Raw genomic sequence first — 127,872 nt, forward strand, 5'->3', positions numbered from 1 at the left:
GTAGACACATCACTTAGTTACGCATACCCTTGACCAGATTCTAGATCACAGAAAAAGGTGTCACAAAGTTTAGCAAATACAAAGTTGGGGGGGACCATGCTAATATGGTGTTACAAGAAATAAACAATGTTTGAAAAGCAGCCTCTCTCAATATTAGTCATGGAATAAAATGTGCTCATGAAACAATCAGTCATACACCTAAGCCAACTTGTACTGTGGAAAAATGCTAAGAGTTCTGACAAAATTATCAGCAGTTTAACTTTGAACTGAAAACATCAAACAGCATGCCTTAAATCAGGCCATGAAGGCCAAACACACACACACAGACATACATACATACATTTGACCTTTGTACACTTCAGTTATGCCCTATCCAACACCACTTAATTTTGCACATTCTTAAGTTTTCTTTGAAGCAAATATCAAAATTATTATACATTTATGCAATAATTACATATTTATATAGTATCTACATATTTAGATTCATAGACTTTCCTTTTAAAATAAATAACAAGATACTTTTATGGCTCAATGTCCCTCCTTTGACAAATGGTATGAGAAATCAAAACATTTTATACATTCATTTTATTAATTTAGTTTGTCATTTTATGATGAACTTGCTCTTCTATACCTTTGTGAATTGTGCGCTAGGTTGTTAGCTATGTTATACACAATTTCACGCTTCATTTCACTTCACAGACTCTCATGTAAGTTTATTGTAACTTTCTTTTTCGAATGTTTTCTGTGGAAGTGAAATGGATGGATTTTCAAGTGGATATTTACAGGCAGTTATTCCTGCAGACACAAATTGTCCATATAGGTAGTATTTAGGGTAGTGGGTATACTCTGTTATTTATTTAATTAGGAATCTTTAAATCAAAATGTATATAATTATAACAAAAATGTAATCATTACAGAAATATATGGTCGTTATAATATTGGCTTAAAATAAAACAAATTAAAAGTATTGAGTTTAAAAAAATCCATATTCAGTAAAACATTTTCTGTATGTACTAGTGATGGGGAACAATAACTTATCAGAGGTTGGTACAAAGATTTGTTACAATCACTATAATGCCATATAAACATATCAAACTTTATAATAAAACTTTTGCTTAAAAATAACTTTAAGGCTACAAAAAGCCAACAGGAAGTGTGTGGGATTTTACTGGAATGGAAAACGTGTTATGGATGTGGGCTGTGGGCTCTAAACAGGTGTGTATGAGAAGAACAACATGCCGAGAGCTCTGCAGCTGGCTCAACTAGAGAGCACAGTATCCGTTTCAGACACAGCTCTGGTTTTTATACCCTGGTAAACACTGCACACTTCCCGGATGTTGTGGGCACAATTACCCTCGTTGGCACCATTTTTTTCTAACATGTTGAAAAGTTATAAGAACATAAATAAATATGATACTAGGATGAGATACTGAGTATTTTGTAATTGTTTAAAAAATATTTTCATTATTTTCATATTTTACTCAATAATAAAACTGACAGGTGTTAAATGAACACAGTAAACATTTTTTTAAGATTGTCTTGCCATGTGTTTTAACAGAAGCTCACAGACTTAAAACCATAATAATAGACATGACTAAATGAAATGAGTAATCACAGTCATATTTACTTATAAGAATTATCAGAACTCAGTAACTGAACAATGTTTGAAGAACCTAATCTGATTGAGTAGAAGCAATCTGTTGTATTTTTAACATAACTCTATACACAAAAGAGCATTTCAAAAAGGAATTAATTAATTCTTTAAACTTAACCCAGTGAATTTCTGTCAGTGTAACAAATAATACATTAACTTAAATCTTTATAAATTTACTCAAAGCAATCTCATCTCATCTCATTATCTGTAGCCGCTTTATCCTGTTCTAAAGAGTCGCAGGCAAGCTGGAGCCTATCCCAGCTGACTACGGGCGAAAGGCGGGGTACACCCTGGACAAGTCGCCAGATCATCACAAGGCTGACACACAGATAACCATTCACACCTACGGTCAATTTAGAGCCACCAGTTGACCTAACCTGCATGTCTTTGGACTGTGGGGGAAACCGGAGCACACCCACGTGGACGCGGGGAGAACATGCAAACTCCGCACAAAAAGGCCCTCGCCGGCCACGAACCCGGACCTTCTTGCTGTGAGGCAACAGCACTAACCACTACACCACCATGCCACCCCCTATAATAATAATAGTAGTAGTATAGTTCTATCCTCACTTTGGTTTCATGTGAATTAGTCTAATATTTATCCTCCAGAAATGTTAAAAAAAAAAAGAAATAGTAGACGCATCACTTAGTTACGCATAGTGTTGCCACCTGTCCCGGTTTTTCCTGATTGTCCCGGATTTTCATGGTCTGTCCCGGAAAAAAAAAATAAAAATCCGGGACACTGAATATCCCGGTTTTTTGTACATGATGGGCAAAATGTGTATTTCAACTTGCAAGCCAGCTGAGAACCAGGTTGCTTTTCCATAGCTTGCCGTGCTAAGCGGAGGCACATCATTACATCGCTGAATACGTCATTACGTCACTGTATACGTCACTTACTTCGCTGTATACGTCAGTTACGGCGCTACGTTTGCATAAACCTTGGCGCGAATATCGAAGCAAAAACAACACGGAAGAAGCAGCAGCAGCAACAACAACAATAATAATAATAATGGATGACTTCGCATTTGTACAGCTGCTGCTTCTCATTGCTTAAAAATGGCGATCTTTCGCGGTCTTGTTATTGTTGTTGGTCTTAACAACTCCGCCCCCCCCGCTGACGTAAGCGGTTCTTTCCTCTGGCCCAGCAGAGAGTTGGTGCTAGCCTGGAACCGTTTTTTCTGGCCCCAGAGCCAGTTCTTTGTCAGTGGAAACAGAAAACCTGGTTCCAAACTAAGCACTGGCCCCGAACCAGCCCTGGAACTGCTTTGGTGGAAAAGGGGCAATGGAGGATGCTTGGACTGATAAAAGAAACAGACTCTCTGTTGCAATGGTGAAGGCTGAGCTTCAAGTCAGGCTAAACTTTCAGTTGTCCTCAAGACATTCATTGAAAATCAGCCAGGACTCATAGCAGCAGCAAAGAAAAACACCAAATATAAATGGAAGATTAGGTAAGGTTTTGGTGAATTAAATGAAATCCAAATAGTCTTATCTGCCTACTCCTGTATGTGCCCAGTTATATCAGTTACATGTCCTCCTATGTATTTGTTTAGCCAAGAGCAGCAGAGGCACAGGCAAGCACAAGCAAAGCACACACCACACTCTAAGCAATCAGGTAAGCTGTTGGACACTACACCTTACATTGTTACATTCAGGTATTCTTAGATACAATGAAAAATTAGATTATTTATTTTTATTCCACATAAGCAAATAAACAGAACTTAATTATGTATTCCCCGTTTACCTGTGCCCACTACTGCCCCCAGGTGTCCACAACCAAAAACTGTTGGAAATAAACCAAAATAATGAAGACCTGCTATATTATGTAAAGCAATTAACTAAACAAATAACTAGCAAAAGCGTCATTTTTACTAATTAGAGCAATGCAATTTCAGCGTAGAAGGGCGATTTTTGTCTTGGGTTAGATGTGCGAAGGGCGCCGTTGCTTACAAGCAAAAAGGTCGATTGGATGGTCGAAATGTCCAGGATTTTTGTCAGACACAGGTGGCAACCCTAGTTACGCATACCCTTAGATTACAGAAAAAGGTGTCACAAAGTTTAGCAAATACAAAGTTGGGGGGGACCATACTAATATGGTGTTACAAGAAATAAACAATGTTTGAAAAGCAGCCTCTCTCAATATTAGTCATGGAATAAAATGTGCTCGTGAAACAATCAGTCATACACCTAAGCCAACTTGTACTGTGGAAAAATGCTAAGAGTTCTGACAAAATTATCAGCAGTTTAACTTTGAACTGAAAACATCAAACAGCATGCCTTAAATCAGGCCATGAAGGCCAAACACACAGACATACATACATACATTTGACCTTTGTACACTTCAGTTATGCCCTATCCAACACCACTTAATTTTGCACATTCATAAGTTTTCTTTGAAGCAAATATCAAAATTATTATACATTTATGCAATAATTACATATTTATATAGTATCTACATATTTAGATTCATAGACTTTCCTTTTAAAATAAATAACAAGATACTTTTATGGCTCAATGTCCCTCCTTTGACAAATGGTATGAGAAATCAAAACATTTTATACATTCATTTTATTAATTTAGTTTGTCATTTTATGATGAACTTGCATTTCTATACCTTTGTGAATTGTGCGCTAGGTTGTTAGCTATGTTATACACAATTTCACGCTTCATTTCACTTCACAGACTCTCATGTAAGTTTATTGTAACTTTCTTTTTCGAATGTTTTCTGTGGAAGTGAAATGGATGGATTTTCAAGTGGATATTTACAGGCAGTTATTCCTGCAGACACAAATTGTCCATATAGGTAGTATTTAGGGTAGTGGGTATACTCTGTTATTTATTTAATTAGGAATCTTTAAATCAAAATGTATATAATTATAACAAAAATGTAATCATTACAGAAATATATGTTCGTTATAATATTGGCTTAAAATAAAACAAATTAAAAGTATTGAGTTTAAAAAAATCCATATTCAGTAAAACATTTTCTGTATGTACTAGTGATGGGGAACAATAACTTATCAGAGGTTGGTACAAAGATTTGTTACAATCACTATAATGCCATATAAACATATCAAACTTTATAATAAAACTTTCGCTTAAAAATAACTTTAAGGCTACAAAAAGCCAACAGGAAGTGTGTGGGATTTTACTGGAATGGAAAACGTGTTATGGATGTGGGCTGTGGGCTCTAAACAGGTGTGTATGAGAAGAACAACATGCCGAGAGCTCTGCAGCTGGCTCAACTAGAGAGCACAGTATCCGTTTCAGACATAGCTCTGGTTTTTATACCCTGGAAAACACTGCACACTTCCTGGACGTTGTGGGCACAATTACCATCGTTGGCACCATTTTTTTCTAACATGTTGAAAAGTTATAAGAACATAAATAAATATGATACTAGGATGAGATACTGAGTATTTTGTAATTGTTTAAAAATATTTTCATTATTTTCATATTTTACTCAATAATAAAACTGACAGGTGTTAAATGAACACAGTAAACATTTTTTTAAGATTGTCTTGCCATGTGTTTTAACAGAAGCTCACAGACTTAAAACCATAATAATAGACATGACTAAATGAAATGAGTAATCACAGCCATATTTACTTATAAGAATTATCAGAACTCAGTAACTGAACAATGTTTGAAGAACCTAATCTGATTGAGTAGAAGCAATCTGTTGTATTTTTAACATAACTCTATAAACAAAAGAGCATTTCAAAAAGGAATTAATTAATTCTTTAAACTTAACCCAGTGAATTTCTGTCAGTGTAACAAATAATACATTAACTTAAATCTTTATAAATTTACTCAAAGCAATCTCATTATCTGTAGCCGCTTTATCCTGTTCTACAGGGTCGCAGGCAAGCTGGAGCCTAGCCCAGCTGACTACGGGCGAAAGGCGGGGTACACCCTGGACAAGTCGCCAGGTCATCACAGGGCTGACACATAGACAACCATTCACACCTACGGTCAATTTAGAGTCACCAGTTAACCCATGTCTTTGGACTGTGGGGGAAACCGGAGCACCCAGAGGAAACCCATGTGGACAACATGCAAACTCCGCACAGAAAGGCCCTTGCCGGCCACGGGGCTCGAACCCGGACCTTCTTGCTGTGAGGTGACAGTGGTAACCACTACACCACCATGCTGCCCTACTCAAAGCAATCAATTTTTAAATTTAAAATTGTTTAAGTTTATCAGTTTATCTGAGGGATTTGAGTAAACTTAACCTATTTGGTTTTACAGTGGTGCTTGAAAGTTTGTGAACCCTTTAGATTTTCTATATTTCTGCATAAATATGACCTAAAACATCATCAGATTTTCCCACAAGTCCTAAAAATAGATAAAGAGAACCCAGTTAAACAAATGAGACAAAAATATTATACTTAGTCATTTATTTATTGAGGAAAATGATCCAATATTACATATCTGTGAGTGGCAAAAGTATGTGAACATCTAGGATTAGCAGTTAATTTGAAGGTGAAATTAGAGTCAGGTGTTTTCAATCAATGGGATGACAATCAGGTGTGAGTGGGCACCTTGTTTTATTTAAAGAACAGGGATCTATCAAAGTCTGATCTTCACAACACATGCTTGTGGAAGTGTATCATGGTATGAACAAAGGAAATTTCTAAGAACCTCAGAAAAAGCATTTTTGATGCTCATCAGGCTGGAAAAGGTTGCAAAACCATCTCTAAAGAGTTTGGACTCCACCAATCCACAGTCAGACAGATTGTGTACAAATGGAGGAAATTCAAGACCATTGTTACCCTCTCCGGTAGTGGTCGACCAACAAAGATCACTCCAAGAGCAAGGTGTGTAATAGTCGGCGAGGTCACAAAGGACCCCAGGGTAACTCCTAAGCAACTGAAGGCCTCTCTCGCATTGGCTAATGTTAATGTTCATGAGTCCACCATCAGGAGAACACTGAACAACAATGATGTGCATGGCAGGTTTGCAAGGAGAAAGCCACTGCTCCTTAAAAAGAACATTGTTGCTCATCTGCAGTTTGCTAAAGATCACGTGGACAAGCCAGAAGGCTATTGGAAAAATGTTTTGTGGACGGATGAGACCAAAATAGAACGTTTTAGTTTAAATGAGAAGCGTTATGTTTGGAGAAAGGAAAACACTGCATTCCAGCATAAGAATGTTATCCCATCTGTGAAACATGGTGGTGGTAGTATCATGGTTTGGGCCTGTTTTTCTGCATCTGGGCCAGGATGGCTTGCCATCATTGATGGAACAATTAATTCTGAATTATACCAGCGAATTCTAAAGAAAAATGTCAGGACATCTGTCCATGAACTGAATCTCAAGAGAAGGTGGGTCATGCAGCAAGACAACGACCCTAAGCACACAAGTCCTTCTACCAAAGAATGGTTAAAGAAGAATAAAGTTAATGTTTTGGAATGACCAAGTCAAAGTCCTGACCTTGATCCAATCAAAATGTTGTGGAAGGTCCTGAAGTGAGCAGTTCATGTGAGGAAACCCACCAACATCCCAGAGTTGAAGCTGTTCTATATGGAGGAACAGGCTAAAATTCCTCCAAGCTGGTGTGCAGGACTGATCAACAGTTACCGTAAATGTTTAGTTGCAGTTATTGCTGCACAAGGGGGTCACACCAGATACTGAAAGCAAAGGTTCACATACTTTTGCCACTCACAGGTATGTAATATTGGATCATTTTCCTCAATAAATAAATGACCACGTATAATATTTTTGTCTCATTTGTTTCACTGGGTTCTCTTTATCTACTTTTAGGACTTGTGTGAAAATCTGATGATGTTTTAGGTCATATTTATGCAGAAATATAGAAAATTCTAAAGGGTTCACAAACTTTCAAGCACCACTGTATAGTGGGGCGGCATGGTGGTGTAGTGGTTAGCACCGTTGCCTCACAGCAAGAAGGTTCCGGGTTCGAGCCCAGTGGCCGATGGGGGCCTTTCTGTGTGGAGTTTGTATGTCCTCCCTGTGTCTGTGTGGGTTTCCTCTGGGTGCTCTGGTTTCCCCCACAGTCCAAAGACATGCAGGTTAGGCTAATTGGTGGCTCAAAATTGATTGTAGGTGTGAATGGTTGTCTGTGTCTATGTGTCAGCCCTGTGATGATCTGGCGACTTGTCCAGGGTGTACCCTGCCTCTCACCCATAGTCAGCTGGGATAGGCTCCAGCTTGTCCGCGACCGTGCACAGGATAAGCATTTATAGATAATGGATGGATGGGGTTTTATAGTATATCATATGCTATGTTTACTGTGAAATCTTTGCTAAGCCTTACCTTTCACATTCCCCTCACCTCTGTTGTCTCATCTCATCTCATTATCTCTAGTCGCTTTATCCTGTTCTACAGGGTCGCAGGCAAGCTGGAGCCTATCCCAGCTGACTACGGGCGAAAGGCAGGGTACACCCTGGACAAGTCGCCAGGTCATCACAAGGCTGACACATAGACACAGACAACCATTCACACTCACATTCACACCTACGGTCAATTTAGAGTCACCAGTTAACCTAACCTGCATGTCTTTGGACTTTGGGGGAAACCGGAGCACCCAGAGGAAACCCACGCGGACACGGGGAGAACATACAAACTCCGCACAGAAAGGCCCTCGCCGGCCACGGGGCTCGAACACGAACCTTCTTGCCGTGAGGTGACAGCACTAACCACTACACCACAGTGCCGCCCCACCTCTGTTGTAACTGTGATTTTTTTTTAACTTTCATTTGTACATTTGACTATTGGTTACTTTACCATTTGTAAATCAGTAATCATTTTCTGGCAAACTGATCAACACTAGCAAAATCACACAATTATCAGAATGTTATCAAATTGAGGACATGAACTTACATGGGGGTGGGGGGGGGGTGAAGCAACATCTGCACACCTGCTTTCTGAAAGGATCTCTTGGAAAGAGAGATTTCATTTTGTTGTACTTTATACTTATAATTAAGTATAATAAACTTAAACTGTGAGCAAACAGCGTTCAGCCTGCATGTGATTGCACAACAAAATGTAAGCAATCAAAATACTTGACTTGTTGTTTTGTCTGTAACTGCTTATCCCATACAGGGTCACGGGGCAAGCTGGAGCCTATCCCAGCTGACTATGGGTGAGAGGCAGGGTAGACCCTGGACAAGTCACCAGCTCATCACAGAGCTGACACACACACACAGACAACCATTCACACTCACGGTCAATTTAGAGCCACCAATTAATCTAACCTGCATATCTTTGGACTGTGGGAGGAAACCCATGCAAACACGGGGAGAACATGCAAACTCCACAAAGAAAGGCCCTAGTCGGCCACTGGGTTTGAACCCAGAACCTTCTTGCTGTGAGATGACCGTGCTAATCTCTACACCACCATGCCACCCAATACTTGACTATATAAAGATTAATTTGATTTGTACCTGCCTATATGACTTACAGTAAGGATGCTGGAATTCAAAATGAAAGCTGTTTTATGCCAGTTACCCTTTAGACACATGGTCAGATTAAAAATGTGTAATCTGATGAAATAGGCCAAAAATCAATTTCAATCAAAAATGACTATGCTTTCACATGGATACAGAAAAGGCTGTGTGACAGCTGTATGGATTTACAATCAATATGTACACACACACACACAGTTCCAGTATGCATACAAACAAGCAAACAAATAAATAAATAAGTCAACAAGAAATTAAATATGGCATTTTAATCGAACATCATGAGCCACCACCAGAGTTTACTGTTTCAAAATTACAAAGAACTTTAGGCACAGTCACAGTACAGTGACTTGTGCAAAATATTCATCTACATTAAATGTATTGATTGTTTAATTCTAAGCACAGTCACATGCTCCATTATAAAAGGGCATGCACATTTATGCAACCAGGTTATTCTAAGTTCATATTTTTAATAAAGTGTAAAGCTAGCTTGGTCTTAGACTGCATAAGGTGACATGTTCAAAGGTGGCTGATTTAGTGTGACCAAAGACAGCTGAAGTTCTGGCAGTGTCAGTAGATTTTGCTTGAAATCTCAGTTTGAGCACTGCTCCAACTTTCATTTAAAATCTACCAATAGGAAGATGGCATTTAATTACACAAAACTCACAGGCAGCTATAAAACATGGTAGTCACAACAGAGAAATGTAAAAAAAAAAAAGCATTTAAAAGAAGAAGAGATGATTTGTGGCAGCAAACAGAATGTCTTTATAATGTCTCATCACTGTGATATATCATTACAGCTTCCAGATGTGTAGCAAGCTAACTAGCATGCAAAAGCTCTGTTAATAGAGTTTATGTACTATTATGACAATGTGATATTAACATGCCCTTTCTAATACATTATTGCTATCTATAATAACATTAGACACAGAGAACATTAACAGATGTTGATTTTGATATTGTAACATTTTCTGTGAAATATTTATTGATTAATTTTGGAAGGAGTCTATAGTGTTGGTGTCTGAGAACAATGAGAAGTAAAGCTGTTGTAAACTTTTGTTAGTTCTCCGACAAGGGAAAATCTTAAGGATGGAGGGTTTTGCATTTTCTCAGCAGCGTGACAAGCTGCATTTGTTTCTCTTATTAACTTCATGAGAGGCATAAAAGAATGACTGGTAACAGAATGACTGTTTAATGTATGTGAGAACAGGAACACAACATTAAATGGAACTATACAGTGGATATAAAAAGTGTACACACCCCATTAAAATGATAGGTTTTTGTGATGTAAAAAAAATGAGACCACGATAAATAATTTCAAAACTTTTCCCACCTTTAATGTGACCCATAGCCTGTTCAATTCAATTGAAAACAAACAAATCTGTTAGGGGGAAAAACATAAAAAATAAAAAATGCACAATAAGCTGGTTGCATACTGTAAGTGTGCACACCCTTAAACTAATACTTTATTGAAGCACCTTTTGATTTAATTACAGCATTCAGTCTTTTTGGGTTCACACCTGCCATCAATTAAAACGACTCTGATTAACCCCAAATAAAGTTCAAACATTTACTTAGTTGCATCCTCCAAAAAGCCAGCGTTCACAGAGAGCTTACAAAGCATCAACGGGATCTCATTGTTGAAAGGTATCAGTCAGGAGAAGGATACAAAAAAATTTCCACATCATTAGATATACCATGGAGCACAGTGAAGACAGTCATCAAGAAGTGGAGAAAATATGGGACAACAGTGACATTACTGAGTATTGGATGTCCCTCCAAAATTGATGAAAAGACAAGACAAAAACTGGTCAAGGAGGCTGCCAAGAGGCCTACAGCAACACTGAAAGAGCTGCAGGAATTTCTGGCAAGTACTGGTTGTATACTACAAGTGATAATAATCTCCCATATTCTCCATATTGTATGTCTGGACTATGGGGTAGGATCGCAAGACGGAAGTCTTTTCTTACAAAGAAAAACATCCAAGCCCAGCTAAATTTTCCAATATATATATATATATATATATATATATATATATATATATATATATATATATATATATATACCAACTCTCCCAAAAGCATGTGGGAAAATGTGTTATGGTCTGATGAAAACCAAGGTTGAACTTTTTGGCCACAATTCCAAAAGGTATGTTTGGTGCAAAAACAACACTGCGCATCACCAAAAGAACACCATACCCACGGTGAAGCATGGTGGTGGCAGCATTATGTTTTGTGGTTGTTTTTCTTTAGCTGGAACAGGGGCTTTTGTCAAGGTGGAGGGAATTATGAACAGTTCTAAATACCAGTCAATTTTGGCCCAAAACCTTCAGGTGTCTGCTAGGAAGCTGAAGATGAAGAGGAATTTCATCTTTCAGCACGACAATGACCCCAAGTGTACATCAAAATCAACAAAAGAATGGCTTCACCAGAAGAAAAGTAAAGTTTTGGAATGGCCCAGCCAGAGCCCAGACCTAAATCCAATTGAAAATCTGTGGGGTGACCTAAAGAGGGCTGTGCACAAGAGATGCCCTCGCAATCTGACAGATTTGGAGCATTTTTGCAAGGAAGAATGGGCAAATATTGCCAAGTCTAGATGTGGCAGGCTGATAGACTCCTACCGGAAAAGACTGAATGCTGTAATTAAATCAAAAGGTGCTTCAACAAAGTATTAGTTTAAGGGTGTCCACACTTATGCAACCATCTTATTGTATGGTTTTATTTTTTTGTTTTCCCCCTAACAGATTTGTTTTTTCAATTGAATTGTACAGGCTGTAGGTCACATTAAAGGTGGGAAAAGTTTTGAAATGATTTATTGTGATCTAATTTTTTTTACATCAGAAAAACCTATCATTTTTCATGGGGTGTGTACATATATCCACTGTAAATGGCAAAAAGCATGATGTGTTCTTCTTGTCAGAGTGATGTTATTGGAAAATAATCAACTTCATGCCATCAGATTGATGATTAGTTTTTTTTTTTATTTTTATAGCAGCACACCCTGATGTGTTGTATTTTGTTACTTGCTTCATAACTAGTGTTTCTATCAGTTTGTATCAACACTCAGTTCAGGCCATGTGTTTCATTGGTGCTTGAGCCAAGTGTCAATCCCAGCTGACTTCAGGTGAGAGGTGGGGTACAGCCTGAGGTGGTCATTAATCTATCACAGGGCTAACACAGATATGAACAACTATTCACAATCCATTCAGACCTATAGGCAATTTAGAGTAGCCAGTTGACCTAATCCACATGTCTTTGGACTGTGGGAGGAAACCAGAGCACCCGGAGGAAAGCCACACAGGCACGTAGAGAACATGCAAACTCCCCAGAGAAAGGCCCTGGTTGACTGGAAGGTTCAAGCCCAGAGCCTTCTTGCTGTGAGGCGATAATGCTAACCACAGCACCATCATGCCACCTTTGTCACTGCTTGAACTTAAATCCTATTCTGCCTCAACTGTACGTTTTGAATAAAGTGTCTGCCAAATTAACCAAATGAAATGGTTTGGTGAACATTTTTAAGCATTTGGATACAAACAAATGATGTTCATACAGTATGCATACATATAAGAAGTTCTATTTACTACTTAGCTTGTTTTTATAATAGCCAGCATTTGTTTCTCCAAGTGCTGCAAGATCACACATTTAGGGTGAGCAAGAAAACCACAGAAAACATTTACCATGTGTAGAAAAAAGTGAGGTACCCTGCAAGACAGGATAACAATAAGAGTATTTGATTAAAGCGGGGGTTCACTCTTAAAGCTTACAAAGTTTTATTAACCATTTTGTTGACAATACAGTATACTGCATGTTTGTAAAGTATATAGACCCTTTATAGATTAAAATAAGAATGATGTACCATACTGCTGCAGGAAAAAAGGACTTCTGACAAATCATATTTCCTAAGAAGTGTGGCACTGCACACTGATAATGAAAGTCTGAGTGACTTTTTCCGATAGTGTTCTACAGAATAAAAAAGAAACTTTATATGTATATTTACGGTATCTGCTCTTTGTGTGCCCTGCAAGATGCATGATTGAATGAAACTAATAATAATGTGCACCTTGAGTTATTTTTGAAATGCTTTATTTAATAAGGTCAAAACTGTGGTATCTTGCAACTATGTCACATAAGAAAACTGATTCATATACTGTATTTATCTTTAGTAACCACTTTATTCTGGTGAGTGTCATGGTAGAGCCAGAACTAATCCTGGGAATTACGGGGCTAGTCAATTGCAGGGCACCATGCACATGCATGTAAACACATTGAATTACACCTAGGAGCAATTTAGAGTAGCCAATCCAAAACACTGCAAACAAAAAGAGTGAAAATATCATGAAAATAGCATGATTTATCCAGTACTTCCTATTATAGGATCACTTATTTCCAAACACTGTTTCTAATTTAAAGCTTTGATTGGTCTTAGTATTTTGGGAGCTGTTTGTTTGTTTGTTCCCCCCCCGAAATAATTGCAGACTATTCCAAGATTGGAAAGAAATTAGTCAAAAGAAATTTCTAGAAATAGGTTTAGTAATATTATATTTGGCTTATTGTAAACTTATAATAGGAAATAGTACATGGATTTGACTATATCTACACTTGTTAAGATGTAATTTTTGCAGTAATTTTTTCATACATGAGTGTTTATGAAAAAAGTATAAGAAATAGAGTTTAGTTTAAAGAAGAAACAAAACAAGAAATTATTTCATGTATATATTGTTTATTTTGATGTTCAAAAGAGAGTACCTAAATATAAATGAACAATGATCTATACATATAAAGCCACATACATAGTATATGCAAGTACATATAACTTAGCATCAACTGTAAATCATACACATATTCTTTTAATGTTTTCAAAGAGATACCTATGCAGGAACAGCCAATATAGGAATATACTGTAAATGATAAATGATAGGTGAATGAAAAGACAGGATTACTAACTCTGAGTAAAAATAATAATAAACAGAAAAAAAAGACAAAATGTGCAGGTAACTGAAAGTACAATTCAGATTTAACATGCAGTCAAAAGTAAATATATCTAGATTTGAGTAGTACATTGTGAAAATGTATATTGTTGAAAGTGTAAATAAAATGTATGTAAATAAAATTGAACTGAATTGAACAGTAAGGCTTTTTAGCACAAAAAAGTAAAGAGCTATTTCTTAAATGAACAAAAAAAGAACTGTATTACATTGCATTTCAACAACCATGTTGTCATGTCATGCAGAACATTCCGCTTTCTTCACATAGACAGCACAAAATTCATCCAGGTCTGCCAAATTGGGATTGTATCACCTTTAAAACATAAAAAGAATTATAAAGACTTTAATATTTCAAAAAATATATATCATCCAAGCATTTGACTAGCCTTTTTCTTCATCTTGAATGTTTAATGAGTACACCAGGCCATTGTTTAAAAAAAATAAATAAAATAAACTGCCAAATTTAAGCAGGGCAAATTGGTGTGAGGCCACAATTATAATTAAAAAAAAAAAAAAAGCTAATGGGAGTGCCCAGTTCTACAGGTGATCATCTAACAATGTGCAAATTTATGAACACAGATACAGCCAGTTCATTTCAATAATGACTAACACAATCTACAAAGAGCAGCACAAATTAGCAGAGGGTTGCAAATAGGTGTGGATAATCTACTAACAAGGCACAGCTTGTTACTTGTAATCTTACAAACATAATATAAGAGACTTCCTTCAGCAAAAAAAGAATGATGTGCCTTGGAAATCAATATGTTCTGATACAGTAATCTCTTCCCTTGGTATTCCAAATAAATTAACACGAATAGAGAACATTCTGTCCCTTCTACCACATGCTTTCTATTCTCAGCGGCGCCTCATCCTAGAGGCAACTATCACAGCCATGTCAAGCGCAAAGTGGCTTCAGACATGCTTTTTTCACCTTCAAATAATGGTGTAATTAGCAGTAAATTGACTACTGCAAACCTTACTAAATCATGTTGCATGATTCATTTAAATACTCTATGACAATCATCATAGTTGTCTTTTCTATTTTTCAATTTTAAATTATCTCTGGCTTTTATGTTACATCAGATTACATTTCACAGCAAAGGAAAAATAAAACACTACTTCTTTCTTCAGTCTGCATTTTCTATCCCTGATTTTCTATCTGTCAGGCCCTGCGATAGATTGGCAACATGCCCAGGTTGTACCCAAAGTCAGCTGAGATTGACTCCAGCTTCCCCCACAGCCCTGACAGATAAACGGTATAGATAATGGATGGATGGATATTTCTCAGGGAATAAAAACAAGTACTTGATGTTAAAGATGGTGGTCTAGTTATTATTGAAAAACCCCATATAGTCCAGAAAAATCTGGCAACTACACACAGATGGTAATCTGATTCCATAAAATCGACAGAATTAGTTGTGTAACCTGACTATGAAAATATGTAACTTTGGCCACATAAATACTGATGTAACATCTGGGCCTAAGCCACCAATTCTGAATATAGCCCATAAACTGTAGGATACAAAAGCACATGGCTGTAGATAGAATCTATTTTATCCAGTAATCATTAGCTTCTGTTAAAACATTATTATTAAATTGTGCATATATAGATAATTTTTAATTCTTTAATAAATAGAGAAATATTTTCATGCCTTAAATGGATATTTATTTCTGTTATGATATTAAAGAACTGTGTTATTAGGCTACATTATATAAGCTAATCATATAAATATGTCACTTGTTTTAAACTGTGTCTTTGCAACAAACAAGAAAAACATATTCTGGTATATCAACAATACTTACCAATTTCAAAAAACACTAGCTCATCCAGACTTTCAGTGTCATCAAGACATTGAACCCAATTGTCTTCAAGAAGAGAACCCTCAGCCAAAAGATGCTCCATGCCAAAAAGTTGGTCTTGGCATCTACACAGAAAAAAAGATCAACATTTGTAAGAAAATTGTTTTGTATCCTCAAAATCCACAATTACTGATTATAAGATATATGTAAGTATGAAAATAAACAAATCAGAGAAAGAAAATTTCATTTACCTGATTTGAAACCGCCCACATCACCGATAGTACACGTATTTTCTATGTATAAAAGGGGGGGGGGGACATTAATAACAATAATAATTTGCTTAATAACAAGAATTCATTTACATTGCAAAAAGATGTAAACAGTCCAAAATATTTGTACAGTAATATTCTATTATGGTCATACTAAAACTCTGAGATCAATGTAATTTTGGTTGTTTATAAGTCCTCACCAATTTCATTACACTTGGCGGTGTCATAAAGTAAAAGCCTGCTGTAATATCCCTCTCCTTCAAATCGAACTGCCTCTGTTTTGTGTTTGTCAGTAGATGGCCAAGTAGTATTTGTGGCATTTTGAACTGTAAAGCGAGTGGCCAAGCAGGATTCTTTGCTGGACGTATCTGTTCCCTGTGGCTTAACTTTGTAAAGTGCCGGTTTCCGCTCTTCTTCTGTAAACACACAAGAAAATAAAGATAGAAAATAAAGTTAATCAAAATTATTAAAACTGAGGGTTCATCAGCATATTTTTAAAACAATGCATAAAGAACATGTTTGGTAATGTACAGCACAAGTACATAAGGGTTATAACTTGTTACCATTATTAGACAAATAAATAAAGTATATAACAAGGGCAGTTTTGTTAATTTGGACATTAAGAAAGCATATGCATATTTAAATGACTCTCATTCAAACCACACACACCTTATGTCATTTGTCCTTTTGTATAATTTGTACTTTGATTGAACAAAGTTTGATTAGTGTTTTCCTCCTTTAAAATAAAAAAGTCAAAGATTAAGAAAGTATTCCCATATACCTGTGAGTATATTTCAATGACAAGATGTATAAATCTACAGTCTGGGCTAGAAGGAAATGAGTCCCAGCCTCTTTCTTGTGACCATTAGTGGTTCTCTTGTCCTTGGTTCCACAAAAGTCCAAACTAATAAACTTTAAGCCATTTATTAACACCAAATCTGGATGTCAGAAATTGAACCTGCAGTTCTAAAGTGATTCATCAATTGAAGTTTGTTGACTGTAATTAGGTACAGGCACCTTGGATGAACTTTGTAGACTAGTAAATTTGAAAGTTAATGACCTAAAGATTAGGAAGGAGGAGTATATTACTGTTATTACAATTTTGTTTAGGATTATCTTCATCTGAAACACAGGGGCAGAGGTTTTGGATCTGGATTAAAACGTAAAAAATTCACAAACCATGTACACCTGCTTAATGTTATTTACATCACTAGATATTGACCTTTTTTGTTTGTTCGTTTGTTTGTTTCATTTTTAAACACATTTTGCAGGAACGCCAACAAGGAAAACAGTATTCATCACTGGAGACAGGTTATTGAACAGACCTCAGTTCACACAGATATTGAGCTCATAACTAAAACTCGAGCTATGTTTACCATGTTAGTTGTGTCTTTGACTAAGATTTTCTTAATTACTCAACCAAGCAATAATTATTGTTTCATATTTCACATGCATAAATTTGTAAGAAAATTTCGGATATCTAAAGTTGGTACATCAACTCTTGCCCTTATCCTAATTTTAAACATTGCTAACTTTGTAGCATAGAGAAAATGCCACATTAATGGTTTATATAGCAAATGGTCATTTCTGATGCAAATGGGAACATCTTTACATAAACAATCAGTTCAGAAATGAAGAAAAGCATCCTTAAACTAGAAGGGCACATGGTTGAGTGTATATCTCTGCTAAGCCACATATTCAGATTTGCATCCAAATCTAATCAATTGTTCCTTGGCCCATAGCCTACCTTTCCTCAAAATTTCATCAAAATCTATTCACTACTTTTTGAGTAATGTTAGGAAAAGACAATAAAAAACTCATGGATCTTCATACATATCTGGATCCTGGATCCACATACATATCCAGGTTTGCATCAAAATCTAATCAATTGTTCCTTCACTCATAGCCCATCTTTTCTCAAAATTTCCTCAAAATCTGTTCACTACTTTTTGAGTTACGTTGGGAAAAGTCAAACAAACAAACAAACAAACCAAAGCAAAAACATAACCTCCAACAAAGTTGGCAGCAGTAATAAAGATCACTGCACAATAAAGTTATTGGTTTAGTACAGATCTAATGGATGCAGTAATTAATAGTGTCTTGCATAACTTAAAAGTTTGGAACTCAAGTATAGTTTTAAATGACTTTATACCTACTTCATTTTTGTAATGGCACCGAAACTTAGAAAAACATATGGCTGATTATTGAAACTACTCACAGTTTGTAAAAACTGCATACGTGGTTGTATTGTTAATTTTGTCCCATGACCAAAGATTATACTCAAGTTTGAATTCACACAGTTTTAAGTAGCGTTACAAGTAGAGCTTCAGTCAACCATACTGTATATCGCTAAAACATTGAATAATATGCCATTGTTTCTACAAAGATTGTAAAACAAGAGAATAAAGACACCACCCAGAATCAAATAACATGGAATGATCTGTATTAATGTACTCAAGTAGATAACAAACTTGCCTTATTTATTTATTTATTTATTTATTTATTTATTTATTTATTTTACATGATGATAGCAAACACATTTTACCCTAGTCAATTAGTTTTTCAGACAACCAAAACATAAGCCCAGTGGGTTAGCTAATGGATTAATGACTTGTCCATCCAAAAAAAGAGAGAGAAAAAAACCATAAAGGTTTTTTGTTGTTGTTTTGTTGTTGTTTTTTAAAGAATAACAAATTCTACTTACTTTTTTCAACTGTCACTTTTACACCTGGACCAAATATTATCCTATTGTAATCATTCACACAGTATGCATATTAAGGACAGAAACCTTCAAAGAGAAGTCATTCCTTTTTGGTTTTCAGAATCTGAAAAATACTTTGTCATCTATTTTTGTGTCAAACATTTCATATTCATTTATTTCTAAGAAAAAGTCATTTTAGAATGCTGTTATCAAAATAATAGCATTTTCTCACTTAAATCAGGTTCAAACTTAAAGTAAGCTTGTTTGCATAAATAAACATTGTTCTTTTGTTAGCTGTTGCAGTTCAATTTATTCTTCACTGTATCATTGAATCTTTTTTTTCTGACTTCATTCCAATGTTTTTTAACTCCTAATATGGTTTGGGTAAATTAATTAAGTTAATGATATTGGTTTTTTTTTTTAATTATTATTTTAAAAAGTTTTACAATCAACATTTTGATATTGATACCAGTGTCAATGAAGTTATCACACTGAACATTTCTGAAATTGTTGTTGTTTAATAGCTAGATAGCTTTACTGTACGAGAAAGCATGAGAGCAATGTTTCAATTGTAATGAGCAACTGTGTTGCGGATCCATTTTAGTGAACATATTTTTAGTTGTGCGATCACTAAGCTAACATTATCCAAAAGTTATCTAAATTTAACAGTTAACACAAGTGGAACTCAAACATAGATTTGAATTCTGTGTTCATTCCATGTAGCTTACAAAGAACATTTCATTACATTTTTCATTTAAAATACTGGGCTTTCATTTGTAACTACTGTAATACTGGGCTTACATTTGTATCTATTACACATATATGACCTATACATATCTATGTTAACTTCTAATATGAAACCCACAAATGAATATGAAAACAAATTCTGACCAACACATATAACATCACCACAGGCAATAGTTGTTTCACTTTTTATGTTTTCATAAATAGAATTTAGGAAATTCAACATAATTTCTTTAACAATGTCATTTCTGTTTCGTGTTTTTTTTTTCAATTACATGTTTTGATAAGTACTTACTCTTTTCAACTGTGAGTTTAATTCCTTGTCCATAAATGAGTTTCCAGTCTGATTTCACATAATGAATTAATGCATTACAATAACATTATTGTAACCTTTCCTGCCACTCACAAACATGTTGGCTAGCTGACAGCAGAAATCCACTGAATTTATCAAACTTAAAAATTATTTTAAGAACTAATATGCACAATTAATTTTCAAGCTACAGCTATTTTAAATTAATATTATATGTGCCCATACAGCAGTACATTTTCTTCTCCAGTATATTAAAACCATGAAAAAACTTAATTGTATGGACTTTTCTCCATGCTGCAAATATGACTTTATGAAAACCATCATTCACACAACATGAAACATAATATAGACCATTAATGCTTGAGTTTTTGTGTGTTAAAATAATAAGACATTTCACTTATTATTTTAACTTTCATTAAGAGAGTAGTTGCATGCACAGCTTATAGAGTACTTAAATATGAAACTAAAAACTGCTGTTATACATGAATATGCACCTACATTAACAGGCATATCTCTGAGAGAATTAAAAATCAGCTAAATATTAATTAACTTCTCATTTGAAAATGATTTTCTTATCGATCTTGTGCCATTTCCTCTCATTTAGTTCTATCAGTTAATTTCTACTAATTTCTAAAATCTACATGCTTGCTGTTTTGATTTTTTTTAAATTCTTACTTTCATCATATTACCATAGGATAGAAGATAGTAATTTGTTTTAGGCCAAGTTACATATGTTCACTGAAGCACATGTTTACATTTATGTAATTGCCTACATAACACAGATTAACATAGCTAACAACAGCAAATGTCACACAAAATAAGTACCACCAATCATAGAACTTACTTGAATGAATAATTACTTGAATTCCATGTCCAAAAATGATATTATACCCAGTATTCACACAGACATTGGATGCACAACAAAAATGTGTGCGCTTAGCACAATACATAATGTTTATCAACTGTTTCTACATAATCTGATTTATACAAAATTCATTTTATTGTGATTTTCATTCTAAATGTGGACATATTTTTATTGTTATAAATCAATATTTTGTTTAAGGTTGACTTTTTATTGCACAAAAATGAAATGTGTTGTCTGATGCTATTATTGTAAACCAATAAAAACTCAGTTGGTTAAATGAATTATTAAACATAATTATAAAAGTACTCACTAGGTGCAACTGTCATTTTGGTTCCAGTTCCAAATACAACTTCAGTTTTGAGATGTCACACACTAGTAGTGCTCTATACAATAATTTCCATATCTATAGTCTAAAGTTAATAAATAAAATAGTGTATGCAGTTCACAACAAAGGGTTAATTATCAAAATGCAAAATAGATAGATAGATAGATAGATAGATAGATAGATAGATAGATAGATAGATAGATAGATAGATAGATAGATAGATAGATAGAAGTGTACTCCTTTTAGACACTTTAACTATCTTATTTAAGCTATTCATTTGACAACTGAGTAAAGTAACATACAGTTTAGGAATTCTGGACCCAACAATTACAGCCTTGTACATATTATATACTGATCCAAATTACTGTATGTGAACATATTAGGTACATATACATTATTCCTGAACTGTAGAAACTGACTTGGATAGTTAGTTTTATCCTTTATGCAAATTGACACAGAAAAAAAATACTACTGATTTCTCTCACACTAAACAAATGTTGGCATCCCCCCCCCCAACCTTATTCAACAAAAACAATTTTGTAAATTTAACAATTTCGTGGAATTCTTGCTTTTTTTTGGCATACAACTAGCATATGCTAGTTTAGGCAATGCTTTAGCCTAAAATTACCACATCTATTTAGCAAGCTGTGGTTTGAAATAAGAATGCAAAATATATTGGAGTATTTCAAACCTAGATTACTCCTGATATATCAAAATAATGAATGAAAAACTTACTTGAATGAATAGTTAGCTTTGTCCCTGAAGCAAATATGATTTTCCCATAGCCATCATTCACACAGCATGACAACATACAACATTAACGCTCCAGTGAATTAGCGATCCATGATAAGCAAGAAACATCATTTGTTGTGCAATTTTGTAGCAATATAATGAGAAACTTGGCTAATTATTTCACCTTTTTAATTAAAAATAGCTATATCCATTATTAAATCTCATTATTAAAACCTAAAACTAAAAATTGCTTTTGATGTTTTACTCAAAGTAAAGCATATACATCAATAGCCATTGCTGTGAATTAATTTTGGTGAATTATTATTTTTTTTAATATATCTTAAAAGAGGCTCAAATTCAGCAATTAAAAAAAATCTGGTTTTCACCTAAAATCCCTTTGTTGTAATTTAATTTCTTTGTCTATCAGGAAATTTTAAATAATTTTGATATTTTTGGAATGCTTGCTAATTTTTTATTGAAGTAAAACTAGCTATGCAAATGTATTGAGAAATGTAACAAAATGAAAATAGTATGGTATAAAATGATCAACAATAGTAAGTACGGTACACAGTAAGACCAAGAGCTAATTTGGTTATCATTCCAAACTATGACCTTCCAGCTTCCAGATATTACGCCTTAAAAATGTTTTATAAAAAATTGTTTAGAATTGTGTAGTTTTACTTACGTAATTGAACTGTGAGCCAAGTTCCTTTTGCAAGTATCATTCTATAGCCATCAGTCACACTATCACTGTTCTCATCTCAAAAACTTACAGTATGATGAAAAACAATACAGTCATTTTTAGGCCTTTATCTATACATTTTCTTGTAAAGCTGTTTTGTAAACACATAGATTTCTATACCGAATAAAGATATTTAAAGTTATTGTAGAATATTTTACAAACTGGGTGATGTTTGAGTTAGATTTGACACTAACATGAATACTATAACACTATATATAATGCTAAAAGTAATATTAGATATTATACTTACATATTTTAACAAACTTCACATAAAATTTCATATAGTGCTGTATTATATTAACTTCCCCGAACTGGTGGCATGTATTTCCTGTGTTTGTATCTTTGGTTAATGTTTTTACCTTTTCTTAAAAAAAAAAATCACACTGACAGGGTTGTGGATTTCAACGTTATAGTAAGCTAATAGTTAATGATACAATTTAAATTGTTTATGAAAAAGCAATTTTTTCTGATTAATGAAGTCCAGTAGAGTTCAGGGTTGGAAAAAAAATAACTGTTTCATGTATATTTACCTATATGTCAGGTTGAAAACATTTAATCTTAGGAATGTGAAATAGTGATCGTACTTGCTGAATCCTAAATGCTTTTCATAGTTTGATATTTATCTTTAATTATCTTTAAGAAAGATTTTTTAAAAATAGGCAAACAGTATATACTCTTTGCTTGGAATTGAGGGAAGACAATTAACTTACGTGCCAGCACTATCAGTTTTGTCGCCTTTCCAAAGATAATATTATTATATCTTCCAGTAGTCACACATTATGAGACCACAAACCAAAATCTGCTTAGTTAAACAGATAATCAATGTTATTTTATTTTAAGCTATTTTTAAGTTCTTCAGTTTTCTACATTGGCATTTTAGTCATACATATTCTGTCAATGTGAATTAGTGATGAATTAAATATAAGTATTTAAAGTTACCTTAATGTCATATAACTATTACTAATGTACAGTCAATAATAATGCACAAAATAGTTCATGCACTTACGTGATTCAATTATTAACTTGATTTGTGTCGCAAATAATAATTTTCCCACTGCAGCTCCAGTAGTCACACATTATCAAACTATGCAACAATAAGTACGTTAAGAACATGAAATTAATTTGTTTATACCTTAAACTTAGAAAGTTATGCTAATTAGAAGTCTATATGTATATTGTCTATAGCAGTGTATATGTTTATCTATATGTATACCATAAGTATATTGTATGTGAAATAAGAAAGAAGCAAAAACTTATGTTTATATACTAATATGAAGAACATCATGAATGAATTACTAAGTACACACTAGCTGTGACTCTCAATTTGGTTCAAATTCCAAATATGATTTTCATGTTTACAGATATCACAAAATACTACTGTGTTGGACAATAAATTCCATATTGTTTCAACTTACAGCTTGGCATATGCACTGGACATTTGTTTATGGGCTTTGCAAAACTACTATACCGAAATATTATTTGGATGGATGCAGTCGGTTTTATGTAACCAATGCATTTTTATATGAATTTTATTTTGTACTCTTAAGTAACATTTCATGATAGAATGACACAATATTATTCTTAATATCACTTTACGCAATTGAGTATGTTTCTCATTTTTAAGCTTTTTAAAAGCTAGAATAATGTTACAGAACAAGAGGAACGTGTTCAGAAGAATGTTACTTAAGTTCTATGGTAATAAATATGCACATCATTAGCAGTGAAAATATTAAACCGTATTTAACAAACATACTTTAACGTGTCTTACACAATTATGTGAAAATGCCATTTTAAATTGAAAATCTTCTATAGCTGAAAAGGTTGAAATAACATAAATAATATTCATTATGACCAACCTAGTAAAATGCCATGCAAAGTATATTATCATGATAATAAATAAGCACTTACTATAATTAACAGTCAACTTGATGCCCTGACCAAAAATAAACTTGTTTCCAAATGTCACACAATGTTATGTTCATTACCAATATCTATAATTTTAGAGAGGTCATCTTTTGCACTCAAGTACATCTAATTTGTAAAGCTTAAGTTGTTTATTAACAATTATTACTGTAGACAAGTGTTTTTCCTTTGCTTTTATGATATTTGACTTTTACTTAATACATCTGTTTTTTAAATACATGTTTACACTCCTCACTACAGCTAAACAGATAATAAACATTTGAGAATATTTAACTTTAAAATTTAAGTATTACATTTTTAAATTCTTCAATTGGCATTCTAATTTCAATTGACATTCTAATTAATAACTGTAGTATGTTAATAGTGTATTCATTTAAAGCTCCCCTACTCAGCTTGTCAGATATACGTATATCATACGTGAATTATTTTATGAACTAACAACATATGTTCATGCTCATAAAATAATACAAAAAATGAATTAGTAAATACTCACTAACTGTTATAGTCAATTTGGTTCCAGCTCCAAATATGAGTTTCTTGTTTTGAGAAGTCACACACTGCTAGCGCCTTAGACAATAATTTCCACATCAATTCAACATGTTATTAGCTTATCACAAATTAGCTTATATACACTTCTCATTTGTTTATGATACCTTAGCACTACTCACTATATTTTGAAACAATACATATATGATTCCTTGATGTATTGTTTGCAATGTTTTACATTTGACATGTGATTGGCTGTTTATACATGTAAGTAAAGCATCTTTAAAAAAAAGAGCAGAAAAACAACCAAAATGTTATAGAATTCTTGATATTCTTGATAATATCTATCTCTATACATGTTTATCTGTGATGACCTATGTATTGTAAATAGCGAGTTTTCATTGATACAAGTACAGTACCAATCAAAAGTTTTGACACACCTTCTAATTCAATGTTTTTGTCTTGGAGTAATGATGGATTGTTGTTCTTTACTTAGTTGAGCGATTCTTTACATAATATGGATTACTATAGTTGTGGGATAAGGCGATTTACTGTATTTTCATTATTTACTATTTACTGTTTGATCTCAAACACATTAAGAAGGCAATAAATTCCACTAATTAACTTTTCATGAGGCACACCTGTGAATTGAAAAGCATGCATATCTACTATACTGTATATCTACTTACTTACTAACTTACGATTATTAACTTGATTCCAGTAACAAATATTATTTTTCTGAATGCACCTAGTCATACGTTATCAAACTACCCAACAAGTAGCACCAGGTTTATTCATTCACATCTTAAACAATAGTTACTTTTCTTTAAAGAATTTTAAAAAGGTAAATCGGAACCTTTCAATTAAAATACATTATATAACATAGAATTTGTAAATTACTTAGGAAGCAACAACATATGTTCATATACTGATATCATGAATGAATTACTAAGTACTCATGAGCTGTAACAATCAATTTGGTTCCAGTTCCAAATATGATTTAAGAACTGTGTTAAGTACTTACTATAATTAACAGTCAACTGGATGCCTTGACCAAATATAAGCTTATATCCTGATGTCACAATGCTATGTTCATTAGCAATATCTTGAATTTTAGTGAGTTTGCATTTTGCAATCTAATAAATCTCAACCTCTTAAAAAAACAAACCTAATAAATGTTTAATCATGCTGATTTTTAACTGTGAAAAGTGTCACTGAAAATGTAGAACATTTGAAAAATATTCATGTTATTACCCTAATACCATGAAAGAATTAATATTCACTAGCTGTCATTGAATTTGGTTCCAGTTCCAAATATGAATTTCTGGTATGGGCCTTAGACAATAAATCCAACATGCATTTATCATACAAGTTAGTTATGGCCTTGTAATTTGGTTAGGGGCCTTGCAAAACTACTGTACTCACCATCATTTAGCATAAAAAAAGTATGATCCCTAGATGTAAGTATTTGTATTTAACTTCAGGCAACTTTTTAAATTTATAATTTGTAAATCTAATACCTGAAATTAATCAACTCAAGAAAATAAACTTACGTGAGAGTACTATCAGTTTTGTCTCCCTTCCAAAGATAATTTTCCCAAATCCTCCAGTAGTCACACATTATGAAACCACAAAGCAAAAACTAAGATCTATCTATCTATCTATCTATCTATCTATCTATCTATCTATCTATCTATCTATCTATCTATCTATCTATCTATCTATCTATCTATCTATCTATCTATCTATAATGTTATAGTTATATATGTGTGCGTATTTGTGTTAATCTAAGCGCTTCTGAACATTCTTTGTTAAAGCAATTATTACTGTGAATTTAGCAACTTAAATCATAAAATAGGTAACACACTTACGTGATTCAATTATTAACTTGATTCCACTAGCAAAGAATAGTTTGCCCACTCCACCTCCAGTAGTCACACACTATCAAACTACCCAACAATAAGGAATGTAAGAACACAAGATTCATTTGCTCACTCGTCAAACTATATTTCCCTCATTTTTCTAAGAAAAATTAAGTTCATTAACAGATGATCATGCAATATGTATAGCATCAATATATTGTATGTGAATTATATAGGAAGCAACGCGTGTTCATGTTCATACTGTACACCAATATTCCCTATGCTGAATTAACATTAAAGTAATATAACTATGTAATTTTTAACTTTAACTTCAAGAGGCAACTATATTCCTGAGACACATTTCTATGAATAGCCTAAGCAATATTTAAACATTTTAATGTTTTAATCAAATATGACTTAAATTCAAATTTGGCTTAACATGTAAAAAAAAGGTCATTGAAAATTAAAAACTATGAATTTTTAAAAATCTTACATAGTTGAAAAGTTTGAAATAACATAAAATGCTTCATTTAACTAACCTATTGAACTATTCAGTGCAAAGAACATTACGGTCATTATAAATAAGTACTTACTATGATTAACAGTCAGCTTGATGCCTTGACCAAATATAAGTTTAGTTCCTGATGTCACACAATGTTACGTTCATCAGCGATATCTTTCATTTTAGTGAGTTTATATTTCACAATTCAGCTTCTTTTAAAAATTAAATAAATAAATCTTACAAATGTTCAACACTACATATGATTAAACTTCTTTTCTAATATAAAGAGGTAAGAAGTATAAAAGTCAGTTACTCTACTTAAGTATGGTTTATATTTTTAATTTATCAAGTTCTTTTGTTTATCATAGAGAAATGTGACCTAATATACATTTTTACAAATGTTTAACTCCTGTTAGTTACATTTTGTAAAGTCATCATATAAAATTCTAAAACAGCTAATGCACTTACGTGATTCAATCTTTAACTTCATTCCAGTAGCAAAGATTGTTTTACTCAGTGCACCTCCAGCAGTTACACATTATCAAACTACTAAACAATAAGCACTTTAAAAACACCACCTTAATGTCACACCTTAAACAATATTTTGGTTATTTAAGAACTGTGCCAAACAATGTATCACAAATATATGTAATGTGTAAAGCATATGAGATTTGTTTATGAAGCAACAACATAGGTTTTTTTCATACACTAACATCACCCATGTTGAAATAAATTTAATTTAAAGTGACTACAACATAACAATATTTCTGTAAGTCATTAGCTTGTAGGAATGTTGTTACATGTTATCTGTTAACTCAGCTTTACATTTTGTGAAACTAAGTAATGATTGTAAAGTTAATTCCTCTTTGTTATGTAGTGTTTTTTCATAATAATATTAACTTTTTTTCATTTTAAATGTTACTTACTTAACTGAACTGTGAGTAAAGTTCCTTTGCCAAATATTATTCGAACGCCGTCAGTCACACACCTACTGTCCTCATATCAAAAACTTACAGCTGTGTGATGAAAAATATGTCCTGTAATCTTTCGGACCTATCTGTACATTTTATTGTAAAGCTGTGTTGTCAAAATAGTAACCATAACAATGACTGCTTCTCAAAAAAAAACATTATTATCATACATTATTAACTCTTATCCACCAATTTACAGTACACATTTATATAACGGTTCTCATTCTATTGCTCTATTTGGTATTGTCAAGATATTTAAAGTTATGTCAAGGTATTTAGTTCAACTCAAGTAACTGAAGTCAATTTGAGTTCAATTGGACATTTTAACATTATAACATGGTAGAAATATGTGCTGTACTTATGACCTTTAAAAACAAACTTTATTTTGGTAATTTGATTTCACATAGTGTTTTCTATATTGATATTTATCATAACCCATTTACATGTATTACATGCAGTTTTGATTCTCATTTGATTCAAATTTGACAGTGACAGGGCTGTGCATTTTAACATTATAGTATGCTAATACTTCATAAGAATCTTTTTAATGATATACTTACCAGACTGAACAATCAGTGTTGTTCCACTTCCGAAGATGATCTTATTTGCATCATTCACACACTAACCAATGTCTCAACAAAAAGTTCTCTGAACTTTAGTGACTGAAATATGTTTTTTCCACCAATATTTAGTGTATATGCTAGTTTTGAAACAATCTTAGGAGCCTGAAATAACAGTGCTACTAATTTAATGAATCCTAAATCTTAATCAAGTTGATCAAGGGTTGGATACTGACTCTTTATATTGAAATAAATAAGTTCATTAAATAAGTCTAGCAGAATTTAAATGTTAAAAAAGAGTTTGTACTCACTAGCTGACACTGTCAATATGATTCCAGTGCCAAATATAATTTTCGTGTTTCCTGGTGTCACACAGTACTAGTGCCTTGGACAATAATTTCCATATCTTTAGACTGTTCAACATAGAAATTAGCTTATGCACTTTACATTTGTTTACATGCTTTGCAAAACAACTGTATCCTAAATATTATTTGTATGAATCTATTGTGTTTTGTGTAATCACATGCAATCATAAGTACTGTATATACACTATATGCATATTATTTTGTAGTTTTTAAGTGATATTTTAAAGTCGGATATCATAACAACCCTTTCTTTAATATCAGTTTACGCCATGTAGTTAAGCACTTATATGAATACTATTTTGAATAACTCAAATCCATGTACACACTGTACTTAAAATCTGTGTAGTTTGTCAATGAAATAGAATGAAAAAATACCAACTACTGTTAAGTAATAATAGTGATTGACATTTATCATATATCAAGACACATGTAACAGTAAAATTCATCAACCTTTTAAATATAAATATATATTTAAAGATATAGTGTATTTTACAGATTTATTTATTATATTTATTGTTTAATCAGTTATTTGTCTGATTTTATCTTCTAAAATCCTTAAACAGTTAATGCACTTACGCGATTCAATGATTAACTTGATTCTGGTAGCAAATAATATTTTCCCCACTCCAGTAGTCACACATTATTAATCTCCCTATCAATAAGTACTTTAAGATTCCTTTGCTCACACTTCCAACCGTATTTCCTTTATGAATTATTTATAAAGCAACAACATGTGTTCAGGTTTCTACACTAATACCATACATGCTGATTTAACTTTAATGTTAAAATAACTTTTTAATTTTAACTTCCACAGGCAACCATATTCTTGAAAAACATTCATGTCTGTGAATCGCACTCCAAAACTGAAAATTGAAAAAGTTAAAAATTGGACAATGTTGAAATAAGATTATAGCTTAATTATAACCAACCTGGTGAAATATGCAATGGATGAAAAGGATATTATCATTATAATAAGTAAGTACTTACTGTAATTAACAGTCAGCTTGATGCCTTGACCAAATATAAGCTTGTTTCCGACTGTCACACAATGCTATGTTCATTAGCAATATCTATCATTTTAAAGAGTTCATATTGTTCCTTCTGGGAAAACTATATTAACTAACAAAATAAAACTAACAAATACCAATATTTTCCTAGTACATATCTTATGCATACATTACATTTATCTACTACCTACCTGGTTATATACTGTATAGCTTTGTATTTATTCTTTACATAGAATGTTATGTGTAATTAGCCTAGCCCAAAAGCACAGAAAAATAAATGATCTCTTAAAGATTTAGAGATATGTGACCTAATATCTTCTGTGTTATTAAAGATATTTTGTTGGGGAGTTTGATTATGTGTGAATTCCAGCTTGAACTGTGACAGGTAGCTATTGGCATTCAAGCTAGTTTGTATAATCAGAGTTGTCATGCCATATGTTTGAAAGATTCAAGGTGTTGCTGTATGTTGTTGTCTTGACTTAATGTTTTGTCCACACTCCTTGCCACCTTGGCAAAAGGCTGAAAAGTTTACCCTTGGTAATTACAATTTGTGTGTGGTTTGAGGCACAGAAAATTTTCCATATGAATATTCATAACTTTACAAGGTAATCATTTTGGGCAACCTGTAACTGTAACTTAAAATTAATCAGTGGAACAAATTTAACTTACATGACAGCACTATCATTTTTGTCGCCCTTCCAAAGATAAGTTTGTTATATCCTCCAGTAGTCACACATTATGAGACCACAAACCAAAAACTTTTTTTAGCTAACTGGACAATAAACATTACTAAGCATTTAACATTTAAGTTTATATTATAGTTTTACTTTCCCTATTTCACCACATTGTAATTTTGCTCTTGTCTGTAAAAGAGAATTACAGATTGATTATATACTGTATAAAGATTTAAAGAAACTTCAAGTCCCTTAACCTCAACATTTTAAATGTAAATGCATTTAGCACATGCTTTTCATTGCTTTATCAGTTATTTTTCTGATTTTACCATTGAAATAAAAAAAAGTTAATAAACTTACGTGATTCAATAATTAACTTGATTCCAGTAGCAAAGAACACTTTTGCTGCTGCACCTCCAGCAGTCACACATAATCAAACTCCCCAACAAAATATCTTTCATAACACAAGCTTAATCCAATCACATTTCAAGCAATATTTACTTTAAAAAATTAAGCTATTTAGTATTTTAAGCTACCATGTAGCTTTCTGGATTGTTTATGAAGTAACAACATGTGTTCATATGCTGTCACCCAAGCTAAATGAACTTTAATTTTAAGTAAATACAACATTACTTTATGATCATTGTCTTCAATAGACAATGATATTCCTGTAAGCACAAATTCATTTATTTATTACTTTCAACTACTTACTACTACTACTACTACTACTACTACTACTACTAGCTAGTCTTTTAATGTAACCCGTTCACTTATAAATAAAACAATAACAATTTCTTACTTGACTCTATTTGTAGTATTGTTCCTTTTCCAAAGATAATTTTTCGTCCCCCATCAGTCACACAATAGTGAACCCCACAGCAAAAAAGACTTCTGGGTATTAATCATGAGGAATGTTAACCATAAAGAAAATATTTACTGCTTAGCCACACTATTTTTATTGTAATCTTAGTAGTAAAATTTAACATATGCTTATTGTCATTTCATTCAAAAATACATGCAATACTTTTGAATGCTGATGACAGCTGAAATGACATTAAAAGTAAAACTTAAAATAAAAAAATGACTGTGAAAACTTTCATGAAATTCAAAAACTATTTCCATTATCTGATATTTCAGTACTATTATTCTATAACTAATGTTGTAATTTTAGCTATATGCTGTATGTAAATGTGACTTTGGGACTGATTATATATACATATTTACAGCTACCTCAACTCCAACAGAATGAAAAAAAATTAACATTTATTATTGACTAATTATAATATTTTTGACATTTATTCTGTCAATATTAATGCTAAAATCTACAAAGATTTTAAGTATAAAAGGATTTTACACATACTGAAATATGGAATTTATGTGATTCAAGTATGAACTTGATTAAAGTAGCAAAGAATATTTTTCCTAAAGAACCTCCAGTTGTCATCCATTATTAAACTACCCAAAATTAAGCATGATTTTAAGAGGTTCTCAAACAATATTTTCTTCATTTTACAAACTAAGCTAACAGCCTATCAGATAATATTTACCTTAAGTATATATGTTGGTTGTTGTTTTTTTTTTTCTAATTGAAGCAACAACATAAGAGCATACACTAATATTATGATTTAAATAACAAGTACTCACTAGCTGTCACGGTCAATTTGATTCCAGTTCCAAATATGAGTTTCCTCTCTCCAGATGTCACACAATACTACTGCCTTTGACAAATATTTGTACATCCTTAATCTATTAAACACACTAATATAAGCCAAGAAATTTATGAGTTTAGGGATTATAGATGTACTGTACGTAACTTAATAGCTATCTTTACAGATGTTTACCTATCATTCCAATTAACTTCTGAATCAGCAGTGGATTTCCCAAAAGCTGTTTAATGCTATGACCATCTTAACTAGGAGAGAAAGAGTTCATTGTACTGCTTGCTCAACCATTTAACAATGATCTTTGTGCCGCAGTGCTTCTCGGAAACTCGGCACAGTTCTCTAATAAGTCAATAATTATTTCTTACTTGACTCTATGTGTAGTACTGTCACTTTTCCAAAGATAATTTGTTGTCCCCTGTCATTCACACACTAGTGAACCCCACAGCAAAAAGACTTATATAGTTAATTTGTTGTGTTCTCCGCCTGATACTGTACTGAATACTTAATGAGGAGTCTTAAGTGTTGCTTAGCAAGATCTTTTGAATAGAACCAACAGCCTAATGCCCTGAGACAGCATTACTTTTGAATTCTGAAGATGGCTAAAATTACATTAAATGAGAACTTTTATCATTGAAAACTGGTGTTAAATTCAAAACCTATTTCCTTTACCTAATTTTACTAATCTGGTTAATACTTCTGTGCCTTTTCCAAATATCCCCTTGTTCCATCCATTTCCATTTTCCTAATATCTATTAACAAGGAAGAGTGTTCTCTTTTAGGAGCATACAAGTATAAAAAATATTTCGCTGGTGGTCAGATATATAAAAATCTAACAATAAAATAAAATGGATTTTACAAACCATAAGCTTTTTGTTCTTGATTCAATTATTGCACATACAGTATAAAATTTGAAATTTAGTTTATGCACTAAATTAACTTAATCACTTCCCTAATGAATTAATAATCAATCATTTCTTACTTGACTCTATGTATAGTATTGTTCCTTTTCCAAAGATAATTCTTTGTCCTACATCATTCACACACTAGTGAATCCTCTAGCAAAAAGGTTACTGGATATATTCATTCCTTTGTGGCATTCTACAGCTGATACTGTATCAAATGCTTCTGAGGTGTGTTAAATGTGAAGAAAATTACGGTATGTCATATGTAGCCTTATTACTTTTAATAGAAATCTCAGTGACCACTCCATATACCGGTACATATGCTTCTTGTCAAATCAATCATAAGCACATTCAATAGGAATATCTAAGGTCAAAAACATCTTGTTCGAAATGCTGACGACAACTAAAATGAGATCAAATGTAAAACTTTCCATATTGAAATTCAAGAACTAGTTCCTTTATCTAATGTTACTAATTAAGCTACTAATTCAATGCCTTTTCCATATGTTCCCATATTCCATCCATTTCAATGTTCCTAATATCCAGTGACAAGTAATTTAGTCTTTTGGAATTATATGTGGCTTTATCAATCAATAATATTACAAAATAAACATATGTTGTTGCATACTGTGAAATGCAGAATATAAAAGACATTTAACAATAAAATCAACTGTTTTAAATATAAATTGATTTTAACTGATCTCCAATTTGAAAATAGGTAACACAATTAATTTAATCAGTCCCTTAATAAACTAATAATCATTTCTTACTTGATTCTATGTGTAGTACTGTTCCTTTTCCAAAGATAATTCTTTGTCGCCCATCATTCACACACTAGTGAACCCTTCAGCAAAAAGACGTCTGGATATATGCATTTTTTCTTTTACATTCTACACTTGATATTCTTGCCAAGTCATTCAACAGTCCATGCTATAGTAATACCTGAGGTCAAAAACATGATCTTTGAAAAAAAAAAAACTAATAACCTGAAGTACTTCAACAGTCTTACTTTTGAAAGTAATGTGACGTAATGCAATGTAAAACATTTTGTCATTGAAAACAGATGTTAAATTCAAGATATTTCCTTTATCTTACTAATCTTGCAAATAAATATGTTACTAATTCAGTCACTCATTTTGTGCCTTTCACAAATATTCTCAATCCAGGATCCAAAAAAGTAATATATGTTGTTACATATTATCATCGTAGAATGTCGAAGATACAGTTGACAATAAAAATCCACCAACTTTACAAGTATAAACTGATTTTTTGTTTGTTTGAATGGTTAAATGATTTCTTACTTGATTCTATGTGTAGTACTGTTCCTTTTCCAAAGATAAGTCTTTGTCCAACATTCACACTATAGTAAACCCTGCAGCAATAACACTTCTGGATATATTCATTCACTTGTTGCATTTGACACCTAATATTACATGAAATATTCTATGAGAAATGCTAAATATTAAATAAATATATATGTAATACTCAGTCCACTTTTACTTTTTTGTAGTGCACCAAATATATACAAGAATGTATTTTCTTGTTAAGTCATTCAAAAATGTTATGCAGTAAGAATATCTGCATGCACTAGGAGGTCAAAAACAAGATCTTTCAAACTGTTATTTTGAACAGTTTTCTACTACTAATTTTCACTGGGTGTGACTAATTCAGCAACGGGATCATGGAGAGTAATTACTAGCAAAAGTTATTAAGGACTGGCTCGCTATGGACTACATGTACTGTAATTCACTCAAATTTATCAGTTGAAAGCCTAAAATACATATCCAAGTCAAACATACAGAAATTATTGGGTTAGTTACAAAATCTGTGCTTTTTTCAGTTATTCCCTTGTTCAATGCATTATAGACAAAATAAAATAGAACATGGATCATAGAGCAGTATTGTGGCGGTTGGATTGTTGTTGAAATTATGTTATTGAATTAAATTTTTAAAATGTTTTGTTATTTTCCATCATAAAGTGAGTAAAATGTTAAAATGTTCATATGAAACTTAAAACTTTCAAAATTTTGAGATAAATTAAGTTCAGAAATACAATCTAAAAACATCTTTGATGAATGGTAGTAATTTATTATCTTGCCTATAGTTTTACAACTTCATACGATAATATTTAAGCTTTAAAATGGTAGTAGAGGGGGGAAAACTACCTGAATATACAGTGAGCTTCATTCCTTGTCCAAATATTACTCTCCATGATCCCGTTGCTGAATTAGTCACACCCAGTGAAAATGTCACACAAAAACCACCTGATAGCCAGCAAATGTGTGACTCCAAATGTTCAAAAACTATTCAATAACTAAAAATTTATCGTGTTTTTTTTTTTCTTTCCCTGTAAGCTCTGGGCTGGTTGTGTGCAAATGCAACCAACTTATTGAAGCTTTATCAATTGCAAATCAATTGTCAACTATGTCTAAAATCAATTTCAGTAAACAAAATTATAGATTATGAGCTGCCTAAGTATAGCTTAGAAACATGGAAAGAAACACATAAGCATTCAAGTTTAACTAAGTTCTTTGAATTTGATTTTTTTAAATTTGAACTTACTTGTATTAACAGTAACCTTGGTGCCTTTACCAAATATAATCTTGTCAGAATATGACACACATTGATATCAGCCTAGTCAATTACTATTGCAGTGTATTAGTGCTACCAGACCTGTACAAAGTTTTTGGTTTTCAATCTCTAATGTAATAAATCATTATATAGGGTATAGGTTATAATATTTTAGTACACAACATATTTTTCAGTGTTATGACAAATGTTCAGTAGTTGTGTTTTGATGTATTTAGCATCTTTCAACTTGATATTTATGAACACAGTCAAGTTTAATAAAGTCAAATAGTGCATGTGGTAATAGCAGCTGTGATGAAAGGTATGGTGATAAATTAACAAAGAAATTATGCTAAAGTACCTGAATTTACTATCAGTTTCATTCCTTTTCCAAATATTAGTTTCAATCCATCAGTCACACACTGTTACACAGCCACACAAAAATATAATTCGGCTGCTAACATGGACTGAATATTATGAATCAATCAGCGGCAGTAAAAGGCAACACTGATGTCCTGTGGTTTATAATAATGAATATGCTGACCTCTTATACTCACAATACCTCAAACCTACATGTAACAATTATTTGCCAAAGGTGAAGTGAATATTGGTGAAAAATAACCGAGACGAGCCTAAGGCAGATAATTGTTATAGTATACGTAAATACACAGGTGATTATTTAAAAAAAATCATATGATAAAAATAATTTATTTCAAACTTTAAAAGCAGCATGCAAATGTAATAAAAGCATGGCGCAGACTTGTGTCACTTATCTATGCCGACTCATAAAATACTTTGTTTTGAAATAGATAAAATAAATCACAATTCCAGCTTACCTTTGGATAGTTTTAGAGCAAAGTTCGTAGCATTTTTTGTACTTTCTTTCAAAATATTGTAATTCTTCCTCAGTTATGGTGACAAAGCAATTGGCTGCCATTTTACCGAGTCGCTCAAAGTGATTATTCAGAAATAGTCCGAATTTCTTGACCAATCAGCGCATGTGATTTTCTATAATCACCTGTGTATTTATATTAAATACTGTTAGACACATCAAGACAAGAATTATCCAAGGTCTTTGGTAAAACAAATGATATTTAGGCATTTAATCTCACAATTAATTCCAGTGATAATATAAATTTAATAATACTGGTTAACTGTGAACAATGAAAAGTAATAATGCGAACATACTTGTCTCAATTGCCAGCTTGGTACCTTTGCCAAAGAAAAGCTTTACTCCACCTCCAGTAGTCACACAATGTAATGTTATCTAACAAAAAACTTCCACCAAGAGGGAAACCTCAGACAATGTGTCAAATAAAAGCTAGCCTAAATTGCACATTTAATTTCTATTCTATCTATTATCGTACCCATAGTATTATACAGTTAATGTGAACAACCACATGTGGATCCCAATTTTAAAGATTACTTTTACTAGTCTTTAACATTATGTGGTTTTTTTTTTTCGTGAAGCACTTACTTGGTTCAATGATTAATTTGATTCCAGAGCCAAAATAGATTCTCCTGTCTGAGTTAGTCACACACTGTACTATCCCTAAGCAATAACATTTTGGTGATATGGCTAGTCTGATACATTTGTTTAAAATTCAGTTTTGCATTTCATGATAGATATTTACAACTTTTAATCATTGACATATTGATGGAAATATTTAAATCTAAACAGAATTTTTAGGCAGTTAATTTTGTTGGCAGAAATACATATATTTTCACTGCATTCTCATATTCTGATTGTATATTCATTGTATAAGACAGTTCATCTGCATACAACTATATTACTACTGCATACTATTGTACTCTATTAGTTTGTTAAAAGTCATACCTGGGACACTGACCGCATGTCTTAAGGTACATTTGTAATTGGTTTTGGCTAAAAGAAAATGTGGACAATAAAAATACATTACAGTGTCTTTGAGTGTAGCATATATAATCTATTTAATGTGCAGTTTTTATTCCTAATATTTCTTAGCCACTTACTTGTCTCAATAATAAGTTTGATTCCGGAGCCAAAGTAGATTCCCCCAACCCCACCAGTCACACTCTGTTATTTTCCTAAGCAAAAATTCTCTCTTCTAAAGCATTATTATTTCATCAAATCTGAAAGATAAGTCTTTTTATATACTGACTGCATGAATAGAAGTGTAAATAGAAGTTCTATTCTTTTACTATGTATTTTTAAGAATTATAATATGTGAATAGCAGATTTACAATGCCATGTGTCAGTAGTGTCACCAACTTAAACTCACTCCAGTTTCCCAGAAACATCAGAACATAAAGATCAAGAATAATGTATAGTTGGTATAGTGAAAAGTACAATAAAAATACATTAAAATATTTGTGGCTATTACCCAAGACTTTTTAAATATATTATTTTCTCTCAATTTTTGTTTAGCCACTTACTTGTCTCAACAATGAGTTTGATTCCAGAGCCGAAGTAGATTCTCTGGACTCCGCTAGTCACACACTGTTAATTTCCTGAGCAATAATTATGTGGTTTAAAGCCATATTAGAGTCATCAGATTTTATTCTAAACAATGACTAGATGGTGGAAATGTAAACAGATATTGTATTCTTTTATCATGCATTCTTGTGCATTACAGTATATGGATAATAGATTTACAATACCAGTAGTATCACTACCATCAACTTAGTCCAGTTTTCCAGAAGCCTCATAAAGTTAAGATCATCATAACAGGTAGCATTTAATGTAATGTTTGTTCTACCATTTAACTATCTTTGTAATGTAATGCTTCAGTGTCAATCTCATGTAGATCTTCATATACAAAGCAAATATTTCAATGCCACTTTTGTGCAAATTCTGTGGATACCAGCTAAAAATATCTAGGTATTAGTGTAATCAAAGAACAAGAACATTTACAAATATGAAGTTGGGATATTACTACTTTAGTGGATATTACTGTGTTTTTGTTCAAAAGCTCAGAACTGTAAATGATGCACTATTAATTATCAGTAACTTACTTGTTTTAACTGTCAGCACTATGCCTGTGCCAAAGATAAGCTTATATCCAGTTCCAGCATTCACACATTATGGGAACATGCAGCAAAAACTTTCTTGCATATGAAATGAATTTCATCAGCATTATTGTTCCGCTTCAGCGTGTATCTAAATCTATCTATATATATAGTGGAATTTTTACATGATTCTAGTTAGGTAACTGTAGATTATCCAAGAGTAACACAATATTGCTACTGAATGTGATGTGTATTTGTGAACAACTATATGCATATCACAATTTGAAAGATTAGCTTTACACTTTTAAAAAATCTTTTCATAATGTATGTGAATTACTTACTTGATTCAGTGATTAATTTGATTCCAGAGCCAAAATAGATTCTCCTGTCTGAGCCAGTCACACACTGTACTGTCCTTAAGCAATAAGTCTTTGGACATATGACTACAGAGTAATGTCGTGTTTGATTACAATTCTCTATTGCATTTTATGCTAAATATTTTTAAAATTGTATATCAGTGACATAAATAATTAACATACAACAGCAAATGTATCTAAATGAAAATCCTGGATGGAATGTTTTAGGCACTAAACATTTTGTTCTGTTATCAAATATGAACTTGTTTGTGGTAATGACACACTCTCACAATATCCAATAAAACTTTTGAAATACAAAATTTGAGTTTAACAGTACAGTATGCTGCTTATTTTATGGACAGTGTATAATAATGTTTCCCCTGAACTGTACCTGTAAGAAATTACTGAGTTTTGTTCCTGTATATCTCAATATCAAGTATAACATTTACAACTATAAGCATAACTTGTGCAACAAAAATATATATTCTAATTGCATTCTCATATTCTTATTGTATACTCACTGCATAATACAGCTGATCTAAATGAAACATCACTACTATTGTTCTCTTTGTTCATAAAAGAAAAATCCTAGAGAATGTCTTTAGGAAAATGTATCATTGGTTTTGACTAAAAGACAAAAGTATAAAATAAAAACACAATATATCGTCTTTGAGGAGGTAGTGCCTTTTTGTTATCTACTTACTTGTCTCAACAATAAATTTGATTCCAGACCCAAAGTAGAGTCTCTGGACTCCATTAGTCACACACTGTTATTTCCCTGAGCAATAATCTTTTCCAAAGCAGTATTCTGCATATATTTAAAGAAATTAATCAAATATTGATTGCATAGTAGAAATGTCAATAGAAGTTATATACTTTTACTACATATCTTTTTAGCATTACATTATGTGGACAGTAGATTTACAATATCACATGCCAGTAGTGTCACTAACTTAAACTCAGTCCAATTTCCCAGCAATAACAGAAAGTTAAGATCATCTTAAGTATTACAGTATTTGATGTAATGTTTTTCTACAATTCAACTATGATATTTTTGCTCCAATGCTTCAGAGAAACTTCCAAAGTCAAAGTGAATATTTCTGTGCAGCTCTTGTGCAAATTCTGAAGATACGAGCTAAAAGTAGCTATGTATTATGCATTAGTGCTATGCTAACTTTGTTACTAAGTTTATTACTTAAGCTCTACTTAGCATAAATGCACTTTTTGTTTATTTGTTAAAATTCATAGCTTGCCAACTTACAATCATGTGAGAACCGAGAACGTAGAGAATGCCTTTAGGAAAATTTATAGTTGGTTCTGGAAAAACCTTAATAAAATATCGGAGTATTCTGCAAAACTTTTTTTTTTAATTTAGTATATTTCCCCCCCCCATATATATATATATATATATATATATATATATATATATATATATATATATATATATATATATATATATATATATATTGTTAGCCACTTACTTTTCTCAACAATCAGTTTGATTCCAGAGCCAAAGTAGATTCTCTGGAGTCCATCAGTCACACACTGTTATATTCCCAAGCTATAATTCTCTGATTTAAAGCCTTATTGGAGCCACATTGCATTACTGCATGATGGTGAAAATCTTAGCATGGTTGTATCTTTTACTGTGCATTTTTGGACATAAGAACATGCCAATAACAGATTTTCAATACTGAACTAAAATTTGGTCCAGTTTCCAGAAACCTCATGAAGTTTCATGTGAAACACTTACTTGATTCAATGATTAATTTGATTCCAGAGCCAAAATAGATTCTCCAGTCTCCTGTCTTAGTCACACACTCAATTTTCCCTCAACAACAACTCATTAGTCATATGACTATTCTGATCCATTTGATTAAAATGCAGAATTACATTTCATGAGTGTAAATCATTAACACTGACAAAGGTATTTTCCTCTAAATGGAAATCTCTGCGGCAATTTTTGGGGCAGTTTGTGTTAATGACACATTTCCGTAATATACACTAAATATTTGGAAATACAACAATTTAGTGAAATAGTACCAACCTGGTTATAATACTTGAAATATTACTTGCAATGTGTTTTTTAGTCACACATAGTTAAACAACCACATATCAAACATTATTCATCAAAAGATGTATATTCTTATTGCATACTCATTGCACTACACAGTTCATCTCATGTTACATTTAATTTGTGTCAGTTCCAATAGTCATTGTTATTTCCTTCATTTCCTTTAGTCTCAACAAAAATAAAATGTTGAATAAAAATAAATAAATCTTTCAGAATTTTAACACAAGCAATGTATTTAAAGTGGGCAACCATACACATGTCCCAGTTTGAAAGATTATATCCACAGCTTTTAACATTTTCTGATAATGTATGTGAAAGACTTACTTGGTTCAGTGATTAATTTGATTCCAGAGCCAAAATAGATCTTATCGTAAGTCACACACTGTAGTGTCCCTAAACAATAACTCTTTGGTCATATGACTTGTCTCATATGTTTGAGTAAAACTTACTATTGCATTCCATGATATGTATTTGAAATAGGAACTCATTTACACATTTACAGATGTGTTTTAAACTCTGAGGCATTTTAAGGCACTAAACTTTTGCCAACAAAACTTTGTGTTCTTTTACTAAATACAAGTTTATTTGTGACAGTGACCTGCTCGTACAAACTTTAGTCAATCCATTAAGTCAAATTTCATTGCAACAGTTTGTACATTGCTCATTTTATCCACAGTATATATCTGAGTTGCTTTTTTTTTTCTTTTACAAATATTATTTTCAGTGCTGTTTAAGCCAAATATAGACACACAACTACATAAAATATTTGAAGGTTAGGTTTTGAATCAAATGAATTCTGACATTTTAAACCTGGCATATCGAGCATTGTACTTACAACTATGCTAACTTTCTTACTAAGTATACTACTTAAGCTCTGGTGAGGATAAATGTACATTTTATTAGATTGTTAAATATCATAACAAGTATGTATGAAAAATCCTAGATAAGGTCTTTAAGGAAATTTAGTTTTGGAAAAAAATATAATAAAATATATTATATATTCCATGTCTATATTAACTTGCAGCTTCTTTTTATTTACAATTGGGGGTTTTTTTCCACATTTTTTTTTCACTTACTTGTCTCAACAGTCAGTTTGATTCCAGAGCCAAAGTAGATTTTCTGAGTTCCACTGTAAGTCACACACCGTTATTTTCTTGACAAAGAATTCTCTGTTCTACAGTAGGATATCTGATGTATTTCATTGGATTTTATTCTAAACATTGAGTGAATAGACAAAATGTAAATACAAATTATATTCTTTTAATGTGCATTTTTGTGCATTATTATATGTTCATAGTAGATTTTCAATATTGGGTACCAGTAGTGTCATTAACTTAAACTCGGGCCTGTTCACTAGAAGAATAACTTTAAGATAATTTTATTCGGTAGACTGTTTGATGCAATGTTTTGGGGTTTTCTTGTTATTTTTTTCTCCACCATTTAACTATGACCTTTGCACGACAATGTTTCAGAGAAACTTTCCAAATACAAAGCAAATATTTTAGTGCAGCTTTTGTCCAAATTCTGTTGACACTAGCTAAACGTAGTGATGTATTAGTTCAGAGATGAAAAGCATTTAAAGACAGAAAGTTGTAATTTTACCTGATATTACTGTAAGTTTTGTTCCTTTCCCAAATATTATTTTCTGCCCAGACCTTGACACACATAGTTATACATCTGCACAAAAACATGCTTACTACTAATAGGACCCATATGAAAGGTGTGAAGCAATAGGATGTAGGGTATGATTGAACATATTGGAAATATCTAAGTTTTTTTTTTTTTTTTAATTATGGAAGTACAAAACTGTTCTTCAATCCAACCAAGCATTACAATGCACTAAAGTTATATTGGCATTCTGACTAATAATATATTCTGTGTTTGCTAGTTCCTGGATTAAAACATTCATTTGTATTAAATTCCAACTAGAGTAATATAAACAATTCAATTAATTAAACAGTGAATGTGTACTGACTTCAGTAAGGATTAATAATTTTAATGACTTACTTGTTTCAATAATTAACTTTGTCCCTTTGCCAAAGATGAGCTTATAAGCTCCACTCTGACCAGTCACACAGTATATAACTCAGCAACAAGAAGCCTCATGAGTTGCACCATGCATTATGCACATCTCATCTCATTATCTCTAGCCGCTTTATCCTGTTCTACAGGGTCGCAGGCAAACTGGAGCCTATCCCAGCTGACTACGGGCGAAAGGCGGGGGACAAGTCGCCAGGTCATCACAGCCATGCATTATGTCTCATCTCATCTCATTATCTCTAGCCGCTTTATCCTTCTACAGGGTCGCAGGCAAGCTGGAGCCTATCCCAGCTGATTATGGGCGAAAGGCGGGGTACACCCTGGACAAGTCGCCAGGTCATCACAGGGCTGACACATAGACACAGACAACCATTCACACTCACATTCACACCTACGGTCAATTTAGAGTCACCAGATAACCTAACCTGCATGTCTTTGGACTGTGGGGGAAACCGGAGCACCCGGAAGAAACCCACGCGGACACGGGGAGAACATGCAAACTCCGCACAGAAAGGCCCTCGCCGGCCATGGGGCTCGAACCCGGACCTTCTTGCTGTGAGGCGACAGCGCTAACCACTACACCACCGTGCCGCCCCCATGCATTATGTAATAATTTAAAAACTATTTAATGACACACACCTGTAATTATATATGACTTAAATCTAACATATTACAGTGTGTACACAAATAAATATGTGTTATTCATTTGACTGTTTTTTGCACACTCACTTTTCTCAACAGTCAGTTTGATTCCGGAGCCAAAGTACAGTTTCCGACCTCCAACATCAGTCACACAGTGCTCTGGCTATAATCAATAATCCTACAAATTTTTCATGATAGACTCTAGCTACATTTCATATATTCCTTTTTATTTCATTTTAAATATTAGGTATAGTAGACATGTGAACTGTAGTTGTATCCAAACACTATAATTTAAGCAAAAGAACAACTTTACAGTACCCTGTGCCACTACTTAAATGTAATATAGCTACTCTGTAATACTTTATGTTGTACTTTACTTATTTTGTAGCAGAACAACCTTATCAAAATATACAAATCATTAAGTTGTTTCTATAAGTTCCTCATATGTCTGCAAGACTTACCATACCTGAACTAATTTTAATCAATTCAATTAATACTCTAATTATGTTTTATCAACAAACATTTTTAATACTTTGTAATCAAATTTGTAAGCTCAAATCTGTTCACTATGAACAATTTAATACCAGTAACTTACTTGTTTGAACTGTCAGCACTATGCCTGTGCCAAAGATCAGCTTATATCCATCTCTAGCATTCACACATTATGGGGACTTGCAACAAAAACATTCAGACATAAGACATCTGTCTTATCAAATATTATTATCATTTTAACATTTTGCCTTACCTTATCATTATATACTGCCTTAATATCCCACATTGTTATCGATGTAATTGGTTTTAGTTGATTGACTTTCTATTATGGGCCAAAAATAAAGTATTTACATTGTGCTTTTTATGCAATACTTTTGATAACCCTACTTATATCACAATTTAAAAGATTAAAAATTTTCTGATGTATGCTAAACACTTACTTGGTTCAGTGATTAATTTGATTCCAGAGCCAAAATAGATCTTATTGTAAGTCACACACTGTAGTGTCCCTAAGCAATAATTCTTTGGTCATATGACTCGTCTCATATGTTTGAGTAAAACTTGCTATTGCATTCCATGATATGTATTTGAAATAGGAACTCATTTACACATTTACAGATGTGTTTTAAACTCTGAGGCATTTTAAGGCACTAAACTTTTGCTATCAAAACTTCGTGTTCCTTTACTAAATACAAGTTTATTTGTGACAGTGACCTGCTCGTACAAACTTTAGTCAATCCATTAAGTCAAATTTTATTGCAACAGTTTGTACATTACTCATTTTATCCACAATAGATATCTGAGTTGCTTTTTTTCCTTTTACAAATATTATTTTCAGTGCTGTTTAAGCCAAATATAGACACACAACTACATAAAATATTTAAAGGTTATGTTTTGAATAAAATGAATTCCAGCATTTTAAACCTGGTCTATCGAGCATTGTACTTACAACCATGCTAACTTTGTTACTAAGTATATTATTTAAGCTCTGGTGAGGATAAATGTACTTTATTAGTTTGTTAAATGTCATAACAAGCATATATGAAAATCCTAGATACGGTCTTTAAGACAATTTAGTTTTGGAAAAAAGTATAATAAAATATCTTATATAGAGTCCACGTATATATTGACTAGAAGCTTCTTTTAATTTATATTTTTTTCTCAATTTTTTCACTTACTTGTCTCAACAGTCAGTTTGATTCCAGAGCCAAAGTAGAGTTTCTTATCTCCAGCGTAAGTCACACACTGTTATTTTCTTGAGCAACAATTCTCTGGTCTAAAGTAGGATATCTGATGTATTTCATTGGATTTTATTCTAAACAATGAGTGCATACACGAATTGTAAATACAAATTATCTTCTTTTAATGTGTATTTTTATGCATCATAATATGTTGATAGTAGATTTTCAATATCAGGTACCTGTAGTGTCATTAACTTAAACTCGGGCCTGTTCACTAGAAGAATCATAACTTTAAGATAATCTTATTAGGTAGACTGTTTGATATAATGTTTTGTTTTTTTGTTATTTTTTTCTCCACCATTTAACTATGACCTTTGCATGACCATGTTGCAGAGAAACTTTCCAAATACAAAGCACATATTTCAGTGCAGCTTTTGTCCGAATACTGTTGACACTAGCTAAATGTAGTGATGTATTAGTTCAGAGATGAAAAGCATTTAAAGACAGAAAGTTGTAATTTTACCTGATATTACTGTAAGTTTTGTTCCTTTTCCAAATATAATTTTCTGCCCAGAGTTTGACACACATAGTTATATGTCTGCACAAAAACATGCTTACTACTAATAGGACCCAAATGAGAGCTATGAAGCAATATGGTGCACGGTTTTGATTGAACGTATTAGAAATATTTAAGTAATTTTTTTTATTATTATTATAGAAGTACAAAACTGTTCTTCAATCCAACCAAGCATTACAATGGACTAAAGTTATATTGGCATTATGACTAATAATATATTCTGTGTTTGCTAGTTCCTAGATTAAAGCATTAATTTCTATTAAATTCTAATTAGAGTAATATAAACAATTCAGTTAATTAAACAGTGAATGTGTACTGACTTCAGCAAGGATTAATAATTTGAATGACTTACTTGTTTCAATAATTAACTTTGTCCCTTTGCCAAAGATGAGCTTATAAGCTCCACTCTGATCAGTCACACAGTATATAACTCAGCAACAAGAAGCCTCATGAGTTGCACCATGCATTATGTAATAATTTAAAACTATTTAATGACACACACCTGTAATTATATACGACTTAAATCTAACATATTACAGTGTGTACACAAATAAATGTGTTATTCATTTGATTGTTTTTTGCACACTTACTTTTCTCAACAGTCAGTTTGATTCTGGAGCCAAAGTACAGTTTCTGACCTCCAACATCAGTCACACAGTGTTCTGGCTATGATCAATAATCCTACATTATTTTTCATGATAGACTCTAGCTACATTTCATATATTCCATTTCATTTCATTTTATATATTACGTATGGTAGACATGCGAACTATACTGTAGTTGTATCCAAACAGTATAATTTAAGTAAATGAACAGCCTTACAGTACCCTTTGCCACTGCCTAAATGTAATATAGCTACTCTGTAATATTTTATGCTGTACTTTACTTATTTTGTAGCGGAACAACCTTATCAAAATATACAAATCATTTGATTGTTTTTACAAGTTCCTCATACATCTGCAAGACTTCCCTCAATTCATTTGAATCAGTTTAATTTATACTTTAATTGGGTTTTCATCAATAAACATTTGTAATACTTTGTAATGAAATTTGTAAGCTCAAACCTGTTGACGATGAACAATTTAATACCAGTAACTTACTTGTTTGAACTGTCAGCACTATGCCTGTGCCAAAGATCAGCTTATATCCAGCATTCACACATTATGGGGACTTGCAACAAAAACATTCAGACATAAGACATCAGTCTTATCAAATATTATTATCCATGTTAACATTTTGCCTTTCCTTATCATTATATACTGTCATAATATCCCATATTGTTATTGATGTAATTGGTTTTATTGATTGACTTTCTATTATGGGCCAAAAATATTGACATTGTGATTTTTATGCAATACTTTTGATAAACCTACTTATATCACAATTTAAAAGATAAAAAAAATTCCTGATGCATGCTAAACACTTACTTGGTTCAGTGATTAATTTGATTCCAGAGCCAAAATAGATCTTATTGTAAGTCACACACTGTAGTGTCCCTAAGCAATAACTCTTTGGTCATATGACTCGTCTCATATGTTTGAGTAAAACTTGCTATTGCATTCCATGATATGTATTTGAAATAGGAACTCATTTACACAATTACAGATGTGTTTTAAACTCTGAGGCATTTTAAGGCACTAAACTTTTGTTATCAAAACTTTGTGTTTCTTTACTAAATACAAGTTTATTTGTGACAGTGACCTGCTCATACAAACTTTAGTCAATCCATTATGTCAAATTTCATTGCAACAGTTTGTACATCACTCATTTTATCCACAGTATATATCTGAGTTGCTTTTTTTTCTTTTACAAATATTATTTTCAGTGCTGTTTAAGCCAAATATAGACACACAACTACATAAAATATTTGAAGGTAACGTTTTGAATGAAATGAATTCTGGCATTTTAAACCTGGCATATCAAGCATTGTACTTACAACCATACTAACTTTCTTACTACGGTAAGTATACTACTTAAGATCTGGTGAGGATAAATGTACTTTTTATTAGATTGTTAAATATCATAACAAGCATGTATGAAAAATCCTAGATACAGTCTTTAAGAAAATTTAGTTTGGGAAGAAGTATAATAAAATACCCTATATAGAGTCCAGGTATGTATTGACTAGCAGCATCCTTTTATTCATAATTTTTTTCTCTATTTTATTTCCACTTACTTGTCTCAATAGTCAGTTTGATTCTGGAGCCAAAGTAGATTTTCTGATCTCCAGCGTAAGTCACACACTGTTATTTTCTTGAGCAACAATTCTCTGGTCTAAAGTAGGATATCTGATGTATTCCATTTGATTTTATTCTAAACAATGAGTGCATACACGAAATATAAATACAGACTATCTTCTTTTAATGTGTATTTTTATGCATCATAATATGTTGACAGTAGATTTTCAATATCAGGTACCAGTAGTGTCATTAACTTTAACTCGGGCCTGTTCACTAGAAGAATCATAACTTTAAGATAATCTAATTCGGTAGACTTTTTGATATAATGTTTTGTTTTTTGTTGTTTTTTTCTCCACCATTTAACTATGACCTTTGCACTACAATGTTTCAGAGAAACTTTCCAAATACAAAGCACATATTTCAGTGCAGCTTTTGTCCAAATTCTGTTGACACTAGCTAAATGTAGCCATGTATTAGTTCAGAGATGAAAAGCATTTAAAGACAGAAAGTTGTAATTTTACCTGATATTACTGTAAGTTTTGTTCCTTTTCCAAATATAAATTTCTGCCCAGAGTTTGACACACATGGTTATACATCTGCACAAAAACATGCTTACTACTAATAGGATGCATATGAGAGTTGTGAAGCAGTGTGTTGCAAGGTTTTGATTGAACGTATTGGAAATATTTAAGCGGTTTGTTTTTCACTTTGATCATTAAGTAATAATTTAAAACTATTTAATGACACACACCTGTAATTGTATAGGACTTAATTCTAACATATTACAGTGTGTACACAAATAAATATGTGTTATTAATTTGATTGTTTTTTTGTACACCTACTTTTCTCAACAGTCAATTTGATTCCAGAGCCAAAGTACAGTTTCCGAACTCCAACATCAGTCACACAGTGTTCCGGCTATGATCAATAATCCTACATATTTTTCATGATAGACTCTAGCTGCATTTCATATATTCCATTTTATTTCATTTTAAATATTAGGTATAGTAGACATATGAACTGTAGTTGTATCCAAACACTATAATGTAAGTAAATGAACAACCTTACAATATAATGTGCCACTACCTAAATGTAATATAGCTACTCTGTAATACTTTATGTTGTACTTTACTTATTTTGTCACGGAACAACCTTATCGGAACATACAAATCATTTGATTGTTTTTACATGTTCATCATGCGTCTGCAAGACTTCCCTCAATTCATTTTAATCAGTTTAATTTATACTTTAATTGGTTTTTTTATCAATAAACATTTGTAATACTTTGTAATAAAATTTGTAAGCTCAAACCTGTTGACGATGAACAATTTAATACCAGTAACTTACTTGTTTGAACTGTCAGCACTATTCCTGTGCCAAAGATCAGTTTATATCCAGGATTCACACATTATGGGGACTTGCAACAAAAACATTCAGACATAAGACATCGGTCTTATCAAATATTATTATCCGCTTTAACATTTTGCCTTTCCTTATCATTATATACTGCCATAATATCCCACATTGTTATTGATGTACCATAATTGGTTTTATTGATTGATTTTCTATTATGGGCCAAAAATATTGACACTGTGATTTTTATGCAATACTTTTGATAAACCTACTTATATCACAGTTTAAAAGATTAAAAAAAATTCCTGATGTATGCTAAACACTTACTTGGTTCAGTGATTAATTTGATTCCAGAGCCAAAATAGATTCTTCTGTCTGCTGTATTAGTCACACATTCAACTATCCCTAAGCAATAACTCTTTGGTCATATGACTCGTCTCATATGTTTGAGTAAAATTTGCTATTGCATTCCATGATATGTATTTGAAATAGGAACTCATTTACACATTTACAGATGTGTTTTAAACTCTGAGGCATTTTAAGGCACTAAACTTTTGCTATCAAAACTTTGTGTTCTTTTACTAAATGCAAGTTTATTTGTGACAGTGACCTGCTCATACAAACTTTAGTCAATACATTACGTCAAATTTCATTGCAACAGTTTGTACATTGCTCATTTTATCCACAGTATATATCTGAGTTGCTTTTTTACTTTAACAAATATTATTTTCAGTGCTGTTTAAGCCAAATATAGACACACAACTATATAAAATATTTGAAGGTTAGGTTTTGAATAAAACAAATTCTGACATTTTAAACCTGGCATATCGAACATTGTACTTACAACTATGCTAACTTTGTTACTAAGTATACTACTTAAGCTCTTTTGAGGATAGGTGTACTTTTTATTAGATTGTTAAATATCATAACAAGCATGAATGAAAAATCCTAGATAAGGTCTTTAAGGAAATTTAGTTTTGGAAAAAAGTACAATAAAATACCTTATATAGAGTCCAGGTATATATTGACTAGCAGCTTCTTTTTATTTATAATTTTTCTCAATTTTTTTCACTTACTTGTCTCAACAGTCAATTCGATTCCAGAGCCAAAGTAGATTTTCTGAGTTTCACTGTACGTCACACACTGTTATTTTCTTGACCAAGAATTATCTGGTCTAAAGTAGGATATCTGGTGTATTTCATTCGATTTTATTCTAAACAATGAGTGCATAGATGAAATGTAAATAGAACTTATATTATTTTAAAGTATATTTTTATGCATCATAATATGTTGATTGTAGATTTTCAATATCGGGTACCAGTAGTGTCATTAACTTAAACTCGGGCCTGTTCACTAGAAGAATCATAACTTTAAGATAATCTTATTCAGAAGACTGTTTGATATAATGTCTTGATTTTTGTTATTTTTTTCTCTGCCATTTAACTACGACCTTTGCACTACAGTGTTTCAGAGAAACTTTCCAAATACAAAGCACATATTTCAGTGCAGCTTTTGTCCAAATTCTGTTGACACTAGCTAAACGTAGCCATGTATTAGTTAAGAGATGAAAAGCATATAAAGACAGAAAGTTGTAATTTTACCTGATATTACTGTAAGTTTTGTTTCTTTTCCAAATATAATTTTCTGCCCAGAATATGACACACATAGTTATATGTCTGCACAAAAACATGCTTACTAATAATAGGACGCATATGAGAGGTGTGAAGCAATATGTTGCAAGGTGTTGATTGAACATATTGGAAATATTTAAGTAAGGTGTTTGTTTGTTTGTTTGTTTGTTTGTTTGTTTGTTTGTTTGTTTGTTTGTTTGTTTGTTTGTTTGTTTTTAAATTAAAGAAGTACAAAGCTGTTCTTCAGTCCAACCAAGCATTACAATGGGTTAAAGTTATACTGGCATTCTGACTAATAATATATTCTGTGTTTGCTAGTTCCTAGATTAAAGCATTCATTTGTATTAAATTCCAACTGGAGTAATATAAACACAGCAATTAATTAAACAGTGAATGTGTACTGACTGCAGTAATGAGTAATAATTTGAATAACTTACTTATTTCAATATTTAACTTTGTCCCTTTGCCAAAGATGAGCTTAGAAACTCCACTCTGACCAGTCACACAGTATATAACTCAGCAACAAGAAGCCTCATGAGTTGCACCATGCATTATGTAATAATTTAAAACTATTTAATGACACACACCTGTAATTATATACGACTTAAATCTAACATATTACAGTGTGTACACAAATAAATATGTTATTCATCTGATTGTTTTTTGCACACTTACTTTTCTCAACAGTCACTTTGATTCTGGAGCCAAAGTACAGTTTCCGACCTCCAACATCAGTCACACAGTGTTCTGGCTATAATCAATAATCCTACAAATTTTTCATGATAGACTCTAGCTACATTTCATATATTCCATTTCATTTCATTGTAAATATTAGGTATAGTAGACATGTGAACTGTAGTTGTATCCAAACACTATAATTTAAGCAAAAGAACAACTTTACAGTACCCTGTGCCACTACTTAAATGTAATATAGCTACTCTGTAATACTTTGTTGTACTTTACTTATTTTGTAGCAGAACAACCTTATCAAAATATACAAATCATTAAGTTGTTTCTATAAGTTCCTCATACGTCTGCAAGACTTACCTGAACTCATTTTAATCAGTTTAATTTATACTTTAATTGGGTTTTTATCAATGAACATTTGTAATACGATGTAATAAAATTTGTAAGCTCAAATCTGTTCACTATGAACAATTTAACACCAGTAACTTACTTGTTTGAACTGTCAGCACTATGCCTGTGCCAAAGATCAGCTTATATCCAGTATTCACACATTATGGGGACTTGCAACAAAAACATTCAGACATAAGACATCGGTCTTATCAAATATTATTATCCATGTTAACATTTTGCCTTTCCTTATCATTATATACTGTCATAATATCCCATATTGTTATTGATGTAATTGGTTTTAGTTGGTTGACTTTCTATTATGGGCCTAAAATTAAGTATTGGCATTGTGATTTCTATGCAAAACTTTTGATAACCCTACTTATATCACAATTTAAAAGATGTTTTTTCCTCTTGTCTGTTAAACACTTACTTGGTTCAGTGATTAATTTGATTCCAGTGCCAAAATAGATTCTTCTGTCTCCTGTAGTAGTCACACACTCAACTTTCCCTAAGCAATAACTCTTTGGTCTTATGACTCCTTTGCTATGTTTCACTGCAATTCTCTGTTACATTTTCTGAAATTTATTTCAAATTGTAAATCATGAACATGTCAGCAAGCATTTTTTTTCAAAATGTTCTAACACTAGTGATGTTGATGTGCCAAGTGTTCATTAATATTCATTACTTCCACAGCATAGTTTAAATTTCATACTTTGTCGAAAATCTTAAAACTCTAGAAAATGTCATGAGGAAAACTTTTGACAAAAAGTGCATAATAAAAATACATTATATAGGTATATACAATATGACCTAACAACCTTCCCCCCCCTCAAAATTTTCACTTGCTAACATTTTGAATTCATTTTATTTTCCACATTTTTGTTAGCTACTTACTTGTCTCAACAATAAATTTGATTCCAGAGCCAAAGTAGAGTTTCTGGTTTCCATAGTCAGTCACACACTGTTAATTTCCTGAGCAATAATTATCTGCTCTAAAGCAGTATTTCAGTGAACTACAATTTCATTGAATTTTGTTACATGTAGAAATGTAATTAGAATTTACATTAGTTTATCATGATTTTTTTTTTTTTTGCATTACAATATGCGGATATTAGATCTGCAATATCGTAAGACAGTACTGTCACTAACTGCAATCCAGGCCAGTTTTCCAGAAGCCATGAAAGGTAAAAATCAGGTATAATGTTTAATGTAAGGTTTGTTCTTCCCTTTAACTATGAATTTTGTGCTGCGGTGCTCCACAGAAATACAGTCTTCAAATTCTAGGGTAATATCTCAATCACCAACGATACACAAATTATTATAATTAAATCTCCATAACATTAAAATATTATTTAATGTTGCACACTTACTTTTCTGAATAATCAGTTTGATTCCCGAGCCAAAGTAGAGTTTCAATCCTCCACCATCAGTCACACAGTGTTCTGCCCCTGATCAATAATTCTAGATACCATTTTCATCTATCTATCTATCTATCTATCTATCTATCTATCTATCCACTATATAAATCATTATTATTTATTTATTTATTTATTCATGGCATACATGTGGATTGGTGCCATATCCAAAATTTATGCTTTTAATTAGAAATATAACATCTAGATACCTACCTAGGTTCTATGTACAAAATATTCAAACTTTATATTGTTGGTGGATAATTAATCTGTAACATTCATAAAAAGCATATGTTGATACACACTGGGGAATAATGTGAAGTAGTTGTGATAGTGCATTCAGGAAACAAAATACTATTAAACTTCCCAATATGATAGGTTATTGCCAAAATACAATACTCTACTCAATTATCCTCATTTTCCTTGACTAAAATTAATAAATTTCTGCACAGTTTTGTCCAATGATACAAAATTAACCAACTAAACTAAGACTACTTATGTGTATATAGTCATATAAAATGGTTAGTACCAAGTATTACTTTGAATTTACAGTCACAGTATTCCCTTCCAGCAAGACTTAAATCATCACTGTCAGAGTGAATTCAACTTTAAAATGATAGACTGCATTAAAACTTACTTGTTTCAGTGATTAACTTTGTCCCTTTGCCAAAGATGATCTTATCAATTCCACTTCCAGTAGACACACAGTATAAAACCCAGCAACAAGAAGCCTCATAGGTTGCATCATTTTTTTTTCATTTACAAACTGAGACATTAATTGATTTCAAAATATATAATGACTACTGTATGTAATTATGGAGTGTCTATATATTACAGACAAAATTTATATTGTAGTTTTAAGGCATTAATTCTCAAAGTGTGAAAGTAAACCATTGCCAATGGGTGTTTCTTTGTTTTTATTTTATAACAGCAGTAGAATCACAAATCATTATCAACATTATTATATTTATTAAAGTGGTATGGATGAATTATGTTCATATATCTGTACTAAAGGGCTCTATATTAATGATGTTAAAGGTAAATTGATTGTTCACTTTGAAAAATATTTATTGTAATTAAAACATGGTTTTTGATGTTATTCTCAATGAAACCAATATCATTCAACAATTAAATGTCTGCCGCACTATAAAATGCATGACACAAGCCAAGCAAATAGCAAATCCTGGAAAAGCTCAGTGGAATAGATAATGAATAATGAATTATACTCACTGGAATTCACTATCAATTTAATTCCTGATCCAAAGATCAACTTTTCATATCCACCTCCAGTATTCACACAGTGTCGAAATACATAACATTAAGTCTACAGTAATGTGAATGCGAGCAAAATAACTACCTATCTGATCATTCATGCTCAGGTTACTGAATGTTAGCATTTTAACTGATGCCAGCAATGCCACTAACTTAAACTGGGTCCAGTTTAAACACCTTAAAGTTAACATTGCCATAACTGGAAGAGTGTTTAATGTAATATGTGTTCTACTATTTACGTATGAAGTTTGCGCTGTTATACTTTAGTCCCAAACTCAATTATTTTTTGAATACAAAGCAAATATATTTATGCAACTTTTGCATCAATTCTGTAGATACCAGCTAAAAGTAGCTATGCATTAGTTTAATCAGCAGGAAAAAAAAAAGCCTTTCAAAACAGGAAGCTATTTAACTTTACCTAATATTACTGTGATTTTTGTTCCTTTTCCAAATATTACTTTGTGTTCTGAGCTTCTCATGCATAGTTATACATCTGCACAAAAACACATTTCTATGACTAACTGGTCACTAACAAGAGGTGAGATGTGATTTGTTGCAAGGTTTTTAGTTGAATGTACTGGGAATATCTAAAGAAAAAAATTTACATTTATACTGTTAGAGTATTCATGTGTATTCACTTACAGCTAGAAATAAATCATCACTGTCAGATTGAATTCAACTTTAAAATTACACAGACTGCATTAAAACTTACTTGTTTCAATGATTAACTTTGTCCCTTTGCCAAAGATGATCTTATTAACTCCACTTCCAGTAGACACACAGTATAAAACCCAGCAACAAGAAGCCTCATATGTTGCATCATATTTTTGTTTTCATTTACAAACTGAGACATTAATTAATTTTAAAATATATTCCTACTGGATGTAATAACAGACAAAATTTATATTATAGTTTTAAGGTAGTAATTCTCAAACTGCAAAAGTGATACATAGCCAATGAGTTGGTTTCTTTGATTGTATTTTTGAGCAGCAGTACAAATCACAACCCATTATCAGCATTATTATATTTATTATACTGGAGTAGATGAATTATGTTTATATATCTGTGCTAAAGGGCTCTATATTAATGATTTTACAGGTAAATTGATCCCTGGTGGGGGAAAAAAGGAGAACTGATGTTTTTTTTTGTTTTATTTTGTTTTACTGTTTTTTCTTGTATATTATTAAAAGATATTTTATTTTATTTTATTTTTTGCATCAGTGCAACCTTGACTGTAAAAAAAATTAAATGGATAAGTTTTAAAATGCTATTTGATTTACTCTTTGATGCACACTTACTTTTTTCAACCATCACTTTGATTCCTGAGCCAAAGTAGAGTTTCTGACCTCCACCTTGATACACACAGTGTTCTGGCCCTGATCAATAATTCTATGATATGGTTTTCATTATATATTCTAGATTCATTTAATGTCATTTTATTTCAACAAGTATGTGTATAGTATACATGTAGCTATATCCAAAAACTATGCTTGAAATAAGAAACTAAACTTAGTCATCTGTGCCGCTTTGTAAATAAAACAAAAAAAAATCAGATATTTTCAATTGGACCATAAATGTAAGGAATATAAAATGTATGTTAATAAACATTGGTGTGCAGAGTGAATAAATTATGATAGCGCATACATCAAGCAATAGACCAATTTATCACTATGGCATGTTATTCATGTTCTATGAGACTATCAGATTTATTTTTATCATTATTTTACTGAAACCTTGCCTTGCATTTATGAAAATACCTTTTCAAACTACTGTGAATCTTCGCGAATATTGAAGATTCACTGTAAGGCAGAATAAAACATGGTTTTCCATGATCTTCTCAATGAAAACTATATATTTCAACAATGAAATGTCTACAATACTATACAGTGCATAACGTGAGCCAAGCAAGAAACAAAACCTGGAAAAGTTCAATGGACTATAGAATGAATAAAGAATTATACTCACTGGAATTGATTATCAGTTTAATTCCTGATCCAAAGATCAACTTTCCAACTCCACCTCCACTATTCACACAGTGTTGAACTACATAACATTAAGTCTACAGTAATTTGAATATGAGCAAAATAACTACCTATCTGATCATTTATGTTCTGGTTAATGAATGTTAGCATTTTACTTATTGTCATTTTCCTGAGCAACAATTCTTTGTTGTAAAGCAGTATTCTATGTATTTCATTGAATTTTGTTACAAGTAGAACTATAAACAGAAGTTCTTTTATTATGCATTTTTGTCCATTATAATAGTAGATTTACAACATTGTGTGCCAGTAGTTTTACTAACTTAAACAGGGTTCAATTTAAATGCCTTAAAGTTAAGATTGTAGTAACTGGTAAAGTGTTTAATGTAATATTTTTTTCTACTATTTACATATGAACTTTGTGCTTTTGTACTTCAGCCTCAAGGTCACTTAGTTCTTCTGATACAAAGCAAATATATTTATTTAATTTTTCCCAAATTCTGTGGATTAAGTTTTGAAGTGTTTAATGTAATATTTGTTCTAGTATTTTCATATGAACTTTGTGCTGTTATACTTCAGTCTCAATCTCACTTAGTTCTTTAAATACAAAGCAAATATATTTATGCAACTTTTGCGTAAATTCTGTGTATACAGCTAAAAGTAGCTATGCATTAGTTTAATCTGCCAAGAAAAGCCTGATTAAAACAGGAAGTTATGATGTTTAACTCTACTTCGTATTACTGTGATTTTTGTTACTTTTCCAAATAACACATTTCTACAACTAACTGGTCCCTTATGAGAGGCGAGATACAAATTGTCATAAGGTTTTTAGTTGAATGGACTGGGAATATTTAAATGAATAATTTACATTTATAGGTTTACAGTATTCATGTGTATTCACGTCCAGCTAGAAATAAATCATCACTGTCAGAGTGAATTCAACTTTAAAATGATACAGACTGCATTAAAACTTACTCATTTCAATGATTAACTTTGTCCCTTTGCCAAAGATGATCTTATTAACTCCACTTCCAGCAGACACACAGTATAAAACCCAGCAACAAGAAGCCTCATAGGCTGCATCATTTGTTTGTTTGTTTGTTTGTTTGTTTGTTTGTTTGTTTGTTTGTTTCATTTGAAAACTGAGACATTAATTAATTTTAAAATATATTGCTACTGGATGTAATGACAGACAACATTTATATTATAGTTTTAAGGTAGTGATTCTCAAACTGCAAAAGTGATACATAGCCAATAAGTCAGTTTCTTTGATTGTATTTTCAAGTAGCGGTAGAAATCAAAACCCATTATCAACATTATTATATTTATTATACTGGAATAGATGAATTATGTTTATGTATCTGTGCTAAAGGGCTCTATATTAATGATGTTACAGGTAAATTGATCCCTGATGGAAAAAAAGAGAACTGATGTTTTTTGTTTTGTTTTACTGTTTTTTCTTGTATATTATTATAAGATTTTTTTTTTTGGATCAACACAACCTTGACTGTAAAAAAAATTAAATGAATAACTTTTAAAATGCTATTTGATTTACTCTTTGATGCACACTTACTTTTTTCAACCATCACTTTGATTCCTGAGCCAAAGTAGAGTTTCTGACTTCCAGCTTGATACACACAGTGTTCTGGCCCTGATCAATAATTCTATGGATATAGTTTTCAGTATATATTCTAGATTCATTTAATTTCATTTTATTTCACTAAGCATGTGTATAGTATACATGTAGCTGTATTCAAAAACTACGCTTGAAATAAAAAACTAAACTTAGTCACCTGTGCCGCTTTGTAAATAAAACATAAAAAATCAGATATTTTCAATTGAACCATATATGTAAGGAATATAAAATATATGTTAATAAACGTTGGTATACAGAGTGAATAAATTATGATAGAGCACACAGCTAGCAATAGATCATACAATTTATCACTATGGCATGTTATTCATATTCTATGAGACTATGAGATATTTTTTATCATTATTTTACTGAAACCTTGCCTCGCATTTATGGAAATACCTTTTCAAACTACTGTGAATCTTCGCGAATATTGAAGATTCACTGTAAGGCAGAATAAAATGTGGTTTTCCATGAGCTTCTCAATGAAAACTATATATTTCAACAATGAAATGCTGAAATTCACTTCCAGCTAGAAATAAATCATTACTGTCAAAGTAAATTCAACTTTAAAATGATAGACTGCATTAAAACTTACTCGTTTCAATGATTAACTTTGTCCCTTTGCCAAAGATGATTGTATTAATTCCACTTCCAGCAGTCACACAGTATAAAACCCAGCAACAAAATGCCTCACAGGTTGCATCATTTTTTTTCATTTACAAACTGAGACATTAATTAATTTAAAATTATATAATGACTACGGTATGTAATTATAGAATACCTAAATATAACATGCAAAATTCATATGATACTTTTAAGGCAGTGATTCTCAAAGTGCAAACATGAAACATAGCCAATGAGTCGGTTTCTTTGTTTTCAGTTTATAACAGCAGAAGAAATCACACTCAATTATCAACACTATTATATTTATTGTAATGTAATGGATGAATTATGTTTATATATCTGTACTAAAGTGCGCTATATTAATATTTCTGCAGTTAAATTAATCCCTAACTAAAAAGAGACTGAGAAGTACAGTTTTTTTTCTTGCACATTATTATGAGAATTTTTTTTGCACCAATGCAACCTAGTCTGTAAAGAATTAAAATGAATCAATATTAAAATGTTATTTAATTCACTCTTTGATGCACACTTACTTGTTTCAACCATCAGTTTGATTCCTGAGCCAAAGTAGAGTTTCCAACCTACACCTTCATTCACACAGTGTTCTAGCCCTGATCAATAATTCTATGGATATGGTTTTCATTATACATTCTAGATTCATTTCATTTTATTTTATTTCAATGATAATATGTGAAGTATACATGTAGCTATATCCAAAAACTATGCTTGAAATAAAAAACTAAACTTACAGTAACCTGTGCCACTTTGTAAATAAAACATACAAAATCACATATTTTCAACTGAACCATTATATGTAAGGAATATAAATGTATGTTACAATAGAGTTTGAAGTGAATTAATTATGATAGAGCACACAGTAAGCAATATATAATATAATTTACCAGTATGGCATGTTATTCATATTTTCTGAGTCTATAATTTTTTTATCATTATTTTAGTGAAACCTTGCCTCACATTTATGAAAATACCTTTTCAAACTATGGTGAATCTTCGCAAATATTGAAGATTCACTGTAAGGCAGAATAAAACATGGTTTTCCATGATATTCTCAATGAAAACTATATATTTCAACAATGAAATGTCTACAATACTATACAGTGCATAACGCGAGCCAAGCAAGAAACAAAACCTGGAAAAGTTCAATGGACTATAGAATGAATGAAGAATTAAACTCACTGGAATTGATTATCAGTTTAATTCCTGATCCAAAGATCAACTTTCCATATCCACCTCCAGTATTCACACAGTGTTGAACTACATAACATTAAGTCTACAGTAATTTGAATATGAGCAAAATAACTACCTATCTGATCATTTATGTTCTGGTTAATGAACATAAATGAATTCTGGTTAATCTGCATTTTACTTGATATCATTTTCCTGAGCAGCAATTCTTTGTTGTAAAGCAGTATTCTATGTATTTCATTGAATTTTGTTACAAGTAGAACTATAAACAGAAGTTCTTTTATTATGCATTTTTGTCCATTATAATAGTAGATTTACAACATTGTGTGCCAGTAGTTTCGCTAACTTAAACAGGGTTCAATTTAAATGCCTTAAAGTTAAGATTGTCATAACTGGAAGAGTGTTTAATGTAATATTTGTTCTACTATTTTCAGATGAACTTTGTGCTGCTGTACTTCAGTCAATCTCACTTAGTTCTTTAAATACAAAGCAAATATATTTATGCAACTTTTGCGAACATTCTGTGGATACCAGCTAAAAGTAGCTATGCATTAGTTTAATCTGCTAAGAAAAGCCTGATTAAAACAAGAAGTTATGATGTTTAACTCTACTTCGTATTACTGTGATTTTTGTTCCTTTTCCAAATATTACTTTGTGTTCAGAGCTTCTCGTGCATAGTTATACATCTGCACAAAAACACATTTCTACAACTAACTGGTCACTTATGAGAGGCGAGATACAAATTGTTGTAAGGTTTTTAGTTGAATGTACTGGGAATATTTAAATTAATAATTTACATTTATACATTTACAGTATTCATGTGTATTCACTTCCAGCTAGAAATAAATCATCACTGTCAGAGTGAATTCAACTTTAAAATGATACAGATTGCATTAAAACTTACTCATTTCAATGATTAACTTTGTCCCTTTGCCAAAGATGATCTTATTAACTCCACTTCTAGCAGACACACAGTATAAAACCCAGCAACAAGAAGCTTCATAGGCTGCATCTTTTTTTTTTCATTTGAAAACTGAGACATTAATTAATTTTAAAATATATTCCGACAGGATGTAATGACAGACAAAATTTATATTATAGTTTTAAGGTAGTGATTCTCAAACTGCAAAAGTGATACATAGCCAATGAGTCGGTTTCTCTGATTGTATTTTCGAGCAGCGGTAGAAATCAAAACCCATTATCAACATTATTATATTTATTATACTGGAATAGATGAATTATGTTTATGTATCTGTGCTAAAGGGCTCTATATTAATGATGTTACAGGTAAATTGATCCCTGATGGAAAAAAAGAGAACTGATGTTTTGTGTTTTGTTTTACTGTTTTTTCTTGTATATTATTATAAGATTTTTTTTTGCATCAATGCAACCTTGACTGTAAAAAAATTTAAATGGATAAGTTTTAAAATGCTATTTGATTTACTCTTTGATGCACACTTACTTTTTTCAACCATCAGTTTGATTCCTGAGCCAAAGTAGAGTTTCTGACTTCCACTTTGATACACACAGTGTTCTGGCCCTGATCAATAATTCTATGGATATAGTTTTCATTATATATTGTAGATTCATTTAATTTCATTTTATTTCAACAAACATGTGTATAGTATACATGTCTCGCATTTATGAAAATACCTTTTCAAACTACTGTGAATCTTTGCAAATATTGAAGATTCACTGTAAGGCAGAATAAAATGCGGTTTTCCATGATCTTCTCAATGAAAACTATATATTTCAACAATGAAATGTTGAAATTCACTTCCAGCTAGAAATAAATCATCACTGTCAAAGTGAATTCAACTTTAAAATGATACAGACTGCATTAAAACTTACTCGTTTCAATGATTAACTTCGTCCCTTTGCCAAAGATGATCTTATTAATTCCACTTCCAGTAGACACACAGTATAAAACCCAGCAACAAGATGCCTCATAGGTTGCATCATTTTTTTATTTACAAACTGAGACATTAATTGATTTAAAAATATATAATGACTACTGTATGTAATTATAGAATACCTAAATATAACAGGCAAAATTCATATGATAGTTTTAAGGTAGTGATTCTCGAAGTGCAAAACTGAAACATAGCCAATGAGTCGGTTTCTTTGTTTTCAGTTAATAACAGTGGAAGAAATCACAACCCATTACAACATTATTATATTTATTGTAATGTAATAGATGAATTATGTTTATATATCTGTACTAAAGTGCTCTATATTACAATAATTGTTGTATAATTTCACAAAATTATACAAAAATGTAATTAATGTTGTAATAATTTCACAGTTAAATTAATCCCTGACTAAAAAGAGACTGAGAAGTACAGTTTTTATTGTTTTTTCTTGCAAAGTATTATGAGATTTTTTGCACCAATGCAACCTAGTATGTAAAGAATTAAAATGAATAAAATTTAAAATGGTATTTAATTTATTCTTTGATGCACACTTACCTGTTTCAACCATCAGTTTGATTCCTGAGCCAAAGTAGAGTTTCTGACCTCCACTTTGAGTCACACAGTGTTCTAGCCCTGATCAATAATTCTATGGATATGGTTTTCATTATACATTCTAGATTCATTTCATTTTATTTCAATGATCATATGTGGAGTATACATGTAGCTATATCCAAAACCTATGCTTTAAATAAAAAACAAACTTATAGTAACGTGTGCCGCTTTGTATATAAAACATACAAAATCAGATATTTTCAACTGAACCATTATATGTAAGGAATATAAAATGTATGTTAATAAACAATAGAGTATGAAGTGAATTAATTATGATAGAGCACACAGTAAGCAATAGACAATATAATTTACCAGTATGGTATATTATTCATATTTTCTGAGTCTATGATTTTTTTTATGTTATTTTACTGAAATCTTGCCTCGCATTTATGAAAATACCTTTTCAAACTATTGTGAATCTTAGCAAATATTGAAGATTCACTGTAAGGCAGAATAAAACATGGTTTTCCATGATATTCTCAATGAAAACTATATATTTCAACAATGAAATGTCTACAATACTATACAGTGCATAACATGAGCCAAGCGAGAAACAAAACCTGGAAAAGTTCAATGGACTATAGAATGAATGAAGAATTAAACTCACTGGAATTGATTATCAGTTTAATTCCTGATCCAAAGATCAACGTTCCATATCCACTTCCACTATTCACACAGTGTTGAACTACATAACATTAAGTCTACAATAATGTGAATACAAGCAAAAGAACTACCTATCTGATCATTTATGTTCTGGTTAATGAATGTTAAAATTTTAATTGATGTCATTTTCCTGAGCAGCAATTATTTGGTCTAAAGCAGTATTCTATGTATTTCATTGAATTTTGTTACAAGTAGAACTATAAACAGAAGGTCTTTTATTATGCATTTTTGTCCATTATAATAGTAGATTTACAACATTGTGTGCCAGTAGTTTCATTAACTTAAACAGGGTTCAATTTAAATGCCTTAAAGTTAAGATTGTAGTAACTGGAAGCGTGTTTAATGTAATATTTGTTCTACTATTTACATATGAACTTTGTGCTGTTATACTTCAGCCTCAAGGTCACTTAATTCTTCAAATACAAAGCAAATATATTGATGTAATTTTCCCAAAATTCTGGGGATTCTAGCTAAAAGTAGCTATACATTAGTTTAATCTGGAAAGAAAAGCCTGATTAAAACAGGAAGTTATGATATTTAACTTTACCTAATATTACTGTGATTTTGTTCCTTTTCCAAATATTACTTTGTGTTCTGAGCTTCTCATGCATAGTTATACATCTGCACAAAAACACATTTCTATGACTAACTGGTCACTTATGAGAGGCGAGATACAAATTGTTGCAAGGTTTTTAGTTGAATGTACTGGAAATATTTAAATGAATAATTTACATTTATACGTTTACAGTATTCATGTGTATTCACTTCCAGCTAGAAATAAATCGTCACTGTCAAAGTGAATTTAACTTTAAAATGATACAGACTGTATTAAAACTTACTTGTTTCAATGATTAACTTTGTCCCTTTGCCAAAGATGATCTTATTAATTCCACTTCCAGTAGACACACAATATAAAACCCAGCAACAAGAAGCTTCATAGGTTGCATTTTTTTTTTTCATTTACAAACTGAGACATTAATTGATTTAAAAACATATAATGACTACTGTATGTAATTATAGAATACCTAAATATAACAGGCAAAATTCATATGATAGTTTTAAGGCAGTGATTCTCAAAGTGCAAATGTGAAACATAGCCAATGAGTTGGTTTCTTTGTTTTCATTTTATAACAGCGGAAGAAATCACAATCCATTACAACATTATTATATTTATTTAGTGTAATAGATGAATTATGTTCATATATCTGTACTAAAGTGCTCTATATTAATGATTTTACAAGTAAATTGATTCCTGAATAGAAAAAAGAGAAAGCTACATTTGTTTTTATTGTTTTTCTTGCATATTACTATGATAATTATTTTTGCACCAATGCAACCTATACTGTAAAAAATTCAAATGAATAAGTTTTAAAATGCTATTTAATTTACTTTTTGATGCACACTTACTTGTTTCAACCATTAGTTTGATTCCTGAGCCAAAGTAGAGTTTCCGTCCTCCACCTTCATTCACACAGTGTTCTAGCCCTGATCAGTAATTCTATGGATATGGTTTTCTTTATACAGTCTAGATTCATTTAATTTAATTTTATTTCAATGATAATGTGTGGAGTATACGTGTAGCTATATCCAAAAACTATGCTTTAAATAAAAAATTAAACTTACAGTAACCTGTGCCACTTTGTAAGCAAAATATACAAAATCAGATATTTTCAATTGAGCCAATATATGTAAGGAATATAAAATGTATGTTAATAAACACTGCAGTATGAAATGAATTAATTGTTATAGCGGACACAGTAAGCAATAGACAATATAATTTACCAGTATGGCAGGTTATTCATATTTTCTGAGTCTATAATTTTTTATCATTATTTTAGTGAAGACTTGCCTCACATTTATGAAAATACCTTTCCAAACTATTGAGAATCTTTGCTAATATTGAAAATTCAATGTAAGGCAGAACAAAACATGGTTTTTGATGTTATTCTCAATTAAACCTATCTCATTCAACAATTAAATGTCTGCCACACTATAAAATGCATAACACAAGCCAAGCAAGTAACAAAACTTGGAACAGCTCAATGGACTATAGAATGAATAAAGAATTATACTCACTGGAATTGATTATCAGTTTAATTCCTGATCCAAAGATCAACTTTCCAAGTCCACTTCCAGTATTCACACAGTGTTGAACTACATAACATTAAGTCTACAGCAATGTGAATATGAGCAAAATAACTACCTATCTGATCATTTATGTTCTGGTTACTGAATGTTAAATTTTTAATTGATGTCATTTTCTTGAGCAGCAATTCTTTGTTCTAAAGCAGTATTCTATGTATTTCATTGAATTTTGTTACAAGTAGAACTATAAACAGAAGTTCTTTTGTTATGCATTTTTTGTCCATTATAACAGTAGATTTACAACATTGTTTGCCAGTGGTTTCACTAACTTCAACTGTGTCCAGTTAAATGCCTAAGATTGTTGTAATTGGGAGAGTGTTTAATGTAATATTTGTTCTACTGTTTTCATTTGAACTTTGTGCTGTTATACTTCAGTCTCAATCTCACATAGTTATTCAAATACAAAGCAAATATATTTATGCGACTTTTGCATAAATTCTGTGTATACCAGCTAAAAGTACTTATGCATTAGTTTAATCAGGAAAAAAAAAGCCTTTCAAATCCAGAAGTTATTTAACTTTACCAAATATTACTGTGATTTTTGTTCCTTTTCCAAATACATGTATTACTTTGTGTTCTGAGCTTCTCATGCATAGTTATACATCTGCACAAAAACACATTTCTATGACTAACTGGTCAGAAACGAGAGGTGAGATGGGATTTGTTTCAAGGTTTTTAGTTGAATGCACTGGGGATATCTAAATGAAAAATTTACATTTATATGTTTACAGTATTCATGTGTATTCACTTCCAGCTAGAAATAAATCATCACTGTCAGAGTGAATTCAACTTTAAAATGATACAGACTGTATTAAAACTTACTTGTTTCAGTGATTAACTTTGTCCCTTTGCCAAAGATGATCTTATTAGTTCCACCTCTAGCAGTCACACAGTATAAAACCCAGTAACAAGAAGCCTCATAGGTTGCATATTTTTTTCATTTACAAACTGAGACATTAATTGATTTAAAAATGTATAATGACTACTATATGTAATTATAGAATACCTAAATATAACAGGCAAAATTCATATGATAGTTTTAAGGCATTCTCAAAGTCGGTTTCTTGGCTTTCATTTTATAACAGCGTAAGAAATCACAACCCATATCAACATTATTATATTTATTATACCGGAATAGATGAATTATGTTTATATATCTGTACTAAAGTGCTCTATATTAATAATTTCACAGTAAAATTAATCCCTGACTAAAAAGAGACTGAGAGCTACAGTTTTTATTGTTTTTTCTTGCATATTATTATGAGATTTTTTGCATCAATGCAACCTATACTGTAAAAAATTCAAATTAATAAGTTTTAAAATGCTATTTGATTTACTCTTTGTTGCACACTTACTTGTTTCAACCATCAGTTTGATTCCTGAGCCAAAGTAGAGTTTCTGACCTCCACCTTGATTCACACAGTGTTCTAGCCCTGATCAATAATTCTATGGATATGGTTTTCATTATACAGTCTAGATTCATTTCATTTCATTTTATTTCAATGATCATGTGCAGAGTATACATGTAGCTATATCCAAAAACTATGCTTTAAATAAAAAAGTAAACTTACAGTAACCTGTGCCACTTTGTAAACAAAACGTACAAAATCAGATATTTTCAATTGAACCATTATATGTAAGGAATATAAAATGTATGTTAATAAACAATAGAGTATGAAGTGAATTAATTATGATAGAGCACACAGTAGGCAATAGATAATATAATTTACCAGTATGGCATGTTATTCATATTTTCTGAGTCTATGATTTTTTTCTTATTATTTTACTGAAATCTTGCCTCACATTTATGAAAAAAATACCTTTTCAAACTATTGTGAATCTTTGCTAATATTGAAGATTCATTGTGAAGGCAGAACAAAACATGTTTTTTTATGTTATTTTCAATGAAACCTATATTGTTCAACAATGAAATGTCTGCCACATTATAAAATGCATAACACAAGCCAAGCAAGTAACAAATCTTGGAAAAGCTCAATGGACTATAGAATGAATAAATAATTATACTCACTGGAATTGATTATCAATTTAATTCCTGATCCAAAGATCAACTTTCTAACTCCACCTCCAGTATTCACACAGTGTTGAACTACATAACATTAAGTCTACAGTAATTTGAATATGAGCAAAATAACTACCTATTTGATCATTCGTGTTCTGGTTACTGAATGTTAACATTTTAATTGATGTCATTTTCTTGAGCAAAAATTATTTGTATTAAAGCAGTATTCTATTTCATTCAATGTTGTCACAAGTACCATAGAGCTATAAACAGAAGTTAGTTTATTATGCATTTTTGTCCATTACAATATGTGGATAGTAGATTTACAATATTGTGTGCCACTGTGTGCCATATTGTGTGCCATATTGTGTAACACGCTAACTTAAACTGGGTCCAATTTAAATGCCTTAAAGTTCAGATTGTTGTAATTGGGAGAGTATTCAATGTAATATTTGTTCTACTATTTACATATGACCTTTGTGCTGTTATACTTCAGTCTCAATATCACTTAGTTCTTTAAATACAAAGCAAATATTTTTATGCAACTTCTGCGCAAATTCCGTAGATACCAGCTAAAAGTAGCTATGCATTAGTTTAATCAGAAAATAAAAGCCTTTCTAAACAGGAAGTTTTTTAACTTTACCTAATATTACTGTGATTTTTGTTCCTTTTCCAAATATTACTTTGTGTTCTGAGCTTCTCATGCATAGTTATATATCTGCACAAAACATGTTTCCATGACCAATTGGACACTAATGAGAGGTGAGATGCAATTTGTTGCAAGGTTTTTAGTCAAGTATACTGGGAATGTTTACATCAAAAGTACTCTTTAAACCAGTTTTATGGAAATACAAAACTTTTCCTGAATATGGCAAAACTTTACAATGAACTACATTTATGTTGACACTTTGGTTAATAACATTATCTAGGGTTGTTAATACAGTATGTTTGTGTCATTGGCCACAAATGAAAATTGTTATACTTTTCCACTAACACTAGTTATATATGTAAAACCATGTAAAGTCAGTGATTAGTTCAAAGTATTAAATAGAAGTTAGACTTAGAGTATTAATTTGTACTCCCTCCCAGCTAGAATTACAAAATCACTGTAGAAGTTCAATCAATATTACATCTATATCAACTGCAGTAATGCTAAATAAAAGTCACTTACTTCTTTCAATTATTAATTTTGTGGCAGTGCCAAAGATGAGCTTATAAGCTCCAGTTCCAGTAGTCACACAGTATAAAACATAGCAACAAGAAGTCTCATGGATTGCATCAAGCATTGCTGTTCAATGTACAAACTGGGCCATTAATTAATTTAAAAACTATTTCCTACTTGTAAGTAAATACTGCCAAAAGGTATATTGGCAAAGTTATTATATTTAATATTGAGTTAATATAGTTATTATCCTGGTTAACTGTTTATTTCAATTAAAAAAAAAATTAAACCAAACCTCACTACCTTAAAAACAAATAATTTTTAAATAACATCAACTTGGGATTAATGTATATGTGGACTGTTCAGGATTGAAAAGCTGTATGACTCCAATAAATAACCAGAATATTATTCTGCTGATTTAATTGATTAGATTATTATTTGAATAGTTGAATTATGCTCATAAATCTGTACTGAGGGGGTCTATGGAAATTTCAGTTAAATAGGATAGATAGATAGATAGATAGATAGATAGATAGATAGATAGATAGATAGATAGATAGATAGATAGATAGATAGATAGATAGATAGATAGATAGATAGAAAGAAATGAACCACTGTTTTAAGGAACACTCCGTATATTACTGTGATTTTCTTTTTCCACCAAGGTAAACCGGCCTGTAAACAACTAAACATGATAACACTTACTTTTCTCAATAGTCAGTTTAATTCCTGAGCCAAAGTAGAGTTTCCAGCCTCCACTATCAGTCACACAGTGTTCTGGCCCTGATCAATAATTCTATGGATATGATTTTCAGCAGTGTCCGTATCATAAACTGGGTCCACTTGAAACATCATAAAGTTAAGATTGTCATAACTAATGTTTTATATAATGTTTGTTCTACAGCATAACGATGAACTTTGCCTCAGTCTTAATCTCACTTAGTACTTCAAATACAAAGCAAATATATTCATGCAAATTTTACGGAAATTCTGTGGGTAGTATCTAAAGGTAGCTATGTATTAGTTTAATCAAGCAACAAAAGCCTTAGAGAAAGTTAAAATATTTTACTTTGCTTGATATTACTGTAATTTTGTTCCTTTTCTAAATATTACTTTGTGTTCTGAGCTTCTCATGCATAGTTATACATCTGCACAATACATCCTTACTACTAATATGATGGATATTTGAGGCATGAAGAAATTTGTTGCAAGGTTTTGGTTGCATGTGTTGGAAATTTTTAAATAATAAATGCTTTTTAAATTAATTTTATGGAAGTAAAAAACTGTTCCTGAATCTGGCTAAGCATTACAGTTTGTTAAGGTTATGTTGAAACTCGGGTTAAAAACATTATCTAGGGGTTGTTTATATAGGTATTTTGTATCAATGGCCACAAATGAAACACGTAATACTTGAAACTAGCACTATTGATGTAGATACTATGGTCATATTAAGTACTTAGTTCCAAGTATTACATTGGAATTACACTTGCATTGCTAATTTGCATTCACTTCCAGCTAGTATTACATATTTCTTATGAACTTTAGGAGTTAATTCAACATTAAATGTATATAAACTGCATAAAATAAAATGCTTAATAAAAGTTGCTTACTTGTTTCAATGATTAACCTTGTGCCTGTTCCAAAGATGAGCTTATTAATTCCACTTTGAGCATTCACACAGTATAAAAGCCAGGAACAAGAAGTCTCATGGTTTGCATCATGCATTGTTTTTGATGTACAAATTGAAACATTTAATGGTTCCAAATATAGCAAAAAATTGGAATACTTGGATTATATTCAAATTATTGTACAGTTAAATGTATACCTGTCTGCAGAAATTTCAAGAACCACTATTTTAACTTACATCTTTTATATTGTTATGAATTTTTTGTACCAACCAGCCAGTATGCAAATAAATACAATTAATATGAAATTATTTTTGTTGAACACTTACTTTTATCTATAGTCAGTTTGATTCCTGAGCTGAAATAGAGCTTCAAGTTTCCACTGCCAGTCACACAGTGTTCTGGTCCTGATCAATAATTCTAGATAACTTTTCATTGTAAAAGTATATTTGGTTTATTTAAGTTAAATTTATTTTAAAAGATGTGTTTATAGTAGACATGTGGCAGGTCATTACATCTAAAAATTCTGCTTTTAAAAAGATTAACAATATTGTGTACTACTTCTACTTAATTATAATACATACTACGGTTTATCACTGGTTACAAAATCATGTAGCAGAAACAATTCATTTGTTTAGTCTCTATTAGAAATGTATATTTAAATATCAGTAAAAGTATAGCAGATAATTTAGGTTTATAGGTCATTTAAATTTCTAAATTTGACCTGTTGAGATTGCAAGAAGGACATTGATCTTTTGCGAAGCAAAGTTTCATGTTGGTTGTCTTTTCAGTTTGAAAATTTGACCTATTTATTAATATATATCCGTATTTGTATGAGAAATATTGAGGAATATAAATCAAATGAATTATGATTGAGCATTCTGTAAGACCATTTAAATTACCAGAACACTAGTAATATAATAGTAAAATAATGAAATGTCTAAAACAGTATACGTGTATAACACAAGCCAAGCAAGCAAAAGTTCAGTGGACACGTTCAGTGGAATATATCATGAATAAAGCATTTTACTCACTGGAATTAATTATCAATTTTACAGCTGATCCAAAGATCAACTTTCCATATCCAGTTTGAGCATTCACACAGTAGGAAACTACATGACACTAAGTTCACAGCATATTAAATATGAGCAAAATAACTACTAATTTGATTGTCTGAAAACATTCCACTAAGTTTGGTGGCATTCTGATTTCTGAGTGTATTTGAATGCAAATAACATTTATTTTACTTTTAGCAGATGTTTTGTATAGAACTTTTTTCCCCTTTCAATCTACATATTATTTCAATACTTAAATATCATAGGTAATGCAAGATAGTTGGTAGATCATTTAAACCCATTGAATGCATATACACACAATTTTTTAATCAAATATCTATCAACTATCAAGTATCCCACTCAAGTAAGAAAATTAATATCACATAATGTGATCACTTACTTGTCCCAATTATCAACTTCGTGCTTTTACCAAAGATGAGCTTATTCAGTCCACTTGCATCAGTCACACAGTATATAACCAGGAAACAAAAAGGCCAAGTGTTGGTTTGCCTTATTTTCAATCAGTGTATAAGTTGAGCTAACTGTTCATTTAAACCCATTGATATACTGTTTAAATCTAACCTATCCTAAACTGACCCTCATTAGGTATTCATGTCCAGATTTTAAAGTAGACATACAATATTTTGTTTAAAAAATTCCATAAATATAGAATGCACATACTTTAAGTTATTAGGAACAAGTGATATTGCTAAGCTAATGCTGAGCTTGAAATGTTTACATATACTGTATTAGCAAATACTTACTTGTTTCAACAATCAGGTTGATTCCAGAGCCAAAATAGATTATGTTAAGTCCAGTGCCAGTCACACACTGTACTCTCTCTGAGCAATAACTTGGCATTTTAGTTGAACAACTGAACAGTTGAATGGGTATCCTTAACTAAATTTCATCAATTTAAAAAATGATAGTATAAACTTAAATTTATTATCAGTCTAAGTAATGTCAAATAGTTTGACAGAAGTTTGATGTTTATTAAAATCTCAATGAAGTAAATAAAAGGATTCAGATTTCTTAGAATGAAATTTTACTTACTTGGTATTAGAATGAGTTTTGTCCTATTTAACAAAAATGAGCTATAATGTAGTATGTAATGACAATGTGTTAATCAAATAAATATGACATTTGCAAAATGTCTACATATTTCTTCACTAGAAGTAATGGCATGCTAATTATGTGAGTCAAAACAGTTTTAAACTATGTGTGTTTACATATACTTTCCTATTTTTTAAAAAAAACTAATGAAAAAAAATCAAATGAAAAATATTTATTTGCTGGAATTTTGCGTTAGTCCAAAGATCACATTTCCATATCTACCTCTGCATAATTACATATTATCAAATTAATTTTGAATTAAATTATTATTAAATTCCAGTTCATAAATAATTAACTTTTGCACTTTCACACCCAATTCATTCCTATGGCAAAATCCATGCAGCAAATTACAAAAAGCACAAAATGAATTTTACTCCAGAAACTTACTTGACTGCACCAGCAGTTTTGTGCCTTTGCCGAAGGTCAGTTTTCCAGCAGTATTAAGCACACATTGCTACACCTCATAACATTTTCTCTATAGAGCGATGTATATGGAATAGACTGTTTTGTCTTCTAGAATAATGTACGGTAATAAACCTACACTTTCTAGAATTTTGCCCCTTTATGATTTCAGTAATCTAAAACCAACAAACAAAATGAGTGAGATGGACGTTCAGCACCAAAAATAAGCCTGTATTCAATATTTACAGTTTTGCAGTACACATCAAATACTCAATAAACAGGAGAAGTCAACATTAAAAGTAAAGTCTGTGTGAAAAATGAGTAGAAAAATGGAATAGAAACACTCGCCTGTTTCCACTATAAGTCGTGTTCCAGCACCAAAGATAATTCTGGTAGCACCAGTAGTCACACAGACTTATACTCTATATCAAATACACCATGCATACACTCATACATAAATGTAACCCAGCATTTAAACATATGTCTTCAAAATATTAAAGATTTTTTGAAACTAACTAATTCTACTGTAAACAATACTAAATCGGATACCTGTAGGTACTATTGGGTCAAAGTACATTACATAGTGTAATAGTATTTTGCATCATGACAAACTGATGTTCACATAAATCACATAAATTGGATTAGGATCTATGTAATACTTAAATAGTTTTAAGCATACTTTTTTCTACATTCACTAGAAATTTTTACTGTAAACATTAAGTATATATTAGAAAATAACCCTATAGAGGGTTTACAGTATTCTGTGGTAGCATGATGACCTCTAAGCATCCAAGCATGACTCAACTAATTGAATAAATACAAGTGGAATAAAGATTCATTGTTCGCAGCAAGCATTTGATATTTCACAAATTACCATTTACACTGTTAATATGTCACTGTTAATATCTCACAGACTCACAGTTTGTTATGGCTTAACAAATACAAGCGCAATTTTTGCCTTCAACCACGTTAAGCATATTTGAGTATCATGGTATATAACTATAAAATACATTATTGACTTATAGATATTAAACGTCAGTAATAGAACACTATAGTTAATTGAGGATTACAGAAACAAAAGTAACGCATATCTGAATTCATTTTTGTTTGCATTATTGTATATTTTTAGCATACTAATGTTTTAACTTATTGTAAAATAGCTTAATTATAGACAAATATATGAAGGAAGTTACAAAAGAGATTGAGATTTTCAGACTTACAACTATGAAACATGTATCTAGCAATGCAATATGCATGCATAATGCATGATTCCACACATTTCAAAGGACGAAATGGAAACGATGAGTAGAAGTGTGTTTTATATTCATGGAAATTATTTATCAATTTAGTGCCCGATCCATAGATTCACTTTTGACTTCCACTGTTCCTGCATTGGAAGCTATGTAACCCTAGCTTAGTATACTTAACTAAATAACTACTTCTATGCACTATTAAAATTCCACTTCTTACAGAACTAACTTTTCCACTTTCATGTGTTATGAATTCATAGACTGAATGTAATGAATCATACAAGGAAGAGAATGTACTTGGCAATAAACTCGATTTTGATTCTGAAATTCCTGTAATACACTTTAGAAAGTGTTACAGCAAACACTTACTTGACTGTACCAGCAGTTTTATGCCTTTGCCAAAGATCAGTTTCCATGCGTTATTATCCACACACTGCTACACCTCATTATATTTTCTCAGTAGCCTTCAGTGTATGCGTGACATGCTCATGTAGAAATGTAACTTAGCATTTAAATACAGTTCTTCAAAGAATTAAAGATTTGTTAACTCACTAAATCTGCTGTAAACAATGTAAGTAGCAACAAAAAGCCTCTAACACAAAACTTTAGCTGCATGATTGTTGTGTATAATCTCCTAATAAAATAACTAATAATTGATTTGAAACCATTTAATAAATTGTATTTGTAATTACAAACTACTGAACTAAAACCTATTCTAAATCTGATAACTGTAGCTTTTAAGGCTCTACCTGGAAAAAGTCCATCATATAGTTTTCTACTGACAGACTGACCTTCACGCAAATTAATAGGATTAAAATTCTTTTAAAATAGTTTTTAGCAGACTTACTTTTTTCTACAATCAGATTCATTCCAGAGCCAAAGTAGAGTCTGTTGTTTCCAAACACACACTGTTCTGCCCCTTGTCAATAACTCTTTATTAATCTACATATCTATATTACATTAAATTATACTGTAAACATTAAGTTTATAGTTGAAATGTTTAATGGATTTAGAGTATTCTGTAAACACTTCACAACCTAAATAAATCGCACAATTAATCTACGAAGGACAGTCCAGCAAGTAATGAGCATTCGTGTTTTTAGGAATAACAAGACCATTATTTATTCTGTCAGTGAGAAAGATTATTTATAACCAACCTGAAATTACTGTAAGTTTCGTGCCTTCTCCAAATATTACTTTATATCCTCCACTTCCAGTCACACAGTTTTTTATAGCTTGACAAATACATGTGCATTTTCTGCCTTCAACCATCCTGAGTGAATTTGTGTATCACTGTATATAACTGTAAAACACATTGTTTACTGATAGATAATAAAATAATAAATAATATAAAGTAATGTTGAAAGACAAGTAATGATCTTTTTTTAATTTAAGCTGTATGGTAACAAATACAACGTGCATGAGATTTCTTGTTTTAATTTACCGTAAATGGTTTGTAATCTTCAATACAGTTCTACTCACGATGTTAGAAAAGACATTGAGATTTTCAGACTTAATCTATGTAATCTATGAAAATTATACATGGCAATGAAATGCATAGCGGCAAAAAATATGTAGAAGTACCTGAACCAAAGATTAATGTTTATTTCCACCTATTCACACTGGGAAGCGACATAACACTAACCCAACCAAATATGACATGCATGTACTATTATACTTTTCCACATTAACACACTATGAATTAATGTTATAAATGTAGTGAAATTCATGTAATACATTGTACAAAATGTGCACAAAGTGTAAACCTTCTTAATTATTGTAAAGACTTACGCGATTGTACCAGCAGTTTTATGCCTTTGCCAAAGGTCAATTTTCCTCCAGAGCCAGTAGACACACACTGCGACACCTCATAACAATTTCTCAATAGCTCCTAATATGCAATATACTGTTTTGCCTCTGTAAATAAGATAAAGTACATATATTTTCTAAAATGTAGCCTCTTTGTGAGTCCAGTAATATAAAACCAACAAGCCAAGTAACATAAAAGACCTTCAAGCACAGTATAAACTAGAAGGGTATTTCGTAGAATATATACAGTACCTCCAGCAAGGCACATACTGGTACCTAGATCCACATACTCGATCCAAATACTGGATCCACATATCCACATCCACATATTCGGATTTGCATCAAAATTTAATTAATTGTTCCATGGCTCACACTTGCACAAAACTTCATCAAAATCTGTTCACCAATTTTTGAGTTACACTGGGAACAGATAAACAAACAGAGGCGAAAACATAACATTCCCCAACAAACTTGGTGGAGGTAAATATAAGCATGTACCCATTAATATTTACAGCTTATAGATTTTGAGACTAACAATTTTGATTTAAAATAAAAGTTTATCAACACTTGCCTGATTCAACTGTGAGTTGTATTCCAGCCCCAAAGATCAGCTTGTTTACATTCACACACAATTACAGTCTATGTCAAATACTTATGCACGCTGTCCTCATGGAGAAATATTTCTAGCATGTCTAGCTTTTATAATAGGCATTTCCTAGACGTCTGTGTGAAAAATGAGTAGAAACAGCTGAATAGAAACAGAATTGCCTGTTTCCACTATAATATAATCCTAGTAATGCCAAGATTCTCAAACTGGAATTATACTCTATATAAAATACACTATGTGCGACACAAACATGCAGAAATGTAATCTACTATTTCAGTGCAATTCTTCAAACTGCTATATTATTGTACTTAAGGAACTAGTTTGCACTTTGTAGTGAAAGTCGTGTAATAAATTATACAAAATATAGAAAATCTCTTATCTATAGCAAAGACTTACTTGACTGTACCAGCAGTTTTATGCCTTTTCCAAACATCAGTTTTCCTCCAAAGCTAGTCACACACTGCTACACTTTATAACATTTTCTCTATTGCTGCCAGTGTATAGCATAGACTGTTCTGTCAAATACAACATGCATAATACGGTACACTCGTTCAGAAATGTAACTTAGCTTAATTTAAACACAATTCTAAAAAATATTAATGATTTTGTAACTAATTCTGCTGCAAACAATAAAAGAGGCAACAAAAAGCCTCTGGCGCAATGACTCAGTTGCATCTTTGTGTATAAACTGAGTTATTAACTCCTTTTTAAGCTATTTATTACAGTATATTTCTATATACAACTTAAAGAAAGACCAAATTAAATCTGATACCTGTAGTTCTTAAGGTTCTGTCTGGTCTATCGTATCATAAAACTTTACATCAAAACAATCTGGCCTCAGGAAAATAAAGAGGATTGGATTTTCGGATCTTTGTACACTTACTTTTTTCTATGACCAATTTTGTTCCAGAGCCAAAGAGGAATCTGTAGTTTCCAGACACACACTGTTCTGTCCCTTATCAATAACTCTCCATTAATCTACTATTTATATGTTACATTAAATTTTACTACATGTACATAATGTACATATAGTACATTATTGCCCTCATTTATTACTATTCCTATGAACTGTGCGTACTGTTGAATGATAGTGATCACAAACTTGTGATTTCTACACTTTCTATGTTATCAAGTATTTTTAGTGAAATCATCAATTAATTAAGTATAGCACTATATTGGAGACTGAGGGTTTACTTTGAGTTATGCTTACACTTGCACTTATAAAATTACACTTACTTTTGCCCACAATCAGTTTTGTTCCAGAACCAAAGTAGATTTGGTCACCTCCAGAATAAGTCACACACTGTTCAGTCCCTTATCAATAACTCTCCATTAATCTATTCTATACAGTAAATTATGTTAAGTTTGAATGTAAACATTAATTATATAGTAGAAATCTATAGTATAGTTGATTTGCAGCATTCTGTAAAGGTGTCACTACAAATACACCACATAAATAATAATATATTCAAATGAAATATTAATATGAGAGATTATTGATGCCTCACCTGAACTTAATGTAAGTTTCATTCCTTCTGCAAATATTAATTTAAATTGTCCTGCACCTTGATTCACACAGTTTTAATGGCTTGGCAAATACATGTGCATGCTGCATAACTGTAGTTTTTAAGGCTCTGTCCGGAAAAAAATCCATCATATAGCTTTGTATTGACAGACTGACCTTCACACAGATAAATAGAATTAGAATTATTTTAAAATAGTTTTTAGCAGACTTACTTTTTTCTACAATCAGATTCATTCCAGAGCCAAAGTAGAGTCTGTTGTTTCCAGACACACACTGTTCTGTCCCTTGTCAATAACTCTTTATTAATCTACATATCTATATTACATTAAATTATACTGTAAACATTAAGTATATAGTTGAAATGTTTAATGGATTCAGAGTATTCTGTAAACACTTCACAACCTAAATAAATCGCACAATTAATCTACGAAGGACAGTCCAGCAAGTAATGAGCATTCATGTTTTTAGGAATAACAAGACCATTATTTATTCTGTGAGTAAGAAAGATTATTTATAACCAACCTGAAATTACTGTAAGTTTCGTCCCTTCTCCAAATATTACTTTATATCCTCCTCCACTTCCAGTCACACAGTTTTTTATAGTTTGACAAATACATGTGCATTTTCTGCCTTCAACTATCTTGAGTGAATTTGTGTATCACTGTATATAACTGTAAAACACATTGTTTACTAATAGATAATAAAGTAATAAATTATATGAAAGTAAGTAATGTTGAAAGATAAATGATGATCTATTTTTTTAAGCTGTATGGAAGTACAGTATATCCACCTAAAGTATTCACACTGGAAAGTGACATAACACTAGCTCAGCCAAATATGTCTTATATGTACTATTATACTTTTCCACATTAACACACTATGAATTAATGTTGTAAATGTAGTGAAATTCATGTAGTACATTGGACAAAATGTGTATAAAGTGTAAACTTTCTTAATTACTGCAAAGACTTACGCGATTGTACCAGCAGTTTTATGCCTTTGCCAAAGGTCAATTTTCCTCCATAGCCAGTAGACACACACTGCGACACCTCATAACAATTTCTCTATTGCTCTTTAAATAAGATAAAGTACATACATTTTATAAAATTTAGCCTCTTTGTGAGGCCAGTCGCATAAAACCTTTAAGCCAATTACCATAAAAGACCTTAAATATTAATATGAGAGATTATTGATGCCTCACCTGAACTTAATGTAAGTTTCATTCCTTCTGCAAATATTAATTTGAATTGTCCTGCACCTTGAGTCTCAAAGTTTTTAATGGCTTGGCAAATACATGTGCATGCTGCATGTATTTAAATATCACTGAATTATTTCTCACTGTGTTAATATCACTTATCACTTTAATATAATAAATTATCCAAATAACTATTAATATGTTTCATTGCTAATGCATTATATGTACAAATTGCACTATTGAAAAAATAAGTTCTGTACTTTAATACACGATGAATTTATATAGTGATGGTTTGTGCAATCCATCCTAGAAGTTATACAAAAGGTCATAATTACAGTAAACACTTACCTAACTCTACCAGCAGTTTTATGGCTTTGCCAAAGATAAGTTTTTCAAAGCCATCAGACACACACTGCTACACCTCACTGCATTTTCTCTATAATGTCTGATCTATCTATTAGACTGCTTTTAACTCCGTAACTAAGGTAATACATGTACACTTTCTAGAATTTGTCTCTTTATGATTACTGCAATATAAAACCAACAAGTAACATGAATGAAGTATTGTGTATCATAGAAAATAAAATGCATCTAATCAATTTCACTTTAGCATGGCACCAAAAATAACCCTGTAGCCTTCAATATTAAGCACTTACTGCACTAATACTACTACTATATGAACATCTCAGTTACAGAACTAACTTTTCCACTTTCATGAGTTATGAGTTCATGTAATAAATGTACTAAATCAGGATCAGGAACAGAATTGAGTTTATTGCCAAGTACTATCTCACATATAACAAAGAGAACATACTTGGCAATAAACTTGATTCTATTTCTGAAATTCCTGTAATACATTGTAGAATGTACTATAGCAAACACTTACTTGACTGTACCAACAGTTTTATGCCTTTGCCAAAGATCAGTTTTTGTGCATTATTCACACACTGCTACACCTCATAACATTTTCTCAGTAACCTTCAGTGTATGTGCGGCATGCTCAGGTAGAAATGTAACATAGCGTTTAAATACAGTTCTTCAAAGTATTAAAGGTCATTAAATCTGCTGTAAACAATGTAAGTAGCAACAAAAACCCTCTAACAAAAAACTTTACCTGCATGATTGTTGTGTATAATCTCCTAATAAAATGAGCTATTGATTAATTTGAATCCATTTAATAAAATGTATTTGTAATTACATACTACTGAAATAAAGCCTATTCTAAATCTGATAACTGTAGTTTTTAAGACTCGATCTGGGAAAAGTCCATCATATAGTTTTGAATTGACAGACTGACCTTCACGCAAATAAATAGAATTAGAATTCTTTTAAAATAGTTTTAACACACTTTTTTCTACAATCAGATTCATTCCAGAGCCAATGTAGAGTCTGTTGTCTCTAGACACACACTGTTCTGCCCTTTGTCAATAACTCTTTATTAATCTACATATCTATATTACATTAAATTATACTGTAAACATTAAGTTTATAGTTGAAATGTTGAATGGATTCAGAGTATTCTGTAAACACTTCACAACCTAAATAAATTGCACAATTAATCTACGAAGGACAGTCCAGCAAGTAATGAGCATTCATGTTTCTAGGAATAACAAGACCATTATTTATTCTGTGAGTAAAAAAGATTATTTATAACCAACCTGAAATTACTGTAAGTTTCGTGCCTTCTCCAAATATTACTTTATATCCTCCTCCACTTCCAGTCACACAGTTTTTTATAGTTTGACAAATACATGTGGATTTTCTGCCTTCAACTATTTTGAGTGAATTTGTGTATCACTGTATATAACTGTAAAACACATTGTTTACTAATAGATAATAAAGTAATAAATGACATGAAGTAAGTAATGTAGAAAGATAAATGATGATGACCTTTTTTTAAGCTGTATGGAAGTACAGTATATCCACCTAAAGTATTCACACTGGAAATTATATAACACTAGCTCAGCCAAATATGTCTTATATGCACTATTATACTTTTCCACATTAACACACTATGAATTAATGTTGTAAATGTAGTGAAATTCATGTAGTACCGTACATTGGACAAAATGTGTATAAAGTGTAAACTTTCTGAAATTACTGCAAAGACTTACGCGATTGTACCAGCAGTTTTATGCCTTTGCCAAAGGTCAATTTTCCTCCATAGCCAGTAGACACACACTGCGACACCTCATAACAATTTCTCTATTGCCCCAATATGCAATACACTGTTTTGCCTCTTTAAATAAGATAAAGTACATACATTTTCTAAAATTTAGCCTCTTTGTGAGGTCAGTCACATAAAACCTATAAGCCAAGCACCATAAAAGACCTTGAAGCGCTGTATAAACTAGAAGAGCATTCAGTAGCATGCATAAATCCGCCAAGCCACGTATTAGAATACCCTGAATCCACATACATATTTGGATTTGCATCCAACTCTCATCATTTTTTTCCATGGTCCACCTTTTCTCAAAATTTCATCAAAATCCATTCATTCCTTTTGGAGTTACATTGAGAACAGACAAAACAAAAAATCCTGAATCCGCATACATACCCAAATTAGAATCAAAATCTAACCCATTGTTCCTTGGCCCATGGACCACCTTTCCTCCAAATTTCATCAAAATCCATTCAGTACTTTTTAAGTTACGTTGGGAACAGACAAACAAACCAACAGAGGTGAAAACATAACCTAGGTAAATATAACCATGTATCCTTCAATATTTACAGCTTGTACATTTTTTAGACTAACAATCTTTGAAAAAACATGATTTAAAATAAAAGTTTATCATTACTTGCCTGATTCAACTGTGAGTTGTATTCCAGCCCCAAAGATCAGCTTGTTTTCATTCACACACAATTACAGTCTATATCAAATTCTTATGCACGCTGTCCTCATGGAGAAATATTTCTAGCATGTCTAGCTTTTATAATAGGTATTTCCTAGATGTATGTGTGAAAAAGTGAGTAGAAACAGCTGAATAGAAACACAGTTGCCTGTTTCCAATACACTGTAAAAAAAGAATAGTTGAGAATACTTGAAATTTCAAGGCAACAGTCTGCATTAAGAATTTTATGTTTTGCCAATGATGTGCCCATGATAATCCAAACTATGATAAAACTGTTAACTTTATTAAGAATTCTTAATTAAGTCAATTTTCAATTCCTCATTCTGCCAACATAGATTTCTCTTTTTGCTGAACAGTGGCATTCACAGTAGTACAAAAAGGCAATTGAGGTTATCAGACTTTTTTGGGGGGCTTTTTTCACCTTTATTTGGATAGGACAGTGTAGAGACAGGAAATGAGCGGGAAAGAGGGATCGGGAAATGACCTCGGGTCAGAATCAAACCCAGGTCCCCGGATTTATGGCATGGCACCTTATCTACCTGAGCCACATCCATGACATGGGTTTTAAAAACTTTTTTTCAATATTGAAGTTTTGTAATTGTGTAGAACAATGAAAAAAGGCATGTATAGTTTAATGATAAATTGTGATAACCTCAGGGGTGTTGTGGCTCAGGTGGATAAGGCGCCATACCATAAATCTGGGGACCCGGGTTCGGCTCCGACCCGAGGTAATTTCCCGATCCCTCCCTGTCTCTCTCTCTCTCTCTCTCCTGCTCATTTCCTGTCTCTACGCTGTCCTATCCAAATAGAGGTGAAAAAATCTAAAAAAAAAAAATTGTGATAACCTCAATTGCCTTTTTGCACTACTGTGAATGCCACTGTTCAGCAAAAAGAGAAATCTATGTTGGCAGAATGAGGAATTGAAAATTGACTTAATTAAGAATTCTTAACAAAGATAACAGTTTTATCATAGTTTGGATTATCATGGGCACATCGTTGGCAAAACATAAAATTCTTAATGCAGACGGTTGCCTTGAAATTTCAAGTATTCTCAACTATTTTTTTTTTTACAGTGTATAATATAATCCTAGTAATGCCAAGATTCTCAAACTGGAATTATACTCTATATAAAATACACTATGTGTGACACACACATGCAGAAACATAACCTAACATTTCAATATAATTCTACAAAGTGCCATATTATTGCACTTAAGGAACTAGTTTGCACTTTGCAGTGAAATTCATGTAATAAATTATACAAAATGTAGAAAATCTCTTATCTATAGCAAAGACTTACTTGACTGTACCAGCAGTTTTATGCCTTTGCCAAATGTCAGTTTTCCTGCAAAGCTACTAGTCACACACTGCTACACTTTATAACGTTTTCTCTATTGCTGCCACTGTCTAGCATACCGTTCTGTCAAATATACCATGCATAATACACTCATTCAGAAATGTAACTTAGCTAAATTTAAACACAATTCTACAAAATATTAATGATTTTGTAACTAATTCTGCTGCAAACAATAAAAGAGGCAACAAAAAGCCTCTGGCGCAATGACTCAGTTGCATCTTTGTGTATAAACTGAGTTATTAACTCCTTTTTAAGCTATTTATTACAGTATATTTCTATATACAATTTAAAGAAAGACCAAATTAAATCTAATACCTTTAGTTCATAAGGTTCTGTCTGGGCTATCGTATCATAAAACTTTACATCAAAACAATCTGGCCTCAGGAAAATAAAGAGGATTGGATTTGGGGATCTTTGTACACTTACTTTTTTCTATGACCAATTTTGTTCCAGAGCCAAAGAGGATTCTGTAGTTTCCAGACACACACTGTTCTGTCACTTATCAATAACTCTCCATTAATCTACTATTTATATATTACATTTAATTTTACTACATGTACATATTGTACATATAGTACATTATTGCCCTCATTTATTACTATTCCTATGAACTGTGCATGTTGTTGAATGGTAAATAGTGATCAAACTTGTGCTTTCTACACTTCCTATGTTATCAAATATTTTTAGTGAAATCATCAATTAATTAAGTATAGCACTATATTGGAGACTGAGGGTTTACTTTGAGTTATGCTTACACTTGCACTTATAAAATTACACTTACTTTTCCCCACAATCAGTTTTGTTCCAGAGCCAAAGTAGATTTGGTCACCTCCAGAATAAGTCACACACTGTTCAGTCCCTTATCAATAACTCTCCATTAATCTATTCTATACAATAAATTATGTTAAGTTTGACTGTAAACATTAATTATATAGTAGAAATCTATCGTATAGTTGATTTACAGTATTCTATAAAGGCGTCACTACCAATACACCACATAAGTATTCAAATGAAATATTAATATGAGAAATTATTGATGCCTCACCTGAACTTAATGTAAGTTTCATTCCTTCTGCAAATATTAATTTGAATTGTCCTGCACCTTGATTCACACAGTTTTTAATGGCTTGGCAAATACATGTGCATGCTGCGTGTATTTAAATATCACTGAATTATTTCTCACTGTATTAAGTAATATCACTTATCACTTTAATATAATAAATAATCCAAATAACTATTAATATGTTTCATTGCTAATGCATTATCTGTACAAATTCCACTATTGAAAGAAATAAGTTCTGTACTTTAATACACGATGAATTTATAAAAGTGACAGTTTGTGCAATCCAATTAGGAAGTTATACAAAAGGTCATAATTACAGTAAACACTTACCTAACTCTACCAGCAGTTTTATGGCTTTGCCAAAGATAAGTTTTCCAAAGCTATCAGACACACACTGCTACACCTCACTGCATTTTCTCTATAACATCTGATCTATCCAATAGACTGCTTTTAACTCCGTAACTAAGGTAATACATGTACAATTTCTAGAATTTGTATCTTTATGATTACTGCAATATAAAACCAACAAGTAACATGAATGAAGTATTGTGTATCATAGAAAATAAAATACATCTAATCAATTTCACTTTAGCATGGCACCAAAAATAACCCTGTAGCCTTCAATATTAAGCACTTACTGCACTAATACTACTACTACTGTATATGAACATCTCAGTTACAGAACTAACTTTTCCACTTTCATGAGTTATACGTTCATGTAATAAATGTACTGAATCAGGATCAGAATAGAGTTTATTGCCAAGTACTATCTCAAATACAACAAAGAGAACGTACTTGGCAATAAACTCGATTCTATTTCTGAAATTCCTGTAATACATTGTAGAATGTACTATAGCAAACACTTACTTGACTGTACCAACAGTTTTATGCCTTTGCCAAAGACCAGTTTTTGTGCATTATTAGACACACACTGCTACACCTCATAACATTTTCTCAGTAACCTTCAGTGTATGTGCGGCATGCTCAGGTAGAAATGTAACATAGCGTTTAAATACAGTTCTTCAAAGTATTAAAGGTCATTAAATCTGCTGTAAACAATGTAAGTAGCAACAAAAACCCTCTAGCAAAAAACTTTACCTGCATGATTGTTGTGTATAATCTCCTAATAAAATGAGCTATTGATTAATTTGAATCAATTTAATAAAATGTATTTGTAATTACATACTACTGAAATAAAGCCTATTCTAAATCTGATAACTGTAGTTTTTAAGACTCTATCCGGAAAAAAATCCATCATATAGTTTTGTATTGACAGACTGACCTTCACGCAAATAAATAGAATTAGAATTATTTTAAAATAGTTTTAACACACTTACTTTTTTCTACAATCAGATTCATTCCAGAGCCAATGTAGAGTCTGTTGTCTCTAGACACACACTGTTCTGCCCCTTGTCAATAACTCTTTATTAATCTACATATCTATATTACATTAAATTATACTGTAAACATTAAGTTTATAGTTGAAATGTTGAATGGATTCAGAGTATTCTGTAAACACTTCACAACCTAAATAAATTGCACAATTAATCTACGAAGGACAGTCCAGCAAGTAATAAGCATTCATGTTTTTAGGAATAACAAGACCATTATTTATTCTGTGAGTAAGAAAGATTATTTATAACCAACCTGAAATTACTGTAAGTTTTGTGCCTTCTCCAAATATTACTTTATATCCTCCTCCACCTCCAGTCACACAGTTTTTTATAGTTTGACAAATACATGTGCATTTTCTGCCTTCAACTATCTTGAGTGAATTTGTGTATCACTGTATATAACTGTAAAACACATTGTTTACTAATAGATAATAAAGTACTAAATGACATGAAGTAAGTAATTTTGAAAGATAAATGATGATGATGATCTGATTTTTTTAAGCTGTATGGAAGTACAGTATATCCACCTAAAGTATCCACACTGGAAAGCGACATAACACTAGCTCAGCCAAATATGTCTTATATGCACTATTATACTTTCCCACATTAACACACTATGAATTAATGTTGTAAATGTAGTGAAATTCATGTAGTACATTGGACAAAGTGTGTATAAAGTGTAAACTTTCTGAAATTACTGCAAAGACTTACGCGATTGTACCAGCAGTTTTATGCCTTTGCCAAAGGTCAATTTTCTTCCCGAGCCAGTAGACACACACTGCGACACCTCATAACAATTTCTCTATTGCCCCAATATGCAATACACTGTTTTGCCTCTTTAAATAAGATAAAGTACATACATTTTCTAAAATTTAGCCTCTTTGTGAGGTCAGTCACATAAAACCTATAAGCCAAGAACCATAAAAGACCTTGAAGCGCTGTATAAACTAGAAGAGCATTCAGTAGCATGCATAAATTTGCCAAGCCACGTATTAGAATACCCTGAATCCACATACATATTTGGATTTGCATCAAAATTTAATCAATTTTTTCCATGGTCTACCTTTTCTCAAAATTTCATCAAAATCCATTCATTACTTTTTGAGTTACATTGAGAACAGACAAAACAAAAATCCTGAATCCGCATACATATCCGGATTTGAATCAAAATCTAACCCATTGTTCCTTGGCCCATGGACCACCTTTCCTCGAAATTTCATCAAAATTGATTCAGTACTTTTTAAGTTACATTGGAAACAGACAAACAAACCAACAGAGGTGAAAACATAACCTCCTCCAACAAAATTGCCGGAGGTAAATATAATCATGTATTCTTCAATATTTACAGCTTATGCATTTTTTGAGACTAACAATCTTTGATAAAACATGATTAAAATAAAAGTTTATCATCACTTGCCTGATTCAACTGTGAGTTGTATTCCAGCCCCAAAGATCAGCTTGTTTGCATTCACACACAATTACAGTCTATGTCAAATACTTAAACATGCTGTCCTCATGAAGAAATATTTCTAGCATGTCTAGCTTTTATAATAGGTATTTCCTAGATGTCTGTTTGAAAAAGTGAGTAGAAACAGCTGAATAGAAACACAGTTGCCTGTTTCCAATATAATATAATCCTAGTAATGCCAAGATTCTCAAACTGGAATTATACTCTATATAAAATACACTATGTGTGACACACACATGCAGAAACATAACCTAACATTTCAATATAATTCTACAAAGTGCCATATTATTGCACTTAAGGAGCTAGTTTGCATTTTGTAGTGAAATTCATGTAATAAATTATACAAAATATAGAAAATCTCTTATCTATAGCAAAGACTTACTTGACTGTACCAGCAGTTTTATGCCTTTGCCAAATGTCAGTTTTCCTGTAAAGCTACCAGTCAACACACTGCTACACTTTATAACGTTTTCTCTATTGCTGCCACTGTCTAGCATAGACCATTCTGTCAAATACAACATGCATAATACACTCATGCAGAAATGTATCTTAGCTTAATTTAAACACAATTCTACAAAATATTAATGATTTTGAAAGTAATTCTGCTGCAAACAATAAAAGAGGCAACAAAAAGCCTCTGGCGCAATGACTGAGTTGTATCTTTGTGTATAAACTGAGTTATTAACTCCTTTTTAAGCTATTTATTACAGTATATTTCTATATACAACTTAAAGAAAGACCAAATCTGATACCTGTAGTTCTTAAGGTTCTGTCTGGTCTATCGTATCATAGTACTTTACATCACAACAATCTGGCCTCAGGAAAATAAAGAGGATTGGATTTGGGGATCTTTGTACACTTACTTTTTTCTATGACCAATTTTGTTCCAGAGCCAAAGAGGATTCTGTAGTTTCCAGACACACACTGTTCTGTCCCTTATCAATAACTCTCCATTAATCTACTATTTATATGTTACATTACATTTTACTGTAAACATTAAGTATACAATTGAAATGCATAGTAGTGGATTTATGGTTTTCTGGAAACACTTCGCTAGCTATATACATCACACATCTGTGATCTAATAAGATGAAGCGGAATGAAGATTAATTGTCCATAGTAAGCATTCAAGATTTCAGGAATTACAAAACCATTTATGTGATCTTTATATCCCACCTGATTTTACTGTAAGTGTTGTGTCTTCTGCAAATATTGATTTATATTCAATATAAGCCAAGCTGAGTACATCTGAGTATCGATGTAAATAACTATACATTATTTACTAAGAGGTAATAAAGCTTAATATACTGTACAAAGTCCAAGAAATACTTGATGGGTTTTACAAGTCCTGCTATGCAAGTATCAAGTTTCTGAATACAGTTATGTTATTGTTCCTTTTGTGTTTTTTTCAGTATGAGCGGCTAAGCGTGCTCTCAAGATGAGAGACAATTCATCGCAAAAGTTACAAATGCATTGTTTAAGATCCAGAGGTCAAGTATGATAACTTCATTTGCATGAAAGAAATTGACATCGGACTCATTTATTACTATTCCTATGAACTGAGCATGCTGTTGAATGATCAATAGTGATGACAAACTTGTGCTTTCTACACTTTCTATGTTATCAAATATTTTACTGAAATTGTCAATTAATTAAGAATAGCACTATATTGGAGATTGAGGGTGTACATTGTTATGCTTACAGTTGCACTTATAAAATTACACTTACTTTTGCCCACAATCAGTTTTGTTCCAGAGCCAAAGTAGATTTGGTTACTTCCAGAATAAGTCACACACTGTTCAGTCCCTTATCAATAACTCTCCATTAATCTATTCTATACAGTAAAGTATGTTAAGTTTGAGCACTGTAAACCCGAATAAGTTGAGTTTACTTAAAAAAATTGAGGAAAGTGGTTGCCTTAAAAAAAATAAGTAATTATTAATGATTGAATTGAGTACCTTAAACTTACCAGAAGATTTTAAGTTTAAGCTACTCAATTCAATCATTAATAATTACTTATTTTTTTTAAGGCAACCATTTTCCTCAATTTTTTTAAGTAAACTCAACTTATTCGGGTTTACAGTGTAAACATTAATTATATAGCAAAACTGTAGTATAGTATAGTTAATTCTGTAAAGGCATCACTACAAATACACCACATAAGTAAAAATATATTCATATGAAATATTAATATGAGAGATTATTGATGCCTCACCTGAATTTACTGTAAGTTTCATTCCCTCTGCAAATATTAATTTGAATTGTCCTGCACCTTGAGTCACACAGTTTTTAATGGCTTGGCAAATACATGTGCATGCTGTATGTATTTAGATATCACTGAATCACTTCTCACTGTATTAAGTAATATCACTTATCACTTTAATACATTAAATAATCCAAATAAATATGGATATGTTTCACTTTTAATGCATTATCTGTACAAATTCCACTACTGAAAGAAATAACTTCTGTACTTCAACATACTATGAATGTATATAGTGATGGTTTGTGCAATCCATCTAGGAAGTTATACAAAAGGTCATAATTACAGTAAACACTTACCTAACTCTACCAGCAGTTGTATGGCTTTGCCAAAGATAAGTTTTCCAAAGTTACCAGACACACACTGCTACACCTCACTGCATTTTCTCTATAACATCTGATCTATCCATTAGACTGCTTTTAACTCTGTAACTAAGGTAATACATGTACAATTTCTAGAATTTGTCTCTTTATGATTACTGCAGTATAAAACTGACAAGTAACATGAATGAATTATTGTGTATCAGAGAGAATAAAATACATCTAATTGACTAATTCCACTACAGCATGGCACCAAAAAATAAACCTGTATAATTCAGTATTAATCACTTCCTGTACTTCTACTACTGTATGAACATTTCAGTTACAGAACTAATTTTTCCACTTTCATGAGTTATGAGTTCATGTAGTGAATGTACTGAATCAGGATCAGAATCGAGTTTATTGCCAAGTACTATCTCACAAGTACAAAGAAGTACTTGTCATTAAACTTGATTTTGATTCTGAAATTCCTGTAATATGTTGTGGAAAGTGTTATATCAAACACTTACTTGACTGTACCAGCAGTTTTATGCCTTTGCCAAAGATCAGTTTCCGTGCGTTATTATCCACACACTGCTACACCTCATAACATTTTCTCAGTAGCCTCCAGTAACATGACATGCATAACATGCTCATGTAGAAATATAACCTAGCATTTAAATACATTTCTTCAAAGTATTAAAGATTTTTTAACTTACTAAATCTGCTGTAAACAATGTAAGTAGCAACAAAAAGCCTGTAACACAAAACTTTAGCTGCATTATTGTTGTGTATAATCTCCTAATAAAATAACTATTAATTACATTAAAACCATTTAATGAAGTCTATTTGTAATTATATACTACTGAAATAAAACCTATTCTAAATCTGATGACCACAGTTTTTAAGGTGCTATCCGGAAAAAGTCCATCATATCGCTTTGTTTTGACAGACTGACCTTCACACAAATAAGTAACTTATCTTGTATCGTTCAATATTAAGCACTTACTGTACTACTACTCTATGAACATTTACAGACTGGCTATCCCACTGTCCTCAAGCAGAAATATATGTAGCATATCTAGAGTTTATAAAACTAAAGATAAAGTCTACATGAAATATAAATAGAAACATCAGAACAGAAACACTTGCCTAGTTCTACTATCAGTCGGGTTCCAGCACCAAAAATAATCTTGGTAACATCAAGATTCACACGGACTTATACTCTATTTCAAATACACCATACATAAAGCACACATACAGAAATCTAACCTCGCAATCAAATGCATTTCTTTAAAATGTAATATTATTGGTATTTTGTACTTTTACACACTATGAACTCATTTTGTGGATGTAATGAAAGCCATGTAAATAGTACCAAATGTAGATAATCACTTATTCACAGCATGTACTTACTTGACTGTACCAACAGTTTTATGCCTTTGCCAAAGATCAGTTTTCCTCCAGCATTATTAGTCACACACTGCTACATCTCTTTACATTTTCTCTGTAGCCTCCAGTGTGACTGTTTAGTCACATCGACAATGCATGACACACTCATGCAGAAATGTAAATTCGCAATTAAACTCGTGTTAATAACATTAAAGAGTTTTAAATTAACTATATCTGGTAACCTATGTAAGTGCCAATAAAAACCCCTACAAAGAGTTTTCTACAAAGAGTTTTGTTCCAGAGCCAAAGTAGATCCTGTTGTTTCCAATCACACACCATTCTCTCCCATTTTAATAAGTCTCTATTAATGTATATCTCTATATTACATTAAATTATACTGTACTCTACTCTAAATTCTACTGTAAATATTAGGTATATGGCAGAAATGTATAGTAAAGTTGATTTACAGCATTTTGTAAATGTGTCACTATGCCAATATGTAATGCAACTAATAACATGTTGACATGAAATATTAATAAGAAAGATTTTTGTCTCACCTGAATTTACCTGAAGTTTCATGCCTTTTGCAAATATTAATTTGTATTGTCCTGTACTGCCAGTCACACAGTTTTTTATGGTGTGACAAATACACGTGCATTTTCTGCCTTCAACCATGTTGAGTATGTTTGATTATCACTGTGTATAACTATAAAATACTTTATTTACAAATGTGCTAAAGAAGGCAACTGAATACTTACATGTACTAGTAAAATTCCACTTCTTAAAGAAATAGATTTTGTACTTGTACGCACTCATTTGATAGAGCAAATGTCATGAAAATTTATGTAGGATGTAATACAAAATAATATAATTACAGTCAGCACTTACCTGACTCTACAAGCAGCTTTATGCCTTTGCCAAAGCTCAGTTTTCCAAGGTTATTAGACACACACTGCTACACCTCACAACATTTTCTCTATAGTCCCTGATTTATGAAATGGACTGCTTTGTCTCCTTAAATAAGGTGATATTCCAGATACACTTTCGACAATGTTGCCTTTTTGTGACTACAGTAATATAAAACCATCAAGCAACATGAATGAGATATGCACTAAAGATAAGCTTATATTCTTCAATATTCACATTTTACAGTATTACAGAATTCATAAGATACTCTATAAACACTTCAGTCCTGCATAATATCATCTAACATTCACAAACTATATATCCTGAAAATATTACAGCTTTTTCAAACTAAAAATCTATCATATTCTAACAGTCTATCATAAACAGAAAAAAAAACTATTATGAACACTTGCCTTGTTCTATTATAAGTTGTGTTCCAGCACCAAAGATAATCCTTGTATTGTCAAAAGTCACACAGAGATATACTCTATATCAAATACATCATGCATGACACAATCATGAAAAAATAAGGTAACCTAGCACTATAAGTTTAAAAAAATGTAATATCATTGGAATCCTACTTCTTCTCATCTCATTATCTCTAGCCGCTTTATCCTGTTCTACAGGGTCACAGGCAAGCTGGAGCCTATCCCAGCTGACTACGGGCGAAAGGTGGGGTACACCCTGGACAAGTCGCCAGGTCATCACAGGGCTGACACATAGACACAGACAACCATTCACACCTACGGTCAATTTAGAGTCACCAGTTAACCTAACCTGCATGTCTTTGGACTGTGGGGGAAACCGGAGCACCCGGAGGAAACCCACGCGGACATGGGGAGAACATGCAAACTCCACACAGAAAGGCCCTCGCCGGCCCCGGGGCTCGAACCCAGGACCTTCTTGCTGTGAGGCGACAGCGCTAACCACTACACCACCGTGCCGCCCATCCCACTTCTTAAAGAATTAAATTTTGCACTTTCTAGTCAAATTCATGTACTGAAATGTACAAAATATTAATTACAGCAAACACTTACTTGATTGCACCAGCAGTTTTATGCCATTGCCAAAGATCAGTTTTTCTGTGTTCCTAGTCACACACTGCTAAACCTGATAACATTTTCTCTATAGACTCCCCTATATGCAATAGACTGCTTTGTCAAATACACCATGTTTGGCAAACGCATGCAGCGATGTAACCTACCATTTAAACACAATTTTTCACAATATTAAAGATTTTTAAAGTAGCTAAATCTGTTGTGGGATATAAGTCGCAATAAAAGCCTCTCAAATAAGAGTTCATTTGCACCATTATTATGTATAAACTGAGTTATTAATTCATTTAAAATTATATTTATAACTGCAGACTACCTAAATGAAGACTATTATAAACCGGAAACCTGTATTTTTAAAGCATCTTGTCAAAGTAGATTACATACTATTATGAAATAGTGCTTAGCATCAATAAACAAGTTTAGGATCTTTATAATTCTTTTTAAAATTAAACGTACTTTTTCAACAATGAGTTTCATTCCAGAACCAAAGTAAATTATTTTGTTTAAGTCAATTTATAGTATTCTGTGAATGTTTCACTATGGGAATTCATCACATAAACTCAAGCGTAATAAAGATCCAGTGTCAGTAATGACCATTCAGGTTTTCAAGAAATACAAAACCTTTTACACTGTTAATATGAAAGATAATTTAGGTCCCACCTGAAGTTACTGAAAGCGTTGTGCCTTTTCCAAATATTAACTTATATTGTGCTGCACCTTGAGTCACACAGTTTCTAAAGGCTTGACAAATACATGTGCATTTTCTGCCTTCACCCATGCTCAATATATTGGAGTAACTGATACACCTGTTGCTGTACAAGTGTTGAGTATTTTAATATTTTTAGCGATAGTGTTGGTTTGTTTGTTTGCTTGTTCATTTGTTTGTTTTTTGCAGGTAGCTTAATATTTTTTCCATTATGTGCAAGTTAAGAACATGGTCTCAAGGTGATAGATTTATTCAATGTTTGGTAGCAAAGTCACATGAGTCAACTTGTAGTGAAAGTAACAAATTGATAAAGCTGAGATAGACAGCAAGGTAAACATTTGTAGTATGTCTTAGAATTTCATTTCAATGAAAGAACGTGAAATCTCATTTGTTATGAGTCCTATGAATATGCTACTTAGGAACAAAGAATGAGCACTGCATTTTATGTTGCCAAATATCTTTAGCGAAGTCATCATTCATTATTATAATATTGCGTTCAAGCCTTATGTACTGCATTATGAGCCCATATAAAAGGGTTGCAAAAAAATGTAAGCATATCATCATACATGGATATAGCCTGCAAAAAATTATTATCTACTAGGTAGTTATTAAGTATTACATAATAAGTAGTTACTACTATTTGGGATTATACTTAGGAAGTTACAAAAGATTTGTTCATACTTATATCTATGAAAATTATACCTGGAAACGAAATGCATGAATGCTTAAAAAAAGTGTAAAAGTATGTTTTATACTCACGGGCATTGATTATTAATTTTGTGCCTGATCCAAAGATTAACTTTTGATTTCCAGTATGCACACACTGGGAAGCTACATGACATTAACTCAGTATAGTAAATGACAGCACATATAAAGCTACTTACTTTATATGTGCTATTAAAATAGCATATGTTCATTGATTTTTTTTTTCATTTTTGTGTGCTATGAACTCATATACGGAATGAATTGAAATTCCTATAGGATGTTATACAAAATGGAGAAAATCTCTTAATTGAAGCAAACACTTACTTGATTGTACCAGCAGTTTTATGCCTTTACCAAAGATCAGTTTAAAGTCATTAGACACACACTGCTACACCTCATAACATTTTTTCTATAGCTCCCAGAGCATGCAATACACTCTTTTGCATTCTTATGTACTTTTAATGTACTTACATTTTCTAGATTTTTGCCTCTTTGTGATTATATTAATACTAGAAGGGCACTTGGTAGATCATGTACCTCCACCAAGCAACATAATCATCATCACAATCAAATCACTCAAACGCAGGATAATACTAAAGCTGTACACCAAATTTCATCAAAATCTGTTCACTAGATTTTGATTTATGTTGGGAACAGACAAAAAATAAATAAATAAATCACGGATCTGCATACATATCTACATACTGGCTCCACATACATATCCAGATTTGCATCAAATTCTAATCAATTGTTCCTTGCCCCATGGCTCACCTTTCCTCCAAATTTCATCAAAATTTGTTCACTACTTTTTGAGTTACATTGGGAACAGGCAAACAAACAAATGAAAAATTGTGCAGAGCACGATATTTGCGAAAATCACAAAGAAAGTTATGGCTGATTGGGTGTTTTTACAAGATTTGACCTTGGTGACCTTGACCTTTGACCTTAACCCACCAAAAACTAATGATGTCTTTGTGTGACCCTCGTGAGTTGTCCTGTGCATTTTGGTGAAGATTGGTCAAGAAATGACAATGCTAAACAATGCACCAACAGACAAACGGACAGATCAACATACTTGCAAAAATCTCCAATTTTCGCAAGTAACAAATGGAGGTGAAAATATAAACTCCTCCAGCAAAGTTGGCAGAGGTAATAAAACCAACAAGCATTTAAACCACTCTATGTTCAATGACAAAATTAAACCTATATCCTTCGGTATTTACTGTCAACAGTTTTACATTCAAATACTCTATAAACACTTCAACCCTGCAGAATGTAATCTAGCATTCATAAACTATACATCCAAAAAGAGACCTTAGATTTTTTTTTAACTCACAACTTCTTATAAAATATTGTAAACACTTGCCTGATTGAACTATGAGTTGTGTTCCAGCCCCAAAGATCAGCTTGTTTCCAGCATTCACACACACTTACAGTCTATATCAAATACTTATTTATGCTTTCTTATGGAGAAATATATTTTGCATATCTAGCAATCATAGATGATATTTCATAAACTAAAAGTTTGCATTAAGTACAAGTCAAAAAAGTTGAATACAGTCACTAGCATTTAAATGCCTTTCTTTAAAATGTAATTTTAATGAAATCCCATATCTAACTAAACTCAATTTCTACTATAGATTTATAGAGTTAATGTAATGAAATTCACTACTTGTAGAAAACATCGTATTTCTAGCAAACACTTACTTGATTGTACCAACAGTTTTATGCCTTTGCCAAAGGTCAGTTTTTCTCCATAGGTATTAGACACACAGTGCTACACCTCTTAACATTTTCTCTAAAGCCCCTTCAGAATGCAACATTATTGAAATCTTACTTCTTAATGAAAAAAAATTGCACTTTCCCACAATATACTCATTGTAGAGAAATACTGATATACTCAATGTATAGAAGTTTCTGTGGTGAATTGTACGATGTGTACAAAAGCTAAATTACAGCAAACAATTGCTTGATTGCACAAGCAGTTTTATGCCATGAGAGGATCTTTGTAATACTTTTTAAAATTACACTTACTTTTTTCTACTATCAGTTTTATTCCAGAGCCAAAATAGATTTTGTAGTTCCCACCAGCAGTCACACACTGTTCTGTTCCCTATCAATAACACTCCACTAATATATTATCAATATTACATTAAATTTTGCCATAAACATTAAGTATGTAGTTGAAATGTATACTAGGTGGATTTATAGTACAGTACTCTGTAAAAACATCACTACCAACATAAATCAACTAAGTGAATAAGGACAAGCAGAATAAAGATTCATCATTGAACAAGCATTCAAGCATTACAAAACCATTTACATTGTTAATATGAAAGATCGTTTATATCCCACCTGAATTTACTTCAAGTGTTGTGCTTTCTCCAAATATTAATTTATATTGTCCCCTACTTGTAGTCATACAGTTGTTTATCACTTAACAAATACATTTACATTTTCTGCCTTTAACCATGTTGAGAATATTTGAGTAATTGATGCATCATACAGCTGTTGTTACCTACATAAGGAGTATTTTAATATTTTTTATTGCTAATTTTTCATGTGCATGTTAAGAACATATCCTCAAGATAGGAAATTTGCTTGTTTTGCTCCAAGTACACATGTCGGTTACTCGTAAATTACAAATGGATAAGGTCGAGATAGAGAGAAACCTTAATGTTTGTAGTATGTCTTAGAACTTCATTTCAGTGAAAGAAAGTGAAATATCATTTGTTACTAGTCCTATGAATATGTAATTTAGTAAAGAAGAGTGCACACAAATTTGTGCACTTCAGAAACTGCATTGTATGTTGTCAAATATCTTAATGAAGTCAACAGTGAATATTATAATAATACATTACAGCTTTATGATGCACTCTGAGCTTATATAAAGTATTTGCCAAGGATTGTTTACAAGAAAATATATACTTAGGAAGCTATGAAAGACATTTTCATACTTATACCTCTGACAATTAAACCTGGCAATGACCAAAAAAAAAGGCAAAAGATGTGAATGTGTGATTTATACTCACGGGAATTAATTATCAGTTTGATGCCTGATCCAAAGATCAGCTTTTGATTTCCTCCAGTATTCACACACTGGGAAACTATATAACACTAACTCTGTGCACTAAATGAAAGCCGAATAACTACTTATATGAACTATTAAAATAGCACATCTTTTTAAAAAATAACTTGTGCAATTTCACACACTTTTAATTAATACAGTGAATGTAATGAAATTCATGTAGGAAGTTGTACAAAATATAGAAAATCTCTTAATTACAGCAAACACTTGCTTGACTACAAGCAGTTTTATGTTGTTGCCAAAGATCACTTTGTGAAAGTTATTATCCACACACTTTTACACCACATTACATGTTCTCAGTAGCATCCAATGTATTCAATAGAATTTTAATTCATTCAAAGCCATTTAATGAAGTATATTTGCAATTACAGTACCAGTCAAAAATTTAGATGCACCTACTCGTTCATAGGTGTTTCTGTTTTTTGTATTTTCTACATTGTAGAACACTGAAGAAATCAAAACTATGAAATAACATATGGAACATATACAGAATTATGCAATAAAAAAGTATCAAAATATGTTTCATATTTTAGATTCTTCAAAGTAGCCACTGTTTACCTTGATGACGCTTTGCACACTATTGGTATTATCTTAACCAGCTTCATGAGGTAGTCACCTGGAACGCTTTTCAATTAATACGTATGCCTCGTCAAAAGTTAATTGGTGTAATTTCTTGCTTTCTTAATGTGTTTGAGTTCAAACAGTAAATAGTGAATAATAAAAATACAGTAAATAGCCCTATTCCGCAAGTGCAGTAATCCATATTATGTCAAGAACTGCACAGCTAAGTAAAGAGAAACAACAGGACATCATTACTTAAAGAAATGAAGTGTCTTTTAATTGATAAAAATAAAGAAAAAAACCACTGAAATAGAAGGCATGTCTAAACTTTTGACTGGTACTGTACATACTACCTAAATAAAGCTTTATGTAATTCTGATACCTGTAGTTTTTAAGGTATCTGGCCAAAGCATATATGTAATATAGTGTTGTATTGTGAAATATTTGAAATAGGATCAATGTAATGCTTTTTAAAAAAATTGCACTTACTTTTTTCTACAATCAGTTTTGTTCCATAGCCAAGGTAGAATTTGCTTCCAGTATTAGTCACACATTGTTCAGTCCCTTACCAATAACTCTGTCTTACTCTATTGCATATATTCCTTTAACTTCTACAATAAAGATTAAATATATTGTTTACGTGTACACTAGGGTTGATTTCACAGTCTTCTGTGAAAGCATTACTACCTAAATATATCACATAACTTTTCAAATAAGGACAAGTGGAATAAAGATTCATTGTACATAATGAGCATTTAAGTTTTGTGTATTTATAAGACCATTTACTCTGTTAATATAAAAGATGATTTATGTCTCACCTGAATTCACTGTAAGTCTTGTGCCTTGTGCAAATATTAATTTAAATCCTCCACCACTCTGAGTCACACAGTTATTTGTCGCTCAACAAATACATGTGCATTTTCTGCTTTCCACCATGTTGACTTAATCTGAGTATCACTGTATATAGCTATAAAATGCATTATTCACAAATATACAGTATATTAAAGGTCAAGAATTAAAGCATTATGATTAATTCATATGTTGTGCTTTTTTCTGGATATACAGGCTAAGGACATGGTCTCACAATGGGAAATTTACTCCATGTATTGTTACATGAATGAAATTGGAGAAGACATTAGAAATGGATAAGCTTCATAGACAGGCCAAAATATGGATTTAATATTCTTAGAAACTGAATGTGCTGTTTGGTAACCAAAAGTACGCACAAATTTGTGCACGTTCTCTTCAGTGAAGTCATCAATGAATTAATTATAGTGCAATATTATAGCTTAACGGAAATTTACGAGTTTATACAATACTTAAAAAAGGACTGTAAACAGAAATGCAAGGATGGGCATATTGTTGCGTGATGTTTTATTGGTGTAATATTTTTTGTAGTATTGTAAATAGTTACTAATATTCAAGAAAATTAAACTTAGGAAGTTACAAAAGAGATTTTCAGATTTATATCTATTAAAATCATACCTGGCAATGAAATGTCTCATCTCATCTCATTATCTCTAGCCGCTTTATCCTGTTCTACAGGGTCGCAGGCAAGCTGGAGCCTATCCCAGCTGACTACGGGCGAAAGGCGGGGTACACCCTGGACAAGTCACCAGGTCATCACAGGGCTGACACATAGACACAGACAACCATTCACACCTACAGTCAATTTAGAGTCACCAGTTAACCTAACCTGCATGCTTTTGGACTGCGGGGGAAACCGGAGCACCCGAAGGAAACCCACACGCACAACATGCAAACTCCGCACAGAAAGGCCCTCGCCGGCCACGGGGCTCGAACCCGGACCTTCTTGCTGTGAGGCGACAGCGCTAACCACTACACCACCATGCCACCCCGCAATGAAATGTATAGCAGTAAAAAAAAAATTTTAAAGTATATTTTATACATTTAGGAATTAATGCCCATGAATTAAGATTTTTGTAATGCTTTTTTAAAATACACTTACTTTTTTCTATAATCAGCTTTGTTCCAGCACCAAAGTAGATTTGATTTCCTCCAGAATAAGTCACACACTGTTAAGTCCCTTATCAAAAATTCTCTATGAATCATTTACATTTATAATGCTAAATATTACTGTAAACATTATAGGAAAAAGTATACTATAATTGATTTACAGTTGTTGTTGTTGTTTTGTAAACACGCCACTGCCATAATACAGCATACAACTAATAATAGAAAAATATGAACGATTAATTATGTCCTACCTGAATTTACTGTAAGTTTCATGCCTTTTCCAAATATTAATTTATATCCTACTGTACTTGCAGTCACACAGTTGTTTACGGCTTGACAAATACATGTGCATTTTCCGCCTTTAACCATGTTAGGTCTATCAAATATATTATTCCCAAATAAATAATGAAGCTCAATAATTACAGTGTTATGTTCAATTGAAGATTAATTGAAGATTGAAACATGAGTTCAGTAATGAGTAATGATAGGGGTTTTTTTAGCATTATTGTTTTTTTTTCTTTTCAACATGTGAAAGATAAGCTATACTGCTGTATTGATACAACCTGCATAACACTGTATTAATACTACAATACTGTTAATATTATAGGCACTTACTAATATTCAGGACAATTATACACACAAAGGTGCAAATGAGATTTTCAGACATATGTATGAAAATTACACCTGGTAATGAAATGCATGACAATAAATTAAAAAAAAATGTGTAAAAGTGTGTCTTATACTCACTGGAATTAATTATCAATTTGGTGCCTGATCCAAAGACTAACTTTTGAAATCCACTTCCATTATTCACACACTGAGAAGCGACATACCACTAACTCAGAGTACTGAATAAAAGTCAAATACCTACTCAATTATTCTTCTTGCAGAACTGACTTTTGCACTTTCGCATGTTATGAATTCCCTTCATAGTAATGTAGGAAGTTATATAAAATGTAGGAAATCTCTTGATTAAAGCTAACACTTACTTGACTGCACCAGCAGTTTTATTCCTTTGCCAAAGATTATTTTCCCCACGTTATCCTTCACACACTGCTACACCTCATTACATTTTCTCTCTAGCGACCAATGTATACAATAGACTGTTTGGTCAAATATAACATGCATGACACTCTCATGCAGAAATGTAACCGAGCATTTAAACACATTACTTCAAAAAATATTACAGATTTTGAAACTAATGCTGCTATGTTGTTGTGTATGAACCAAACTATTAATTACTTTAAAATAATTATATAGTAGTTATGTACACTGAAATAAAGTCTACTCCAAATCTGAGACCTTTAATTTTTAAAGCATTATCTAATCAAAGTACATTATATAATATTGTATTGCAAAATTTTAAGGCAAACTGACCTTCACACAAACAAATAGGATTAGGATCTTTGTAATGCTTTTTTAGTTTAAAGTCATACTTACTTTCTTCTACAATCAATTTTATTCCAGAGCCAAAGTAGATTCTGTTGCCTCCAGTATTAGTCACACATTGTTCAGTCCCTTACCAATAACTCTGTCTTACTCTATTTGTATATATTCCTTCAAATTCTTCTGGAAACATTAAATATATTGTTTAAGTGTATATTAGAATGGGTTTCACAGTATTCTGTGAAAGTATCACGACCTAAATATATCACATAACTATTCAAATAAAGACAAGCGGAAGAAAGATTAATTGTCCGTAACAAGCATTCTTTTTTTTTTACAAAAACCATTTACACTGTTAATACAGAAGCTTAATTATGTCCCACCTGGATTTACTGTAAGTTCCATGCCTTCTCCAAATATTAATTTGTATTGTTCCCAATTCGCAGTCACACAATTTCTTAAGGCTTGACAAATCCATGTGCATTGTCTACACTCAAGCATGCCGAGTATATTTGAGTATTGGTGTATACATCTATAAAACATATCACTTACTCATAGATTTAAAAAAAAGCTGTGTAATTAAGGCACTGTATTTAACTGAAGGTGATAGTAATATTGAACCATAAGTAATGAGGAACTGAATAAACTTTTTTTTGTATTATTGTAATTTCTTTCCAGCAGGTGCATGAGATTTTTTGTAAGTAGTTACTAATATTCAACGCAATTATACTGAGAATGTTATAAAAGAGATTGTGATTTTCAGACTTTTATCTATCTAACTTGTACCTAGTAATGAAATTCATGATGTAATTTTTAAAAAAAATGTGCAAAATTTCTATACTCACGGGAATTAATTATCAATTTGGTGCCTGATCCAAAGATTAACCTTTGATATCCACTGCCACTATTCATACACTGGGAAGCTGCATAAAGCTAACTCATACCACATAGCATTTTAAACAATAGCAAAATATCATATATATGATGTAGTATTAAAATTTCACTTCTCAAAGAAATAACTTTTGCAGTTGAACTGTAGCTGATGTAAGACAAAATGTACAATATAAAACACTTACTTGACTGCACCAGCAGTTTTATTCCTTTGCCAAAGATCAGCTTTATGTTATTATTCACACACTGCTACACCTCATTATATTTTCTCTCTAGCGACCAATGTATACAATAGACTGTTTGGTCAAATATAACATGCATGACACGCTCATGCAGAAATGTAACCGAGCATTTAAACACATTACTTCAAAAATATTACAGATTTTGAAACTAATGCTGCTATGTTGTTGTGTATGAACCAAACTATTAATTACTTTAAAATAATTATATAGTAGTTATGTACACTGAAATAAAGTCTACTCTAAATCTGAGTCCTTTAATTTTTAAAGCATTATCTGATCAAAGTACATTATATAGTATTGTATTGCAAAATTTTAAGGCAAACTGACCTTCACACAAACAAATAGGATTAGGATCTTTGTAATGCTTTTTTAGTTTAAAGTCATACTTACTTTCTTCTACAATTAGTTTTATTCCAGAGCCAAAGTAGATTCTGTTGCCTCCAGTATTAGTCACACACTGTTCAGTCCCTTACCAATAACTCTGTCTTACTCTATTTGTATATGTTCCTTGAAATTCTTCTGGAAACATTAAATATATATTTTTAAATGTATATTAGAATGGGTTTCACAGTATTCTGTGAAAGTATCACGACCTAAATATATCACATAACTATTCAAATAAAGACAAACGGAAGAAAGATTAATTGTCCATAACAAGCATTCTTTTTTTTACAAAAACAATTTACACTGTTAATACAGAAGCTTAATTATGTCCCACCTGGATTTACTGTAAGTTCCATGCCTTCTGCAAATATTAATTTGTATTGTTCCCAATTCACAGTCACACAATTTCTTAAGGCTTGACAAATCCATGTGCATTGTCTACACTCAAGCATGCCGAGTATATTTGAGTATTGGTGTATACATCTATAAAAGTGTGTCTTATACTCACTGGAATTAATTATCAATTTGGTGCCTGATCCAAAGATTAACCTTTGATATCCACTGCCACTATTCATACACTGGGAAGCTACATAAAGCTAACTCATACCACATAGCATTTTAAATAATAGCAAAATATCATATATATATATATATATATATATATGATGGAGTATTAAAATTTCACTTCTCAAAGAAATAATTTTTTTAGTTGAACTGTAGCTGATGTAAGACAAAATGTACAGTATAAAACACTTACTTGACTGTACCAGCAGTTTTATGCCTTTGCCAAAGATCAGCTTTATGTTATCCTTCACACACTGCTAAACCTCATTACATTTTCTCCATCGCTCCCAATACATGCAATATGCAGCTTTGTCTCTTTATATATATATATATATATATATATATGCACACTTATAATGTATACGCACTTTCTGGAATATTGCCTCTTCATGACTATGTTAATATAAAACCAAAATCTATGTTCTATATATCTATGTTCAGCAACAAAAACATTCCTGGATTTTTTAATATGTGCAGTTTGTAGTACTATCGACGCTATCATATATTTTATGTACACTTTATATAGAATTTAATCTAGCATTGATAAGACAGTATATCTTGGAAAAGTATATATTATGGATGATTTTATAACATACATTTTAAAAAGGTTTATTAGAAATGCTTGCCTGATTCAACTATGAGTTGTGTCCCAGCCCCAAAGATTAGATTGTTACCAGCATACACACAGACTTACAGTCTATATCAAATACGTAAGTCTTAGACAACATTGAAAATTTGGGATTTTCTTTCATTTGGAACTGGAAATAAACAAAAAGTTTTAGAATTCTGAAAATGTAAACATTTTAATATTGTAAAACAAAGTGAAATATTCAAGAGTCAAGGTTCAGCACAATTTCTATTGCTGTATAAATTTAAGAAAATTGGTGATGTGGACCATGCTAGCTTTTTTGTTCAAAATGTATGATTTTCCTTGAGACATCTCTTCCATTGAAAATTGCAATTTAATTTAGGGGATGTACCAACTACTAAGAAATAATGAAATTCATATACAGGGTGTTTCAAAAAATTTGATATCATTTCACAATCTAATAACTTTGCCAATTCTCAAATTTTAACAGCATGTGTGGAAATAGGTCAAAATTTTATGTTTAATGATTTTTGTTTTTATCTTTTTAGGTATAGAAATGCCATTGACTGGAAAAGAAAAGGCGTTTTGTGTGTTAGAGTATGCTCGAACACAGTCGAACAAGACTGTGCAGCGTGAATTTATGAGAGAATTCTCTAAAACTGCACCAACTGCAATGCAGATTTTGACACGGCACAAAAAGTTTAAAGAGGAAGGCTGTCTGTGCAGGGCAAAAGAATCTGGATGACCACCAGAACCTGGCGCGCACATTGAAAATTTGTGAAATTGTTCATGGAATTCACATACCTTTGAATTTCTCATTCAAATTTTGAGGAATATATATTATATTTCTCAACATTAAACCTGTTCAGTTTCACTTGCCTAGACTATGTAGTTTCTGGGATATTTACATCTCAAATAATATAAATTTTTTTAAACACCCTGTTTATATATATATATATATATACACACACACACACACACACACACACACACACTTTTTTTAACTAAATGTCTGCACAAAATACTAGTATAAAAAAGCTGAATAGAAACACTTGCCTGTTTCTACTATAAGTTGTGTTCCACTACCAAATATAATCCTGGTTCCTCCAGGATTCACACAAATGTTTACACCATACATGGTACATGTCATTTAGCATTAATGAAATATTAGCATTTTGTGAAACTAACTTAACCCACAGGTAAGTCTGTTGTTAAAAGCACTATACAAAATGAACTGACTTGAGTTGTCATATTTTAGTACATTGTGCCAATTTTCAAAATTTTGCCATTTATTTTCCAAAATTGTACGTGCCCCTGTCAGACAAGTAGAAAATTACTGATGTTCTTCTAACCCTTTTAAACCATCAGCTAATGTTCACTGAGTTATCGACAAGCAATTGGGAATCTTTCAATTCTTCCCTCAAATATGTAACCAAGACTGAAATCTCATGTCCTTTTTTCCCCAAAGAAATTTCCTGTCTCCAATATAATACCACAGTATAAATTCTTATTTAGCTTCTTGCATATGTACTATTTTATATTCTTACTTATAAAATAACTTATTGAAGAATATTTCATGTTAATTTTTATGAATTTCACTTTTAAAGACTTAAATATTCTTCAATTTCATGAATAAAATATTAATACTACAAGAAAAATTTCACAAATTTAAAAATACCAATGCCACAACAAACCCTAATCATGATAAGCTGACTTACTTGAAGTTACTGTAAGCTTTGTTCCATGTCCAAAGATCAGTTTATTTCCAGCACCAGCATCCACACAGTGAAATGTGTCATTTCATTAACCTTAAAGTACACTCAGCGAATATCTTTATGTTGTTCTGGTTAGTTTTGTTCAGTGTAAAACCAATGTGTTACTATCGCTTTTGCTTAATACTTTAATCTATAAAACTCCAAGAAAAGTATTTGGAAATTTGCATGTGATTTGCAATGTCAGGAACTGAGACTGTTTACATTGAAACCTATATCCCTGAAGGATAAATGATTAAAATACAGATTTTTGTGCTAAAATGTATGTACATCGCTAAATGTAATGTATGTACATTGCTCTGCTATGTCTTAAAAAGAAATGTTTGTTTTCTAATAAGCAGAACTGAAAGCAGGACAACTATGCTCAATCAAAATGTAATGGTCATTCACTTACCAGTTTCAACAAACAGTTTAGTGCCCTTTCCAAAAATGATCTTGTCACCACCACCAGTCACACAATGTAGCATGCCATAGCAAATACTTCAATTTAGTGTGTACTGCATCATACTACTTTGATGCTACACTAATTTTTCCTTAGAGTTTAATAAAATATAAATGCAAAATGGGAACTTATTAAACCTTATTAAACCCTGCCCTATACACTAAGTCATTAACCTACACTGAAATATTTGTGCCTATCTCTATGGTGTTAAAAAGCACATTTAATCAAGTTCAGTTTTTCTATTTAATTAATTTACTTTAGTTTGTTAATAATATACTGAGCTTAACAAAATGTTAATACCACAATGTATCTGAATCACAATAAGCTGACTGGGAATATAATATTTAAGACTTCACACATGGGCAGCAATAAACAAATGGAAATATAACATTGTTAAAATACGCATAGCTTAAAAGTTGTCTGATTTACCACTAAACACTTACTTGATGTTATTGTTAGCTTTGTTCCATGTCCAAAGATCAGTTTACTTCTACCAGCATCCACACAGTGGTATGTGTCCTTTCATTAACTTTCCAGTACACTCTAATCTATTCCAAACCATCAACATGTTGTCCTGATTGGTTTTACACTGGACTAAACAAATGTATAGCTTTCATTTTGGATTAAATTTCAAGCAAATTATTTGGAACTTTGCAGTCAAAAAATATTCATTCTTGACTGCTGACAGTATAAATTGAAACAACATTTCGCTCAAAGATAAACTACTAACAATACCGTTTGCGCTAAAATATATACATTGCTAACAGCTGAATAACAGTTTTTAATATTCAAATATTTAGAACTGAAACAGACACAGCTATGGACAATCAAAATTTAAAGGCAATTGACTTACCAACTTCAACAAGCAATCGAGTCCCTTTTCCAAAAATTATCTTGTCATTACTAAAAGTCACACAAAGTGTAATGCCATAGCAAATACTCTAGGTTTAGGGTTAACTACATCAGACTACTCTAAGGTCACAAACTAAGCTTTCATCTTAATTTAATAAATAGATTTATTTAACATTTGAATTAACATTTTCTTCAATTGCCATGTAGTTGTTAGTAAAATACAGGGTGTTTCAAAAATTTTGATATCATTTCACAATCTAATAACTTTGCCAATTCTCGTTCAGTTGACCTCAAATTTTAACAGCATGTCTGGAAACAGGTCAAAATTTTAGGTTTAATGTTTTTTTTTTAATCTTTTTAGGTATAGAAATGCCACTGACTGGAAAAGAAAAGGTGTTTTGTATGTTAGAGTATGCTCGAACACAGTTGAACAAGACTGTGCAGCGTGCATTTACACTGTAAAATATAATAAGTTGACTTTACTTAAAAAAAATATGCAAAGTCGTTGCCTCAAAAAAAGTCATTTATGTTGATTTAGATAAATTAGATTGGGTTAACTTATTTTTTGTGAGTTTGCAGTACTCAAATTAACTTAGATTAGTTTGATTACATTAACTTATTTATTTTGAGTTTGCAGTACTCACATAAACTTATATTAATTTGATTACATTAACTTATTTATTGTGAGTTTGCAGTACTCATCTTATATAATTTTGATTACATTAACTTATTTATTTTAAGTTTACAGTACAAGTTAATGTAATCAAAATTATATAAGATGAGTACTGCAAACTCACAATAAATAAGTTAATGTAATCAAATTAATATAAGTTTATATGAGTACTGCAAACTCAAAATAAATAAGTTAATGTAATCAAACTAATCTAAGTTAATTTGAGTACTGCAAACTCACAAAAAATAAGTTAACCCAATCTAATTTATCTAAATCAACATAAATGACTTTTTTTGAGGCAACGACTTTGCATATTTTTTTTAAGTAAAGTCAACTTATTATATTTTACAGTGTATGAGAGAATTTTCTAAAAATGCACCAACTGCAATGCAGATTTGGACATGGCACAAAAAGTTCGAAAAGGAAGGCTGGATTAGGGTTAGGCGTGCATATTGAAAATTTGTGAAATCGTTTATGGAATCCACATACCTTTGAATCTCTCATTCAAATTTTGAGGAATAAATCTTATATTGCCCAACATTAAGCCTGTTCCAGTTTCATTTGCCTAGACTATGTAGTTTCTGGGATATTTACATCTCGAATAATAGCAATTTTTTAAACACCTTGTATAATCATGTATGTAGTATGTTACGTTCTTACTCATGAGAAAAACTATCAGAGATCATTTTACTTCAACATTTTGCAATGTATTTCAATATTCAAGACTTTAATATCCTGCAATTATGTTCCTGAAGGGCAGAAATATTTTTTCAAAAGCTTTCCACAATATCAATATTTTAATATCATATTCAGAACTGAAATAGGCACAACTATGGATGATCAAAATTTAAAGCCAATTTACTTACCAGCTTCAATATGTAGTTTAGTCCCTTTTCCAAAAATTATTTTGTCAGTACTAGTAGTCACACAAAGTAGCATGCCATAGCAAATACTTCAGTTTAGGGTGCATGACATCAGACTACTTTGATGCTACAAATTAACGATTCCTTTTAATTTATATAAATATAAATGGAAATGCAAACATTACTGAACCATTCAGTATGCTGCAATACATTCTTTATACATTATGCATTGTCCTTATATTTGAGAATCATAATGTCTTGTTCATACTGAATATCAATAATGTTGTATGTTTCACTGCACATAATAAATGTATCATATAGGTACTTTTTTAAATCTAATCAACTGACACCTATAGAAAGATTATGAAATAATTTTGAGCAATCACCAGTATTCAGGATATCTTGATTTTCATTGTAAAGTAGATAAAGAATTAGCTTGTGTGGTGTTTCTTGGACTATGAAAATAATTCTGATGTTGAAATGCATAGCAGAGTATAAAATATACTGTATAAGCTATTACTTTAGGGTTAATGCTGTTACTTATGTTATGACAAAATATTTCAATCACAAGTTGACCAGTTTCCAAGCACCGCCAATATGCACAATAAAACTATTTTCATTTAAGCATTCAGGTACACTGTGTATCTCAAAGCATACTAAAGAATCAAACAAGTAGGAAAGAAAAAACTTACGCAGCTCCACAGAAAGTTTAATGCCTCTTCCAAAAGTGATCTTGTTGTCTCCTCTAGTCACACAAAGCTAAGTGCCTTTACAAAAATTACCCTCTCCAAGTTATCTAATGTTAAGCATTGACGTGTAAAAAAATAAATAAAATAATTTAGTAGATATCAATAAATCATCTACCATATATTTACACATAGAGATATGTATATAGTTGAATTTAATTTGAAGTGCTACATTAATGTAATTATTTTAGTATTTTTCTATGGAAGATACCAAACACAACGTAATGCTGTTTCAAATTGAAATCAAATGTTTAAGTTTTAACCTAACCAATATGCACTGCATTTATAACTAATGTTAACGTCACCATAAAATCTGTAAAATGTTATATAGCTCTCAAACAATAATCACATTGTAATATATCTCTTGCACCTACACTGACCAGTATTATGTTAAAAAAAAAAGATTGTAAACTTACTAGATTCCACTATGAGCGAGGTACCTTTGCCAAATATGAGCTTGTTCGCCCCACCAGTATTCACACTGCGATAAACTCCATATCAAATACTACCAAAATACATCAGTGGTCCTGGAAAATTATTTTCATGTAATGGCTTATTTCTCTTGAAAATCACCAAATCTAACTGGTAGGCAAATAGTATAAAATTAATCTTTCTGTAAAGCCTATAGTATATTATATTAACATAGAGTATTTAAGGATTTCATTTTGCTTGGAGACTTTTCTAAGGATTTTGGGATGTTACACATAGTTTGTTTATAGATAGATAGATAGATAGATAGATAGATAGATAGATAGATAGATAGATAGATAGATAGATAGATAGATAGATAGATAGATAGATAGAATCATTCTTCTATTAAAATGTCATTGTACACTAAGTAATTTATCAAGATAAAACTCAAAAAATATATATAAGTTACATGTTTCAAAGAAGAGCTGTGTTCCTTTGCCAAAAATAATCTTGTCTCTGGTAATAGTCATAAAATACATACCTCCACAACAAAAACACGTTGTGTTTCATTCTGTAGAAAATCTTAAAGTATTTGTTGAAATATTGAAATCTACTATTGAAAAAATCCAGAACTGATCACAAAACATCTCCATATTTAGTGATACTTTATAATTAAATATCTTATTTCTAATGTATGAAAAGGGTTACAGATAAACATATTGGTATCCACTGTCCACTTAATTGCATCTTGTCTCTTTATCAATCAAATAGCTATTAATTAAATAATTTCTTAAAGATTTACATAAAGATTTTAATTGTTCTTGTGAATAATTGTTCGTTTTCTGCATACATTTGTCTACAGTTTTATTATTAGTCTTTATTGTTACATTTTAAATACAAGTACTTCCCATCAGGTTCTATCACTTTTCTTTCAACATTAACAAAAAAGTGGACTTATTTGAGCATAGAGATAGAAATGTTGAACTTACTTTTGTCAATGAAAAGCTTGGTTCCATGACCAAAGACAAGTTTATTATTACTGCCAAATGTCACACAATATCACACTTCAGTACAATAACGAGATAAACTTCCTCATTACAAACTAGTTTATAAACTGCAGCTAAGGTATGACAAATTATTCTTTCATTTAATGTTCTTTTGTCTCTACTGATAGCACAACTGACACAAAATTCAAAAGTAGTCAAATAAATAATAGCCACAAGTCATATGAGAAGAAATGATATTATATGATTCTATAATTCCAAAAAGAAGTGAGGTATAGCCCTGCTGCTGCACAAATGCATGCATTCAGTTAATTTTCCATTCTTTTTTGCCATTTTAATTAATGAATAAATACTATTTTAAAATTTAGCACCTTAATATGCAAATTGGCAAAAAAAAAGTACTTTCTTACCTGCTGCAACATAAAGCCAAGTTCCTTTGCCAAAGATTAATTTGTATTCACCAGTAGTCACACATTCTCAACTTCCATACAAAAAACCTGGAGCTAATGAGTTTGTGTTTAATCAAGTATGTTTACTAGATTAAAGCCAGATTAAAAGTAAACCATATTATAGAACTTGATATGCGTACAAAGCTTACACAACTCTACAGATTGTTTGTAACTTCCAAAAAATATCTTTTTGCCTTCTCTAGTCACACAAAGCAAAATGACTTTCCAAAAACGACCCTGTTCAAGTGATCTAATGTTCAGGAGAGGCAAATATAATTAATTGGTATATCAATGGAGTATCTGTGTTTATACGTAGAAATATTTAAATAGCTGAATTTCAAAAATGAAACATGACATAAATGTACTTATGTTCGAATTTTTCCATGTTAAGTACCTAAGATAGTTTAATACAATGTAATGCTTTTTCAAAATGAAATGATTTATGAACATAATTTGAAGGAGTTTTTTTTTTTTTTACCTAACCAACATGCATTGCACCTACAAATACTATTAATGCCACCATGAAATCTAGTAACATTTAACAGCTTAAAACCAGTGTAATGGTACACTTCTGAACCTGAATCGATCTATAATATGTTAAAATATTTCAAACTTACTAGATTCTACTGTGAGCAAGGTACCTTTGCCGAATAGGATCCTGTTTACTCCAGCTGTATTCACACTGAGCTAAACCCCATATCAAATACTCCCAAAATACATCAACAACTCTGTACAAATCTCAAAAATCACCAAATCTGACTGCAGTTAGGCAAATAGTATCAACCTAATCTTTCTGTAATGCATTTATTGCAGTAGAATATCAGAGTATTTCTGCATTCCATTTTGCTTGATAGTTTTCTTCTATGAAGTATAATCATATGGTTGTCAACTCAGAAATTCATCAAGAATAAACTCAAATAATGTCACCTGATTCAACGAAGAGTTGAGATCCTTTACCAAAAATGATTTTGTCCCTGCTACTAGTCACACAATGCATACCTCCACAACAAAAACCACAAACAAAAAAATCTTCGAGTATTTGTTGAAGTATTGTCAATATTTCATGTTCTATATGCACTGTTTTAGTTTCTAATATAACGACGTTGATAGTTGTGAAGGCTTATAAGGAAATAATGATGACTGAATCAACTGTTGAAAAATCCATAACTTTTGACTAAGTCTCTCTATATTTAGTATTATTTACAGTGAAATGTAAATGTATCCACTGTCAACTTAGTGTTAGTCCCAATCACACAGAAGTTTAATCCAGGCCAAAAATTGCTTAGAATTTGGATGCAACTTTTTTAAAGTATTTCCTTAATAAAAAAAAACCTATTTAATATGCTAATATTGTAATACTGTAATGCTGATAAAACTACAAATTAACAAAGCAAATGCTTAACTGAAAAATATCACTTGTTTGCTTTTATTTTGATCCAATTCATAATCTGTACTTGGTAATGTAATATCTACAGCTAAGTATTAATGTTATTGGAAGGATATACATGTATTTTTTTAATACTACATACAACTTACTTACTTGTATGAATGAACAGTTTAGTTCTATGGCCAAATATCAGTCTTCTGTTATCAGCAGTCACACAACATGGTATACTCATACATTAATCTAGATCTAAGAAGCCTTCAAAACAATGATCCTTACTTTCAAAGTGCTTTGTTTAAAGTATATTTCACTTTACTTTTATGCTTTACTAAACCTTGTTTCTAGCATATTGAATACATATATTTCTATAAAGTGGCACATTGTTCTTGTGCATAATTTAGTATTTTCTTATTCTATTAATCTGTCTAGTTAATGTCATATATGAAACACAGGTATGAGCCATGTTTCAAGATTAACAAACGTGGACATATATGCATACAGACAAATGTGAACATATAAATATAAACATATAGATATATACATATAGATATAAATATTGAACTCACTTTTGTCAATGAAAAGCCTGGTTCCATGACCAAAGATGAGTTTACCATTAGTGCCAGATGGCACACAGTATTACACATCAGTATATTAACTGAGTACACTTACTCATTACAAACTGGATTTATAAAGTTTAACTAAGGTGAGACTGAACAAATTAATCTTTTGAATCTATTGAATGTGCATAATATTATTAATTAAATATATTAGTCACCTTGAACAATGGTCCAAGTGTGACAAAATAAGTACAAGACTAACAAAATAGCAAACATATAAACCACACTAGAGTCTATACAGTATATTCAATATTTTTGCCATTATTTTTGTCATTCTAAATCTCAAAAGAATGCACTCCAATTTCAAAATTTATCACCGTTGACCCAAAACATTGAGGCCCATAAATTGTAATTTCTTACCTGCTGCAATATAAAGCCAAGTTCATTTGCCAATGATTATTTTATATTCATCAAAAGTCAAATATTCTGAACTTCCATACAAATAACATGGAGTATGTGAATGTGTGGCAGTTTGCTAGATTAAAGTTATTTTTTCAATCTATCATTAAAAAAAATTATTAGCTCACATCATTTTTAGCTTTTTTCATTTGTTGATATATTTTGTCATTTTTTCTGTCTTTATGTAACTGAATATTATGTATGATACCATATGTAAGTGTCACGTTACACAGTACATTAACCAAACAATCATAAAATACTGAATTGAAAATATGCATTTAAAAAATATATATATATATATCAAACATACCTGATTCTACTATTAGATTAGTGCCAGTACCAAAAATGATTTTAGTGTTCCCTTGAGTAGTCACACTGAGCAACAAGCAATAACAAAAACTTTCTTTAAAATCTTGCTAAATATTGTCAAGTGTGCAGTAAAGCAAGAAAACGTCATTCATGAAAATACTTCATTTTTTATTTCAAAATACTGTGTAAAGTAAACTTTACCTTAATCGTTCAGTACAGTTGATTAGCATTTTTGGATCATTATTTTTAAATACTATTAGTTTCTGAAGTTACAATTTCATTAGCTAATTTTCATAGCAAGTATCTATTGCAATTTGGCACAGTATATATACATTTGCACCAAGTTTAAAGTAATTAAATTTGGACAAACTTTGCATTGAGTTGGGAATCTGGATGTAAACTGATGCACTGATTATCATGACATCAGCTATTTTTACAAAACAGAAATTCAATGGTAAAACATTGTTATAAGATCTAGTTGCCATCACAGCTATTTTCTGTAATAGAATTCATATACTGTATGTTTCCAAAGTGTTTACATTTTGGCTAAGTAATGTGTCTTACAGTTTAAACCTTTAAGCATGTGTTTTATAAAAGTCATTTCAAAAAGCTGCACAAATCAACCTTCTAATAATGGTCATGTGTTTTAAATTATACTCACTAGATTGAACAAACAGCTTTGTTCCAGATCCAAAATATATCCTGTAGCCAGAACCAGAAGTCCACAGTGTCAAACATCAATACATAAAACACCATCACTGAATTTGAAAAGATACAAAAGCAAAATAAAAAGAATAAGACAAAATCAAGAAGAGAACATAATAATAATAATAATAATAATAATAATAATAATAATAATAATAATAATAATAATAATAGGCTTCATATGCATGGATGTTCCTTTGTAAATATTATCAATGAGACTAGCAAGTTTAGCAAACTGTGATATGACATACATCCCCTTGGAATTGATAGAATTACTGCAGCTTAATAGCTCAAATACCACCAGGAAAAAAACAATAAATGAATAAGCACAAGAGGTTACTGAAGATGAAAGAATGAGTGAAAAGTACATGCATTAAAGATTAACGTAAGTTGTGTTACCTGCATTTTTGTGGTTGTACTCATAACTGGATACCTGTTGATTTCTACATGATGACTCTCCTAAATGGTTTGTAAAAAGCAAGTAAAATTGGACATAAATTAATTTTCAAAACATATCTGCACCACCACAGTTAAATGCATAGCTCAGACAATACTTCAAATGAGAGATACCGATGTGCAGCCGCTTTGATGAAGATCTGCTCCACTGCCCCACTTCTAGTAACTTGTGCATGTAAGACTTAGACTTAGACAACCTTTATTGTCATTCAGTATGCAACACGTGTACACAGAATGAAATTTCGTTGCAATTTGGCTCAGCACAGAATTAAATGTGAAAGTGTATTAAATTATGCAGCAGCAAAAATATTAAAGTACAATAGTATAAAGTGACCTGTGGAATTAGGAATTGTTCAAGTATAAATATAAGTTTAGAGTTTAGATTTGGAGTTCAGGAGTCTAGTGACCTGGGGGGAAAAGCTGTTACAGAACCTGGTGGCCCTGCACCAAATGCTGTGGAACCTCTTCCCAGAGACCAGGAGGGAGAACAGTCCATAGTGAGGGTGTGAGGGGTCACCGATGAAGTTTCTGGCTCGGGACATGCAGCGCCTTGGTGCAATGTCCTGAATGGAGGGAAGAGAAGTATTATACAGAAGAACTGTATTATCTTAACATATTTTTATCCTGTTATACATCCTCATTGTTAAAGAAAATATAACTACTTTCTAATAGCTTGTATGACAATTCTGTGCCTCTTAGGGCATATGTTGTTCCTGGCATATTTCTTATATCTCTGTCAGATATAACACATAACCTTATGACAGGGTTGCAGCAAAATGTTGAATTTAGGTTTCTTTTAAAGCATATATTTGGTCTATATTGATTTGTTTTTTTACTTTCTTTCCCAGGTGCCACAAACATTTGGATTTAACTGTATTTGTATAGTGATCTGGCAAAGCCCATCAGATGTCCCTGTGGCTAAATTCTGGAAAACAGTCAAAAGTAAAATGTCTGCTTAAAGAAAACAAGAAAATATGTTTTACACAAACAAAATGGAATGTTTTTATTTAGTCTAAACTTGCCCAGGCTGTCCACCAGCAAAGCTGTGCAAGGAGCCAGTTTAACAAAATGGTAAAACAGACAGGTAGTCTTTAGACGTCTAAAACCCTGCTAGTTGAGTGTGCTAGGTTGATGCCTTTGTCAAGTTCTTGGATAGTTCTTCACCCTTGGAAAATGAACATAAGCCTAATAAATTCAGTTTATGATCAGATACCGGCTGTCAAAATTAATGCACTGCTCCTTTGCCAAGACATCATCAAAAAGGAGATGCGAACTTACACACTCTCTACAGACAAAAGCAGGCAAAGTTTGAAAATGTTTAAATGATCTTAGAAAAATATATTAATGACAAAAAAAAGCTAACAGAACTGACTGATTATTTCCCTACCAATGTAAGAGTGAACAAAGATCAGTGGAGTGATGAGATGATGGTGATGATGATGATGATGATGATGATGATGATGATAAGCCTTGTGTTTAAATGCCATGAGTGACTTTTACTTCAGGAGATGAAAACAGAGACTGATGTGAATGACGCTGATCATCAAAGTGACAGCCCACTAGTACGGTAGTGTGTTTTTTTTACCGGGTTTGTTTTGTTAATATGTTTTTTTACCATATGTTTTTATCCAGATTTGCATCAAAATGTAATCAGTTGTTCCTTGGCCCATGGCCCACCTTTCCCCAAAATTTCAACAAAAGCCGTTCACTACTTGTTCAGTTTTGTTGGGAAAAGTCCAACAAACAAACAAATGTTAGCGAAGGTTGTATTTTTGCCTTCATTTGTTGGAAGAATAACAACAACAACTTTATTCATCACACGCTTGTGAAATTCCTCTCTGCATTTAACCCATCTGAAGCAGTGAACACACATGCACACACACGTGAGCAATGAGCACACACACATACCCAGAGCAGTGGGCCGCCATGCTACAGCACCCGGGGAGCAGTTCGAAGTTAGGTGCCTCAATCAAGGGCACCTCAGCCCAAGGCCGTCCCATATTAACCTAACCGCATGTCTTTTGATTTGTGGGGGAAACCAGAGCACCCGGAGGAAACCCACACAGACACAGGGAGAACATGCAAAGAAGGTTCTGGGCTCGAACCCAGAACCTTCTTGCTGTGAAGTGACCATGCTAACCACTTACACCACCATGCCACCCACACGGTTGTTTGTTTGTCTCTTTCAAAGGTTCAAGTGATTTGATTTTGATAATATGTAGCTTGATTAAGGTAGAAGAAGAAACCTTTATTTGTCACATGCATATTTCAAGCACAGTGAAATTCATCCTCTGCATTTAACCCCTCTGAAGCAGTGAACACATGCACACACACCCAGAGCAGTGGGCAGCCACACTAGAGCGCCCAGGGAGCAGTCTGGGGTCAAGTACCTTGCTCAAAGGCACTTCAGCCCAAGGCCTCACCACATTAACCTAACAGCATGTTTTTGGACTGTGGGGTAAACTGGAGCACCCAGAGGAAACCCACACAGACACAGGGAGAACATGCAAACTCCACACAGAAAGGCCCTCGCCAGCCGCTGGGTTTGAACCCAGAACCTTCTTGCTGTGAGGCGACCATGCTAACCACTACACCACCGTGCACTCTACTGTGTGTGTGGGGGGGGTTCAAAATATGAATGGTTTTCCCAGGCTGTCACACATATGAACTCATTGGCTTATACAGGTGTATTTGGTAAAAGATGCATTTTGGGTGTGTACAATTACTCAGTGTAGATGTACATGAATGATCACTGCCACAGCAGTGACGGTGCCTTGGTCGTGTGTGTGGTTGTTATCAGGTACAGCAGCACTGATGGAATTTTAAACTAATTTATACAATAACAGTGTTGGGTCAAGAAACAATCTATACACAAAATGTTTACTGTAGTGCTGTGGTCAGAAACTGAGCAAGAGAATGATTAACACAAATGTACACAACACTGTAAAACATTTCAAATTGGTTTAACTTGGAAATGCAAGTTCACCTGCTGCCTTGAAAATGCAAGTTAACTCAATTTGATGATTATCTTTGTTTCAACTCAGAAAAAGTCTCAATTAGTCAAGACAACTAAGTAATTCAAGTCTAACCTTTGAAAACTTGCACAGATTAGTTCAAATTAAAACACTTTTCAGAGCTCATTAAGTTAAAGAGGAAAAGTAAGTGGACATAACTAAACAAGGCTGAAATGTTTTTCAGTGAAGCTATACATCTACAAGGTGGACTAACAAGAAAGTGTTTAAAAATCTATAGCAACACTGCATTACCAGATACACTTGTATTATAGCAACACCTACTAAGATGCCACTTGAATACCAGGGTCACTACTGCCACCACCAAAATACTATCCAATTAATGATAGTCCTATGGTGGTTCCTTCCACTGAATAGGGTAGTGAGCAAATGTGTGGGAGGTGGACCCCCTGGTGGCTAAAACATCTAATTGCCATAAGTATAAATGTGTGTGCCTGGTAAACCACTTTTTTTTTTTTATCATGGTCAGGGTCACAGTGGATTTGAAGCTTTTCCTGGAAACAGTGCAAGATGGGAATACACCCTGGATGTTACACACATACTGTATATCAGGGGTGGAAAATACTTGAGTAGTTGCACTTCATTACTATACTTGAGTATTGTTATGGAGCATTTATACTTTAACCGACTTCAAGTGGAAGCTCTATTAAAAAGTTATTACATTTTCACTTTAAAAAAAATGTACTCCTTACATTTTTATTCACACATTCAGTGCAATCATTACAAATTATCTCATCCAGCCAGTGACTGTAGGCTAGATACCAATTAAATGAGCTCCTGTGCATTTTATTTTCATTTCAGTTTAAAGCATCCAGTTAAGTTCATCACTGCAGAAACACCAATCAAGAATCATGACAATACATATTTTGTAGAAACCTTCTCATGCTATGATGAAAGTAAATATCTGTGTGCATCTGTACTCGGATAAGCTGAAGTGTGGAACTTGACCATGAGCACTCCTGGCCCTACCTCAGTAAAATGTTTCTATATACTGGAGAAAGAAAAGACTTGTATGAAATGCTTCAAGCATGAAGTCCATCTAATTATAAAAGCATGGTGAGAAGTTTTGCTATATGTGAAATGTGGACATACTGTATATGGAATTATGTGGTAAACAAAAAAGTGTTTAAAAAAATGTTTCATATTGTAGAGTCTTCAAAGTAGACTTGATGATGCTTTGTGTACTTTCGGCATTATCTTAACCAGCTTCATGAGGTAGTCACCTGGAATGCCTTTCAATTAACAGATGTGCCTCGTCAAAAGATAATTAGTACAATTTCTTGCCTTCTTAATGTGTTTGAGATCAAACAGGAAACAGTAAATAATAAAAATACAGTAAATAGCCCTATTATTCTAATAATTATAATAATCCAGATTATGTCAAGAACCACTTAACTAAGTAAAGAGAAACAACAGGTGTATTTTAATTAATATAAATAAAGAAAAAACATTGAATTAGAAGGTATAGTCTAGACACACCTTCTACTTCTATTAATTAAAAGACTTCATGTTTTAAGCAAGGGTGGCACGGTGGTGTAGAGGTTAGCACTGTCGCCTCACAGCAAGAAAGTCCTGGGTTCAAGCCCAGTGGCCGGCGAGGGTCTTTCTGTGCGGAGTTTGCATGTTCTCCCCGTGTCTGCTCAGGTTTCCTCTGGGTGCTCTGGTTTCCCCCAAAGACATGCAGGTTAGGCTAATTGGTGGCTCTAAATTGACTCTAAGTTGTTTGTCTATGTGTCAGCCCTGTGATGACCTGGCGACTTGTCCAGGGTGTACCCTGCCTCTCGCCCATAGTCAGCTGGGATAGGCTCCGGCTTGCCTGCGACCCTGTAGAACAGGATAAGCGGCTACACATAATGGATGGATGTCTTAACCTTCTCACAGCCAGAAGAGGGAGGTAAATAAACCCAGCATCATCATTTTAGCAAAGAGCACTTTTATTGTTATAATATTAACTCATACTAATCCTTCAGAAATACATATTCACATATATATACATGCATCATGATTGTTCTTTTTAATTAGATTCATATTAGATTTATATATATACACACACATACACACACACAGGGCGTTTCAAAAAAATTTGAAAGTATTAGAGACGTAAATTTCCCAGAAACTACATAGTCTAGGCAAATGAAACTGAACAGGCTTAATGTTCAGCAATATCCGATTTATTCCTTAAAATTTGAATGAGAAATTCAAAGGTATGTGGATTCCATGAACGAGTTCACAAATTTTCAATATGCACGCCTAACCCAGCCTTCCTTTTTGAACTTTTTGTGCCATGTCCAAATCTGCATTGAAGTTGGTGCATTTTTAGAGAATTCTCTCATAAATGCACGCTGCACAGTCTTGTTTGACTGTGTTCAAGCATTCTCTAACAAACAAAACGCCTTTTATTTTCCAGTGAATGCCATTTCTATACCTAAAAAGATAGCAACAAAAAAACATTAAACATAACATTTTGACCACGGTGGTGTAGTGGTTAGCGCTGTCGCCTCACAGCAAGAAGGTCCTGGGTTCGAGCCCCGTGGCCGGCGAGGGCCTTTCAGTGCGGAGTTTGCATGTTCTCCCCGTGTCCGCGTGGGTTTCCTCCGGGTGCTCCGGTTTCCCCCACAGTCCAAAGACATGCAGGTTAGGTTAACTGGTGACTCTAAATTGACCGTAGGTGTGAATGTGGGTGTGAATGGTTGTCTGTGTCTATGTGTCAGCCCTGTGGTGACCTGGCGACTTGTCCAGGGTGTACCCCGCCTTTCGCCCGTAGTCAGCTGGGATAGGCTCCAGCTTGCCTGCGACCCTGTAGAAGGATAAAGCGGCTAGAGATAATGAGATGAGATAACATTTTGACCTGTTTCCACACATGCTGTTAAAATTTGAGGTCAACTGAATGAGAATTGACAAAGTTATTAGATTGTGAAATGATATCAAATTTTTTGAAACACCCTGTATTTTGCTAGCTCTATATCATTAAAAGCATCCAGAAATACAAAACAACTGTGTGACTTAATGGAAGATTTTTAGATTGCAGCAATATATTGTTGCTCTAACTGAAGCTAAAGAATGAGCATTGAATTAAACATAAACCTGCTATTGCTTGTTTCTTCATTGCTCACTCGAGAATTGTGAATAATGATGAAACACAGCATCACCTAGTAACTGAAATGTGTGGTAGATTGTTATCTGAGAGTGAGGTTTACACTGTGCCTTGCAGAGTTATGTGCTGTTAAACCTGTGGTTAATGCAACAAGTTGCAAAACTGTCTGTCTGCAGGCCATATTTTAATGTTGCACTATTTCTTTTTAACATTTAACCCTATATGCACACTCTGTTTCACATAGACGACATAATCATGTCCATGTATTTAAGATATATATTGCAAATAGAATAGTTGAAGTGAAGAAGATTGAAATTAAATATCATACAAAAAATATCATAGAAACTGCTTGAAATACTTGTTCAAATATCTGCTTTTTATAAAACTTTACAAATATAGGAATATTAATTGGACCAACATGAAATACTTACATTTTAAAAACATAGGAAGAAATGTATGCAGAAAACCAAATAATTCGAACATAAAAAATGTGCTTTCCAAAAACATTTTTAATTTAAAAAAAGTAATTTTAATAGGAAACGTCAAAGAACACTTATAAACTCCTATGAAATTAAGTGCCTACAGCTTTCATTTCTGTCCATCTAGACTTATATAAACAGTATAAAAGTTAATTCCCTGGAGGTTTTGCTGCCTAGTTGTATATCCACATACTTAGATTAGGCAAGAGGTTGAAGGGAAGGTTCTGAACTTGTCTCACTTTAGAAAAGAATTGCTTTAATTGTCACCATTATATTTAAACCAACTGCTTTAGCCAACAGGAGTCTGAGACCAGTCACAACCAATAGCATGGTGTTCCCCTTAGGATCACCTGAAAAAGAAAATAAAAACATAGAATAAAGCAAAACATTCAGGCATGGCCTTTAGAGTCATCATATACATAAAATGTACTCACCAGAAATATTTAATATGGTCTGATTGGTCTGACTGGCAATGGTAATGCTGTTTGTGTCACATGTTTGGGGGGGTGCTGTTGCTGTAAAAAAAAATTTCCACGAATATTTTCATGAAAATGGATATAATCATATAGATTTATCTTAGAGCTATTTTATGTGGAAAAAAACAATCAAGTATAATGAATACTTACGTTTTCCTTCATATTTCTCAACAGTGTCGTTCATTTTGCATGTTTTAATTTCCTTTTGGGAAAATGCAGCATAGTAATAGGTCTTATCTGTCTTGGACAGCACAGCATTGGTAAAACTGTAGTTCTGAGTTTCTTCGGGGTTATTTAAGTTTAGAGATAACTTGCCCTGCTTTGGAAAGAAGCCTGCAGCCAGACATGTTCTCCAGCTTGACCCAGTGCCACTTGAAGTTAATATTGATACAACAGGTGTAGACTCAGTCATCGTATCTAATTAAAAAAAATATATATATATATACACATATGTATAAGTGACTTAGAGCAGTCAACATATCTATATGGTGTTAAGTCTTAATTAAAGCATGGCATGAAAAGTTAAAACAGACACAAAATGAAGATGCATCAATGCCACTTATTCAGATTTGTGTGGTGGAATGTTGCACAAACGACTCAGCAAATCTGATTTATGTAAATATTGAACAACATTAAAAAATATATGATTCAAGAGCATAATGAATCAGCTTCAGCTACATGGATTCAAACTCAATACACTTAGTGCTGTTTGACTTTACACTGTACAGTTGTGGAAGAGGAATGATTTAAAGTCCCACTATCTGGTGTCACCTAGAAGGCGATGGTTTCCATTTGTTCAGTCTGGTTCCTTTCAAGGTTTCTTTCTTATCTTCAAGTCAGAGTTTTTCACTGCCTCTGTCTTTCAGTTTAATTCAGTTTTACTTGTATCGCACGTTTAACAGTGGACACTATCACAAAGCAGCTTTACAGAAATATATAAATTCTAGATATACATCTTTAAACATCCATCCATCCATTAACTGTAGCCGCTTATCCTGTCCTACAGGGTCACAGGCAAGCTGAAGCCTATCCCAGCTGACTATGGGTGAGAGGCGGGGTACACCCTGGACAAGTCACCAGATCATCGCAGGGCTTATTTTTAAACATATGGATTGATAAATTTATTCCTAATGAGCAAGTCTGAGGTGATGAATGGCAAGGAAAAATTCCGAGACGACATGAGGAAGAAAGTTTGAGGGGAACCAGACTCAAAAAGGAACCCATCCTCATTTGGGTGATAACAAATAGCATGGTTCTAAATAACTTGCTTCTATAAGAGTGTCCTATTTGGTCACAAAATGCAATTGTGTAACTAGGAAATTCACTAGAGTTTTAACATGAAGTCTATTTTGTTGAAATTATCAACTGTTTACTGATGGAGACTTGAGTGCAAGATTGTTCATGACAACTGCAGTCCTAAAGTTATCGTAGCAATTGTAGTCCTAAGCCATGATAGTTAAACTGTTTGTATTAATTGCCCAAAGACACAAGTAAGACATCAGGATGGGATGGGATCTTAAGGATCTAATGATCTAATCTGGATTCCTGTGAAGTTGCTTTTTTAAAATGTCTATTGCTAAAATCACTATACAAATAAAATTGAACCTCACAATATTCTATCTCACACAGATGGAATATGCTGAAATAGCAGAATATGACTGATATAAGCAAATCCTTCATTCATATAAACACAAATCTGAAAGATATTAATCAAAATCTGAAAAGCAAACTACCCAAATAAATAAAATTTACCTATCTACAGCTTTCCATGCTTTGTTTTCAGCTCAAAGTAATGTGTCTCAGTGCCTTTTGTGGAAATATGCACCTATTTCTCAACTGAAAAATGTGCTGATAAAGATTTGCGTTCATAAAATGCATGTTGGCACTACCTGCATTACCTGCAAGTTTCCACATGCACATTTAGGATTATTAATGTTTTTTTCTTACTCTTCAAAAACTTTTTTTTTTTTGACATTGATATTAATTGTTAAATGCCCAACTTTACATGCACTCCGGCCAGATGTGAATTCAATCATACAGATACAGCAAAGACAGAATTGATTTAAATCACAAAATCATCGTGGAATTATCAGGCACTTGTTTTACAATCAGATTTGTCTGTACAGGACCTGAATAAGGGCAAATGGGATAAGGACCTAGAAAAATAGAAAATGTTAACGTTTCATTAAGATGGGCAAAGATCCAGGAGTTCATTACTGAGATTGATTGCCATGATTTAGAAATGGATGATACAAAAACTCTACTTGCACAAAAAGATATATACTGAGAAGTTTGTTGTTTTGTATATTATATTTTCATACACAGAGAACTGGTTTTGTTGAAAAAACATGCACACAAAAAAACCCCATTCTATTCTAGGGGAAAATAACATACAGTTAACAGGAAAAAAAAGTAGATAAGGTAGACAACGAATGAATGGTAAGAATTGTATTCTATTGGTCTCTAATATGAAATTAGTTCGCATTTGAAAAACATGAATGCAATACTCAAAAAAGCAATTTCCATTATCGTGAATTCTGTGATCTCTGAAATAGAAAATTTTGAGGCTGATAAGATTCAATAAGTAGATACTTAGAATCATATATTCTTACAAAGGACCTCTTACACTATGTGTTTCCTTAATATAAAGTCATTTTAACATAATTGTTCAAGAAAAATGAAAGGAAACTTCAGAAAAAAGTCGTTTTTTAAAAATCCTATTTTGGAAAACTGAAAAGGTACTTTAAGGTGTCTTGTAAACCAAAATAAAATTAAACAGCAAAATTGAAGCCAGAGCATTTTATAGAATTATATATATATATATATATATATATATATATATATATATATATATATATATATATATATATATATATATATATAAAGTTTTTAGAGGAAAGTGGCATTTGTGATGTTTACATCAGTTTTGGAATAATCATTATTAATATCTTAATCCAGAATATTTTGAACATTGTGCTTACTTATGATAGTGAAAGGATATCGCATTAAGTACCTTGCATTCAATATTTTGTATATATGCCTTACACAAATGCCTTATATAAATAGTTATGAGTTCAGAAATATTCATTTCTACCAAGGACTTGGGAGGAAAAAAGGCTGTTGCTCATTTGATTTAGTTGTGTTATTTTTCCTGTTAACTGTATGTTATTTTCCCCTAGAATAGAATGGGTGGTTTTTTGTGCATGTTTTTTCAACAAAACCAGTCCTCTGTGTATGAAAATATAATATACAAAACAACAAACTTCTCAGTTTTATAATGTACATTAAATAGATAAAGTAGACAACAAATTAATGGTAAGATTTGTATTCTATTGGTCTCTAATATGAAATTAGTTCACATTTGAAAAACATGAATGCAATACTCAAGAAAGCAATTTCCATTATTGTGAATTCTGTGATCTCTGAAATAGAAAATTATGAGGCTGATAAAAAGCTAAGATTCAATAAGTAGATACTTAGAATGGTATATTCTTACAAAGGACCTCTTACACTATGTGTTTCTTTAATATGAAGTCATTTTAACATAATTGTTCAAGAAAAATGAAAGGAAAATTCAGAAAAAAAAGTTGTTTTTTAAAAATCCTATTTTGGGAAACTGAAGAGGTACTTTAAGGTGTCTTGTAAACCAAAATAAAATTAAACAGCAAAATTGAAGCCAAAGCATTTTACAGAAGAATGGAAGGATAACATAATGGTGAACAGAAATAAGTAATTGATGTTGTAGACATTTGCTATTACAGAAGATTATTGATGTTAATATTATCTACACTATAATTTTGATTAATCTTGATTATGGCCCTGGAATTATAGCACTTTTTTATCGTTTATTTTTACAATTTATATAGATTTTGAAATTAATAGCATCAGGATTTTTTTTTCCCCCTACTGAGCTACATAGACTTGATTATAATGTTACAGCAAAAAAACAACAGTTCACAGAAGTAGCTGCAACCCCGGCTCAAATACAATTAAACTGTGACCTGCTGGCAATAATTTCTGAAAGATTACACAGCAAAGAGCTTTAAGGGAGATGGGCAGGAAGGACATAGGTTTTATAAGACATTAATTGCTTTAAAGTCAACACTGCACATATAAGACTTTATACAATAATGTATTACTATGATTATACTGTACTATGATAATACTATGATAAAGCCTGTTGTAAGTTATATGAAATTTCTTTGATGTTATAGAATGTAGTTTAGTCCAGAATAGGCATTTCCAAAGTTAGGTTTTAATAATAACTCAACAAACAGCATTAATACCCCCCAAAAGCAAACTTACTTGAATTACCAAGTTACAACCAAGATAGTATCAGCTATGCTATATTAGTATTAGTATATCACTTTTAGCTTGCATAACTTGGTATTTAAAGTGAAACATATTATGCTATTACTTATTATAGTCCTTTTTTTTTTAAAGTGAACTGTTTTGTCAATTAAAAAGCTACATCATTATTAAAATACAAATTTAAAAAATTGAGTAACTTAAAGAGATTGTTTTTCATACTCTAAGGATGGAAAATAAGGAAAATAAATTGTGTACATATATAATCAAATACAAGTCTGTCATTGTAATTAATTCATTATTATAATGTGAATGACTGTAATAGTTTTTGTGGGGGTTTTCTGGTATTTTGCAGTTGTCTTTTCAAATATTGTGTTTATTTTAATATCTGTTTCTTGCTGGCATT

The 127,872-nt window shown here is 31.9% G+C and overlaps 1 protein-coding gene and 1 gene segment (V, D, J or C); both read right to left on the reverse strand.

Moving 5' to 3' along the window:
• Positions 1–13,820: 13,820 nt before the first annotated feature.
• Positions 13,821–116,474, reverse strand: LOC132892484 (T cell receptor alpha chain constant-like). The segment is given in 8 exon segments: positions 13,821–14,378; positions 15,869–15,990; positions 16,117–16,158; positions 16,335–16,550; positions 114,918–114,982; positions 115,578–115,618; positions 116,055–116,080; positions 116,192–116,474. Coding segments are annotated over 7 exon segments (558 nt in total).
• A 6,218-nt stretch (positions 116,475–122,692) lies between these two features.
• Positions 122,693–127,872, reverse strand: part of LOC132892626 (uncharacterized) — a 5,924-nt gene continuing 744 nt past the window's right edge. The window contains exons 2-4 of the mRNA XM_060930922.1: positions 123,309–123,575; positions 123,117–123,197; positions 122,693–123,032 (exon numbers count right to left, since the gene is read on the reverse strand). Coding sequence (XP_060786905.1) covers positions 122,923–123,032; positions 123,117–123,197; positions 123,309–123,570 — 453 coding nt within the window. The 5' untranslated portion in view covers positions 123,571–123,575 and the 3' untranslated portion in view covers positions 122,693–122,922. The remainder of the gene's footprint in view (positions 123,033–123,116; positions 123,198–123,308; positions 123,576–127,872) is intronic.

Source organism: Neoarius graeffei, chromosome 1, assembly GCF_027579695.1.
Source record: "Neoarius graeffei isolate fNeoGra1 chromosome 1, fNeoGra1.pri, whole genome shotgun sequence".
Classification (NCBI taxonomy): domain Eukaryota; kingdom Metazoa; phylum Chordata; class Actinopteri; order Siluriformes; family Ariidae; genus Neoarius; species Neoarius graeffei.